Genomic DNA, 144,179 nt, shown 5'->3' with positions numbered 1-144,179 from the left:
AGTGTAAAACCGAGTTGGAGCTTCTACCTCCCCATATATAAGTATGGAATTGAGTTTGCAACTGAAAAGAAACTTTGTGTTCCCAACAAGCTAGGTGAAGGACGGCTTTCACACACACTTATCTTTCAGAACTGAGCAAGTGGAGAGACGTTCGTTCATCTAGCACCAAGGGAACGGGTTGCAGGAGACACTTTTTCTCTGCTTTCTCAGTCTGTTTCCTAGTGCCGGTTTGAAGTTCCTGCAGTTTTCACTGTAAAACCGAGTTGGAGCTAGTACCTCCCCATATATATGTATGGAATGGAGTTTGCAACTGAAAAGAAACTTTGTGTTCCCAACAAGCTAGGTGAAGGACGGCTTTCACACACACTTATCTCTCAGAACTGAGCAAGTGGAGAGACGTTCGTTCATCTAGCACCAAGGGAACGGGTTGAAGGAGACACTTTTTCTCTGCTTTCTCAGTTTGTTTCCTAGTGCCGGTTTGAATTTCCTGCAGTTTTCAGTGTAAAACCGAGTTGGAGCTTCTACATCCCCATATATATGTATGGAATGGAGTTTGCAACTGAAAAGAAACTTTGTGTTCCCAACAAGCTAGGTGAAGTACGGCTTTCACACACACTTATCTCTCAGAACTGAGCAAGTGGAGAGACGTTTGTTCATCTAGCACCAAGGGAACGGGTTGCAGGAGACACTTTTTCTCTGCTTTCTCAGTCTGTTTCCTAGTGCCGGTTTGAAGTTCCTGCAGTTTTCACTGTAAAACCGAGTAGGAGCTTCTACCTCCCCATATATATGTATGGAATGGAGTTTGCAACTGAAAAGAAACTTTGTGTTCCCATCAAGCTAGTTGAAGGACGGCTTTCACACACACTTATCTCTCAGAACTGAGCAAGTGGAGAGAAGTTCGTTCATCTAGCAAGAAGGGAACGGGTTGCAGGAGACACTTTTTCTCTGCTTTCTCGGTCTGTTTCCTAGTGCCGGTTTGAAGTTCCTGCAGTTTTCACTGTCAAACCGATTTGGAGCTATTACCTCCCCATATATATGTATGGATGGGAGTTTGCAACTGAAAAGAAACTTTGTGTTCCCAACAAGCTAGGTGAATGACGGCTTTCACACACACTTATCTCTCAGAACTGAGCAAGTGGAGAGACGTTCGTTCATCTAGCACCAAGTTAACGGGTTGCAGGTGACACTTTTTCTCTGCTTTCTCAGTCTGTTTCCTAGTGCCGGTTTGAAGTTCCTGCAGTTTTCACTGTAAAACCGAGTTGGAGCTAGTACCTCCCCATATATATGTATGGAATGGAGTTTGCAACTGAAAAGAAACTTTGTGTTCCCAACAAGCTAGGTGAAGGACGGCTTTCACACACACTTATCTCTCAGAAATGAGCAAGTGGAGAGACATTCGTTCATCTAGCACCAAGGGAACGGGTTTCAGGAGACACTTTTTCTCTGCATTCTCAGTCTGTTTCCAAGTGCCGGTTTGAAATTCCTGCAGTTTTCACTGTAAAACCGAGTTGGAGCTTCTACCTCCCCATATATATGGATGGATTGGAGTTTGCAACTGAAAAGAAACTTTGTGTTCCCATCAAGCTAGGTGAAGGACGGCTTTCAAACACACTTATCTCTCAGAACTGAGCAAGGGGAGAGACGTTCGTTCATCTAGCACCAAGGGAACGGTTTGCAGGAACCACTTTTTCTCTGCTTTCTCAGTCTGTTTCCTAGTGCCGGTTTGAAGTTCCTGCAGTTTTCAGTGTAAAACCGAGTTGGAGCTTCTATCTCCCCATATATATGTAGGGAATGGATTTTGCAACTGAAAAGAAACTTTGTGTTCCCAACAAGCTAGGTGAAGGACGGCTTTCACACACACTTATATCTCAGAACTGAGCAAGTGGAGAGACGTTCGTTCAACTAGCACCAAGGGAACGGGTTGCATGAGACACTATTTCTCTGCTTTCTCAGTTTGTTTCCTAGTGCCGGGTTGAATTTCCTGCAGTTTTCAGTGTAAAACCGAGTTGGAGCTTCTTCCTCCCCATATATAAGTATGGAATGGAGTTTGCAACTGAAAAGAAACTTTGTGTTCCCAACAAGCTAGGTGAAGGACGGCTTTCACACACACTTATCTTTCAGAACTGAGCAAGTGGAGAGACGTTCGTTCATCTAGCACCAAGGGAACGGGTTGCAGGAGACACTTTTTCTCTGCTTTCTCAGTCTGTTTCCTAGTGCCGGTTTGAAGTTCCTGCAGTTTTCACTGTAAAACCGAGTTGGAGCTAGTACCTCCCCATATATATGTATGGAATGGAGTTTGCAACTGAAAAGAAACTTTGTGTTCCCAACAAGCTATGTGAAGGACGGCTTTCACACACACTTATCTCTCAGAACTGAGCAAGTGGAGAGACGTTCGTTCATCTAGCACCAAGGGAACGGTTTGAAGGAGACACTTTTTCTCTGCTTTCTCAGTTTGTTTCCTAGTGCCGGTTTGAATTTCCTGCAGTTTTCAGTGTAAAACCGAGTTGGAGCTTCTACATCCCCATATATATGTATGGAATGGAGTTTGCAACTGAAAAGAAACTTTGTGTTCTCAACAAGCTAGGTGAAGTACGGCTTTCACACACACTTATCTCTCAGAACTGTGCAAGTGGAGAGACGTTCGTTCATCTAGCACCAAGGGAACGGGTTGCAGGAGACACTTTTTCTCTGCTTTCTCAGTCTGTTTCCTAGTGCCGGTTTGAAGTTCCTGCAGTTTTCACTGTAAAACCGTGTTGGAGCTAGTACCTCCCCATATATATGTATGGAATGGAGTTTGCAACTGAAAAGAATCTTTGTGTTCCCAACAAGCTAGGTGAAGGACGGCTTTCACACACACTTATCTCTCAGAAATGAGCAAGTGGAGAGACGTTCGTTCATCTAGCACCAAGGGAACGGGTTGCAGGAGACACTTTTCCTCTGCTTTCTCAGTCTGTTTCCTAGTGCCGGTTTGTTGTTCCTACAGTTTTCCCTGTCAAACCGAGTTGGAGCTAGTACCTCCCCATATATATGTATGGAATGGAGTTTGCAACTGAAAAGAAGCTTTGTGTTCCCAACAAGCTAGGTGAAGAACGGCTTTCACACACACTTATCTCTCAGAACTGAGCAAGTGGAGAGACATTCGTTCATCTAGCACCAAGGGAACGGGTTGCAGGATACACTTTTTCTCTGCTTTCTCAGTCTGTTTCCTAGTGCCGGTTTGAAGTTCCTGCAGTTTTCAGTGTAAAACCGAGTAGGAGCTTCTACCTCCCCATATATATTTATGGAATGGAGTTTGCAACTGAAAAGAAACTTTGTGTTCCCATCAAGCTAGGTGAAGTACGGCTTTCACACACACTTATCTCTCAGAACTGAGCAAGTGGAGAGACGTTTTTTCATCTAGCACCAAGGGAACGGGTTGCAGGAGACACTTTTTCTCTGCATTCTCAGTCTGTTTCCTAGTGCCGGTTTGAAGTTCCTGCAGTTTTCACTGTCAAACAGATTTGGAGCTAGTACCTCCCCATATATATGTATGGAAGGGAGTTTGCAACTGAAAAGAAACTTTGTGTTCCCAACAAGCTAGGTGAAGGACGGCTTTCACACACACTTATCTCTCAGAAATGAGCAAGTGGAGAGACGTTCGTTCATCTAGCACCAAGGGAACGGGTTGCAGGAGACACTTTTTCTCTGCTTTCTCAGTCTGTTTCCTAGTGCCGGTGTGTTGTTCCTACAGTTTTCCCTGCCAAACCGAGTTGGAGCTAGTACCTCCCCATATATATGTATGGAATGGAGTTTGCAACTGAAAAGAAGCTTTGTGTTCCCAACAAGATACGTGAAGAACGGCTTTCACACACACTTATCTCTCAGAACTGAGCAAGTGGAGAGACGTTCGTTCATCTAGCACCAAGTTAACGGGTTGCAGGAGACACTTTTTCTCTGCATTCTCAGTCTGTTTCCTAGTGCCGGTTTGAAGTTCCTGCAGTTTTCACTGTAAAACGGAGTTGGAGCTAGTACCTCCCCATATATATGTATGGAATGGAGTTTGCCACTGAAAAGACACTTTGTGTTCCCAACAAGCTAGGTGAAGGACGGCTTTCACACACACTTATCTCTCAGAATTGAGCAAGTGGAGAGACGTTCGTTCATCTAGCACCAAGGGAACGGGTTGCAGGAGACACTTTTTCTCTGCATTCTCAGTCTGTTTCCTAGTGCCGGTTTGAAGTTCCTGCACTTTTCACTGTAAAACCGAGTTGGAGCTTCTACCTCCCCATATATATGGCTGGAGTGGAGTTTGCAACTGAAAAGAAACTTTGTGTTCCCATCAAGCTAGGTGAAGGACGGCTTTCAAACACACTTATCTCTCAGAACTGAGCAAGTGGAGAGACGTTCGTTCATTTAGCACCAAGGGAACGCGTTGCAGGAGACACTTTTTCTCTGCTTTCTCAGTCTGTTTCCTAGTGCCGGTTTGAAGTTCCTGCAGTTTTCACTTTAAAATCAAGTTGGAGCTTCTACCTACCCATATATATGTATGGAATGGATTTTGCAACTGAAAATAATCTTTGTGTTCCCAACAAGCTAGGTGAAGGACGGCTTTCACACACACTTATCTCTCAGAACTGAGCAAGTGGAGAGACGTTCGTTAATCTAGCACCAAGGGAACGGGTTGCAGGAGACACTTTTTCTCTGCTTTCTCAGTTTGTTTAAATGTGCCGGGTTGAATTTCCTGCAGTTTACAGTGTAAAATCGAGTTGGAGCTTCTACCTCCCCATATATGTGTATGGAATGGAGTTTGCAACTGAAAAGAAACTTTGTGTTCCCAACAAGCTAGGTGAAGGACGGCTTTCACACACACTTATCTCTCAGAACTGAGCAAGTGGAGAGACGTTCGTTCATCTAGCACCAAGGGAACGGGTTGCAGGAGACACTTTTTCTCTGCTTTCTCAGTCTGTTTCCTAGTGCCGGTTTGAAGTTCCTGCAGTTTTCACTGTAAATCCGAGTTGGAGCTAGTACCTCCCCATATATATGTATGGAATGGGTTTGCAACTGAAAAGAAAGTTTGTGTTCCCAACAAGCTAGGTGAAGGACGGCTTTCACACACACTTATCTCTCAGAACTGAGCAAGTGGTGAGACGTTCGTTCATCTAGCACCAAGGGAACGGGTTGAAGGAGACACTTTTTCTCTGCTTTCTCAGTTTGTTTCCAAGTGCCGGGTTGAATTTCCTGCAGTTTTCAGTGAAAAACCGAGTTGGAGCTTCTACCTCCCCATATATATGTATGGAATGGAGTTTGCAACTGAAAAGAAACTTTGTGATCCCAACAACCTAGGTGAAGGACGGCTTTCACACACACTTATCTCTCAGAACTGAGCAAGTGGAGAGACGTTCGTTCATCTAGCACCAAGGGAACGGGTTGCAGGAGACACTTTTTCTCTGCATTCTCAGTCTGTTTCCTAGTGCCGGTTTGAAGTTCCTGCAGTTTTCACTGTCAAACAGATTTGGAGCTAGTACCTCCCCATATATATGTATGGAAGGGAGTTTGCAACTGAAAAGAAACTTTGTGTTCCCAACAAGCTAGGTGAAGGACGGCTTTCACACACACTTATCTCTCAGAAATGAGCAAGTGGAGAGACGTTCGTTCATCTAGCACCAAGGGAACGGGTTGCAGGAGACACTTTTTCTCTGCTTTCTCAGTCTGTTTCCTAGTGCCGGTGTGTTGTTCCTACAGTTTTCCCTGCCAAACCGAGTTGGAGCTAGTACCTCCCCATATATATGTATGGAATGGAGTTTGCAACTGAAAAGAAGCTTTGTGTTCCCAACAAGATACGTGAAGAACGGCTTTCACACACACTTATCTCTCAGAACTGAGCAAGTGGAGAGACGTTCGTTCATCTAGCACCAAGTTAACGGGTTGCAGGAGACACTTTTTCTCTGCATTCTCAGTCTGTTTCCTAGTGCCGGTTTGAAGTTCCTGCAGTTTTCACTGTAAAACGGAGTTGGAGCTAGTACCTCCCCATATATATGTATGGAATGGAGTTTGCCACTGAAAAGACACTTTGTGTTCCCAACAAGCTAGGTGAAGGACGGCTTTCACACACACTTATCTCTCAGAATTGAGCAAGTGGAGAGACGTTCGTTCATCTAGCACCAAGGGAACGGGTTGCAGGAGACACTTTTTCTCTGCATTCTCAGTCTGTTTCCTAGTGCCGGTTTGAAGTTCCTGCACTTTTCACTGTAAAACCGAGTTGGAGCTTCTACCTCCCCATATATATGGCTGGAGTGGAGTTTGCAACTGAAAAGAAACTTTGTGTTCCCATCAAGCTAGGTGAAGGACGGCTTTCAAACACACTTATCTCTCAGAACTGAGCAAGTGGAGAGACGTTCGTTCATTTAGCACCAAGGGAACGCGTTGCAGGAGACACTTTTTCTCTGCTTTCTCAGTCTGTTTCCTAGTGCCGGTTTGAAGTTCCTGCAGTTTTCACTTTAAAATCAAGTTGGAGCTTCTACCTACCCATATATATGTATGGAATGGATTTTGCAACTGAAAATAATCTTTGTGTTCCCAACAAGCTAGGTGAAGGACGGCTTTCACACACACTTATCTCTCAGAACTGAGCAAGTGGAGAGACGTTCGTTAATCTAGCACCAAGGGAACGGGTTGCAGGAGACACTTTTTCTCTGCTTTCTCAGTTTGTTTAAATGTGCCGGGTTGAATTTCCTGCAGTTTACAGTGTAAAATCGAGTTGGAGCTTCTACCTCCCCATATATGTGTATGGAATGGAGTTTGCAACTGAAAAGAAACTTTGTGTTCCCAACAAGCTAGGTGAAGGACGGCTTTCACACACACTTATCTCTCAGAACTGAGCAAGTGGAGAGACGTTCGTTCATCTAGCACCAAGGGAACGGGTTGCAGGAGACACTTTTTCTCTGCTTTCTCAGTCTGTTTCCTAGTGCCGGTTTGAAGTTCCTGCAGTTTTCACTGTAAAACCGAGTTGGAGCTAGTACCTCCCCATATATATGTATGGAATGGGTTTGCAACTGAAAAGAAAGTTTGTGTTCCCAACAAGCTAGGTGAAGGACGGCTTTCACACACACTTATCTCTCAGAACTGAGCAAGTGGTGAGACGTTCGTTCATCTAGCACCAAGGGAACGGGTTGAAGGAGACACTTTTTCTCTGCTTTCTCAGTTTGTTTCCAAGTGCCGGGTTGAATTTCCTGCAGTTTTCAGTGAAAAACCGAGTTGGAGCTTCTACCTCCCCATATATATGTATGGAATGGAGTTTGCAACTGAAAAGAAACTTTGTGATCCCAACAAGCTAGGTGAAGGACGGCTTTCACACACACTTATCTCTCAGAACTGAGCAAGTGGAGAGACGTTCGTTCATCTAGCACCAAGGGAACGGGTTGCAGGAGACACTTTTTCTCTGCTTTCTCAGTCTGTTTCCTAGTGCCGGTTTGAAGTTCCTGCAGTTTTCACTGTAAAACCGAGTTGGAGCTAGTACCTCCCCATATATATGTATGGAATGGAGTTTGCAACTGAAAAGAAACTTTGTGTTCCCAACAAGCTAGGTGAAGGACGGCTTTCACACACACTTATCTCTCAGAACTGAGCAAGTGGAGAGACGTTCGTTCATCTAGCACCAAGGGAACGGGTTGCAGGAGACACTTTTTCTCTGCTTTCTCAGTCTGTTTCCTAGTGCCGGTTTGAAGTTCCTGCAGTTTTCACTGTAAAACCGAGTAGGAGCTTCTACCTCCCCATATATATGTATGGAATGGAGTTTGCAACTGAAAAGAAACTTTGTGTTCCCATCAAGCTAGGTGAAGTACGGCTTTCACACACACTTATCTCTCAGAACTGAGCAAGTGGAGAGACGTTTTTTCATCTAGCACCAAGGGAACGGGTTGCAGGAGACACTTTTTCTCTGCATTCTTAGTCTGTTTCCTAGTGCCGGTTTGAAGTTCCTGCAGTTTTCACTGTCAAACAGAGTTGGAGCTAGTACCTCCCCATATATATGTATGGAAGGGAGTTTGCAACTGAAAAGAAACTATGTGTTCCCAACAAGCTAGGTGAAGGACGTCTTCACACACACTTATCTCTCAGAACTGAGCAAGTGGAGAGACGTTCGTTCATCTAGCACCAAGGGAACGGGTTGAAGGAGACACTTTTTCTCTGCATTCTCAGTCTGTTTCCTAGTGCCGGTATGAAGTTCCTGCAGTTTTCACTGTAAAACCGAGTTGGAGCTTCTACCTCCCCATATATATGTATGGAATGGAGTTTGCAACTGAAAAGAAACTTTGTGTTCCCAACAAGCTAGGTGAAGGACGGCTTTCACACACACTTATCTCTCAGAACTGAGCAAGTGGAGAGACGTTCGTTCATCTAGCACCAAGGGAACGGGTTGCAGGAGACACTTTTTCTCTGCTTTCTCAGTATGTTTCCTAGTGCCGGGTTGAATTTCCTGCAGTTTTCAGTGTAAAACCGAGTTGGAGCTTCTACCTCCCCATATATATGTATGGAATGGAGTTTGCAACTGAAAAGAAACTTTTTGTTCCCAACAAGCTAGGTGAAGCACGGTTTTCACACACACTTATCTCTCAGAATTGAGCAAGTGGAGAGTCCTTCGTTCATCTACCACCAAGGGAACGGGTTGCAGGAGACACTTTTTCTCTGCATTCTCAGTCTGTTTCCTAGTGCTGGTTTGAAGTTCCTGCACTTTTCACTGTAAAACCGAGTTGGAGCTTCTACCTCCCCATATATATTGATGGAGTGGAGTTTGCAACTGAAAAGAAACTTTGTGTTCCCATCAAGCTAGGAGAAGGACGGCTTTCAAACACACTTATCTCTCAGAACTGAGCAAGTGGAGAGACGTTCGTTCATTTAGCACCAAGGGAACGGGTTGCAGGAGACACTTTTTCTCTGCTTTCTCAGTCTGTTTCCTAGTGCCGGTTTGAAGTTCCTGCAGTTTTCAGTGTAAAATCGAGTTGGAGCTTCTACCTCCCAATATATATGGATGGAGTGGAGTTTGCAACTGAAAAGAAACTTTGTGTTCCCAACAAGCTAGGTGAAGGACGGCTTTCACACACACTTATCTCTCAGAACTGAGCAAGTGGAGAGACGTTCGTTCATCTAGCACCAAGGGAACGGTTTGCAGGAGAGACTTTTTCTCTGCTTTCTCAGTCTGTTTCCTAGTGCCGGTTTGAAGTTCCTGCAGTTTTCACTGTAAAACCGAGTTGGAGCTTCTACCTCCCCATATATATGTATGGAATGTAGTTTGCAACTGAAAAGAAACTTTGTGTTCCCAACAAGCTAGGTGAAAGACGGCATTCACACACACTTATCTCTCAGAACTGAGCAAGTGGAGAGACGTTCGTTCATCTAGCACCAAGCGAACGGGTTGCAGGAGACACTTTTTCTCTGCTTTCTCAGTCTGTTTCCTAGTGCCGGTTTGAAGTTCCTGCAGTTTTCACTGTTAAACCGATTTGGAGCTAGTACCTCCCCATAATTATGTATGGAATGGAGTTTGCAACTGAAAAGAAACTTTGTTTTCCCAACAAGCTAGGTGAAGGACGGCTTTCACACACACTTATCTCTCAGAAATGAGCAAGTGGAGAGACGTTCGTTCATCTATCACCAAGGGAACGGGTTGCAGGAGACACTTTTTCTCTGCTTTCTCAGTCTGTTTCCTAGTGCAGGTTTGTTGTTCCTACAGTTTTCCCTGTCAAACCGAGTTGGAGCTAGTACCTCCCCATATATATGTATGGAATGGAGTTTGCAACTGAAAAGAAGCTTTGTGTTCCCAACAAGATACGTGAAGAACGGCTTTCACACACACTTATCTCTCAGAACTGAGCAAGTGGAGAGACGTTCGTTCATCTAGCACCAAGGTAACGGGTTGCAGGAGACACTTTTTCTCTGCATTCTCAGTCTGTATCCTAGTGCCGGTATGAAGTTCCTGCAGTTTTCACTGTAAAACCGAGTTGGAGCTTCTACCTCCCCATATATATGTATGGAATGGAGTTTGCAACTGAAAAGAAACTTTGTGTTCCCAACAAGCTAGGTGAAGGACGGCTTTCACACACACTTATCTCTCAGAACTGAGCAAGTGGAGAGACGTTCGTTCATCTAGCACCAAGGGAACGGGTTGCAGGAGACACTTTTTCTCTGCTTTCTCAGTATTTTTCCTAGTGCCGGGTTGAATTTCCTGCAGTTTTCAGTGTAAAACCGAGTTGGAGCTTCTACCTCCCCATATATATGTATGGAATGGAGTTTGCAACTGAAAAGAAACTTTTTGTTCCCAACAAGCTAGGTGAAGCACGGTTTTCACACACACTTATCTCTCAGAATTGAGCAAGTGGAGAGTCCTTCGTTCATCTACCACCAAGGGAACGGGTTGCAGGAGACACTTTTTCTCTGCATTCTCAGTCTGTTTCCTAGTGCTGGTTTGAAGTTCCTGCACTTTTCACTGTAAAACCGAGTTGGAGCTTCTACCTCCCCATATATATTGATGGAGTGGAGTTTGCAACTGAAAAGAAACTTTGTGTTCCCATCAAGCTAGGTGAAGGACGGCTTTCAAACACACTTATCTCTCAGAACTGAGCAAGTGGAGAGACGTTCGTTCATTTAGCACCAAGGGAACGGGTTGCAGGAGACACTTTTTCTCTGCTTTCTCAGTCTGTTTCCTAGTGCCGGTTTGAAGTTCCTGCAGTTTTCACTTTAAAACCGAGTTGGAACTTCTACCTACCCATATATATGTATGGAATGGATTTTGCAACTGAAAATAATCTTTGTGTTCCCAACAAGCTAGGTGAAGGACGGCTTTCACACACACTTATCTCTCAGAACTGAGCAAGTGGAGAACTTTCGTTAATCTAGCACCAAGGGAACGGGTTGCAGGAGACACTTTTTCTCTGCTTTCTCAGTTTGTTTCCTAGTGCCGGGTTGAATTTCCTGCAGTTTACAGTGTAAAATCGAGTTGGAGCTTCTACCTCCCCATATATGTGTATGGAATGGATTTTGCAACTGAAAAGAAACTTTGTCTTCCCAACAAGCTAGGTGAAGGACGGCTTTCACACACACTTATCTCTCAGAACTGAGCAAGTGGAGAGACGTTCGTTCATCTAGCACCAAGGGAACGGGTTGCAGGAGACACTTTTTCTCTGCTTTCTCAGTCTGTTTCCTAATGCCGGTTTGAAGTTCCTGCAGTTTTCACTGTAAAACCGAGTTGGAGCTAGTACCTCCCCATATATATGTATGGAATGAAGTTTGCAACTGAAAAGAAACTTTGTGTTCCCAAAAAGCTAGGTGAAGGACGGCTTACACACACACTTATCTCTCTGAATTGAGCAAGTGGAGAGACGTTCGTTCATCTAGCACCAAGGGAACGGGTTGCAGGAGACACTTTTTCTCTGCTTTCTCAGTCTGTTTCCTAGTGCCGGTTTGAAGTTCCTGCAGTTTTCAGTGTAAAACCGAGTTGGAGCTTCTACCTCCCAATATATATGGATGGAGTGGAGTTTGCAACTGAAAAGAAACTTTGTGTTCCCAACAAGCTAGGTGAAGGACGGCTTTCACACACACTTATCTCTCAGAACTGAGCAAGTGGAGAGACGTTCGTTCATCTAGCACCAAGGGAACGGTTTGCAGGAGACACTTTTTCTCTGCTTTCTCAGTCTGTTTCCTAGTGCCGGTTTGAAGTTCCTGCAGTTTTCACTGTAAAACCGATTTGGAGCTTCTACCTCCCCATATATATGTATGGAATGTAGTTTGCAACTGAAAAGAAACTTTGTGTTCCCAACAAGCTAATTGAAAGACGGCATTCACACACACTTATCTCTCAGAACTGAGCAAGTGGAGAGACGTTCGTTCATCTAGCACCAAGGGAACGGGTTGCAGGAGACACTTTTTCTCTGCTTTCTCAGTCTGTTTCCTAGTGCCGGTTTGAAGTTCCTGCAGTTTTCACTGTTAAACCGATTTGGAGCTAGTACCTCCCCATAATTATGTATGGAATGGAGTTTGCAACTGAAAAGAAACTTTGTTTTCCCAACAAGCTAGGTGAAGGACGGCTTTCACACACACTTATCTCTCAGAAATGAGCAAGTGGAGAGACGTTCGTTCATCTATCACCAAGGGAACGGGTTGCAGGAGACACTTTTTCTCTGCTTTCTCAGTCTGTTTCCTAGTGCAGGTTTGTTGTTCCTACAGTTTTCCCTGTCAAACCGAGTTGGAGCTAGTACCTCCCCATATATATGTATGGAATGGAGTTTGCAACTGAAAAGAAGCTTTGTGTTCCCAACAAGATACGTGAAGAACGGCTTTCACACACACTTATCTCTCAGAACTGAGCAAGTGGAGAGACGTTCGTTCATCTAGCACCAAGGGAACGGGTTGCAGTAGACACATTTTCTCTGCTTTCTCAGTCTGTTTCCTAGTGCCGGTTTGAAGTTCCTGCAGTTTTCACTGTAAAACCGAGTTTGAGCTAGTACCTCCCCATATATATGAATGAAATGGAGTTTGCAACTGAAAAGAAACTTTGAGTTCCCAACAAGCTAGGTGAAGGACGGCTTTCACACACACATATCTCTCAGAACTGAGCAATTGGAGAGACGTTCGTTCATCTAGCACCAAGTTAACGGGTTGCAGGAGACACTTTTTCTCTGATTTCTCAGTCTGTTTCCTAGTGCAGGTTTGAAGTTCCTGCAGTTTTCACTGTAAAGCCGAGTAGGAGCTAGTACCTCCCCATATATATGTATGGAATGGAGTTTGCAACTGAAAAGAAACTTTGTGTTCCCAACAAGCTAGGTGAAGTACGGCTTACACACACACTTATCTCTCGGAACTGAGCAAGTGCAGAGACGTTCGTTCATCTAGCACCAAGGGAACGGGTTGCAGGAGACAATTTTCTCTGCTTTCTCAGTCTGTTTCCTAGTGCCGGTTTGAAGTTCCTGCAGTTTTCACTGTCAAACCGAGTTGGAGCTTTTACCTCCCCATATATATGTATGAAATGGGGTTTGCAACTGAAAAGAAACTTTGTGTTCCCAACAAGCTAGGTGAAGGACGGCTTCACACACACTTATCTCTCAGAACTGAGCAAGTGGAGAGACGTTCGTTCATCTAGCACCATGGGAACGGGTTGCAGGAGACACTTTTTCTCTGCTTTCTCAGTCTGTTTCCTAGTGCCGGTTTGAAGTTCCTGCAGTTTTCACTGTAAAACCGTGTTGGAGCTAGTACCTCCCCATATATATGTATGGAATGGAGTTTGCAATTGAAAAGATACTTTGTGTTCCCAACAAGCTAGGTGAAGGACGGCTTACACACACACTTATCTCTTGGAACTGAGCAAGTGGAGAGACGTTCGTTCATCTATCACCAAGGGAACGGGTTGCAGGAGACACTTTTTCTCTGCTTTCTCAGTCTGTTTCCTAGTGCCGGTTAGAATTTCCTGCAGTTTTCACTGTAAAACCGAGTTCGAGCTAGTACCTCCCCATATATATGTATGGAATGGAGTTTGCAACGGAAAAGATACTTTGTGTTCCCAACAAGCTAGGTGAAGGACGGCTTTCACACACACTTATCTCTCAGAACTGAGCAAGTGGAGAGACGTTCGTTCATCTAGCACCAAGTTAACGGGTTGCAGGAGACACTTTTTCTCTGCTTTCTCAGTCTGTTTCCTAGTGCCGGTTTGAAGTTCCTGCAGTTTTCACTGTAAAACCGAGTTGGAGCTAGTACCTCCCCATATATATGTATGGAATGGAGTTTGCAACTGAAAAGACACTTTGTGTTCCCAACAAGCTAGGTGAAGGACGGCTTTCACACACACTTATCTCTCAGAAATGAGCAAGTGGAGAGACTTTCGTTCATCTAGCACCAAGGGAACGGGTTGCAGGAGACACTTTTTCTCTGCATTCTCAGTCTGTTTCCTAGTGCCGGTTTAAGTTCCTGCAGTTTTCACTGTAAAACCGAGTTTGAGCTTCTACCTCCCCATATATATGGATGGATTGGAGTTTGCAACTAAATAGAAACTTTGTGTTCCCATCAAGCTAGGTGAAGTACGGCTTTCAAACACACTTATCTCTCAGAACTGAGCAATTGGAGAGACGTTCGTTCATCTAGCATCAAGGGAACGGGTTGCAGGAGACAGATTTTCTCTGCTTTCTCAGTCTGTTTCCTAGTGCCGGTTTGAAGTTCCTGCAGTTTTCACTGTAAAACCGAGTTGGAGCTTCTACCTCCCCATATATATGTATGGAATGGAGTTTGCAACTGAAAAGAAACTTTGTGTTCCCATCAAGCTAGGTGAAGGAAGACTTTCACACACAATTATCTCTCAGAACTGAGCAAGTGGAGAGACGTTCGTTCATCTAGCACCAAGGGAACGGGTTGCAGGAGACACTTTTTCTCTGCTTTCTCAGTCTGTTTCCTAGTGCCGGTTTGAAGTTCCTCCAGTTTTCACTGTAAAACCGAGTGGGAGCTTGTACCTCCCCATATATCTGTATGGAATGGAGTTTGCAACTGAAAAGAAACTTTGTGTTCCCAACAAGCTAGGTGAAGGACGGCTTTCACACACACTTATCTCTCAGAACTGAGCAAGTGGAGAGACGTTCGTTCATCTAGCACCAAGGGAACGGGTTGCAGGAGACACTTTTTCTCTGCTTTCTCAGTCTGTTTCCTAGTGCCGCTTTGAAGTTCCTGCAGTTTTCTCTGTCAAACCGAGTTGGAGCTAGTACTTCCCCATATATATGTATGGAATGGGGTTTGCAACTGAAAAGAAACTTTGTGTTCCCAACAAGCTAGTTGAAGGACGGCTTTCACACACATTTATCTCTCAGAACTGAGCAAGTGGAGAGACGTTCGTTCATCTAGCACCAAGGGAACGGGTTGCAGGAGACACTTTTTCTCTGCTTTCTCAGTCTGTTTCCTAGTGCCGGTTTGAAGTTCCTGCAGTTTTCACTGTAAAAGCGAGTTGGAGCATCTACCTCCCCATATATATGAATGGAGTGGAGTTTGCAACTGAAAAGAAACTTTGTGTTCCCATCAAGCTAGGTGAAGGACGGTTTTAACACACACTTATCTCTCAGAACTGAGCAAGTGGAGAGACGTTCGTTCATCTAGCACCAAGGGAACGGGTTGCAGGAGACACTTTTTCTCTGCTTTCTCAGTCTGTTTCCTAGTGCAGGTTTGTTGTTCCTACAGTTTTCCCTGTCAAACCGAGTTGGAGCTAGTACCTCCCCATATATATGTATGGAATGGAGTTTGCAACTGAAAAGAAGCTTTGTGTTCCCAACAAGATACGTGAAGAACGGCTTTCACACACACTTATCTCTCAGAACTGAGCAAGTGGAGAGACGTTCGTTCATCTAGCACCAAGGGAACGGGTTGCAGTAGACACATTTTCTCTGCTTTCTCAGTCTGTTTCCTAGTGCCGGTTTGAAGTTCCTGCAGTTTTCACTGTAAAACCGAGTTTGAGCTAGTACCTCCCCATATATATGAATGAAATGGAGTTTGCAACTGAAAAGAAACTTTGAGTTCCCAACAAGCTAGGTGAAGGACGGCTTTCACACACACATATCTCTCAGAACTGAGCAATTGGAGAGACGTTCGTTCATCTAGCACCAAGTTAACGGGTTGCAGGAGACACTTTTTCTCTGATTTCTCAGTCTGTTTCCTAGTGCAGGTTTGAAGTTCCTGCAGTTTTCACTGTAAAGCCGAGTAGGAGCTAGTACCTCCCCATATATATGTATGGAATGGAGTTTGCAACTGAAAAGAAACTTTGTGTTCCCAACAAGCTAGGTGAAGTACGGCTTACACACACACTTATCTCTCGGAACTGAGCAAGTGCAGAGACGTTCGTTCATCTAGCACCAAGGGAACGGGTTGCAGGAGACAATTTTCTCTGCTTTCTCAGTCTGTTTCCTAGTGCCGGTTTGAAGTTCCTGCAGTTTTCACTGTCAAACCGAGTTGGAGCTTTTACCTCCCCATATATATGTATGAAATGGGGTTTGCAACTGAAAAGAAACTTTGTGTTCCCAACAAGCTAGGTGAAGGACGGCTTCACACACACTTATCTCTCAGAACTGAGCAAGTGGAGAGACGTTCGTTCATCTAGCACCATGGGAACGGGTTGCAGGAGACACTTTTTCTCTGCTTTCTCAGTCTGTTTCCTAGTGCCGGTTTGAAGTTCCTGCAGTTTTCATTGTAAAACCGTGTTGGAGCTAGTACCTCCCCATATATATGTATGGAATGGAGTTTGCAACTGAAAAGATACTTTGTGTTCCCAACAAGCTAGGTGAAGGACGGCTTACACACACACTTATCTCTTGGAACTGAGCAAGTGGAGAGACGTTCGTTCATCTATCACCAAGGGAACGGGTTGCAGGAGACACTTTTTCTCTGCTTTCTCAGTCTGTTTCCTAGTGCCGGTTAGAATTTCCTGCAGTTTTCACTGTAAAACCGAGTTCGAGCAAGTACCTCCCCATATATATGTATGGAATGGAGTTTGCAACGGAATAGATACTTTGTGTTCCCAACAAGCTAGGTGAAGGACGGCTTTCACACACACTTATCTCTCAGAACTGAGCAAGTGGAGAGACGTTCGTTCATCTAGCACCAAGTTAACGGGTTGCAGGAGACACTTTTTCTCTGCTTTCTCAGTCTGTTTCCTAGTGCCGGTTTGAAGTTCCTGCAGTTTTCACTGTAAAACCGAGTTGGAGCTAGTACCTCCCCATATATATGTATGGAATGGAGTTTGCAACTGAAAAGACACTTTGTGTTCCCAACAAGCTAGGTGAAGGACGGCTTTCACACACACTTATCTCTCAGAAATGAGCAAGTGGAGAGACTTTCGTTCATCTAGCACCAAGGGAACGGGTTGCAGGAGACACTTTTTCTCTGCATTCTCAGTCTGTTTCCTAGTGCCGGTTTAAGTTCCTGCAGTTTTCACTGTAAAATCGAGTTTGAGCTTCTACCTCCCCATATATATGGATGGATTGGAGTTTGCAACTAAATAGAAACTTTGTGTTCCCATCAAGCTAGGTGAAGTACGGCTTTCAAACACACTTATCTCTCAGAACTGAGCAATTGGAGAGACGTTCGTTCATCTAGCATCAAGGGAACGGGTTGCAGGAGACAGATTTTCTCTGCTTTCTCAGTCTGTTTCCTAGTGCCGGTTTGAAGTTCCTGCAGTTTTCACTGTAAAACCGAGTTGGAGCTTCTACCTCCCCATATATATGTATGGAATGGAGTTTGCAACTGAAAAGAAACTTTGTGTTCCCATCAAGCTAGGTGAAGGAAGACTTTCACACACAATTATCTCTCAGAACTGAGCAAGTGGAGAGACGTTCGTTCATCTAGCACCAAGGGAACGGGTTGCAGGAGACACTTTTTCTCTGCTTTCTCAGTCTGTTTCCTAGTGCCGGTTTGAAGTTCCTCCAGTTTTCACTGTAAAACCGAGTGGGAGCTTGTACCTCCCCATATATCTGTATGGAATGGAGTTTGCAACTGAAAAGAAACTTTGTGTTCCCAACAAGCTAGGTGAAGGACGGCTTTCACACACACTTATCTCTTGGAACTGAGCAAGTGGAGAGACGTTCGTTCATCTATCACCAAGGGAACGGGTTGCAGGAGACACTTTTTCTCTGCTTTCTCAGTCTGTTTCCTAGTGCCGGTTAGAATTTCCTGCAGTTTTCACTGTAAAACCGAGTTCGAGCAAGTACCTCCCCATATATATGTATGGAATGGAGTTTGCAACGGAATAGATACTTTGTGTTCCCAACAAGCTAGGTGAAGGACGGCTTTCACACACACTTATCTCTCAGAACTGAGCAAGTGGAGAGACGTTCGTTCATCTAGCACCAAGTTAACGGGTTGCAGGAGACACTTTTTCTCTGCTTTCTCAGTCTGTTTCCTAGTGCCGGTTTGAAGTTCCTGCAGTTTTCACTGTAAAACCGAGTTGGAGCTAGTACCTCCCCATATATATGTATGGAATGGAGTTTGCAACTGAAAAGACACTTTGTGTTCCCAACAAGCTAGGTGAAGGACGGCTTTCACACACACTTATCTCTCAGAAATGAGCAAGTGGAGAGACTTTCGTTCATCTAGCACCAAGGGAACGGGTTGCAGGAGACACTTTTTCTCTGCATTCTCAGTCTGTTTCCTAGTGCCGGTTTAAGTTCCTGCAGTTTTCACTGTAAAATCGAGTTTGAGCTTCTACCTCCCCATATATATGGATGGATTGGAGTTTGCAACTAAATAGAAACTTTGTGTTCCCATCAAGCTAGGTGAAGTACGGCTTTCAAACACACTTATCTCTCAGAACTGAGCAATTGGAGAGACGTTCGTTCATCTAGCATCAAGGGAACGGGTTGCAGGAGACAGATTTTCTCTGCTTTCTCAGTCTGTTTCCTAGTGCCGGTTTGAAGTTCCTGCAGTTTTCACTGTAAAACCGAGTTGGAGCTTCTACCTCCCCATATATATGTATGGAATGGAGTTTGCAACTGAAAAGAAACTTTGTGTTCCCATCAAGCTAGGTGAAGGAAGACTTTCACACACAATTATCTCTCAGAACTGAGCAAGTGGAGAGACGTTCGTTCATCTAGCACCAAGGGAACGGGTTGCAGGAGACACTTTTTCTCTGCTTTCTCAGTCTGTTTCCTAGTGCCGGTTTGAAGTTCCTCCAGTTTTCACTGTAAAACCGAGTGGGAGCTTGTACCTCCCCATATATCTTTATGGAATGGAGTTTGCAACTGAAAAGAAACTTTGTGTTCCCAACAAGCTAGGTGAAGGACGGCTTTCACACACACTTATCTCTCAGAACTGAGCAAGTGGAGAGACGTTCGTTCATCTAGCACCAAGGGAACGGGTTGCAGGAGACACTTTTTCTCTGCTTTCTCAGTCTGTTTCCTAGTGCCGCTTTGAAGTTCCTGCAGTTTTCTCTGTCAAACCGAGTTGGAGCTAGTACTTCCCCATATATATGTATGGAATGGGGTTTGCAACTGAAAAGAAACTTTGTGTTCCCAACAAGCTAGTTGAAGGACGGCTTTCACACACATTTATCTCTCAGAACTGAGCAAGTGGAGAGACGTTCGTTCATCTAGCACCAAGGGAACGGGTTGCAGGAGACACTTTTTCTCTGCTTTCTCAGTCTGTTTCCTAGTGCCGGTTTGAAGTTCCTGCAGTTTTCACTGTAAAAGCGAGTTGGAGCTTCTACCTCCCCATATATATGAATGGAGTGGAGTTTGCAACTGAAAAGAAACTTTGTGTTCCCATCAAGCAAGGTGAAGGACGGTTTTAACACACACTTATCTCTCAGAACTGAGCAAGTGGAGAGACGTTCGTTCATCTAGCACCAAGGGAACGGGTTGCAGGAGACACTTTTTCTCTGCTTTCTCAGTCTGTTTCCTAGTACAGTTTTGAAGTTCCTGCAGTTTTCACTGTAAAACCGAGTTGGAGCTAGTACCTCCCCATATGTATGTATGAAATGGTGTTTGCAACTGAAAAGAAACTTTGTGTTCCCATCAAGCTAGGTGAAGGACGGCTTTCAAACACACTTATCTCTCAGAACTGAGCAAGTGGAGAGACGTTCGTTCATCTAGAACCAAGTTAACGGGTTGCAGAAGACACTTTTTCTCTGCTTTCTCAGTCTGTTTCCTAGTGCCGGTTTGAAGTTCCTGCAGTTTTCACTGTCAAACCGAGTTGGAGCTAGTACCTCTCCATATATGTTTATGGAATGGAGTTTGCTACTGAAAAGAAAATTTGTGTTCCCAACAAGCTAGGTGAAGGAAGGCTTACACACACACATATCTCTCGGAACTGAGCAAGTGCAGAGACGTTCGTTCATCTAGCACCAGGGGAACGGGTTGCAGGAGACACTTTTTCTCTGCTTTCTCAGTCTGTTTCCTAGTGCCGGTTTGAAGTTCCTGCAGTTTTCACTGTAAAATCGAGTTGGAGCTTCTATCTCCCCATATATATGGATGGAGTGGAGTTTGCAACTGAAAAGAAACTTTGTGTTCCCAACAAGCTAGGTGAAGGACGGCTTTCACACACACTTATCTCTCAGAACTGAGCAAGTGGAGAGACGTTCGTTCATCTAGCACCAAGGGAACGGTTTGCAGGAGACACTTTTTCTCTGCTTTCTCAGTCTGTTTCCTAGTGCCGGTTTGAAGTTCCTGCAGTTTTCACTGTAAAATCGAGTTGGAGCTTCTACCTCCCCATATATATGGATGGAGTGGAGTTTGCAACTGAAAAGAAACTTTGTGTTCCCAACAAGCTAGGTGAAGGACTGCTTTCAAACACACTTATCTCTCAGAACTGAGCAAGTGGAGAGACGTTCGTTCATCTAGCACCAAGTTAACGGGTTGCAGGAGACACTTTTTCTCTGCTTTCTCAGTCTGTTTCCTAGTGCCGGTTTGAAGTTCCTGCAGTTTTCACTGTCAAACCGAGTTGGAGCTAGTACCTCCCCATATATATTTATGGAATGGTGTTTGCTACTGAAAAGAAACTTTGTGTTCCCAACAAGCTAGGTGAAGGACGGCTTTCACACACACTTATCTCTCAGAACTGAGCAAGTGGAGAGACGTTCGTTCATCTAGCACCAAGTTAACGGGTTGCAGGAGACACTTTTTCTCTGTTTTCTCAGTCTGTTTCCTAGTGCCGGTTTGAAGTTCCTGCAGTTTTCACTGTCAAACCGAGTTGGAGCTAGTACCTCCCCATATATATTTATGGAATGGTGTTTGCTACTGAAAAGAAACTTTGTGTTCCCAACAAGCTAGGTGAAGGGCGGCTTTAACACACACATATTTCTCGGAACTGAGCAAGTGCAGAGACGTTCGTTCTTCTAGCACCAAGGGAACTGGTTGCAGGGGACACATTTTCTCTGCTTTCTCAGTCTGTTTTCTAGTGCCAGTTTGAAGTTCCTGCAGTTTTCAGTGTAAAACGGAGTTGGAGCTAGTACCTCCCCATATATATGTATGGAATGGAGTTTGCAACTGAAAAGAAACTTTGTGTTCCCAACAAGCTAGGTGAAGGACGGCTTTCACACACACTTATCTCTCAGAACTGAGCAAGTGGAGAGACGTTCGTTCATCTAGCACCAAGTGAACGGGTTGCAGGAGACACTATTTCTCTGCTTTCTCAGTCTGTTTCCTAGTGCCGGTTTGAAGTTCCTGCAGTTTTCTCTGTCAAACCGAGTTGGAGCTAGTACTTCCCATATATATGTATGGAATGGGGTTTGCAACTGAAAAGAAACTTTGTGTTCCCAACAAGCTAGGTGAAAGACGGCTTTCACACACACTTACCTCTCAGAACTTAGCAAGTGGAGAGATGTTCGTTCATCTAGCACCAAGGGAACGGGTTGCAGGAGAAACTTTTTCTCTGCTTTCTCAGTCTTTTTCCTAGTGCCGGTTTGAAGTTCCTGCAGTTTTCACTGTAAAACCTTGTAGGAACTTCTACCTCCCCATATATATGTATGGAATGGAGTTTGAAACTGAAAAGAAACTTTGTGTTCCCATCAAGCTAGGTGAAGGACGGCATTCACACACACTTATCTCTCAGAACTTAGCAAGTGGAGAGACGTTCGTTCATCTAGCACCAAGGGAACGGGTTGCAGGAGACACTTTTTCTCTGCTTTCTCAGTCTGTTTCCTAGTGCCGGTTTGAAGTTCCTGCAGTTTTCACTGTAAAACCGAGTTGGAGCTTCTACCTCCCCATATATATGGATGGAGTGGAGTTTGCAACTGAAAAGAAACTTTGTGTTCCCAACAAGATAGGTGAAAGACGGCTTTCACACACACTTATCTCTCAGAACTGAGCAAGTGGAGAGACGTTCGTTCATCTAGCACCAAGGGAACGGGTTGCAGGAGACACATTTTCTCTGCTTTCTCAGTCTGTTTCCTAGTGCCGGTTTGAAGTTCCTGCAGTTTTCACTGTAAAAAGAGTTGGAGCTAGTACCTCCCCATATATATGTATGAAATGGAGTTTGCAACTGAAAAGAATCTTTGTGTTCCCAACAAGCTAGGTGAAGGTCTGCTTTCACACACACTTATCTCTCAGAACTGAGCAAGTGGAGAGACGTTCGTTCATCTAGCAACAAGTTAATGGGTTGCAGGAGAAACTTTTTCTCTGCTTTCTCAGTCTGTTTCCTAGTGCCGGGTTGAAGTTCCAGCAGTTTTCACTGTCAAACCGAATTGGAGCTAGTACCTCCCCATATATATTTTTGGAATGGAGTTTGCTACTGAAAAGAAACTTTGTGTTCCCAATAAGCTAGGTGAAGGACGGCTTACACACACACATAACTCTCGGAACTGAGCAAGTGCAGAGACGTTCGTTCATCTAGCACCAAGGGAACGGGTTGCAGGAGACACTTTTTCTCTGCTTTCTCAGTCTGTTTCCTAGTGCCGGTTTGAAGTTCCTGCAGTTTTCACTGTAAAACCGAGTTGGAGCTTCTACCTCCCCATATATATGGATGGAGTGGAGTTTGCAACTGAAAAGAAACTTTGTGTTCCCAACAAGCTAGGTGAAGGACGGCTTTCACACACACTTATCTCTCAGAACTGAGCAATTGGAGAGACGTTCGTTCATCTAGAACCAAGGGAACGGGTTGCAGGAGAGAATTTTTCTCTGCTTTCTCAGTCTGTTTCCTAGTGCCGGTTTGAAGTTCCTGCAGTTTTCACTGTAAAACCGAGTAGGAGCTTCTACCTCCCCATATATATGTATGGAATGGAGTTTGCAACTGAAAAGAAACTTTGTGTTCCCATCAAGCTAGGTGAAGGACGGCTTTCACACACACTTATCTCTCAGAACTGAGCAAGTGGAGAGACGTTCGTTCATCTAGCACCAAGTTAACGGGTTGCAGGTGACACTTTTTCTCTGCTTTCTCAGTCTGTTTCCTAGTGCCGGTTTGAAGTTCCTGCAGTTTTCACTGTAAAATCGAGTTGGAGCTATTACCTCCCCATATATATGTATGGAATGGAGATTGCAACTGAAAAGACACTTTGTGTTCCCAACAAGCTAGGTGAAGGACGGCTTTCACACACACTTATCTCTCAGAAATGAGCAAGTGGAGAGACGTTCGTTCATCTAGCACCAAGTGAACGGGTTTCAGGAGACACTTTTTCTCTGCATTCTCAGTCTGTTCCCTAGTGCCGGTTTGAACTTCCTGCAGTTTTCACTGTAAAACCGAGTTGGAGCTTCTACCTCCCCATATATATGGATGGATTGGAGTTTGCAACTGAAAAATAACTTTGTCTTCCCATCAAGCTAGGTGAAGGACGGCTTTCAAAAACACTTATCTCTCAGAACTGAGCAAGTGGAGAGACGTTCGTTCATCTAGCACCAAGGGAACGGGTTGCAGGAGCCACTTTTTCTCTGCTTTCTCAGTCTGTTTCCTAGTGCCGGTTTGAAGTTCCTGCAGTTTTCAGGGTAAAACCGAGTTTGAGCTTCTACCTCCCCATATATATGTATGGAATGGATTTTGCAACTGAAAAGAAACTTTGTGTTCCCAACAAGCTAGGTGAAGGACGGCTTTCACACACACTTATCTCTCAGAACTGAGCAAGTGGAGAGACGTTCGTTCAACTAGCACCAAGGGAACGGGTTGCAGGAGACAATTTTTCTCTGCTTTCTCAGTTTGTTTCCTAGTGCCGGGTTGAATTTCCTGCAGTTTTCAGTGTAAAACCGAGTTGGAGCTTCTACCTCCCCATATATATGTATGGAATGGAGTTTGCAACTGAAAAGAAACTTTGTGTTCCCAACAAGCTAGGTGAAGGACGGCTTTCAAACACACTTATCTTTCAGAACTGAGCAAGTGGAGAGACGTTCGTTCATCTAGCACCAAGGGAACGGGTTGCAGGAGACACTTTTTCTCTGCTTTCTCAGTCTGTTTCCTAGTGCCGGTTTGAAGTTCCTGCAGTTTTCACTGTAAAACCGAGTTAGAGCTAGTACCTCCCCATATATATGTATGGAATGGAGTTTGCAACTGAAAAGAAACTTTGTGTTCCCAACAAGCTAGGTGAAGGACGGCTTTCACACACACTTATCTCTCTGAACTGAGCAAGTGGAGAGACGTTTGTTCATCTAGCACCAAGGGAACGGGTTGAAGGAGACACTTTTTCTCTGCTTTCTCAGTTTGTTTCCTAGTGCCGGGTTGAATTTCCTGCAGTTTTCAGTGTAAAACCGAGTTGGAGCTTCTACCTCCCCATATATATGTATGTATTGGAGATTGCAACTGAAAAGAAACTTTGTGTTCCCAACAAGCTAGGTGAAGTACGGCTTTCACACACACTTATCTCTCAGAACTGAGCAAGTGGAGAGACGTTCGTTCATCTAGCACCAAGGGAACGGGTTGCAGGAGACACTTTTTCTCTGCTTTCTCAGTCTGTTTCCTAGTGCCGGTTTGAAGTTCCTGCAGTTTTCACTGTAAAACCGAGTTGGAGCTAGTACCTCCCCATATATATGTATGGAATGGAGTTTGCAACTGAAAAGAAACTTTGTGTTCCCAACAAGCTAGGTGAAGGACGGCTTTCACACACACTTATCTCTCAGAAATGAGCAAGTGGAGAGACGATCGTTCATCTAGCACCAAAGGAACGGGTTGCAGGAGACACTATTCCTCTGCTTTCTCAGTCTGTTTCCTAGTGCCGGTTTGTTGTTCCTACAGTTTTCCCTGTCAAACCGAGTTGGAGCTAGTACCTCCCCATATATATGTATGGAATGGAGTTTACAACTGAAAAGAAGCTTTGTGTTCCCAACAAGCTAGGTGAAGAACGGCTTTCACACACACTTAACTCTCAAAACTGAGAAAGTGGAGAGACGTTCGTTCATCTAGCACCAAGGGAACGGGTTGCAGGATACACTTTTTCTCTGCTTTCTCATTCTGTTTCCTAGTGCCGGTTTGAAGTTCCTGCAGTTTTCACTGTTAAAACGAGTAGGAGCTTCTACCTCCCCATATATATGTATGGAATGGAGTTTGCAACTGAAAAGAAACTTTGTGTTCCCATCAAGCTAGGTGAAGTACGGCTTTCACACACACTTATCTCTCAGAACTGAGCAAGTGGAGAGACGTTTTTTCATCTAGCACCAAGGGAACGGGTTGCAGGAGACACTTTTTCTCTGCATTCTTAGTCTGTTTCCTAGTGCCGGTTTGAAGTTCCTGCAGTTTTCACTGTCAAACAGAGTTGGAGCTAGTACCTCCCCATATATATGTATGGAAGGGAGTTTGCAACTGAAAAGAAACTATGTGTTCCCAACAAGCTAGGTGAAGGACGTCTTCACACACACTTATCTCTCAGAACTGAGCAATTGGAGAGACGTTCGTTCATCTAGCACCAATGGAACGGGTTGCAGGAGACAGTTTTTCTCTGCATTCTCAGTCTGTTTCCTAGTGCCGGTTTAAAGTTCCTGCAGTTTTCAGTGTAAAACCAAGTTGGAGCTTCTACCTCCCCATATATATGTATGGAATGGAGTTTGCAACTGAAAAGAAAATTTGTGTTCCCAACAAGCTAGGTGAAGGACGGCTTTCACACACACTTATCTCTCAGAACTGAGCAAGTGGAGAGACGTTCGTTCATCTAGCACCAAGGGAACGGGTTGCAGGAGACACTTTTTCTCTGCTTTCTCAGTATGTTTCCTAGTGCCGGGTTGAATTTCCTGCAGTTTTCAGTGTAAAATCGAGTTGGAGCTTCTACCTCCCCATATATATGTATGGAATGGAGTTTGCAACTGAAAAGACACTTTGTGTTCCCAACAAGCTAGGTGAAGGACGGCTTTCACACACACTTATCTCTCAGAAATGAGCAAGTGGAGAGACGTTCGTTCATCTAGCACCAAGGGAACGGGTTGCAGGAGACACTTTTTCTCTGCTTTCTCAGTCTGTTTCCTAGTGCCGGTTTGTTGTTCCTACAGTTTTCCCTGCCAAACCGAGTTGGAGCTAGTACCTCCCCATATATATGTATGGAATGGAGTTTGCAACTGAAAAGAATCTTTGTGTTCCCAACAAGATACGTGAAGAACGGCTTTCACACACACTTATCTCTCAGAACTGAGCAAGTGGAGAGACGTTCGTTCATCTAGCACCAAGGGAACGGGTTGCAGGAGACACTTTTTCTCTGCTTTCTCAGTCTGTTTCCTAGTGCCGGTTTGAAGTTCCTGCAGTTTTCACTTTAAAACCGAGTTGGAGCTTCTACCTACCCATATATATGTATGGAATGGATTTTGCAACTGAAAATAATCTTTGTGTTCCCAACAAGCTAGGTGAAGGACGGCTTTCACACACACTTATCTCTCAGAACTGAGCAAGTGGAGAGACGTTCGTTACTCTAGCACCAAGGGAACGGGTTGCAGGAGACACTTTTTCTCTGCTTTCTCAGTTTGTTTCCTAGTGCCGGGTTGAATTTCCTGCAGTTTACAGTGTAAAATCGAGTTGGAGCTTCTACCTCCCCATATATGTGTATGGAATGGATTTTGCAACTGAAAAGAAACTTTGTGTTCCCAACAAGCTAGGTGAAGTACGGCTTTCACACACACTTATCTCTCAGAACTGAGCAAGTGGAGAGACGTTCGTTCATCTAGAACCAAGTTAACGGGTTGCAGAAGACACTTTTTCTCTGCTTTCTCAGTCTGTTTCCTAGTGCCGGTTTGAAGTTCCTGCAGTTTTCACTGTCAAACCGAGTTGGAGCTAGTACCTCTCCATATATGTTTATGGAATGGAGTTTGCTACTGAAAAGAAAATTTGTGTTCCCAACAAGCTAGGTGAAGGAAGGCTTACACACACACATATCTCTCGGAACTGAGCAAGTGCAGAGACGTTCGTTTATCTAGCACCAGGGGAACGGGTTGCAGGAGACACTTTTTCTCTGCTTTCTCAGTCTGTTTCCTAGTGCCGGTTTGAAGTTCCTGCAGTTTTCACTGTAAAATCGAGTTGGAGCTTCTATCTCCCCATATATATGGATGGAGTGGAGTTTGCAACTGAAAAGAAACTTTGTGTTCCCAACAAGCTAGGTGAAGGACGGCTTTCACACACACTTATCTCTCAGAACTGAGCAAGTGGAGAGACGTTCGTTCATCTAGCACCAAGGGAACGGTTTGCAGGAGACACTTTTTCTCTGCTTTCTCAGTCTGTTTCCTAGTGCCGGTTTGAAGTTCCTGCAGTTTTCACTGTAAAATCGAGTTGGAGCTTCTACCTCCCCATATATATGGATGGAGTGGAGTTTGCAACTGAAAAGAAACTTTGTGTTCCCAACAAGCTAGGTGAAGGACTGCTTTCAAACACACTTATCTCTCAGAACTGAGCAAGTGGAGAGACGTTCGTTCATCTAGCACCAAGTTAACGGGTTGCAGGAGACACTTTTTCTCTGCTTTCTCAGTCTGTTTCCTAGTGCCGGTTTGAAGTTCCTGCAGTTTTCACTGTCAAACCGAGTTGGAGCTAGTACCTCCCCATATATATTTATGGAATGGTGTTTGCTACTGAAAAGAAACTTTGTGTTCCCAACAAGCTAGGTGAAGGACGGCTTTCACACACACTTATCTCTCAGAACTGAGCAAGTGGAGAGACGTTCGTTCATCTAGCACCAAGTTAACGGGTTGCAGGAGACACTTTTTCTCTGTTTTCTCAGTCTGTTTCCTAGTGCCGGTTTGAAGTTCCTGCAGTTTTCACTGTCAAACCGAGTTGGAGCTAGTACCTCCCCATATATATTTATGGAATGGTGTTTGCTACTGAAAAGAAACTTTGTGTTCCCAACAAGCTAGGTGAAGGGCGGCTTTAACACACACATATCTCTCGGAACTGAGCAAGTGCAGAGACGTTCGTTCTTCTAGCACCAAGGGAACTGGTTGCAGGGGACACATTTTCTCTGCTTTCTCAGTCTGTTTTCTAGTGCCAGTTTGAAGTTCCTGCAGTTTTCAGTGTAAAACGGAGTTGGAGCTAGTACCTCCCCATATATATGTATGGAATGGAGTTTGCAACTGAAAAGAAACTTTGTGTTCCCAACAAGCTAGGTGAAGGACGGCTTTCACACACACTTATCTCTCAGAACTGAGCAAGTGGAGAGACGTTCGTTCATCTAGCACCAAGTGAACGGGTTGCAGGAGACACTATTTCTCTGCTTTCTCAGTCTGTTTCCTAGTGCCGGTTTGAAGTTCCTGCAGTTTTCTCTGTCAAACCGAGTTGGAGCTAGTACTTCCCATATATATGTATGGAATGGGGTTTGCAACTGAAAAGAAACTTTGTGTTCCCAACAAGCTAGGTGAAAGACGGCTTTCACACACACTTACCTCTCAGAACTTAGCAAGTGGAGAGATGTTCGTTCATCTAGCACCAAGGGAACGGGTTGCAGGAGACACTTTTTCTCTGCTTTCTCAGTCTTTTTCCTAGTGCCGGTTTGAAGTTCCTGCAGTTTTCACTGTAAAACCTTGTAGGAACTTCTACCTCCCCATATATATGTATGGAATGGAGTTTGAAACTGAAAAGAAACTTTGTGTTCCCATCAAGCTAGGTGAAGGACGGCATTCACACACACTTATCTCTCAGAACTTAGCAAGTGGAGAGACGTTCGTTCATCTAGCACCAAGGGAACGGGTTGCAGGAGACACTTTTTCTCTGCTTTCTCAGTCTGTTTCCTAGTGCCGGTTTGAAATTCCTGCAGTTTTCACTGTAAAACCGAGTTGGAGCTTCTACCTCCCCATATATATGGATGGAGTGGAGTTTGCAACTGAAAAGAAACTTTGTGTTCCCAACAAGATAGGTGAAAGACGGCTTTCACACACACTTATCTCTCAGAACTGAGCAAGTGGAGAGACGTTCGTTCATCTAGCACCAAGGGAACGGGTTGCAGGAGACACATTTTCTCTGCTTTCTCAGTCTGTTTCCTAGTGCCGGTTTGAAGTTCCTGCAGTTTTCACTGTAAAAAGAGTTGGAGCTAGTACCTCCCCATATATATGTATGAAATGGAGTTTGCAACTGAAAAGAATCTTTGTGTTCCCAACAAGCTAGGTGAAGGTCTGCTTTCACACACACTTATCTCTCAGAACTGAGCAAGTGGAGAGACGTTCGTTCATCTAGCAACAAGTTAATGGGTTGCAGGAGAAACTTTTTCTCTGCTTTCTCAGTCTGTTTCCTAGTGCCGGGTTGAAGTTCCAGCAGTTTTCACTGTCAAACCGAATTGGAGCTAGTACCTCCCCATATATATTTTTGGAATGGAGTTTGCTACTGAAAAGAAACTTTGTGTTCCCAATAAGCTAGGTGAAGGACGGCTTACACACACACATAACTCTCGGAACTGAGCAAGTGCAGAGACGTTCGTTCATCTAGCACCAAGGGAACGGGTTGCAGGAGACACTTTTTCTCTGCTTTCTCAGTCTGTTTCCTAGTGCCGGTTTGAAGTTCCTGCAGTTTTCACTGTAAAACCGAGTTGGAGCTTCTACCTCCCCATATATATGGATGGAGTGGAGTTTGCAACTGAAAAGAAACTTTGTGTTCCCAACAAGCTAGGTGAAGGACGGCTTTCACACACACTTATCTCTCAGAACTGAGCAATTGGAGAGACGTTCGTTCATCTAGAACCAAGGGAACGGGTTGCAGGAGAGAATTTTTCTCTGCTTTCTCAGTCTGTTTCCTAGTGCCGGTTTGAAGTTCCTGCAGTTTTCACTGTAAAACCGAGTAGGAGCTTCTACCTCCCCATATATATGTATGGAATGGAGTTTGCAACTGAAAAGAAACTTTGTGTTCCCATCAAGCTAGGTGAAGGACGGCTTTCACACACACTTATCTCTCAGAACTGAGCAAGTGGAGAGACGTTCGTTCATCTAGCACCAAGTTAACGGGTTGCAGGTGACACTTTTTCTCTGCTTTCTCAGTCTGTTTCCTAGTGCCGGTTTGAAGTTCCTGCAGTTTTCACTGTAAAATCGAGTTGGAGCTATTACCTCCCCATATATATGTATGGAATGGAGATTGCAACTGAAAAGACACTTTGTGTTCCCAACAAGCTAGGTGAAGGACGGCTTTCACACACACTTATCTCTCAGAAATGAGCAAGTGGAGAGACGTTCGTTCATCTAGCACCAAGTGAACGGGTTTCAGGAGACACTTTTTCTCTGCATTCTCAGTCTGTTCCCTAGTGCCGGTTTGAACTTCCTGCAGTTTTCACTGTAAAACCGAGTTGGAGCTTCTACCTCCCCATATATATGGATGGATTGGAGTTTGCAACTGAAAAATAACTTTGTCTTCCCATCAAGCTAGGTGAAGGACGGCTTTCAAAAACACTTATCTCTCAGAACTGAGCAAGTGGAGAGACGTTCGTTCATCTAGCACCAAGGGAACGGGTTGCAGGAGCCACTTTTTCTCTGCTTTCTCAGTCTGTTTCCTAGTGCCGGTTTGAAGTTCCTGCAGTTTTCAGGGTAAAACCGAGTTTGAGCTTCTACCTCCCCATATATATGTATGGAATGGATTTTGCAACTGAAAAGAAACTTTGTGTTCCCAACAAGCTAGGTGAAGGACGGCTTTCACACACACTTATCTCTCAGAACTGAGCAAGTGGAGAGACGTTCGTTCAACTAGCACCAAGGGAACGGGTTGCAGGAGACAATTTTTCTCTGCTTTCTCAGTTTGTTTCCTAGTGCCGGGTTGAATTTCCTGCAGTTTTCAGTGTAAAACCGAGTTGGAGCTTCTACCTCCCCATATATATGTATGGAATGGAGTTTGCAACTGAAAAGAAACTTTGTGTTCCCAACAAGCTAGGTGAAGGACGGCTTTCAAACACACTTATCTTTCAGAACTGAGCAAGTGGAGAGACGTTCGTTCATCTAGCACCAAGGGAACGGGTTGCAGGAGACACTTTTTCTCTGCTTTCTCAGTCTGTTTCCTAGTGCCGGTTTGAAGTTCCTGCAGTTTTCACTGTAAAACCGAGTTAGAGCTAGTACCTCCCCATATATATGTATGGAATGGAGTTTGCAACTGAAAAGAAACTTTGTGTTCCCAACAAGCTAGGTGAAGGACGGCTTTCACACACACTTATCTCTCTGAACTGAGCAAGTGGAGAGACGTTTGTTCATCTAGCACCAAGGGAACGGGTTGAAGGAGACACTTTTTCTCTGCTTTCTCAGTTTGTTTCCTAGTGCCGGGTTGAATTTCCTGCAGTTTTCAGTGTAAAACCGAGTTGGAGCTTCTACCTCCCCATATATATGTATGTATTGGAGATTGCAACTGAAAAGAAACTTTGTGTTCCCAACAAGCTAGGTGAAGTACGGCTTTCACACACACTTATCTCTCAGAACTGAGCAAGTGGAGAGACGTTCGTTCATCTAGCACCAAGGGAACGGGTTGCAGGAGACACTTTTTCTCTGCTTTCTCAGTCTGTTTCCTAGTGCCGGTTTGAAGTTCCTGCAGTTTTCACTGTAAAACCGAGTTGGAGCTAGTACCTCCCCATATATATGTATGGAATGGAGTTTGCAACTGAAAAGAAACTTTGTGTTCCCAACAAGCTAGGTGAAGGACGGCTTTCACACACACTTATCTCTCAGAAATGAGCAAGTGGAGAGACGATCGTTCATCTAGCACCAAAGGAACGGGTTGCAGGAGACACTATTCCTCTGCTTTCTCAGTCTGTTTCCTAGTGCCGGTTTGTTGTTCCTACAGTTTTCCCTGTCAAACCGAGTTGGAGCTAGTACCTCCCCATATATATGTATGGAATGGAGTTTACAACTGAAAAGAAGCTTTGTGTTCCCAACAAGCTAGGTGAAGAACGGCTTTCACACACACTTAACTCTCAAAACTGAGAAAGTGGAGAGACGTTCGTTCATCTAGCACCAAGGGAACGGGTTGCAGGATACACTTTTTCTCTGCTTTCTCATTCTGTTTCCTAGTGCCGGTTTGAAGTTCCTGCAGTTTTCACTGTTAAAACGAGTAGGAGCTTCTACCTCCCCATATATATGTATGGAATGGAGTTTGCAACTGAAAAGAAACTTTGTGTTCCCATCAAGCTAGGTGAAGTACGGCTTTCACACACACTTATCTCTCAGAACTGAGCAAGTGGAGAGACGTTTTTTCATCTAGCACCAAGGGAACGGGTTGCAGGAGACACTTTTTCTCTGCATTCTTAGTCTGTTTCCTAGTGCCGGTTTGAAGTTCCTGCAGTTTTCACTGTCAAACAGAGTTGGAGCTAGTACCTCCCCATATATATGTATGGAAGGGAGTTTGCAACTGAAAAGAAACTATGTGTTCCCAACAAGCTAGGTGAAGGACGTCTTCACACACACTTATCTCTCAGAACTGAGCAATTGGAGAGACGTTCGTTCATCTAGCACCAATGGAACGGGTTGCAGGAGACAGTTTTTCTCTGCATTCTCAGTCTGTTTCCTAGTGCCGGTTTAAAGTTCCTGCAGTTTTCGGTGTAAAACCAAGTTGGAGCTTCTACCTCCCCATATATATGTATGGAATGGAGTTTGCAACTGAAAAGAAAATTTGTGTTCCCAACAAGCTAGGTGAAGGACGGCTTTCACACACACTTATCTCTCAGAACTGAGCAAGTGGAGAGACGTTCGTTCATCTAGCACCAAGGGAACGGGTTGCAGGAGACACTTTTTCTCTGCTTTCTCAGTATGTTTCCTAGTGCCGGGTTGAATTTCCTGCAGTTTTCAGTGTAAAATCGAGTTGGAGCTTCTACCTCCCCATATATATGTATGGAATGGAGTTTGCAACTGAAAAGACACTTTGTGTTCCCAACAAGCTAGGTGAAGGACGGCTTTCACACACACTTATCTCTCAGAAATGAGCAAGTGGAGAGACGTTCGTTCATCTAGCACCAAGGGAACGGGTTGCAGGAGACACTTTTTCTCTGCTTTCTCAGTCTGTTTCCTAGTGCCGGTTTGTTGTTCCTACAGTTTTCCCTGCCAAACCGAGTTGGAGCTAGTACCTCCCCATATATATGTATGGAATGGAGTTTGCAACTGAAAAGAATCTTTGTGTTCCCAACAAGATACGTGAAGAACGGCTTTCACACACACTTATCTCTCAGAACTGAGCAAGTGGAGAGACGTTCGTTCATCTAGCACCAAGGGAACGGGTTGCAGGAGACACTTTTTCTCTGCTTTCTCAGTCTGTTTCCTAGTGCCGGTTTGAAGTTCCTGCAGTTTTCACTTTAAAACCGAGTTGGAGCTTCTACCTACCCATATATATGTATGGAATGGATTTTGCAACTGAAAATAATCTTTGTGTTCCCAACAAGCTAGGTGAAGGACGGCTTTCACACACACTTATCTCTCAGAACTGAGCAAGTGGAGAGACGTTCGTTACTCTAGCACCAAGGGAACGGGTTGCAGGAGACACTTTTTCTCTGCTTTCTCAGTTTGTTTCCTAGTGCCGGGTTGAATTTCCTGCAGTTTACAGTGTAAAATCGAGTTGGAGCTTCTACCTCCCCATATATGTGTATGGAATGGATTTTGCAACTGAAAAGAAACTTTGTGTTCCCAACAAGCTAGGTGAAGTACGGCTTTCACACACACTTATCTCTCAGAACTGAGCAAGTGGAGAGACGTTCGTTCATCTAGCACCAAGGGAACGGGTTGCAGGATACACTTTTTCTCTGCTTTCTCAGTCTGTTTCCTAGTGCCGGTTTGAAGTTCCTGCAGTTTTCACTGTAAAATCGAGTAGGAGCTTCTAACTCCCCATATATATGTATGGAATGGAGTTTGCAACTGAAAAGAAACTTTGTGTTCCCATCAATCTAGGTGAAGTACGGCTTTCACACACACTTATCTCTCAGAACTGAGCAAGTGGAGAGACGTTTTTTCATCTAGCACCAAGGGAACGGGTTGCAGGAGACACTTTTTCTCTGCATTCTCAGTCTGTTTCCTAGTGCCGGTTTGAAGTTCCTGCAGTTTTCACTGTCAAACAGAGTTGGAGCTAGTACCTCCCCATATATATGTATGGAAGGGAGTTTGCAACTGAAATGAAACTATGTGTTCCCAACAAGCTAGGTGAAGGACGTTTTCACACACACTTATCTCTCAGAACTGAGCAATTGGAGAGACGTTCGTTCATCTAGCACCAAGGGAACGGGTTGCAGGGACACTTTTTCTCTGCATTCTCAGTCTGTTTCCTAGTGCCGGTTTGAAGTTCCTGCAGTTTTCACTGTAAAACCTTGTAGGAGCTTCTACCTCCCCATATATATGTATGGAATGGAGTTTGAAACTGAAAAGAAACTTTGAGTTCCCATCAAGCTAGTTGAAGGACGGCATTCACACACACTTATCTCTCAGAACTGAGCAAGTGGAGAGACGTTCGTTCATCTAGCACCAAGGGAACGGGTTGCAGGAGACACTTTTTCTCTGCTTTCTCAGTCTGTTTCCTAGTGCCGGTTTGAAGTTCCTGCAGTTTTCACTGTAAAACCGAGTTTGAGCTTCTACCTCCCCATATATATGGATGGAGTGGAATTTGCAACTGAAAAGAATCTTTGTGTTCCCAACAAGCTAGGTGAAGGACAGCTTTCACACACACTTATCTCTCAGAACTGAGCAAGTGGAGAGACGTTCGTTCATCTAGCACCAAGGGAACGGGTTGAAGGAGACACTTTTTCTCTGCTTTCTCAGTCTGTTTCCTAGTGCCGGTTTGAAGTTCCTGCAGTTTTCACTGTCAAACCGAGTTGGAGCTAGTACCTCCCCATATATATGTATGGAAGGGAATTTGCAACTGAAAAGAAACTTTGTGTTCCCAACAAGCTAAGTGAAGGACGGCATTCACACACACTTATCTCTCAGAACTGAGCAAGTGGAGAGACGTTCGTTCATCTAGCACCAAGGGAACGGGTTGCAGGAGACACTTTTTCTCTGCATTCTCAGTCTGTTTCCTAGTGCCGGTTTGAAGTTCCTGCAGTTTTCACTGTCAAACAGAGTTGGAGCTAGTACCTCCCCATATATATGTATGGAAGGGAATTTGCACTGAAATGAAACTATGTGTTCCCAACAAGCTAGGTGAAGGACGTTTTCACACACACTTATCTCTCAGAACTGAGCAATTGGAGAGACGTTCGTTCATCTAGCACCAAGGGAACGGGTTGCAGGAGACACTTTTTCTCTGCATTCTCAGTCTGTTTCCTAGTGCCGGTTTGAAGTTCCTGCAGTTTTCACTGTAAAACCTTGTAGGAGCTTCTACCTCCCCATATATATGTATGGAATGGAGTTTGAAACTGAAAATAATCTTTGTGTTCCCAACAAGCTAGGTGAAGGACGGCTTTCACACACACTTATCTCTCAGAACTGAGCAAGTGGAGAGACGTTCGTTACTCTAGCACCAAGGGAACGGGTTGCAGGAGACACTTTTTCTCTGCTTTCTCAGTTTGTTTCCTAGTGCCGGGTTGAATTTCCTGCAGTTTACAGTGTAAAATCGAGTTGGAGCTTCTACCTCCCCATATATGTTTATGGAATGGATTTTGCAACTGAAAAGAAACTTTGTGTTCCCAACAAGCTAGGTGAAGGACGGCTTTCACACACACTTATCTCTCAGAACTGAGCAAGTGGAGAGACGTTCGTTCATCTAGCACCAAGGGAACGGGTTGCAGGATACACTTTTTCTCTGCTTTCTCAGTCTGTTTCCTAGTGCCGGTTTGAAGTTCCTGCAGTTTTCACTGTCAAACCGAGTTGGAGCTAGTACCTCCCCATATATATGTATGGAATGGAGTTTGCAACTGAAAAGAAACTTTGTGTTCCCAACAAGCGAGGTGAAGGACGGCTTTCACACACACTTATCTCTCAGAATTGAGCAAGTGGAGAGACGTTCGTTCATCTAGCACCAAGGGAACGGGTTGCAGGAGACACTTTTTCTCTGCTTTCTCAGTTTGTTTCCTAGTGCCGGGTTGAATTTCCTGCAGTTTTCAGTGTAAAACCGAGTTGGAGCTTCTACATCCCCATATATATGTATGGAATGGAGTTTGCAACTGAAAAGAAACTTTGTGTTCCCAACAAGCTAGGTGAAGTACGGCTTTCACACACACTTATCTCTCAGAACTGAGCAAGTGGAGAGACGTTCGTTCATCTAGCACCAAGGGAACGGGTTGCAGGAGACACTTTTTCTCTGCTTTCTCAGTCTGTTTCCTAGTGCCGGTTTGAAGTTCCTGCAGTTTTCACTGTAAAACCGAGTTGGAGCTAGTACCTCCCCATATATATGTATGGAATGGAGTTTGCAACTGAAAAGAAACTTTGTGTTCCCAACAAGCTAGGTGAAGGACGGCTTTCACACACACTTATCTCTCAGAAATGAGCAAGTGTAGAGACGTTCGTTCATCTAGCACCAAGGGAACGGGTTGCAGGAGACACTTTTCCTCTGCTTTCTCAGTCTTTTTCCTAGTGCCGGTTTGTTGTTCCTACAGTTTTCCCTGTCAAACCGAGTTAGAGCTAGTACCTCCCCATATATATGTATGGAATGGAGTTTGCAACTGAAAAGAAGCTTTGTGTTCCCAACAAGCTAGGTGAAGAACGGCTTTCACACACACTTATCTCTCAGAACTGAGCAAGTGGAGAGACGTTCGTTCATCTAGCACCAAGGGAACGGGTTGCAGGAGACACTTTTTCTCTGCATTCTCAGTCTGTTTCCTAGTGCCGGTTTGAAGTTCCTGCAGTTTTCACTGTCAAACAGAGTTGGAGCTAGTACCTCCCCATATATATGTATGGAAGGGAATTTGCAACTGAAATGAAACTATGTGTTCCCAACAAGCTAGGTGAAGGACGTTTTCACACACACTTATCTCTCAGAACTGAGCAATTGGAGAGACGTTCGTTCATCTAGCACCAAGGGAACGGGTTGCAGGAGACACTTTTTCTCTGCATTCTCAGTCTGTTTCCTAGTGCCGGTTTGAAGTTCCTGCAGTTTTCACTGTAAAACCTTGTAGGAGCTTCTACCTCCCCATATATATGTATGGAATGGAGTTTGAAACTGAAAATAATCTTTGTGTTCCCAACAAGCTAGGTGAAGGACGGCTTTCACACACACTTATCTCTCAGAACTGAGCAAGTGGAGAGACGTTCGTTACTCTAGCACCAAGGGAACGGGTTGCAGGAGACACTTTTTCTCTGCATTCTCAGTTTGTTTCCTAGTGCCGGGTTGAATTTCCTGCAGTTTACAGTGTAAAATCGAGTTGGAGCTTCTACCTCCCCATATATGTGTATGGAATGGATTTTGCAACTGAAAAGAAACTTTGTGTTCCCAACAAGCTAGGTGAAGGACGGCTTTCACACACACTTATCTCTCAGAACTGAGCAAGTGGAGAGACGTTCGTTCATCTAGCACCAAGGGAACGGGTTGCAGGAGACACTTTTTCTCTGCTTTCTCAGTCTGTTTCCTAGTGCCGGTTTGAAGTTCCTGCAGTTTTCACTGTCAAACCGAGTTGGAGCTAGTACCTCCCCATATATATGTATGGAATGGAGTTTGCAACTGAAAAGAAACTTTGTGTTCCCAACAAGCGAGGTGAAGGACGGCTTTCACACACACTTATCTCTCAGAATTGAGCAAGTGGAGAGACGTTCGTTCATCTAGCACCAAGGGAACGGGTTGCAGGAAACACTTTTTCTCTGCTTTCTCAGTTTGTTTCCTAGTGCCGGGTTGAATTTCCTGCAGTTTTCAGTGTAAAACCGAGTTGGAGCTTCTACATCCCCATATATATGTATGGAATGGAGTTTGCAACTGAAAAGAAACTTTGTGTTCCCAACAAGCTAGGTGAAGTACGGCTTTCACACACACTTATCTCTCAGAACTGAGCAAGTGGAGAGACGTTCGTTCATCTAGCACCAAGGGAACGGGTTGCAGGAGACACTTTTTCTCTGCTTCTCAGTCTGTTTACTACTGCCGGTTTGAAGTTCCTGCAGTTTTCACTGTAAAACCGAGTTGGAGCTAGTACCTCCCCATATATATGTATGGAATGGAGTTTGCAACTGAAAAGAAACTTTGTGTTCCCAACAAGCTAGGTGAAGGACGGCTTTCACACACACTTATCTCTCAGAAATGAGCAAGTGGAGAGACGTTCGTTCATCTAGCACCAAGGGAACGGGTTGCAGGAGACACTTTTCCTCTGCTTTCTCAGTCTTTTTCCTAGTGCCGGTTTGTTGTTCCTACAGTTTTCCCTGTCAAACCGAGTTGGAGCTAGTACCTCCCCATATATATGTATGGAATGGAGTTTGCAACTGAAAAGAAGCTTTGTGTTCCCAACAAGCTAGGTGAAGAACGGCTTTCACACACACTTATCTCTCAGAACTGAGCAAGTGGAGAGACGTTCGTTCATCTAGCACCAAGGGAACGGGTTGCAGGATACACTTTTTCTCTGCTTTCTCAGTCTGTTTCCTAGTGCCGGTTTGAAGTTCCTGCAGTTTTCACTGTAAAATCGAGTAGGAGCTTCTAACTCCCCATATATATGTATGGAATGGAGTTTGCAACTGAAAAGAAACTTTGTGTTCCCATCAAGCTAGGTGAAGTACGGCTTTCACACACACTTATCTCTCAGAACTGAGCAAGTGGAGAGACGTTTTTTCATCTAGCACCAAGGGAACGGGTTGCAGGAGACACTTTTTCTCTGCATTCTCAGTCTGTTTCCTAGTGCCGGTTTGAAGTTCCTGCAGTTTTCACTGTCAAACAGAGTTGGAGCTAGTACCTCCCCATATATATGTATGGAAGGGAGTTTGCAATTGAAATGAAACTATGTGTTCCCAACAAGCTAGGTGAAGGACGTTTTCACACACACTTATCTCTCAGAACTGAGCAATTGGGAGACGTTCGTTCATCTAGCACCAAGGGAACGGGTTGCAGGAGACACTTTTTCTCTGCATTCTCAGTCTGTTTCCTAGTGCCGGTTTGAAGTTCCTGCAGTTTTCACTGTAAAACCTTGTAGGAGCTTCTACCTCCCCATATATATGTGAGGAATGGAGTTTGAAACTGAAAAGAAACTTTGTGTTCCCATCAAGCTAGTTGAAGAACGGCATTCACACACACTTATCTCTCAGAACTGAGCAAGTGGAGAGACGTTCGTTCATCTAGCACCAAGGGAACGGGTTGCAGGAGACACTTTTTCTCTGCTTTCTCAGTCTGTTTCCTAGTGCCGGTTTGAAGTTCCTGCAGTTTTCACTGTAAAACCGAGTTTGAGCTTCTACCTCCCCATATATATGGATGGAGTGGAATTTGCAACTGAAAAGAAACTTTGTGTTCCCAACAAGCTAGGTGAAGGACAGCTTTCACACACACTTATCTCTCAGAACTGAGCAAGTGAAGAGACGTTCGTTCATCTAGGACCAAGGGAACGGGTTGAAGGAGACACTTTTTCTCTGCTTTCTCAGTCTGTTTCCTAGTGCCGGTTTGAAGTTCCTGCAGTTTTCACTGTCAAACTGAGTTGGAGCTAGTAAATCCCCATATATATGTATGGAAGGGAATTTGCAACTGAAAAGAAACTTTGTGTTCCCAACAAGCTAGGTGAAGGACGGCATTCACACACACTTATCTCTCAGAACTGAGCAAGTGGAGAGACGTTCGTTCATCTAGCACCAAGGGAACGGGTTGCAGGAGACACATTTTCTCTGCATTCTCAGTCTGTTTCCTAGTGCCGGTTTGAAGTTCCTGCAGTTTTCACTGTCAAAAAGAGTTGGAGCTAGTACCTCCCCATATATATGTATGGAAGGGAGTTTGCAACTGAAATGAAACTATGTGTTCCCAACAAGCTAGGTGAAGGACGTTTTCACACACACTTATCTCTCAGAACTGAGCAATTGGAGAGACGTTCGTTCATCTAGCACCAAGGGAACGGGTTGCAGGAGACACTTTTTCTCTGCATTCTCAGTCTGTTTCCTAGTGCCGGTTTGAAGTTCCTGCAGTTTTCACTGTAAAACCTTGTAGGAGCTTCTACCTCCCCATATATATGTATGGAATGGAGTTTGAAACTGAAAAGAAACTTTGTGTTCCCATCAAGCTAGGTGAAGGACGGCATTCACACACACTTATCTCTCAGAACTGAGCAAGTGGAGAGACGTTCGTTCATCTAGCACCAAGGGAACGGGTTGCAGGAGACACTTTTTCTCTGCTTTCTCAGTCTGTTTCCTAGTGCCGGTTTGAAGTTCCTGCAGTTTTCACTGTAAAACCGAGTTGGAGCTTCTACCTCCCCATATATATAGATGGAGTGGAATTTGCAACTGAAAAGAAACTTTGTGTTCCCAACAAGCTAGGTGAAGGACAGCTTTCACACACACTTATCTCTCAGAACTGAGCAAGTGGAGAGACGTTCGTTCATCTAGCACCAAGGGAACGGGTTGAAGGAGACACTTTTTCTCTGCTTTCTCAGTCTGTTTCCTAGTGCCGGTTTGAAGTTCCTGCAGTTTTCACTGTCAAACCGAGTTGGAGCTAGTACCTCCCCATATATATGTATGGAAGTGAATTTGCAACTGAAAAGAAACTTTGTGTTCCCAACAAGCTAGGTGAAGGACGGCTTCACACACACTTATCTCTCAGAACTGAGCAAGTGGAGAGACGTTCGTTCATCTAGCACCAAGGAAACGCGTTGCAGGAGACACTTTTTCTCTGCTTTCTCAGTCTGTTTCCTAGTGCGGGTTTGAAGTTCCTGCAGTTTTCACTGTAAAACCGAGATGGAGCTAGTATCTCCCCATATATAAGAATGAAATGGAGTTTGCAACTGAAAAGAAACTTTGTGTTCCCAACAAGCTAGGTGAAGGACGGCTTACACACACACTTATCTCTCTGAACTGAGCAAGTGGAGAGACGTTCGTTCATCTAGCACCAAGGGAACGGTTTGCAGGAGACACTTTTTCTCTGCTTTCTCTGTCTTTTTCCTAGTGCCGGTTTGAAGTTCCTGCAGTTTTCACTGTAAAACCGAGTTGGAGCTTCTACCTCCCAATATATATGGATGGAGTGGAGTTTGCAACTGAAAAGAATCTTTGTGTTCCCAACAAGCTAGTTGAAGGACGGCTTTCACACACACTTATCTCTCAGAACTGAGCAAGTGGAGAGACGTTCGTTCATCTAGCACAAAGATAACGGTTTGCAGGGGACACTTTTTCTCTGCTTTCTCAGTCTGTATCCTAGTGCCGTTTTGAAGTTCCTGCAGTTTTCACTGTCAAACCGAGTTGGAGCTAGTAACTCCCCATATATATGTATGGAAGGGGGTTTGCAACTGAAAAGAAACTTTATGTTCCCAACAAGCTAGGTGAAGGACGGCTTTCACACACACTTATCTCTCAGAACTGAGCAAGTGGAGAGACGTTCGTTCATCTAGCACCAAGGGAACGGGTTGCAGGGGCCACTTTTTCTCTGCTTTCTCAGTCTGTTTCCTAGTGCCTGTTTGAAGTTCCTGCAGTTTTCACTGTCAAACAGAGTTGGAGCTAGTACCTCCCCATATATATGTATGGAAGGGAGTTTGCAACTGAAAAGAAACTTTGTGTTCCCAACAAGCTAGGTGAAGGACGGCTTCACACACACATATCTCTCAGAACTGAGCAAGTGGAGAGACGTTCGTTCATCTAGCACCAAGGGAACGGGTTGCAGGAGACACATTTCCTCTGCTTTCTCAGTCTGTTTCCTAGTGCCGGTTTGAAGTTCCTGCAGTTTTCACTGTAAAACCTAATTGGAGCTAGTACTTCCCCTTATATATGTATGAAATGGAGTTTGCAACTGAAAAGAATCTTTGTATTCCCAACAAGCTAGGTGAAGGACGGCGTTCACACACACTTATCTCTCAGAACTGAGCAAGTGGACAGACGTTCGTTCATCTAGCACCAAGGGAACGGGTTGCAGGAGACACTTTTTCTCTGCTTTCTCAGTCTGTTTCCTAGTGCCGGTTTGAAGTTCCTGCAGTTTTCACAGTAAAACCGTGTAGGAGCTTCTACCTCCCCATATATATGTATGGAATGGAGTTTGCAACTGAAAAGAAACTTTGTGTTCCCATCAAGCTATGTGAAGGACGGCTTTCAAACACACTTATCTCTCAGAACTGAGCAAGTGGAGAGACGTTCATTCATCTAGCACCAAGGGAACGGGTTGCAAGGGACACTTTTTCTCTGCTTTCTCAGTCTGTTTCCTAGTGCCGGTTTGAACTTCCTGCATTTTTCACTGTCAAACCGCGTTGGAGCTAGTACCTCCCCATATATATGTATGGAAGGGAGTTTGCAACTGAAAAGAAACTTTGTGTTCCCAACAAGCTAGGTGAAGGACGGCTTCACACACACTTATCTCTCAGAACTTAGCAAGTGGAGAGACGTTCGTTCATCTAGCACCAAGGGAACGGGTTGCAGGAGACACATTTTCTCTGCTTTCTCAGTCTGTTTCCTAGTGCCGGTTTGAAGTTCCTGCAGTTTTCACTGTAAAACCGAGTTGGAGCTAGTACCTCCCCATATATATGTATGGATTGGAGTTTGCAACTGAAAAGAAACTTTGTGTTCCCAACAAGCTAGGTGAAGGACGGCTTACACACACACTTATCTCTTGGAACTGAACAAGTGAAGAAACGTTCGTTCATCTAGCACCAAGGGAACGGGTTGCAGGAGACACATTTTCTCTGCTTTCTCAGTCTGTTTCCTAGTGCCGGTTTGAATTTCCTGCAGTTTTCACTGTAAAATCGTGTTGGAGCTTCTACCTCCCCATATATATGGATGGATTGGAGTTTGCAACTGAAAAGAAACTTTGTGTTCCCAACAAGATAGGTGAAGGACGGCTTTCACACACAATTATCTCTCAGAACTGAGCAAGTGGAGAGACGTTCGTTCATCTAGCACCAAGATAACGGGTTGCAGGGGACAATTTTTCTCTGCTTTCTCAGTCTGTTTCCTAGTGCCGGTTTGAAGTTCCTGCAGTTTTCAGTGTGAAACCGATTTGGAGCTAGTACCTCCCCATATATATGTATGGAATGGAGTTTGCAACTAAAAAGAAGCTTTGTGTTCCCAACAAGATACGTGAAGGACGGCTTTCACACACACTTATCTCTCAGAACTGAGCAAGTGGAGAGACTTTCGTTCATCTAGCACCAAGGGAACGGGTTGCAGGAGACACTTTTTCTCTGCTTTCTCAGTCTGTTTCCTAGTGCCGGTTTGAAGTTCCTGCAGTTTTCACAGTAAAACCGTGTAGGAGCTTCAACCTCCCCATATATATGTATGGAATGGAGTTTGCAACTGAAAAGAAACTTTGTGTTCCCATCAAGCTACGTGAAGGACGGCTTTCACACACACTTATCTCTCAGAACTGAGCAAGTGGAGAGACGTTCGTTCATCTAGCACCAAGGGAACGGGTTGCAAGGGACACTTTTTCTCTGCTTTCTCAGTCTGTTTCCTAGTGCCGGTTTGAACTTCCTGCAGTTTTCACTGTCAATCCGAGTTGGAGCTAGTACCTCCCCATATATATGTATGGAAGGGAATTTGCAACTGAAAAGAAACTTTGTGTTCCCAACAAGCTAGTTGAAGGACGGCTTCACACACACTTAACTCTCAGAACTGAGCAAGTGGAGAGACGTTCGTTCATCTAGCACCAAGGGAACGGGTTGCAGGAGACACATTTTCTCTGCTTTCTCAGTCTGTTTCCTAGTGCCGGTTTGAAGTTCCTGCAGTTTTCACAGTAAAACCGGGTAGGAGCTTCTACCTCCCCATATATATGTATGGAATGGAGTTTGCAACTGAAAAGAAACTTTGTGTTCCCATCAAGCTAAGTGAAGGCGGCTTTCACACACACTTATCTCTCAGAACTGAGCAAGTGGAGAGACGTTCGTTCATCTAGCACCAAGGGAACGGGTTGCAGGGGACACTTTTTCTCTGCTTTCTCAGTCTGTTTCCTAGTGCCGGTTTGAAGTTCCTGCAGTTTTCACTGTAAAACCGAGTTGGAGCTTGTACCTCCCCATATATATGTATGGAATGGAGTTTGCAACTGAAAAGAAACTTTGTGTTCCCAACAAGCTAGGTGAAGGACGGCTTTCACACACACTTATCTCTCAGAACTGAGCAAGTGGAGAGACGTTCGTTCATCTAGCACCAAGGGAACGGGTTGCAGGAGACACTTTTTCTCCGCTTTCTCAGTCTGTTTCCTAGTGCCGGTTTGAAGTTCCTGCAGTTTTCACAGTAAAACCGTGTAGGAGCTTCTACCTCCCCATATATATGTATGGAATGGAGTTTGCAACTGAAAAGAAACTTTGTGTTCCCATCAAGCTATGTGAAGGACGGCTTTCAAACACACTTATCTCTCAGAACTGAGCAAGTGGAGAGACGTTCGTTCATCTAGCACCAAGGGAACGGGTTGCAAGGGACACTTTTTCTCTGCTTTCTCAGTCTGTTTCCTAGTGCCGGTTTGAACTTCCTGCAGTTTTCTCTGTCAAACCGAGTTGGAGCTAGTACCTCCCAATATATATGTATGGAAGGGAGTTTGCAACTGAAAAGAAACTTTGTGTTCCCAACAAGCTAGGTGAAGGACGGCTTCACACACACTTATCTCTCAGAACTTAGCAAGTGGAGAGACGTTCGTTCATCTAGCACCAAGGGAACGGGTTGCAGGAGACACATTTTCTCTGCTTTCTCAGTCTGTTTCCTAGTGCCGGTTTGAAGTTCCTGCAGTTTTCACTGTAAAACCGAGTTGGACCTAGTACCTCCCCATATATATGTATGGATTGGAGTTTGCAACTGAAAAGAAACTTTGTGTTCCCAACAAGCTAGGTGAAGGACGGCTTACACACACACTTATCTCTTGGAACTGAGCAAGTGAAGAAACGTTCGTTCATCTAGCACCAAGGGAACGGGTTGCAGGAGACACTTTTTCTCTGCTTTCTCAGTCTGTTTCCTAGTGCCGGTTTGAAGTTCCTGCAGTTTTCACTGTAAAACAGAGTTGGAGCTTGTACCTCCCCATATATATGTATGGAATGGAGTTTGCAACTGAAAAGAAACTTTGTGTTCCCAACAAGCTAGGTGAAAGACGGCATTCACACACACTTATCTCTCAGAACTGAGCAAGTGGAGAGACGTACGTTCATCTAGCACCAAGGGAACGGGTTGCAGGAGACACTTTTTCTCTGCTTTCTCAGTCTGTTTCCTAGTACCGGTTTGAAGTTCCTGCAGTTTTCACTGTTAAACCGAGTTGGAGCTAGTACCTCCCCATAATTATGTATGGAATGGAGTTTGCAACTGAAAAGAAACTTTGTGTTCCCAACAAGCTAGGTGAAGGACGGCTTTCACACACACTTATCTCTTGGAACTGAGCAAGTGGAGAGACGTTCGTTCATCTATCACCAAGGGAACGGGTTGCAGGAGACACTTTTTCTCTGCATTCTCAGTCTGTTTCCTAGTGCCGGTTTGAAGTTCCTGCAGTTTTCACTATAAAACCGAGTTGGAGCTAGTACCTCCCCATATATATGTATGGAATGGAGTTTGCAACTGAAAAGAAACTTTGTGTTCCCAACAAGCTAGGTGAAGGACGGCTTACACACACAATTATCTCTGGGAATTGAGCAAGTGCACAGACGTTCGTTCATCTAGCACCAAGGGAACGGGTTGCAGGAGACAATTTTTCTCTGATTTCTCAGTCTGTTTCCTAGTGCCGGTTTGAAGTTCCTGCAGTTTTCACTGTAAAACCGAGTTGGAGCTTCTACCTCCCCATATATATGTATGGAGTGGAGTTTGCAACTGAAAACAAACTTTGTGTTCCCAACAGCTAGGTGAAGGACGGCTTTCACACACACTTATCTCTCAGAACTGAGCAAGTGGAGAGACGTTCGTTCATCTAGCACCAAGGGAACGGGTTGCAGGAGACACATTTCTCTGCTTTCTCTGTCTGTTTCCTACTGCCGGTTTGAAGTTCCTGCAGTTTTCAGTTTTAAACCGAGTTGGAGCTAGTACCTCCCCATATAAATGTATGGAATGGAGTTTGCAACTGAAAAGAAACTTTGTGTTCCCAACAAGCTAGGTGAAGGACGGCTTTCACACACACTTATCTCTCAGAACTGAGCAAGTGGAGAGACGTTCGTTCATCTAGCACGAAGGGAACGGGTTGCAGGAGGCACTATTTCTCTGCTTTCTCAGTCTGTTTCCTAGTGCCGGTTTGAAGTTCCTGCAGTTTTCACAGTAAAACAGAGTAGGAGCTTCTACCTCCCCATATATATTTATGGAATGGAGTTTGCAACTGAAAAGAAACTTTGTGTTCCCATCAAGCGAGGTGAAGGACGGCTTTCACACACACTTATCTCTCAGAACTGAGCAAGTGGAGAAACGTTCGTTCATCTAGCACCAAGGGAACGGGTTGCAGGAGATACTTTTTCTCTGCTTTCTCAGTCTGTTTCCTAGTGCCGGTTTGAAGTTCCTGCAGTTTTCACTGTAAAACCGAGTTGGAGCTAGTACCTCCCCATATATATGTATGGATTGGAGTTTGCAACTGAAAAGAAACTTTGTGTTCCCAACAAGCTAGGTGAAGGACGGCTTACACACACACATATCTCTCGGAACTGAGCAAGTGAAGAGACGTTCGTTCATCTAGCACCAAGGGAACGGATTGCAGGGGAGAGTTTTCCTCTGCTTTCTCAGTCTGTTTCTAGAGCCGGATTGAAGTTCCTGCAGTTTTCACTGTAAAACCGAGTTGGAGCTTCTACCTCCCCATATATATGGATGGAGTGGAGTTTGCAACTGAAAAGAAACTTTGTGTTCCCAAAAAGCTAGGTGAAGGACGGCTTTCACACACACTTATCTCTCAGAACTGAGCAAGTGGACAGACGTTCGTTCATCTAGCACCAAGGGAACGGGTTGCAGGAGACACTTTTTCTCTGCTTTCTCAGTCTGTTTCCTAGTGCCGGTTTGAAGTTCCTGCAGTTTTCACAGTAAAACCGAGTTGGAGCTAGTACCTCCCCATATATACGTATGAAATGGGGTTGGCAACTGAAAAGAATCTTTGTGTTCCCAACAAGCTAGTTGAAGGACGGCTTTCACACACACTTATCTCTCAGAACTGAGCAAGTGGAGAGACGTTCGTTCATCTAGCACAAAGATAACGGTTTGCAGGAGACACATTTCCTCTGCTTTCTCAGTCTGTTTCCTAGTGCCGGTTTGAAGTTCCTGCAGTTTTCACTGTAAAACCTAATTGGAGCTAGTACTTCCCCTTATATATGTATGAAATGGAGTTTGCAACTGAAAAGAATCTTTGTATTCCCAACAAGCTAGGTGAAGGACGGCGTTCACACACACTTATCTCTCAGAACTGAGCAAGTGGACAGACGTTCGTTCATCTAGCACCAAGGGAACGGGTTGCAGGAGACACTTTTTCTCTGCTTTCTCAGTCTGTTTCCTAGTGCCGGTTTGAAGTTCCTGCAGTTTTCACAGTAAAACCGTGTAGGAGCTTCTACCTCCCCATATATATGTATGGAATGGAGTTTGCAACTGAAAAGAAACTTTGTGTTCCCATCAAGCTATGTGAAGGACGGCTTTCAAACACACTTATCTCTCAGAACTGAGCAAGTGGAGAGACGTTCATTCATCTAGCACCAAGGGAACGGGTTGCAAGGGACACTTTTTCTCTGCTTTCTCAGTCTGTTTCCTAGTGCCGGTTTGAACTTCCTGCATTTTTCACTGTCAAACCGCGTTGGAGCTAGTACCTCCCCATATATATGTATGGAAGGGAGTTTGCAACTGAAAAGAAACTTTGTGTTCCCAACAAGCTAGGTGAAGGACGGCTTCACACACACTTATCTCTCAGAACTTAGCAAGTGGAGAGACGTTCGTTCATCTAGCACCAAGGGAACGGGTTGCAGGAGACACATTTTCTCTGCTTTCTCAGTCTGTTTCCTAGTGCCGGTTTGAAGTTCCTGCAGTTTTCACTGTAAAACCGAGTTGGAGCTAGTACCTCCCCATATATATGTATGGATTGGAGTTTGCAACTGAAAAGAAACTTTGTGTTCCCAACAAGCTAGGTGAAGGACGGCTTACACACACACTTATCTCTTGGAACTGAACAAGTGAAGAAACGTTCGTTCATCTAGCACCAAGGGAACGGGTTGCAGGAGACACATTTTCTCTGCTTTCTCAGTCTGTTTCCTAGTGCCGGTTTGAATTTCCTGCAGTTTTCACTGTAAAATCGTGTTGGAGCTTCTACCTCCCCATATATATGGATGGATTGGAGTTTGCAACTGAAAAGAAACTTTGTGTTCCCAACAAGATAGGTGAAGGACGGCTTTCACACACAATTATCTCTCAGAACTGAGCAAGTGGAGAGACGTTCGTTCATCTAGCACCAAGATAACGGGTTGCAGGGGACAATTTTTCTCTGCTTTCTCAGTCTGTTTCCTAGTGCCGGTTTGAAGTTCCTGCAGTTTTCAGTGTGAAACCGATTTGGAGCTAGTACCTCCCCATATATATGTATGGAATGGAGTTTGCAACTAAAAAGAAGCTTTGTGTTCCCAACAAGATACGTGAAGGACGGCTTTCACACACACTTATCTCTCAGAACTGAGCAAGTGGAGAGACTTTCGTTCATCTAGCACCAAGGGAACGGGTTGCAGGAGACACTTTTTCTCTGCTTTCTCAGTCTGTTTCCTAGTGCCGGTTTGAAGTTCCTGCAGTTTTCACAGTAAAACCGTGTAGGAGCTTCAACCTCCCCATATATATGTATGGAATGGAGTTTGCAACTGAAAAGAAACTTTGTGTTCCCATCAAGCTACGTGAAGGACGGCTTTCACACACACTTATCTCTCAGAACTGAGCAAGTGGAGAGACGTTCGTTCATCTAGCACCAAGGGAACGGGTTGCAAGGGACACTTTTTCTCTGCTTTCTCAGTCTGTTTCCTAGTGCCGGTTTGAACTTCCTGCAGTTTTCACTGTCAATCCGAGTTGGAGCTAGTACCTCCCCATATATATGTATGGAAGGGAATTTGCAACTGAAAAGAAACTTTGTGTTCCCAACAAGCTAGTTGAAGGACGGCTTCACACACACTTAACTCTCAGAACTGAGCAAGTGGAGAGACGTTCGTTCATCTAGCACCAAGGGAACGGGTTGCAGGAGACACATTTTCTCTGCTTTCTCAGTCTGTTTCCTAGTGCCGGTTTGAAGTTCCTGCAGTTTTCACAGTAAAACCGGGTAGGAGCTTCTACCTCCCCATATATATGTATGGAATGGAGTTTGCAACTGAAAAGAAACTTTGTGTTCCCATCAAGCTAAGTGAAGGCGGCTTTCACACACACTTATCTCTCAGAACTGAGCAAGTGGAGAGACGTTCGTTCATCTAGCACCAAGGGAACGGGTTGCAGGGGACACTTTTTCTCTGCTTTCTCAGTCTGTTTCCTAGTGCCGGTTTGAAGTTCCTGCAGTTTTCACTGTAAAACCGAGTTGGAGCTTGTACCTCCCCATATATATGTATGGAATGGAGTTTGCAACTGAAAAGAAACTTTGTGTTCCCAACAAGCTAGGTGAAGGACGGCTTTCACACACACTTATCTCTCAGAACTGAGCAAGTGGAGAGACGTTCGTTCATCTAGCACCAAGGGAACGGGTTGCAGGAGACACTTTTTCTCCGCTTTCTCAGTCTGTTTCCTAGTGCCGGTTTGAAGTTCCTGCAGTTTTCACAGTAAAACCGTGTAGGAGCTTCTACCTCCCCATATATATGTATGGAATGGAGTTTGCAACTGAAAAGAAACTTTGTGTTCCCATCAAGCTATGTGAAGGACGGCTTTCAAACACACTTATCTCTCAGAACTGAGCAAGTGGAGAGACGTTCGTTCATCTAGCACCAAGGGAACGGGTTGCAAGGGACACTTTTTCTCTGCTTTCTCAGTCTGTTTCCTAGTGCCGGTTTGAACTTCCTGCAGTTTTCTCTGTCAAACCGAGTTGGAGCTAGTACCTCCCCATATATATGTATGGAAGGGAGTTTGCAACTGAAAAGAAACTTTGTGTTCCCAACAAGCTAGGTGAAGGACGGCTTCACACACACTTATCTCTCAGAACTTAGCAAGTGGAGAGACGTTCGTTCATCTAGCACCAAGGGAACGGGTTGCAGGAGACACATTTTCTCTGCTTTCTCAGTCTGTTTCCTAGTGCCGGTTTGAAGTTCCTGCAGTTTTCACTGTAAAACCGAGTTGGAGCTAGTACCTCCCCATATATATGTATGGATTGGAGTTTGCAACTGAAAAGAAACTTTGTGTTCCCAACAAGCTAGGTGAAGGACGGCTTACACACACACTTATCTCTTGGAACTGAGCAAGTGAAGAAACGTTCGTTCATCTAGCACCAAGGGAACGGGTTGCAGGAGACACATTTTCACTGCTTTCTCAGTCTGTTTCCTAGTGCCGGTTTGAATTTCCTGCAGTGTTCACTGTAAAATCGTGTTGGAGCTTCTACCTCCCCATATATATGGATGGATTGGAGTTTGCAACTGAAAAGAAACTTTGTGTTCCCAACAAGATAGTTGAAGGACGGCTTTCACACACACTTATCTCTCAGAAATGAGCAGGTGGAGAGACGTTCGTTCATCTAGCACCAAGGGAACGGGTTGCAGGAGACACTTTTTCTCTGCTTTCTCAGTCTGTTTCCTAGTGCCGGTTTGAAGTTCCTGCAGTTTTCACAGTAAAACCGAGTAAGAGCTTCTACCTCCCCATATATATATATGGAATGGAGTTTGCAACTGAAAAGAAACTTTGTGTTCCCATCAAGCTAGTTGAAGGACGGCTTTCACACACACTTATCTCTCAGAACTGAGCAAGTGGAGAGACGTTCGTTCATCTAGCACCAAGGGAACGGGTTGCAGGAGACACATTTTCTCTGCTTTCTCAATCTGTTTCCTAGTGCCGGTTTGAAGTTCCTGCAGTTTTCACTGTAAAACCGAGTTGGAGCTAGTACCTCCCCATATATATGTATGGATTGGTGTTTGCAACTGAAAAGAAACTTTGTGTTCCCAACAAGCTAGGTGAAGGACGGCTTACACACACACTTATCTCTGAGAACTGAGCAAGTGAAGAAACTTTCGTTCATCTAGCACCAAGGGAACGGGTTGCAGGAGACACATTTTCTCTGCTTTCTCAGTCTGTTTCCTAGTGCCGGTTTGAATTTCCTGCAGTTTTCACTGTAAAATCGTGTTGGAGCTTCTACCTCCCCATATATATGGATGGAGTGGAGTTTGCAACTGAAAAGAAACTTTGTGTTCCCAACAAGCTAGGTGAAGGACGGTTTTCACACACACTTATATCTCAGAAATGAGCAGGTGGAGAGACGTTCGTTCATCTAGCACCAAGGGAACGGGTTGCAGGAGACACTTTTTCTCTGCTTTCTCAGTCTGTTTCCTAGAGACGGTTTGAAGTTCCTGCAGTTTTCACAGTAAAACCGTGTAAGAGCTTCTACCTCCCCATATATATGTATGGAATGGAGTTTGCAACTGAAAAGAAACTTTGTGTTCCCATCAAGATAGTTGAAGGGCGGCTTTCACACACAATTATCTCTCAGAACTGAGCAAGTGGAGAGACGTTCGTTCATCTAGCACCAAGATAACGGGATGCAGGGGACAATTTTTCTCTTCTTTCTCAGTCTGTTTCCTAGTGCCGGTTTGAAGTTCCTGCAGTTTTCAGTGTAAAACCGATTTGTAGCTAATACCTCCCCATATATATGTATGGAATGGAGTTTGCAACTAAAAAGAAGCTTTGTGTTCCCAACAAGATACGTGAAGGACGGCTTTCACACACACTTATCTCTGAGAACTGAGCAAGTGGAGAGACTTTCGTTCATCTAGCACCAAGGGAACGGGTTACAGGAGACACTTTTTCTCTGCTTTCTCAGTCTGTTTCCTAGTGCCGGTTTGAAGTTCCTGCAGTTTTCACTGTCAAACCGAGTTGGAGCTAGTACCTCCCCATATATATGTATGGAAGGGAGTTTTCAACTGAAAAGAAACTTTGTGTTCCCAACAAGCTAGGTGAAGGACGGCTTCACACACATTTATCTCTCAGAACTGAGCAAGTTGGGAGACGTTCGTTCATCTAGCACCAAGGGAACGGGTTGCAGGAGACACTTTTTCTCTGCTTTCTCAGTCTGTTTCCTAGTGCCGGTTTGAAGTTCCTGCAGTTTTCACTGTCAAACCGATTTGGAGCTAGTACCTCCCAATATATATGTATGGAATGGAGTTTGCAACTGAAAAGAAACTTTGTGTTCCCAACAAGCTAGATGAAGGACGGCTTACACACACACGTATCTCTCGGAACTGAGCAAGGGAAGAGACGTTCGTTCATCTAGCACCAAGGGAACGGGTTGCAGGAGACACTTTTTCTCTGCTTTCTCAGTCTGTTTCCTAGTGCCGGTTTGAAGTTCCTGCAGTTTTCACTGCAAAACCTAGTTGGAGCTAGTACCTCCCCATATATATGTATGGAAAGGAGTTTGCAACTGAAAAGAAACTTTGTGTTCCCAACAATCTAGGTGAAGGACGGCTTTCACACACACTTATCTCTCAGAACTGAGCAAGTGGAGAGACGTTCGTTCATCTAGCACCAAGGGAACGGGTTGCAGGAGACACTTTTTCTCTGCTTTCTCAGTCTGTTTCCTAGTGCCGGTTTGAAGTTCCTGCAGTTTTCTCTGTAAAACCGAGTTGGAGCTAGTACCTCCCCATATATATGTATGGAAAGGAGTTTGCAACTGAAAAGAAACTTTGTGTTCCCAACAAGCTAGGTGAAGGACGGCTTTCACACACACTTATCTCTCAGAACTCAGCAAGTGGAGAGACGTTCGTTCATCTAGCACCAAGGGAACGGGTTGCAGGAGACACTTTTTCTCTGCTTTCTCAGTCTGTTTCCTAGTGCCGGTTTGAAGTTCCTGCAGTTTTCACTGTAAAACCGGGTTGGAGCTTGTACCTCCCCATATATATGTATGGAATGGTGTTTGCTACTGAAAAGAAACTTTGTGTTCCCAACAAGCTATGTGAAGGACGGCTTACACACACACTTATCTCTCGGAACTGAGCAAGTGAAGAGACGTTCGTTCATCTAGCACCAAGGGAACGGGTTGCAGGAGACACTTTTTCTCTGCTTTCTCAGTCTGATTCCTAGTGCCGTTTTGAAGTTCCTGCAGTTTTCAATGTAAAACCGAGTTGGAGCTAGTACCTCCCCATATATATGTATGGAAAGGAGTTTGCAACTGAAAAGAAACTTTGTGTGCCCAACAAGCTAGGTGAAGGACGGCTTTCACACACACTTATCTCTCAGAACTCAGCAAGTGGAGAGACGTTCGTTCATCTAGCACCAAGGGAACGGGTTGCAGGAGACACTTTTTCTCTGCTTTCTCAGTCGGTTTCCTAGTGCCGGTTTGAAGTTCCTGCAGTTTTCACTGTAAAACCGGGTTGGAGATTGTACCTCCCCATATATATGTATGGAATGGTGTTTGCAACTGAAAAGAAACTTTGTGTTCCCAACAAGCTATGTGAAGGACGGCTTACACACACACTTATCTCTCGGAACTTAGCAAGTGAAGAGACGTTCGTTCATCTAGCACCAAGGGAACGGGTTGCAGGAGACACTATTTATCTGCTTTCTCAGTCTGTTTCCTTGTGCCGGTTTGAAGTTCCAGCAGTTTTCACTGTAAAACCGAGTTGGAGCTAGTACCTCTCCATATATATGTATGGAAAGGAGTTTGCAACTGAAAAGAAACTTTGTGTTCCCAACAAGCTATGTGAAGGACGGCTTTCACACACACTTATCTCTCAGAACTGAGCAAGTGGAGAGACGTTCGTTCATCTAGCACCAAGGGAACGGGTTGCAGGAGACACTTTTTCTCTGCTTTCTCAGTCTGTTTCCTAGTGCCGGTTTGAAGTGCCTGCAGTTTTCACTGTAAAACCGAGTTGGAGCTTCTACCTCCCCATATATATGGATGGAGTGGAGTTTGCAACTGAAAAGAAACTTTGTGTTCCCATCAAGCTAGGTGAAGGTCGGCTTTCACACACACTTATCTCTCAGAACTGAGCAAGTGGAGAGACGTTCGTTAATCAAGCACCAAGGAAACTGTTTGCAGGAGACACTTTTTCTCTGCTTTCTCAGTATTTTTCCTAGTGCCGGTTTGAAGTTCCTGCAGTTTTCACTGTAAAAACGAGTAGGAGCTTCTAGCTCCCCATATATATGTATGGAATGGAGTTTGCAACTGAAAAGAATCTTTGTGTTCCCATCAAGCTAGGTGAAGGACGGCTTTCACACACACTTATCTCTCAGAACTGAGCAAGTGGAGAGACGTTCGTTCATCTAGCACCAAGGGAACGGGTTGCAGGAGACACATTTTCTCTGCTTTCTCAGTGTGTTTCCTACTGCCGGTTTGAAGTTCCTGCAGTTTTCACTGTAAAACCGAGTTGGAGCTAGTACCTCCCCATATATATGTATGGAATGGAGTTGGCAACTGAAAAGAAACTTTGTGTTCCCAACAAGCTAAGTGAAGGACGGCTTTCACACACACGTATCTCTCAGAACTGAGCAAGTGGAGAGACGTTCTTTCATCTAACACCAAATGAACGGGTTGCAGGAGAAACTTTTTCTCTGCTTTCTCAGTTTGTTTCCTAGTGCCGGTTTGAAGTTCCTGCAGTTTTCACTGTAAAACCGAGTTGGAGCTAGTACCTCCCCATATATATATATGGAATGGAGTTTGCAACTTAAAAGAAACTTTGTGTTCCCAACAAGCTACGTGAAGGACGGCTTTCACACACACTTATCTCTCAGAACTGAGCAAGTGGAGAGACGTTCGTTCATCTAGCACCAAGGGAACGGGTTGCAGGAGACACTTTTTCTCTGCTTTCTCAGTCTGTTTCCTAGTGCCGGTTTGAAATTCCTGCAGTTTTCATTGTAAAACCGAGTTGGAGCTTCTACCTCCCCATATATATGTATGGAATGGATTTTGCAACTGAAAAGAAACTTTGTGTTCCCAACAAGCTAGGTGAAGCACGGCTTTCACACACAATTATCTCTCAGAACTGAGCAAGTAGAGAGACGTTCGTTCATCTAGCACCAAGGGAACGGGTTGCAGGAGACATTTTTTCTAAGCTTTCTCAGTCTGTTTCCTAGTGCCGGTTTGAAATTCCTGCAGTTTTCACTGTAAAACAGAGTTGGAGCTTCTACCTCCCCATATATATGTATAGAATGGAGTTTGCAACTGAAAAGAAACTTTGTGTTCCCAACAAGCTAGGTGAAGGAAGGCTTTCACACACACTTATCTCTCAGAACTGAGCAAGTGGAGAGACTTTCGTTCATCTAGCACCAAGGGAACGGGTTGCAGGAGACAATTTTTCTCTGCTTTCTCAGTCTGTTTCCTAGTGCCGGTTTGAAGTTCCTGCAGTTTTCACTGTCAAACCGAGTTGGAGCTAGTACCTCCCCATATATATGTATGGAATGGAGTTTGCAACTGAAAAGAAACTTTGTGTTCCCAACAAGCTAGGTGAAGGACGGCTTTCACACACACTTATCTCTCAGAACTGAGCAAGTGGAGAGACGTTCGTTCATCTAGCACCAAGGGAACGGGTTGCAGGAGACACTATTTATCTGCTTTCTCAGTCTGTTTCCTTGTGCCGGTTTGAAGTTCCAGCAGTTTTCACTGTAAAACCGAGTTGGAGCTAGTACCTCTCCATATATATGTATGGAAAGGAGTTTGCAACTGAAAAGAAACTTTGTGTTCCCAACAAGCTATGTGAAGGACGGCTTTCACACACACTTATCTCTCAGAACTGAGCAAGTGGAGAGACGTTCGTTCATCTAGCACCAAGGGAACGGGTTGCAGGAGACACTTTTTCTCTGCTTTCTCAGTCTGTTTCCTAGTGCCGGTTTGAAGTGCCTGCAGTTTTCACTGTAAAACCGAGTTGGAGCTTCTACCTCCCCATATATATGGATGGAGTGGAGTTTGCAACTGAAAAGAAACTTTGTGTTCCCATCAAGCTAGGTGAAGGTCGGCTTTCACACACACTTATCTCTCAGAACTGAGCAAGTGGAGAGACGTTCGTTAATCAAGCACCAAGGAAACTGTTTGCAGGAGACACTTTTTCTCTGCTTTCTCAGTATTTTTCCTAGTGCCGGTTTGAAGTTCCTGCAGTTTTCACTGTAAAAACGAGTAGGAGCTTCTAGCTCCCCATATATATGTATGGAATGGAGTTTGCAACTGAAAAGAATCTTTGTGTTCCCATCAAGCTAGGTGAAGGACGGCTTTCACACACACTTATCTCTCAGAACTGAGCAAGTGGAGAGACGTTCGTTCATCTAGCACCAAGGGAACGGGTTGCAGGAGACACATTTTCTCTGCTTTCTCAGTGTGTTTCCTACTGCCGGTTTGAAGTTCCTGCAGTTTTCACTGTAAAACCGAGTTGGAGCTAGTACCTCCCCATATATATGTATGGAATGGAGTTGGCAACTGAAAAGAAACTTTGTGTTCCCAACAAGCTAAGTGAAGGACGGCTTTCACACACACGTATCTCTCAGAACTGAGCAAGTGGAGAGACGTTCTTTCATCTAGCACCAAATGAACGGGTTGCAGGAGAAACTTTTTCTCTGCTTTCTCAGTTTGTTTCCTAGTGCCGGTTTGAAGTTCCTGCAGTTTTCACTGTAAAACCGAGTTGGAGCTAGTACCTCCCCATATATATATATGGAATGGAGTTTGCAACTTAAAAGAAACTTTGTGTTCCCAACAAGCTACGTGAAGGACGGCTTTCACACACACTTATCTCTCAGAACTGAGCAAGTGGAGAGACGTTCGTTCATCTAGCACCAAGGGAACGGGTTGCAGGAGACACTTTTTCTCTGCTTTCTCAGTCTGTTTCCTAGTGCCGGTTTGAATTTCCTGCAGTTTTCACTGTAAAATCGTGTTGGAGCTTCTACCTCCCCATATATATGGATGGATTGGAGTTTGCAACTGAAAAGAAACTTTGTGTTCCCAACAAGATAGGTGAAGGACGGCTTTCACACACAATTATCTCTCAGAACTGAGCAAGTGGAGAGACGTTCGTTCATCTAGCACCAAGATAACGGGTTGCAGGGGACAATTTTTCTCTGCTTTCTCAGTCTGTTTCCTAGTGCCGGTTTGAAGTTCCTGCAGTTTTCAGTGTGAAACCGATTTGGAGCTAGTACCTCCCCATATATATGTATGGAATGGAGTTTGCAACTAAAAAGAAGCTTTGTGTTCCCAACAAGATACGTGAAGGACGGCTTTCACACACACTTATCTCTCAGAACTGAGCAAGTGGAGAGACTTTCGTTCATCTAGCACCAAGGGAACGGGTTGCAGGAGACACTTTTTCTCTGCTTTCTCAGTCTGTTTCCTAGTGCCGGTTTGAAGTTCCTGCAGTTTTCACAGTAAAACCGTGTAGGAGCTTCAACCTCCCCATATATATGTATGGAATGGAGTTTGCAACTGAAAAGAAACTTTGTGTTCCCATCAAGCTACGTGAAGGACGGCTTTCACACACACTTATCTCTCAGAACTGAGCAAGTGGAGAGACGTTCGTTCATCTAGCACCAAGGGAACGGGTTGCAAGGGACACTTTTTCTCTGCTTTCTCAGTCTGTTTCCTAGTGCCGGTTTGAACTTCCTGCAGTTTTCACTGTCAATCCGAGTTGGAGCTAGTACCTCCCCATATATATGTATGGAAGGGAATTTGCAACTGAAAAGAAACTTTGTGTTCCCAACAAGCTAGTTGAAGGACGGCTTCACACACACTTAACTCTCAGAACTGAGCAAGTGGAGAGACATTCGTTCATCTAGCACCAAGGGAACGGGTTGCAGGAGACACATTTTCTCTGCTTTCTCAGTCTGTTTCCTAGTGCCGGTTTGAAGTTCCTGCAGTTTTCACAGTAAAACCGGGTAGGAGCTTCTACCTCCCCATATATATGTATGGAATGGAGTTTGCAACTGAAAAGAAACTTTGTGTTCCCATCAAGCTAAGTGAAGGCGGCTTTCACACACACTTATCTCTCAGAACTGAGCAAGTGGAGAGACGTTCGTTCATCTAGCACCAAGGGAACGGGTTGCAGGGGACACTTTTTCTCTGCTTTCTCAGTCTGTTTCCTAGTGCCGGTTTGAAGTTCCTGCAGTTTTCACTGTAAAACCGAGTTGGAGCTTGTACCTCCCCATATATATGTATGGAATGGAGTTTGCAACTGAAAAGAAACTTTGTGTTCCCAACAAGCTAGGTGAAGGACGGCTTTCACACACACTTATCTCTCAGAACTGAGCAAGTGGAGAGACGTTCGTTCATCTAGCACCAAGGGAACGGGTTGCAGGAGACACTTTTTCTCCGCTTTCTCAGTCTGTTTCCTAGTGCCGGTTTGAAGTTCCTGCAGTTTTCACAGTAAAACCGTGTAGGAGCTTCTACCTCCCCATATATATGTATGGAATGGAGTTTGCAACTGAAAAGAAACTTTGTGTTCCCATCAAGCTATGTGAAGGACGGCTTTCAAACACACTTATCTCTCAGAACTGAGCAAGTGGAGAGACGTTCGTTCATCTAGCACCAAGGGAACGGGTTGCAAGGGACACTTTTTCTCTGCTTTCTCAGTCTGTTTCCTAGTGCCGGTTTGAACTTCCTGCAGTTTTCTCTGTCAAACCGAGTTGGAGCTAGTACCTCCCCATATATATGTATGGAAGGGAGTTTGCAACTGAAAAGAAACTTTGTGTTCCCAACAAGCTAGGTGAAGGACGGCTTCACACACACTTATCTCTCAGAACTTAGCAAGTGGAGAGACGTTCGTTCATCTAGCACCAAGGGAACGGGTTGCAGGAGACACATTTTCTCTGCTTTCTCAGTCTGTTTCCTAGTGCCGGTTTGAAGTTCCTGCAGTTTTCACTGTAAAACCGAGTTGGAGCTAGTACCTCCCCATATATATGTATGGATTGGAGTTTGCAACTGAAAAGAAACTTTGTGTTCCCAACAAGCTAGGTGAAGGACGGCTTACACACACACTTATCTCTTGGAACTGAGCAAGTGAAGAAACGTTCGTTCATCTAGCACCAAGGGAACGGGTTGCAGGAGACACATTTTCTCTGCTTTCTCAGTCTGTTTCCTAGTGCCGGTTTGAATTTCCTGCAGTTTTCACTGTAAAATCGTGTTGGAGCTTCTACCTCCCCATATATATGGATGGATTGGAGTTTGCAACTGAAAAGAAACTTTGTGTTCCCAACAAGATAGTTGAAGGACGGCTTTCACACACACTTATCTCTCAGAAATGAGCAGGTGGAGAGACGTTCGTTCATCTAGCACCAAGGGAACGGGTTGCAGGAGACACTTTTTCTCTGCTTTCTCAGTCTGTTTCCTAGTGCCGGTTTGAAGTTCCTGCAGTTTTCACAGTAAAACCGAGTAAGAGCTTCTACCTCCCCATATATATATATGGAATGGAGTTTGCAACTGAAAAGAAACTTTGTGTTCCCATCAAGCTAGTTGAAGGACGGCTTTCACACACAATTATCTCTCAGAACTGAGCAAGTGGAGAGACGTTCGTTCATCTAGCACCAATATAACGGGTTGCAGGGGACAATTTTTCTCTGCTTTCTCAGTCTGTTTCCTAGTGCCGGTTTGAAGTTCCTGCAGTTTTCAGTGTGAAACCGATTTGGAGCTAGTACCTCCCCATATATATGTATGGAATGGAGTTTGCAACTAAAAAGAAGCTTTGTGTTCCCAACAAGATACGTGAAGGACGGCTTTCACACACACTTATCTCTCAGAACTGAGCAAGTGGAGAGACTTTCGTTCATCTAGCACCAAGGGAACGGGTTGCAGGAGACACTTTTTCTCTGCTTTCTCAGTCTGTTTCCTAGTGCCGGTTTGAAGTTCCTGCAGTTTTCACAGTAAAACCGTGTAGGAGCTTCAACCTCCCCATATATATGTATGGAATGGAGTTTGCAACTGAAAAGAAACTTTGTGTTCCCATCAAGCTACGTGAAGGACGGCTTTCACACACACTTATCTCTCAGAACTGAGCAAGTGGAGAGACGTTCGTTCATCTAGCACCAAGGGAACGGGTTGCAAGGGACACTTTTTCTCTGCTTTCTCAGTCTGTTTCCTAGTGCCGGTTTGAACTTCCTGCAGTTTTCACTGTCAATCCGAGTTGGAGCTAGTACCTCCCCATATATATGTATGGAAGGGAATTTGCAACTGAAAAGAAACTTTGTGTTCCCAACAAGCTAGTTGAAGGACGGCTTCACACACACTTAACTCTCAGAACTGAGCAAGTGGAGAGACGTTCGTTCATCTAGCACCAAGGGAACGGGTTGCAGGAGACACATTTTCTCTGCTTTCTCAGTCTGTTTCCTAGTGCCGGTTTGAAGTTCCTGCAGTTTTCACAGTAAAACCGGGTTGGAGCTTCTACCTCCCCATATATATGTATGGAATGGAGTTTGCAACTGAAAAGAAACTTTGTGTTCCCATCAAGCTAAGTGAAGGCGGCTTTCACACACACTTATCTCTCAGAACTGAGCAAGTGGAGAGACGTTCGTTCATCTAGCACCAAGGGAACGGGTTGCAGGGGACACTTTTTCTCTGCTTTCTCAGTCTGTTTCCTAGTGCCGGTTTGAAGTTCCTGCAGTTTTCACTGTAAAACCGAGTTGGAGCTTGTACCTCCCCATATATATGTATGGAATGGAGTTTGCAACTGAAAAGAAACTTTGTGTTCCCAACAAGCTAGGTGAAGGACGGCTTTCACACACACTTATCTCTCAGAACTGAGCAAGTGGAGAGACGTTCGTTCATCTAGCACCAAGGGAACGGGTTGCAGGAGACACTTTTTCTCCGCTTTCTCAGTCTGTTTCCTAGTGCCGGTTTGAAGTTCCTGCAGTTTTCACAGTAAAACCGTGTAGGAGCTTCTACCTCCCCATATATATGTATGGAATGGAGTTTGCAACTGAAAAGAAACTTTGTGTTCCCATCAAGCTATGTGAAGGACGGCTTTCAAACACACTTATCTCTCAGAACTGAGCAAGTGGAGAGACGTTCGTTCATCTAGCACCAAGGGAACGGGTTGCAAGGGACACTTTTTCTCTGCTTTCTCAGTCTGTTTCCTAGTGCCGGTTTGAACTTCCTGCAGTTTTCTCTGTCAAACCGAGTTGGAGCTAGTACCTCCCCATATATATGTATGGAAGGGAGTTTGCAACTGAAAAGAAACTTTGTGTTCCCAACAAGCTAGGTGAAGGTCGGCTTCACACACACTTATCTCTCAGAACTTAGCAAGTGGAGAGACGTTCGTTCATCTAGCACCAAGGGAACGGGTTGCAGGAGACACATTTTCTCTGCTTTCTCAGTCTGTTTCCTAGTGCCGGTTTGAAGTTCCTGCAGTTTTCACTGTAAAACCGAGTTGGAGCTAGTACCTCCCCATATATATGTATGGATTGGAGTTTGCAACTGAAAAGAAACTTTGTGTTCCCAACAAGCTAGGTGAAGGACGGCTTACACACACACTTATCTCTTGGAACTGAGCAAGTGAAGAAACGTTCGTTCATCTAGCACCAAGGGAACGGGTTGCAGGAGACACATTTTCTCTGCTTTCTCAGTCTGTTTCCTAGTGCCGGTTTGAATTTCCTGCAGTTTTCACTGTAAAATCGTGTTGGAGCTTCTACCTCCCCATATATATGGATGGATTGGAGTTTGCAACTGAAAAGAAACTTTGTGTTCCCAACAAGATAGTTGAAGGACGGCTTTCACACACACTTATCTCTCAGAAATGAGCAGGTGGAGAGACGTTCGTTCATCTAGCACCAAGGGAACGGGTTGCAGGAGACACTTTTTCTCTGCTTTCTCAGTCTGTTTCCTAGTGCCGGTTTGAAGTTCCTGCAGTTTTCACAGTAAAACCGAGTAAGAGCTTCTACCTCCCCATATATATATATGGAATGGAGTTTGCAACTGAAAAGAAACTTTGTGTTCCCATCAAGCTAGTTGAAGGACGGCTTTCACACACAATTATCTCTCAGAACTGAGCAAGTGGAGAGACGTTCGTTCATCTAGCACCAATATAACTGGTTGCAGGGGACAATTTTTCTCTGCTTTCTCAGTCTGTTTCCTAGTGCCGGTTTGAAGTTCCTGCAGGTTTCAGTGTAAAACCGATTTGGAGCTAGTACCTCCCCATATATATGTATGGAATGGAGTTTGCAACTAAAAAGAAGCTTTGTGTTCCCAACAAGATACGTGAAGGACGGCTTTCACACACACTTATCTCTCAGAACTGAGCAAGTGGAGAGACGTTCGTTCATCTAGCACCAAGGGAACGGGTTGCAGGAGACACATTTTCTCTGCTTTCTCAATCTGTTTCCTAGTGCCGGTTTGAAGTTCCTGCAGTTTTCACTGTAAAACCGAGTTGGAGCTAGTACCTCCCCATATATATGTATGGATTGGTGTTTGCAACTGAAAAGAAACTTTGTGTTCCCAACAAGCTAGGTGAAGGACGGCTTACACACACACTTATCTCTCAGAACTGAGCAAGTGAAGAAACTTTCGTTCATCTAGCACCAAGGGAACGGGTTGCAGGAGACACATTTTCTCTGCTTTCTCAGACTGTTTCCTAGTGCCGGTTTGAATTTCCTGCAGTTTTCACTGTAAAATCGTGTTGGAGCTTCTACCTCCCCATATATATGGATGGAGTGGAGTTTGCAACTGAAAAGAAACTTTGTGTTCCCAACAAGCTAGGTGAAGGACGGTTTTCACACACACTTATATCTCAGAAATGAGCAGGTGGAGAGACGTTCGTTCATCTAGCACCAAGGGAACGGGTTGCAGGAGACACTTTTTCTCTGCTTTCTCAGTCTGTTTCCTAGAGACGGTTTGAAGTTCCTGCAGTTTTCACAGTAAAACCGTGTAAGAGCTTCTACCTCCCCATATATATGTATGGAATGGAGTTTGCAACTGAAAAGAAACTTTGTGTTCCCATCAAGATAGTTGAAGGGCGGCTTTCACACACAATTATCTCTCAGAAATGAGCAAGTGGAGAGACGTTCGTTCATCTAGCACCAAGATAACGGGATGCAGGGGACAATTTTTCTCTGCTTTCTCAGTCTGTTTCCTAGTGCCGGTTTGAAGTTCCTGCAGTTTTCAGTGTAAAACCGATTTGTAGCTAGTACCTCCCCATATATATGTATGGAATGGAGTTTGCAACTAAAAAGAAGCTTTGTGTTCCCAACAAGATACGTGAAGGACGGCTTTCACACACACTTATCTCTGAGAACTGAGCAAGTGGAGAGACTTTCGTTCATCTAGCACCAAGGGAACGGGTTACAGGAGACACTTTTTCTCTGCTTTCTCAGTCTGTTTCCTAGTGCCGGTTTGAAGTTCCTGCAGTTTTCACTGTCAAACCGAGTTGGAGCTAGTACCTCCCCATATATATGTATGGAAGGGAGTTTTCAACTGAAAAGAAACTTTGTGTTCCCAACAAGCTAGGTGAAGGACGGCTTCACACACATTTATCTCTCAGAACTGAGCAAGTTGGGAGACGTTCGTTCACCTAGCACCAAGGGAACGGGTTGCAGGAGACACTTTTTCTCTGCTTTCTCAGTCTGTTTCCTAGTGCCGGTTTGAAGTTCCTGCAGTTTTCACTGTCAAACCGATTTGGAGCTAGTACCTCCCAATATATATGTATGGAATGGAGTTTGCAACTGAAAAGAAACTTTGTGTTCCCAACAAGCTAGATGAAGGACGGCTTACACACACACGTATCTCTCGGAACTGAGCAAGGGAAGAGACGTTCGTTCATCTAGCACCAAGGGAACGGGTTGCAGGAGACACTTTTTCTCTGCTTTCTCAGTCTGTTTCCTAGTGCCGGTTTGAAGTTCCTGCAGTTTTCACTGCAAAACCTAGTTGGAGCTAGTACCTCCCCATATATATGTATGGAAAGGAGTTTGCAACTGAAAAGAAACTTTGTGTTCCCAACAATCTAGGTGAAGGACGGCTTTCACACACACTTATCTCTCAGAACTGAGCAAGTGGAGAGACGTTCGTTCATCTAGCACCAAGGGAACGGGTTGCAGGAGACACTTTTTCTCTGCTTTCTCAGTCTGTTTCCTAGTGCCGGTTTGAAGTTCCTGCAGTTTTCTCTGTAAAACCGAGTTGGAGCTAGTACCTCCCCATATATATGTATGGAAAGGAGTTTGCAACTGAAAAGAAACTTTGTGTTCCCAACAAGCTAGGTGAAGGACGGCTTTCACACACACTTATCTCTCAGAACTCAGCAAGTGGAGAGACGTTCGTTCATCTAGCACCAAGGGAACGGGTTGCAGGAGACACTTTTTCTCTGCTTTCTCAGTCTGTTTCCTAGTGCCGGTTTGAAGTTCCTGCAGTTTTCACTGTAAAACCGGGTTGGAGCTTGTACCTCCCCATATATATGTATGGAATGGTGTTTGCTACTGAAAAGAAACTTTGTGTTCCCAACAAGCTATGTGAAGGACGGCTTACACACACACTTATCTCTCGGAACTGAGCAAGTGAAGAGACGTTCGTTCATCTAGCACCAAGGGAACGGGTTGCAGGAGACACTTTTTCTCTGCTTTCTCAGTCTGATTCCTAGTGCCGTTTTGAAGTTCCTGCAGTTTTCAATGTAAAACCGAGTTGGAGCTAGTACCTCCCCATATATATGTATGGAAAGGAGTTTGCAACTGAAAAGAAACTTTGTGTGCCCAACAAGCTAGGTGAAGGACGGCTTTCACACACACTTATCTCTCAGAACTCAGCAAGTGGAGAGACGTTCGTTCATCTAGCACCAAGGGAACGGGTTGCAGGAGACACTTTTTCTCTGCTTTCTCAGTCGGTTTCCTAGTGCCGGTTTGAAGTTCCTGCAGTTTTCACTGTAAAACCGGGTTGGAGATTGTACCTCCCCATATATATGTATGGAATGGTGTTTGCAACTGAAAAGAAACTTTGTGTTCCCAACAAGCTATGTGAAGGACGGCTTACACACACACTTATCTCTCGGAACTTAGCAAGTGAAGAGACGTTCGTTCATCTAGCACCAAGGGAACGGGTTGCAGGAGACACTATTTATCTGCTTTCTCAGTCTGATTCCTAGTGCCGTTTTGAAGTTCCTGCAGTTTTCAATGTAAAACCGAGTTGGAGCTAGTACCTCCCAATATATATGTATGGAAAGGAGTTTGCAACTGAAAAGAAACTTTGTGTTCCCAACAAGTTAAGTGAAGGACGGCTTTCACACAGACTTATCTCTCAGAACTGAGCAAGTGGAGAGACGTTCGTTCATCTAGCACCAAGTTAACGGGTTGCAGGAGACACTTTTTCTCTGCTTTCTCAGTTTGTTTCCTAGTGCCGGGTTGAATTTCCTGCAGTTTTCAGTGTAAAACCGACTTGGAGCTTCTACTTCCCCATATATATGTATGGAATGGAGTTTGCAACTGAAAAGAAACTTTGTGTTCCCAACAAGCTAGGTGAAGGACGGCTTTCACACACACTTATCTCTCAGAACTGAGCAAGTGGAGAGACGTTCGTTCATCTAGCACCAAGGGAACGGGTTTCAGGACACACTTTTTCTCTGCTTTCTCAGTCTGTTTCCTTATGCCGGTTTGAAGTTCCTGCAGTTTTCACTGTAAAACCGTTTTGGAGCTAGTACCTCCCCATATATATGTATGGAGTGGAGTTTGCAACTGAAAAGAAACTTTGTGTTCCCAACAAGCTAGGTGAAAGACGGCTTTCACACACACTTATCTCTCAGAAATGAGCAAGTGGGGAGACGTTCGTTCATCTAGCGCCAAGGGAACGGGTTGCAGGAGACACTTTTTCTCTGCTTTCTCAGTCTGTTTCCTAGTTCCGGTTTGAAGTTCCTACAGTTTTCCCTGTCAAACCGAGTTGGAGCTAGTACCTCCCCATATATATGTATGGAATGGAGTTTGCAACTGAAAAGAAGCTTTGTGTTCCCAACAAGATACGTGAAGGACGGCTTTCACACACACTTATATCTCAGAACTGAGCAAGTGGAGAGACGTTCGTTCATCTAGCACCAAGGGAACGGGTTGCAGGAGACACTTTTTCTCTGCTTTCTCAGTCTGTTTCCTAGTGCCGGTTTGAAGTTCCTGCAGTTTTCACTGTAAAACCGAGTTGGAGCTTATACCTCCCCATATATATGGATGGAGTGGAGTTGCAACTGAAAAGAAACTTTGTGTTCCCATCAAGCTAGGTGAAGGACGGCTTTCACACACACTTATCTCTCAGAACTGAGCAAGTGGAGAGACTTTCGTTCATCTAGCACCAAGGGAACGGGTTGCAGGAGACACTTTTTCTCTGCTTTCTCAGACTTTTTCCTATTGCCGGTTTGAAGTTCCTGCAGTTTTCACTTTAATACGAGTAGGAGCTTCTACCTACCCATATATATGTATGTAATGGAGTTTGCAACTGAAAAGAAACTTTGTTTTCCCATCAAGCTAGGTGAAGGACGGCTTTCACACACACCTATCTCTCAGAACTGAGCAAGTGGAGAGACGTTCGTTCATCTAGCACCAAGGGAACGGGTTGCAGGAGACACTTTTTCTCTGCTTTCTCAGTCTGTTTCCTAGTGCCGGTTTGAAGTTCCTGCAGTTTTCACTGTAAAACCGAGTTGGAGCTAGTACCTCCCCATATATATGTATGGAATGGAGTTTGCATCTGAAAAGAAACTTTGTGTTCCCAACAAGCTAGGTTAAAGACGGCTTTCACACACACTTATCTCTCAGAACTGAGCAAGTGGAGAGACGTTCTTTCATCTATCACCAAGGGAACGGGTTGCAGGAGACTCTTTTTCTCTGCTTTCTCAGTCTGTTTCCTAGTGCCGGTGTGAAGTTCCTGCAGATTTCACTGTAAAACCGAGTTGGAGCTAGTACCTCCCCATATATATGTATGGAATGGAGTTTGCAACTGAAAAGAAACTTTGTGTTCCCAACAAGCTAGGTGAAGGACGGCTTTCACACACACTTATCTCTCAGAACTGAGCAAGTGGAGAGACGTTCGTTCATCTAGCACCAAGGGAACGGGTTGCAGGAGACACTATTTATCTGCTTTCTCAGTCTGTTTCCTTGTGCCGGTTTGAAGTTCCAGCAGTTTTCACTGTAAAACCGAGTTGGAGCTAGTACCTCTCCATATATATGTATGGAAAGGAGTTTGCAACTGAAAAGAAACTTTGTGTTCCCAACAAGCTATGTGAAGGACGGCTTTCACACACACTTATCTCTCAGAACTGAGCAAGTGGAGAGACGTTCGTTCATCTAGCACCAAGGGAACGGGTTGCAGGAGACACTTTTTCTCTGCTTTCTCAGTCTGTTTCCTAGTGCCGGTTTGAAGTGCCTGCAGTTTTCACTGTAAAACCGAGTTGGAGCTTCTACCTCCCCATATATATGGATGGAGTGGAGTTTGCAACTGAAAAGAAACTTTGTGTTCCCATCAAGCTAGGTGAAGGTCGGCTTTCACACACACTTATCTCTCAGAACTGAGCAAGTGGAGAGACGTTCGTTAATCAAGCACCAAGGAAACTGTTTGCAGGAGACACTTTTTCTCTGCTTTCTCAGTATTTTTCCTAGTGCCGGTTTGAAGTTCCTGCAGTTTTCACTGTAAAAACGAGTAGGAGCTTCTAGCTCCCCATATATATGTATGGAATGGAGTTTGCAACTGAAAAGAATCTTTGTGTTCCCATCAAGCTAGGTGAAGGACGGCTTTCACACACACTTATCTCTCAGAACTGAGCAAGTGGAGAGACGTTCGTTCATCTAGCACCAAGGGAACGGGTTGCAGGAGTCACATTTTCTCTGCTTTCTCAGTGTGTTTCCTACTGCCGGTTTGAAGTTCCTGCAGTTTTCACTGTAAAACCGAGTTGGAGCTAGTACCTCCCCATATATATGTATGGAATGGAGTTGGCAACTGAAAAGAAACTTTGTGTTCCCAACAAGCTAAGTGAAGGACGGCTTTCACACACACGTATCTCTCAGAACTGAGCAAGTGGAGAGACGTTCTTTCATCTAACACCAAATGAACGGGTTGCAGGAGAAACTTTTTCTCTGCTTTCTCAGTTTGTTTCCTAGTGCCGGTTTGAAGTTCCTGCAGTTTTCACTGTAAAACCGAGTTGGAGCTAGTACCTCCCCATATATATATATGGAATGGAGTTTGCAACTTAAAAGAAACTTTGTGTTCCCAACAAGCTACGTGAAGGACGGCTTTCACACACACTTATCTCTCAGAACTGAGCAAGTGGAGAGACGTTCGTTCATCTAGCACCAAGGGAACGGGTTGCAGGAGACACTTTTTCTCTGCTTTCTCAGTCTGTTTCCTAGTGCCGGTTTGAAATTCCTGCAGTTTTCATTGTAAAACCGAGTTGGAGCTTCTACCTCCCCATATATATGTATGGAATGGATTTTGCAACTGAAAAGAAACTTTGTGTTCCCAACAAGCTAGGTGAAGCACGGCTTTCACACACAATTATCTCTCAGAACTGAGCAAGTAGAGAGACGTTCGTTCATCTAGCACCAAGGGAACGGGTTGCAGGAGACATTTTTTCTAAGCTTTCTCAGTCTGTTTCCTAGTGCCGGTTTGAAATTCCTGCAGTTTTCACTGTAAAACAGAGTTGGAGCTTCTACCTCCCCATATATATGTATAGAATGGAGTTTGCAACTGAAAAGAAACTTTGTGTTCCCAACAAGCTAGGTGAAGGAAGGCTTTCACACACACTTATCTCTCAGAACTGAGCAAGTGGAGAGACTTTCGTTCATCTAGCACCAAGGGAACGGGTTGCAGGAGACAATTTTTCTCTGCTTTCTCAGTCTGTTTCCTAGTGCCGGTTTGAAGTTCCTGCAGTTTTCACTGTCAAACCGAGTTGGAGCTAGTACCTCCCCATATATATGTATGGAATGGAGTTTGCAACTGAAAAGAAACTTTGTGTTCCCAACAAGCTAGGTGAAGGACGGCTTTCACACACACTTATCTCTCAGAACTGAGCAAGTGGAGAGACGTTCGTTCATCTAGCACCAAGGGAACGGGTTGCAGGAGACACTATTTATCTGCTTTCTCAGTCTGTTTCCTTGTGCCGGTTTGAAGTTCCAGCAGTTTTCACTGTAAAACCGAGTTGGAGCTAGTACCTCTCCATATATATGTATGGAAAGGAGTTTGCAACTGAAAAGAAACTTTGTGTTCCCAACAAGCTATGTGAAGGACGGCTTTCACACACACTTATCTCTCAGAACTGAGCAAGTGGAGAGACGTTCGTTCATCTAGCACCAAGGGAACGGGTTGCAGGAGACACTTTTTCTCTGCTTTCTCAGTCTGTTTCCTAGTGCCGGTTTGAAGTGCCTGCAGTTTTCACTGTAAAACCGAGTTGGAGCTTCTACCTCCCCATATATATGGATGGAGTGGAGTTTGCAACTGAAAAGAAACTTTGTGTTCCCATCAAGCTAGGTGAAGGTCGGCTTTCACACACACTTATCTCTCAGAACTGAGCAAGTGGAGAGACGTTCGTTAATCAAGCACCAAGGAAACTGTTTGCAGGAGACACTTTTTCTCTGCTTTCTCAGTATTTTTCCTAGTGCCGGTTTGAAGTTCCTGCAGTTTTCACTGTAAAAACGAGTAGGAGCTTCTAGCTCCCCATATATATGTATGGAATGGAGTTTGCAACTGAAAAGAATCTTTGTGTTCCCATCAAGCTAGGTGAAGGACGGCTTTCACACACACTTATCTCTCAGAACTGAGCAAGTGGAGAGACGTTCGTTCATCTAGCACCAAGGGAACGGGTTGCAGGAGACACATTTTCTCTGCTTTCTCAGTGTGTTTCCTACTGCCGGTTTGAAGTTCCTGCAGTTTTCACTGTAAAACCGAGTTGGAGCTAGTACCTCCCCATATATATGTATGGAATGGAGTTGGCAACTGAAAAGAAACTTTGTGTTCCCAACAAGCTAAGTGAAGGACGGCTTTCACACACACGTATCTCTCAGAACTGAGCAAGTGGAGAGACGTTCTTTCATCTAGCACCAAATGAACGGGTTGCAGGAGAAACTTTTTCTCTGCTTTCTCAGTTTGTTTCCTAGTGCCGGTTTGAAGTTCCTGCAGTTTTCACTGTAAAACCGAGTTGGAGCTAGTACCTCCCCATATATATATATGGAATGGAGTTTGCAACTTAAAAGAAACTTTGTGTTCCCAACAAGCTACGTGAAGGACGGCTTTCACACACACTTATCTCTCAGAACTGAGCAAGTGGAGAGACGTTCGTTCATCTAGCACCAAGGGAACGGGTTGCAGGAGACACTTTTTCTCTGCTTTCTCAGTCTGTTTCCTAGTGCCGGTTTGAAATTCCTGCAGTTTTCATTGTAAAACCGAGTTGGAGCTTCTACCTCCCCATATATATGTATGGAATGGATTTTGCAACTGAAAAGAAACTTTGTGTTCCCAACAAGCTAGGTGAAGCACGGCTTTCACACACAATTATCTCTCAGAACTGAGCAAGTAGAGAGACGTTCGTTCATCTAGCACCAAGGGAACGGGTTGCAGGAGACATTTTTTCTAAGCTTTCTCAGTCTGTTTCCTAGTGCCGGTTTGAAATTCCTGCAGTTTTCACTGTAAAACAGAGTTGGAGCTTCTACCTCCCCATATATATGTATAGAATGGAGTTTGCAACTGAAAAGAAACTTTGTGTTCCCAACAAGCTAGGTGAAGGAAGGCTTTCACACACACTTATCTCTCAGAACTGAGCAAGTGGAGAGACTTTCGTTCATCTAGCACCAAGGGAACGGGTTGCAGGAGACAATTTTTCTCTGCTTTCTCAGTCTGTTTCCTAGTGCCGGTTTGAAGTTCCTGCAGTTTTCACTGTCAAACCGAGTTGGAGCTAGTACCTCCCCATATATATGTATGGAATGGAGTTTGCAACTGAAAAGAAACTTTGTGTTCCCAACAAGCTAGGTGAAGGACGGCTTTCACACACACTTATCTCTCAGAACTGAGCAAGTGGAGAGACGTTCGTTCATCTAGCACCAAGGGAACGGGTTGCAGGAGACACTATTTATCTGCTTTCTCAGTCTGTTTCCTTGTGCCGGTTTGAAGTTCCAGCAGTTTTCACTGTAAAACCGAGTTGGAGCTAGTACCTCTCCATATATATGTATGGAAAGGAGTTTGCAACTGAAAAGAAACTTTGTGTTCCCAACAAGCTATGTGAAGGACGGCTTTCACACACACTTATCTCTCAGAACTGAGCAAGTGGAGAGACGTTCGTTCATCTAGCACCAAGGGAACGGGTTGCAGGAGACACTTTTTCTCTGCTTTCTCAGTCTGTTTCCTAGTGCCGGTTTGAAGTGCCTGCAGTTTTCACTGTAAAACCGAGTTGGAGCTTCTACCTCCCCATATATATGGATGGAGTGGAGTTTGCAACTGAAAAGAAACTTTGTGTTCCCATCAAGCTAGGTGAAGGTCGGCTTTCACACACACTTATCTCTCAGAACTGAGCAAGTGGAGAGACGTTCGTTAATCAAGCACCAAGGAAACTGTTTGCAGGAGACACTTTTTCTCTGCTTTCTCAGTATTTTTCCTAGTGCCGGTTTGAAGTTCCTGCAGTTTTCACTGTAAAAACGAGTAGGAGCTTCTAGCTCCCCATATATATGTATGGAATGGAGTTTGCAACTGAAAAGAATCTTTGTGTTCCCATCAAGCTAGGTGAAGGACGGCTTTCACACACACTTATCTCTCAGAACTGAGCAAGTGGAGAGACGTTCGTTCATCTAGCACCAAGGGAACGGGTTGCAGGAGACACATTTTCTCTGCTTTCTCAGTGTGTTTCCTACTGCCGGTTTGAAGTTCCTGCAGTTTTCACTGTAAAACCGAGTTGGAGCTAGTACCTCCCCATATATATGTATGGAATGGAGTTGGCAACTGAAAAGAAACTTTGTGTTCCCAACAAGCTAAGTGAAGGACGGCTTTCACACACACGTATCTCTCAGAACTGAGCAAGTGGAGAGACGTTCTTTCATCTAGCACCAAATGAACGGGTTGCAGGAGAAACTTTTTCTCTGCTTTCTCAGTTTGTTTCCTAGTGCCGGTTTGAAGTTCCTGCAGTTTTCACTGTAAAACCGAGTTGGAGCTAGTACCTCCCCATATATATATATGGAATGGAGTTTGCAACTTAAAAGAAACTTTGTGTTCCCAACAAGCTACGTGAAGGACGGCTTTCACACACACTTATCTCTCAGAACTGAGCAAGTGGAGAGACGTTCGTTCATCTAGCACCAAGGGAACGGGTTGCAGGAGACACTTTTTCTCTGCTTTCTCAGTCTGTTTCCTAGTGCCGGTTTGAAATTCCTGCAGTTTTCATTGTAAAACCGAGTTGGAGCTTCTACCTCCCCATATATATGTATGGAATGGATTTTGCAACTGAAAAGAAACTTTGTGTTCCCAACAAGCTAGGTGAAGCACGGCTTTCACACACAATTATCTCTCAGAACTGAGCAAGTAGAGAGACGTTCGTTCATCTAGCACCAAGGGAACGGGTTGCAGGAGACATTTTTTCTAAGCTTTCTCAGTCTGTTTCCTAGTGCCGGTTTGAAATTCCTGCAGTTTTCACTGTAAAACAGAGTTGGAGCTTCTACCTCCCCATATATATGTATAGAATGGAGTTTGCAACTGAAAAGAAACTTTGTGTTCCCAACAAGCTAGGTGAAGGAAGGCTTTCACACACACTTATCTCTCAGAACTGAGCAAGTGGAGAGACTTTCGTTCATCTAGCACCAAGGGAACGGGTTGCAGGAGACAATTTTTCTCTGCTTTCTCAGTCTGTTTCCTAGTGCCGGTTTGAAGTTCCTGCAGTTTTCACTGTCAAACCGAGTTGGAGCTAGTACCTCCCCATATATATGTATGGAATGGAGTTTGCAACTGAAAAGAAACTTTGTGTTCCCAACAAGCTAGGTGAAGGACGGCTTTCACACACACTTATCTCTCAGAACTGAGCAAGTGGAGAGACGTTCGTTCATCTAGCACCAAGGGAACGGGTTGCAGGAGACACTATTTATCTGCTTTCTCAGTCTGTTTCCTTGTGCCGGTTTGAAGTTCCAGCAGTTTTCACTGTAAAACCGAGTTGGAGCTAGTACCTCTCCATATATATGTATGGAAAGGAGTTTGCAACTGAAAAGAAACTTTGTGTTCCCAACAAGCTATGTGAAGGACGGCTTTCACACACACTTATCTCTCAGAACTGAGCAAGTGGAGAGACGTTCGTTCATCTAGCACCAAGGGAACGGGTTGCAGGAGACACTTTTTCTCTGCTTTCTCAGTCTGTTTCCTAGTGCCGGTTTGAAGTGCCTGCAGTTTTCACTGTAAAACCGAGTTGGAGCTTCTACCTCCCCATATATATGGATGGAGTGGAGTTTGCAACTGAAAAGAAACTTTGTGTTCCCATCAAGCTAGGTGAAGGTCGGCTTTCACACACACTTATCTCTCAGAACTGAGCAAGTGGAGAGACGTTCGTTAATCAAGCACCAAGGAAACTGTTTGCAGGAGACACTTTTTCTCTGCTTTCTCAGTATTTTTCCTAGTGCCGGTTTGAAGTTCCTGCAGTTTTCACTGTAAAAACGAGTAGGAGCTTCTAGCTCCCCATATATATGTATGGAATGGAGTTTGCAACTGAAAAGAATCTTTGTGTTCCCATCAAGCTAGGTGAAGGACGGCTTTCACACACACTTATCTCTCAGAACTGAGCAAGTGGAGAGACGTTCGTTCATCTAGCACCAAGGGAACGGGTTGCAGGAGACACATTTTCTCTGCTTTCTCAGTGTGTTTCCTACTGCCGGTTTGAAGTTCCTGCAGTTTTCACTGTAAAACCGAGTTGGAGCTAGTACCTCCCCATATATATGTATGGAATGGAGTTGGCAACTGAAAAGAAACTTTGTGTTCCCAACAAGCTAAGTGAAGGACGGCTTTCACACACACGTATCTCTCAGAACTGAGCAAGTGGAGAGACGTTCTTTCATCTAGCACCAAATGAACGGGTTGCAGGAGAAACTTTTTCTCTGCTTTCTCAGTTTGTTTCCTAGTGCCGGTTTGAAGTTCCTGCAGTTTTCACTGTAAAACCGAGTTGGAGCTAGTACCTCCCCATATATATATATGGAATGGAGTTTGCAACTTAAAAGAAACTTTGTGTTCCCAACAAGCTACGTGAAGGACGGCTTTCACACACACTTATCTCTCAGAACTGAGCAAGTGGAGAGACGTTCGTTCATCTAGCACCAAGGGAACGGGTTGCAGGAGACACTTTTTCTCTGCTTTCTCAGTCTGTTTCCTAGTGCCGGTTTGAAATTCCTGCAGTTTTCATTGTAAAACCGAGTTGGAGCTTCTACCTCCCCATATATATGTATGGAATGGATTTTGCAACTGAAAAGAAACTTTGTGTTCCCAACAAGCTAGGTGAAGCACGGCTTTCACACACAATTATCTCTCAGAACTGAGCAAGTAGAGAGACGTTCGTTCATCTAGCACCAAGGGAACGGGTTGCAGGAGACATTTTTTCTAAGCTTTCTCAGTCTGTTTCCTAGTGCCGGTTTGAAATTCCTGCAGTTTTCACTGTAAAACAGAGTTGGAGCTTCTACCTCCCCATATATATGTATAGAATGGAGTTTGCAACTGAAAAGAAACTTTGTGTTCCCAACAAGCTAGGTGAAGGAAGGCTTTCACACACACTTATCTCTCAGAACTGAGCAAGTGGAGAGACTTTCGTTCATCTAGCACCAAGGGAACGGGTTGCAGGAGACAATTTTTCTCTGCTTTCTCAGTCTGTTTCCTAGTGCCGGTTTGAAGTTCCTGCAGTTTTCACTGTCAAACCGAGTTGGAGCTAGTACCTCCCCATATATATGTATGGAATGGAGTTTGCAACTGAAAAGAAACTTTGTGTTCCCAACAAGCTATGTGAAGGACGGCTTTCACACACACTTATCTCTCAGAACTGAGCAAGTGGAGAGACGTTCGTTCATCTAGCACCAAGGGAACGGGTTGCAGGAGACAGTTTTTCTCTGCTTTCTCAGTCTTTTTCCTAGTGCCGGTTTGAAGTTCGTGCAGTTTACACTGTAAAACCGAGTAGGAGCTTCTACCTCCCCATATATAAGTATGGAATGGAGTTTGCACCTGAAAAGAAACTTTGTGTTCCCATCAAGCTAGGTGAAGGACGGCTTTCACACACACTTATCTCTCAGAACTGAGCAAGTGGAGAGACGTTCGTTAATCTAGCACCAAGAAACGGGTTGCAGGAGACACTTTTTCTCTGCTTTCTGAGTTTTTTTCCTAGTGCCGGTTTGAAGTTCCTGCAGTTTTCACTGTAAAAACGAGTAGGAGCTTCTAGCTCCCCATATATATGTATGGAATGGAGTTTGCAACTGAAAAGAATCTTTGTGTTCCCAACAAGCTAGGTGAAGGACGGCTTTCACACACACTTATCTCTCAGAACTGAGCAAGTGGAGAGACGTTCTTTCATCTAGCACCAATGGAACGGGTTGCAGGAGAAACTTTTTCTCTGCTTTCTCAGTTTGTTTCCTAGTGCCGGTTTGAAGTTCCTGCAGTTTTCACTGTAAAACCGAGTTGGAGCTAGTACCTCCCCATATATACATATGGAATGGAGTTTGCAACTTAAAAGAAACTTTGTGTTCCCAACAAGCTACGTGAAGGACGGCTTTCACACACACTTATCCCTCAGAACTGAGCAAGTGGAGAGACGTTCGTTCATCTAGCACCAAGGGAACGGGTTGCAGGAGACACTTTTTCTCTGCTTTCTCAGTCTTTTTCCTAGTGCCGGTTTGAAGTTCGTGCAGTTTTCACTGTAAAACCGAGTAGGAGATTCTACCTCCTCATATATATGTGTGGAATGGAGTTTGCACCTGAAAAGAAACTTTGTGTTCCCATCAAGCTAGTTGAAGGACGGCTTTCACACACACTTATCTCTCAGAACTGAGCAAGTGGAGAGACGTTCGTTCATCTAGCACCAAGGGAACGGGTTGCAGGAGACACTTTTTCTCTGCTTTCTCAGTCTGTTTCCTAGTGCCGGTTTGAAGTTCCTGCAGTTTTCACTGTAAAACCGAGTTGGAGCTTCTACCTCCCCATATATATGTATGGAGTGGAGTTTGCAACTGAAAAGAAACTTTGTGTTCCCAACAAGCTAGGTGAATGACGGCTTTCTCACACACTTATCTCTCAGAACTGAGCAAGTAGAGAGACGATCGTTCATCTAGCACCAAGGGAACGGGTTGCAGGAGACACTTTTTCTCTGCTTTCTCAGTCTGTTTCCTAGTGCCGGTTTGAAGTTCCTGCAGTTTTCACTGTAAAACCGAGTTGGAGCTAGTACCTCCCCATATATATGTATGGAATGGAGTTTGCAACTGAAAAGAAACTTTGTGTTCCCAACAAGCTAGTTGAAGGACGGCTTTCACACACACTTATCTCTCAGAACTGAGCAAGTGGAGAGACGGTCGTTCATCTAGCACCAAGGGATCGGGTTGCAGGAGACACTTTTTCTCTGCTTTCTCAGTCTTTTTCCTAGTGCCGGTTTGAAGTTCCTGCAGTTTTCATTGTAAAACAGAGTTGGAGCTAGTACCTCCACATATATATGTATGGAATGGTGTTTGCAACTGAAAAGAATCTTTGTGTTCCCAACAAGCTAGGTGAAGGACGGCTTTCACACACACTTATCTCTCAGAACTGAGCAAGTGGAGAGACGTTCGTTCATCTAGCACCAAGGGAACGGGTTGCAGGAGACACTTTTTCTCTGCTTTCTCAGTCTGTTTCCTAGTGCCGGTTTGAAGTTCCTGCAGTTTTCACTGTCAAACCGAGTTGGAGCTAGTACCTCCCCATATATATGTATGGAATGGAGTTTGCAACTGAAAAGAAACTTTGTGTTCCCAACAAGGTAGGTGAAGGACGGCTTTCACACACACTTATCTCTCAGAACTGAGCAAGTGGAGAGACGTTCGTTCATCTAGCACCAAGGGAACGGGTTGCAGGAGACACTTTTTCTCTGCATTCTCAGTATTTTCCTAGTGCCGGTTTGAAGTTCGTGCAGTTTACACTGTAAAACCGAGTAGGAGTTTCTACCTCCCCATATATAAGTATGGAATGGAGTTTGCACCTGAAAAGAAACTTTGTGTTCCCATCAAGCTAGGTGAAGTACGGCTTTCACACACACTTATCTCTCCGAACTGAGCAAGTGGAGAGACGTTCGTTCATCTAGCACCAAGGGAACGGGTTGCAGGAGACACTTTTTCTCTGCTTTCTCAGTCTGTTTCCTAGTGCCGGTTTGAAGTTCCTGCAGTTTTCACTCTAAAACCGAGTTGGAACTTCTACCTCCCCATATATATGTATGGAATGGAGTTTGCAACTGAAAAGAAATTTTGTGTTCCCAACAAGCTAGGTGAAGGAAGGCTTTCACACACACTTATGTCTCAGAACTGAGCAAGTGGAGAGACGTTCGTTCATCTAGCACCAAGGGAACGGGTTGCAGGAGACACTTTTTCTCTGCTTTCTCAGTCTGTTTCCTAGTGCCGGTTTGAAGTTCCTGCAGTTTTCATTGTAAAACAGAGTTGGAGCTAGTACCTCCACATATATATGTATGGAATGGTGTTTGCAACTGAAAAGAATCTTTGTGTTCCCAACAAGCTAGGTGAAGGACGGCTTTCACACACACTTATCTCTCAGAACTGAGCAAGTGGAGAGACGTTCGTTCATCTAGCACCAAGGGAACGGGTTGCAGGAGACACTTTTTCTCTGCTTTCTCAGTCTGTTTCCTAGTGCCGGTTTGAAGTTCCTGCAGTTTTCACTGTCAAACCGAGTTGGAGCTAGTACCTCCCCATATATATGTATGGAATGGAGTTTGCAACTGAAAAGAAACTTTGTGTTCCCAACAAGGTAGGTGAAGGACGGCTTTCACACACACTTATCTCTCAGAACTGAGCAAGTGGAGAGACGTTCGTTCATCTAGCACCAAGGGAACGGGTTGCAGGAGACACTTTTTCTCTGCATTCTCAGTATTTTCCTAGTGCCGGTTTGAAGTTCGTGCAGTTTACACTGTAAAACCGAGTAGGAGTTTCTACCTCCCCATATATAAGTATGGAATGGAGTTTGCACCTGAAAAGAAACTTTGTGTTCCCATCAAGCTAGGTGAAGTACGGCTTTCACACACACTTATCTCTCCGAACTGAGCAAGTGGAGAGACGTTCGTTCATCTAGCACCAAGGGAACGGGTTGCAGGAGACACTTTTTCTCTGCTTTCTCAGTCTGTTTCCTAGTGCCGGTTTGAAGTTCCTGCAGTTTTCACTCTAAAACCGAGTTGGAACTTCTACCTCCCCATATATATGTATGGAATGGAGTTTGCAACTGAAAAGAAATTTTGTGTTCCCAACAAGCTAGGTGAAGGAAGGCTTTCACACACACTTATGTCTCAGAACTGAGCAAGTGGAGAGACGTTCGTTCATCTAGCACCAAGGGAACGGGTTGCAGGAGACACTTTTTCTCTGCTTTCTCAGTCTGTTTCCTAGTGCCGGTTTGAAGTTCCTGAAGTTTTCACTGTAAAACCGTGTTGGAGCTAGTACCTCTCCATATATAAGTATGGAAGGGAGTTTGCAACTGAAAAGAAACTTTGTGTTCCCAACAAGCTAGGTGAAGGACAGCTTACACACACACTATCTCTCGGAACTGAGCAAGTGGAAAGACGTTCGTTCATCTAGCACCAAGGGAACGGGTTGCAGGAGACACTTTTTCTCTGCTTTCTCAGTCTGTTTCCTAGTGCCGGTTTGAAGTTCCTGCAGTTTTCACTGTAAAACCGAGTTGGAGCTTCTACCTCCCCATATATATGGATGGAGTGGGGTTTGCAACTGAAAAGAAACTTTGTGTTACCAACAAGCTAGGTGAAGGACGGCTTTCACACACACTTATCTCTCAGAACTGAGCAAGTGGAGAGACGTTCTTTAATCTAGCACCAAGGGAACGGTTTGCAAGAGACACTTTTACTCTGCTATCTCAGTCTGTTTCCTAGTGCCGGTTTGAAGTTCCTGCAGTTTTCACTGTAAAATCGAGTTGGAGCTAGTACCACCCCATATATATGTATGGAATGGAGTTTGCAACTGAAAAGAAACTTTGTGTTCCCATCAAGCTAGGTGAAGTACGGCTTTCACACACACTTATCTCTCCGAACTGAGCAAGTGGAGAGACGTTCGTTCATCTAGCACCAAGGGAACGGGTTGCAGGAGACACTTTTTCTCTGCTTTCTCAGTCTGTTTCCTAGTGCCGGTTTGAAGTTCCTGCAGTTTTCACTCTAAAACCGAGTTGGAGCTTCTACCTCCCCATATATATGTATGGAATGGAGTTTGCAACTGAAAAGAAATTTTGTGTTCCCAACAAGCTAGGTGAAGGAAGGCTTTCACACACACTTAACTCTCAGAACTGAGCAAGCGGAGAGACGTTCGTTCATCTAGCACCAAGGGAACGGGTTGCAGGAGACACTTTTTCTCTGCTTTCTCAGTCTGTTTCCTAGTGCCGGTTTGAAGTTCCTGCAGTTTTCACTGTAAAACCGTGTTGGAGCTAGTACCACCCCATATATAAGTATGGAAGGGAGTTTGCAACTGAAAAGAAACTTTGTGTTCCCAACAAGCTAGGTGAAGGACAGCTTACACACACACTATCTCTCGGAACTGAGCAAGTGGAGAGACGTTCGTTCATCTAGCACCAAGGGAACGGGTTGCAGGAGACACTTTTTCTCTGCTTTCTCAGTATGTTTCCTCGTGCCGGTTTGAAGTTCCTGCAGTTTTCACTGTAAAACCGAGTTGGAGCTTCTACCTCCCCATATATATATATGGATTGGAGTTTGCAATTGAAAAGAAACTTTGTGTTCCCAACAAGCTAGCTGAAGTACGGCTTTCACACACACTTATCTCTCAGAACTGAGCAAGTGGAGTGACGTTCGTTCATCTAGCACCAAGGGAACGGGTTGCAGGAGACACTTTTTCTCTGCTTTCTCAGTCTGTTTCCTAGTGCCGGTTTGAAGTCCCTGCAGTTTTCACTGTCAAACCGAGTTGGAGCTAGTACATCCCCATATATATGTACGGAATGGAGTTTGCAACTGAGAAGACACTTTGTGTTCCCAACAAGCTAGGTGAAGGACGGCTTTCACACACACTTATCTCTCAGAACTGAGCAAGTGGAGAGACGTTCGTTCATCTAGCACCAAGGGAACGGGTTGCAGGAGACACTATTTCTCTGATTTCTCAATATTTTTCCTAGTGCCGGTTTGAAGTTCGTGCAGTTTACACTGTAAAACCGAATAGGAGTTTCTACCTCCCCATATATAAGTATGGAATGGAGTTTGCCCCTGAAAAGAAACTTCGTGTTCCCATCAAGCTAGGTGAAGGACGGCTTTCACACACAATTATCTCTCAGAACTGAGCAAGTGGAGAGACGTTCGTTCATCTAGCACCAAGGGAACGGGTTGCAGGAGACACTTTTTCTCTGCTTTCTCAGTCTGTTTCCTAGTGCCGGTTTGAAGTTCCTGCAGTTTTCACTGTAAAACCGAGTTGGAGCTAGTACCTCCCCATATATAAGTATGGAAGGGAGTTTGCAACTGAAAAGAAACTTTGTGTTCCCAACAAGCTAGGTGAAGGACAGCTTACACACACAATATCTCTCGGAAATGAGCAAGTGTAGAGACGTTCGTTCATCTAGCACCAAGGGAACGGGTTGCAGGAGACACTTTTTCTCTGCTTTCTCAGTCTGTTTCCTAGTGCCGGTTTGAAGTTCCTGCAGTTTTCACTGTAAAACCGAGTTGGAGCTTCTACCTCCCCATATATATGGATGGAGTGGAGTTTGCAACTGAAAAGAAACTTTGTGTTCCCAACAAGCTAGGTGAAGGACGGCTTTCACACACACTTATCTCTCAGAACTGAGCAAGTGGAGAGACGTTCGTTCATCTAGCACCAAGGGAACGGGTTGCAGGAGACACTTTTTATCTGCTTTCTCAGTCTGTTTCCTAGTGCCGGTTTGAAGTTCCTGCAGTTTTCACTGTCAAACCGAGTTGGAGCTAGTACCTCCCCATATATATGTATGGAATGGTGTTGGCAACTGAAAAGAAACTTTGTGTTCCCAACAAGCTAGGTGAAGCACGGTTTTCACACACACTTATCTCTCAGAACTGAGCAAGTGGAGAGACGTTCGTTCATCTAGCACCAAGGGAACGGGTTGCAGGAGATACTTTTTCTCTGCTTTCTCAGTCTGCTTCCTAGTGCCGGTTTGAAGTTCCTGCAGTTTTCACTGTAAAACCGAGTTGGAGCTTCTACCTCCCCATATATATGTATTGAATTGAGTTTGCAACTGAAAAGAAACTTTGTGTTCCCAACAAGCTAGGTGAAGGAAGGCTTTCACACACACTTATCTCTCAGAACTGAGCAAGTGGAGAGACGTTCGTTCATCTAGCACCAAGGGAACGGGTTGCAGGGAAACTTTTTCTCTGCTTTCTCAGTCTGTTTCCTAGTGCCGGTTTGAAGTTCCTGCAGTTTTCACTGTAAAACCGAGTTGGAGCTAGTACCTCCCCTTATATATGTATGGAATGGAGTTTGCAACTGAAAAGAATCTTTGTGTTCCCAACAAGCTAGGTGAAGGACGGCTTTCACACACACTTATTTCTCAGAACTGAGCAAGTGGAGAGACGTTCGTTCATCTAGCACCAAGGGAACGGTTTGCAGGAGACACTTTTTCTCTGCTTTCTCAGTCTGTTTCCTAGTGCCGGTTTGAAGTTCCTGCAGTTTTCACTGTAAAACCGAGTTGGAGCTAGTACCTCCCCTTATATATGTATGGAATGGAGTTTGCAACTGAAAAGAAACTTTGTGTTCCCAACAAGCTAGCTGAAGTACGGCTTTCACACACACATATCTCTCAGAACTGAGCAAGTGGAGAGACGTTCGTTCATCTAGCACCAAGGGAACGGGTTGCAGGAGACACTTTTTCTCTGCTTTCTCAGTCTGTTTCCTAGTGTCGGTATGAAGTACCTGCAGTTTTCTCTGTCAAACAGAGTTGGAGATAGTACTTCCCCATATATATGTATGGAATGGAGTTTGCAACTGAAAAGAAACTTTGTGTTCCCAACAAGCTAGGTAAAGGACGGCTTTCACACAGACTTATCTCTCAGAACTGAGCAAGTGGAGAGACGTTCGTTCATCTAGCACCAAGGGAACGGGTTGCAGGAGAAACTTTTTCTCTGATTTTTCAGTCTGTTTCCTAGTGCCGGTATGAATTTCCTGCAGTTTTCACTGTCAAACCGAGTTGGAGCTAATACCTCCCCATATATATGTATGGAATGGAGTTTGCAACTGAAAAGAAACTTTGTGTTCCCAAAAAGCTAGTTGAAGGACGGCTTTCACACACACTTATCTCTCAGAACTGAGCAAGTGGAGAGACGTTCGTTCATCTAGCACCAAGGGAACGGGTTGCAGGAGACAATTTTTCTCTGCTTTCTCAGTCTGTTTCCTAGTGCCGGTTTGAAGTTCCTGCAGTTTTCACTGTAAAACCGAGTTGGAGCTAGAACATCCCCATATATAAGTATGGAATGGGGTTTGCAACTGAAAAGAATCTTTGTGTTCCCAACAAGCTAGGTGAAGGACGGCTTTCACACACACTTAACTCTCAGAACTGAGCAAGTGGAGAGACGTTCGTTCATCTAGCACCAAGGGAACGGTTTGCAGGAGACACTTTTTCTCTGCTTTCTCAGTCTGTTTCCTAGTGTCGGTATGAAGTACCTGCAGTTTTCTCTGTCAAACAGAGTTGGAGATAGTACTTCCCCATATATATGTATGGAATGGAGTTTGCAACTGAAAAGAAACTTTGTGTCCCCAACAAGCTAGGTAAAGGACGGCTTTCACACAGACTTATCTCTCAGAACTGAGCAAGTGGAGAGACGTTCGTTCATCTAGCACCAAGGGAACGGGTTGCAGGAGAAACTTTTTCTCTGATTTTTCAGTCTGTTTCCTAGTGCCGGTATGAATTTCCTGCAGTTTTCACTGTCAAACCGAGTTGGAGCTAATACCTCCCCATATATATGTATGGAATGGAGTTTGCAACTGAAAAGAAACTTTGTGTTCCCAAAAAGCTAGTTGAAGGACGGCTTTCACACACACTTATCTCTCAGAACTGAGCAAGTGGAGAGACGTTCGTTCATCTAGCACCAAGGGAACGGGTTGCAGGAGACAATTTTTCTCTGCTTTCTCAGTCTGTTTCCTAGTGCCGGTTTGAAGTTCCTGCAGTTTTCACTGTAAAACCGAGTTGGAGCTTCTACCTCCCCATATATATGGATGGAGTGGAGTTTGCAACTGAAAAGAAACTTTGTTTTCCCAACAAGCTAGGTGAAGGGCGGCTTTCACACACACTTATCTCTCAGAACTGAGCAAGTGGACAGACGTTCGTTCATCTAGCACCAAGGGAACGGGTTGCATGAGACACTTTTTATCTGCTTTCTCAGTCTGTTTCCTAGTGCCGGTTTGAAGTTCCTGCAGTTTTCACTGTAAAACCGAGTTGGAGCTTGTACCTCCCCATATATATGTATGGAATGGTGTTTGCAACTGAAAAGAAACTTTGTGTTCCCAACAAGCTAGGTGAAGCACGGTTTTCACACACACTTATCTCTCAGAACTGAGCAAGTGGAGAGACGTTCGTTCATCTAGCACCAAGGGAACGGGTTGCAGGAGACACTTTTTCTCTGCTTTCTCAGTTTGTTTCCTAGTGCCGGTTTGAAGTTCCTGCAGTTTTCACTGTAAAACCGAGTTGGAGCTTCTACCTCCCCATATATATGTATGGAATGGAGTTTGCAACTGAAAAGAAACTTTGTGTTCCCAACAAGCTAGGTGAAGGAAGGCTTTCACACACACTTATCTCTCAGAACTGAGCAAGTTGAGAGACGTTCGTTCATCTAGCACCAAGGGAACGGGTTGCAGGGACACTTTTTCTCTGCTTTCTCAGTCTGTATCCTAGTGCCGATTTGAAGTTCCTGCAGTTTTCACTGTAAAACCGAGTTGGAGCTAGTACCTCCCCATATATATTTATGGAATGGAGTTTGCAACTGAAAAGAATCTTTGTGTTCCCAACAAGCTACGTGAAGGACGGCTTTCACACACACTTATCTCTCAGAACTGAGCTAGTGGAGAGACGTTCGTTCATCTAGTACCAAGGGAACGGGTTGTAGGAGACACTTTTTCTCTGCTTTCTCAGTCTGTTTCCTACTGCCGGTTTGAAGTTCCTGCAGTTTTCACTGTCAAACCGATTTGGAGCTAGTACCTCCCAATATATATGTATGGAATGGAGTTTGCAACTGAAAAGAAACTTTGTGTTCCCAACAAGCTAGCTGAAGGACGGCTTTCACACACACTTATCTCTCAGAACTGAGCAAGTGGAGAGACGTTCGTTCATCTTGCACCAAGGGAACGGGTTGCAGGAGACACTTTTTCTCTGCTTTCTCAGTCTGTTTCCTAGTGCCGGTTTGAAGTTCCTGCAGTTTTCACTGTAAAACCGAGTTGGAGCTTGTACCTCCCCATATATATGTATGGAATGGAGTTTGCAACTGAAAAGAAACTTTGTGTTCCCTACAATCTAGGTGAAGGACGGCTTACACACACACTTATCTCTCGGAACTGAGCAAGTGAAGAGACGTTCGTTCATCTAGCACCAAGGGAACGGGTTGCAGGAGACACTTTTTCTCTGCTTTCTCAGTCTGATTCCTAGTGCCGGTTTGAAGTTCCTGCAGTTTTCAATGTAAAACCGAGTTGGAGCTAGTACCTCCCAATATATATGTATGGAAAGGAGTTTGCAACTGAAAAGAAACTTTGTGTTCCCAACAAGCTAGGTGAAGGACGGCTTTCACACACACTTATCTCTCAGAACTGAGCAAGTGGAGAGACGTTCGTTCATCTAGCACCAAGTTAACGGGTTGCAGGAGACACTTTTTCTCTGCTTTCTCAGTCTGTTTCCTAGTGCCGGTTTGAAGTTCCTGCAGTTTTCACTGTAAAACCGAGTTGGAGCTAGTACCACACCATATATATGTATGGAATGGAGTTTGCAACTGAAAAGAAACTTTGTGTTCCCAACAAGCTAGGTGAAGGACGGCTTACACACACACTTATCTCTCGGAACTGAGAAAGTGGAGAGACGTTCGTTCATCTAGCACCAAGGGAACGGGTTGCAGGAGACAGTTTTCCTCGGCTTTCTCAGTCTGTTTCCTAGTGCCGGTATGAAGTTCCTGCAGTTTTCACTGTAAAACCGAGTTGGAGCTTCTACCTCCCCATATATATGGATGGAGTGGAGTTTGCACCTGAAAAGAAACTTTGGGTTCCCAACAAGCTAGGTGAAGGACGGCTTTCACACACACTTATCTCTCAGAACTCAGCAAGTGGAGAGACGTTCGTTCATCTAGCACCAAGGGAACGGGTTGCAAGAGACACTTTTTCTCTGCTTTCTCAGTCTGTTTCCTAGTGCCGGTCTGAAGTTCCTGCAGTTTTCACTGTAAAACCGAGTTGGAGCTAGTACCTACCCATATATATGTATGGAATGGAGTTTGCAACTGAAAAGGAACTTTGTGTTCCCAACAAGCTAGCTGAAGTACGGCTTTCACACACACTTATCTCTCAGAACTGAGCAAGTGGAGAGACGTTCGTTCATCTAGCACCAAGGGAACGGTTTGCAGGAGACAATTTTTCTCTGCATTCTCAGTCTGTTTCCTAGTGCCGGTTTGAAGTTCCTGCAGTTTTCAGTAGTAAAACCGAGTTGGAGCTAGTACCTCCCCATATATATGTATGGAATGGAGTTTGCAACTGAAAAGAAACTTTGTGTTCCCAACAAGCTAGGTGAAGGACGGCTTTCACACACACTTATCTCTCAGAACTGAGCAAGTGGAGAGACGTTCTTTCATCTAGCACCAAGGGAAAGGGTTTCAGGAGACACTTTTTCTCTGATTTCTCAGTCTGTTTCCTACTGCCGGTTTGAAGTTCCTGCAGTTTTCACTGTAAAACCGAGTTGTAGCTAGTACCTACCCATATATATGTATGGAATGGAGTTTGCAACTGAAAAGAAACTTTGTGTTCCCAACAAGCTAGGTGAAGGACGGCTTTCACACACACTTATCTCTCAGAACTGAGTCAGTGGAGAGACGTTCGTTCATCTTGCACCAAGGGAACGGGTTGCAGGAGACACTTTTTCTCTGCTTTCTCAGACTGTTTCCTAGTGCCGGTTTGAAGTTCCTGCAGTTTTCACTGTAAAACCGAGTTGGAGCTTGTACCTCCCCATATATATGTATGGAATGGAGTTTGCAACTGAAAAGAAACTTTGTGTTCCCTACAATCTAGGTGAAGGACGGCTTACACACACACTTATCTCTCGGAACTGAGCAAGTGAAGAGACGTTCGTTCATCTAGCACCAAGGGAACGGGTTGCAGGAGACACTTTTTCTCTGCTTTCTCAGTCTGTTTCCTAGTGCCGGTTTGAAGTTCCTGCAGTTTTCAATGTAAAACCGAGTTGGAGCTAGTACCTCCCAATATATATGTATGGAAAGGAGTTTGCAACTGAAAAGAAACTTTGTGTTCCCAACAAGCTAGGTGAAGGACGGCTTTCACACACACTTATCTCTCAGACTGAGCAAGTGGAGAGACGTTCGTTCATCTAGCACCAAGTTAACGGGTTTCAGGAGACACTATTTCTCTGCTTTCTCAGTCTGTTTCCTAGTGCCGGTTTGAAGTTCCTGCAGTTTTCACTGTAAAACCGAGTTGGAGCTAGTACCACACCATATATATGTATGGAATGGAGTTTGCAACTGAAAAGAAACTTTGTGTTCCCAACAAGCTAGGTGAAGGACGGCTTACACACACACTTATCTCTGGGAACTGAGAAAGTGGAGAGACGTTCGTTCATCTAGCACCAAGGGAACGGGTTGCAGGAGACAGTTTTCCTCTGCTTTCTCAGTCTGTTTCCTAGTGCCGGTATGAAGTTCCTGCAGTTTTCACTGTAAAACCGAGTTGGAGCTTCTACCTCCCCATATATATGGATGGAGTGGAGTTTGCACCTGAAAAGAAACTTTGGGTTCCCAAAAAGCTAGGTGAAGGACGGCTTTCACACACACTTATCTCTCAGAACTCAGCAAGTGGAGAGACGTTCGTTCATCTAGCACCAAGGGAACGGGTTGCAAGAGACACTTTTTCTCTGCTTTCTCAGTCTGTTTCCTAGTGCCGGTTTGAAGTTCCTGCAGTTTTCACTGTAAAACCGAGTTGGAGCTTGTACCTCCCCATATATATGTATGGAATGGTGTTTGCAACTGAAAAGAAACTTTGTGTTCCCAACAAGCTAGGTGAAGCACGGTTTTCACACACACTTATCTCTCAGAACTGAGCAAGTGGAGAGACGTTCGTTCATCTAGCACCAAGGGAACGGGTTGCAGGAGACACTTTTTCTCTGCTTTCTCAGTCTGTTTCCTAGTGCCGGTTTGAAGTTCCTGCAGTTTTCACTGTAAAACCGAGTTGGAGCTTCTACCTCCCCATATATATGTATGGAATGGAGTTTGCAAATGAAAAGAAACTTTGTGTTCCCAACAAGCTAGGTGAAGGACGGCTTTCACACACACTTATCTCTCAGAACTGAGCAAGTGGAGAGACGTTCGTTCATCTAGCACCAAGGGAACGGGTTGCAGGGACACTTTTTCTCTGCTTTCTCAGTCTGTATCCTAGTGCCGAATTGAAGTTCCTGCAGTTTTCACTGTAAAACCGAGTTGGAGCTAGTACCTCCCCATATATATTTATGGAATGGAGTTTGCAACTGAAAAGAATCTTTGTGTTCCCAACAAGCTACGTGAAGTACGGCTTTCACACACACTTATCTCTCAGAACTGAGCTAGCGGAGAGACGTTCGTTCATCTAGTACCAAGGGAACGGGTTGCAGGAGACACTTTTTCTCTGCTTTCTCAGTCTGTTTCCTAGTGCCGGTTTGAAGTTCCTGCAGTTTTCACTGTCAAACCGAGTTGGAGCTAGTACCTCCCAATATATATGTATGGAATGGAGTTTGCAACTGAAAAGAAACTTTGTGTTCCCAACAAGCTAGCTGAAGTACGGCTTTCACACACACTTATCTCTCAGAACTGAGCAAGAGGAGAGACGTTCGTTCATCTTGCACCAAGGGAACGGGATGCAGGAGACACTTTTTCTCTGCTTTCTCAGTCTGTTTCCTAGTGCCGGTTTGAAGTTCCTGCAGTTTTCACTGTAAAACCGAGTTGGAGCTTGTACCTCCCCATATATATGTATGGATTGGAGTTTGCAACTGAAAAGAAACTTTGTGTTCCCTACAATCTAGGTGAAGGACGGCTTACACACACACTTATCTCTCGGAACTGAGCAAGTGAAGAGACGTTCGTTCATCTAGCACCAAGGGAACGGGTTGCAGGAGACACTTTTTCTCTGCTTTCTCAGTCTGATTCCTAGTGCCGGTTTGAAGTTCCTGCAGTTTTCAATGTAAAACCGAGTTGGAGCTAGTACCTCCCAATATATATGTATGGAAAGGAGTTTGCAACTGAAAAGAAACTTTGTGTTCCCAACAAGCTAGGTGAAGGACGGCTTTCACACACACTTATCTCTCAGAACTGAGCAAGTGGAGAGACGTTCGTTCATCTAGCACCAAGTTAACGGGTTGCAGGAGACACTTTTTCTCTGCTTTCTCAGTCTCTTTCCTAGTGCCGGTTTGAAGTTCCTGCAGTTTTCACTGTAAAACCGAGTTGGAGCTTCTACCTCCCCATATATATGGATGGAGTGGAGTTTGCACCTGAAAAGAAACTTTGGGTTCCCAACAAGCTAGGTGAAGGACGGCTTTCACACACACTTATCTCTCAGAACTCAGCAAGTGGAGAGACGTTCGTTCATCTAGCACCAAGGGAACGGGTTGCAAGAGACACTTTTTCTCTGCTTTCTCAGTCTGTTTCCTAGTGCCGGTCTGAAGTTCCTGCAGTTTTCACTGTAAAACCGAGTTGGAGCTAGTACCTACCCATATATATGTATGGAATGGAGTTTGCAACTGAAAAGGAACTTTGTGTTCCCAACAAGCTAGCTGAAGTACGGCTTTCACACACACATATCTCTCAGAACTGAGCAAGTGGAGAGACGTTCGTTCATCTAGCACCAAGGGAACGGGTTGCAGGAGACAATTTTTCTCTGCATTCTCAGTCTGTTTCCTAGTGCCGGTTTGAAGTTCCTGCAGTTTTCAGTAGTAAAACCGAGTTGGAGCTAGTACCTCCCCATATATATGTATGGAATGGAGTTTGCAACTGAAAAGAAACTTTGTGTTCCCAACAAGCTAGGTGAAGGACGGCTTTCACACACACTTATCTCTCAGAACTGAGCAAGTGGAGAGACGTTCTTTCATCTAGCACCAAGGGAAAGGGTTTCAGGAGACACTTTTTCTCTGATTTCTCAGTCTGTTTCCTACTGCCGGTTTGAAGTTCCTGCAGTTTTCACTGTAAAACCGAGTTGTAGCTAGTACCTACCCATATATATGTATGGAATGGAGTTTGCAACTGAAAAGAAACTTTGTGTTCCCAACAAGCTAGGTGAAGGACGGCTTTCACACACACTTATCTCTCAGAACTGAGTCAGTGGAGAGACGTTCGTTCATCTTGCACCAAGGGAACGGGTTGCAGGAGACACTTTTTCTCTGCTTTCTCAGACTGTTTCCTAGTGCCGGTTTGAAGTTCCTGCAGTTTTCACTGTAAAACCGAGTTGGAGCTTGTACCTCCCCATATATATGTATGGAATGGAGTTTGCAACTGAAAAGAAACTTTGTGTTCCCTACAATCTAGGTGAAGGACGGCTTACACACACACTTATCTCTCGGAACTGAGCAAGTGAAGAGACGTTCGTTCATCTAGCACCAAGGGAACGGGTTGCAGGAGACACTTTTTCTCTGCTTTCTCAGTCTGATTCCTAGTGCCGGTTTGAAGTTCCTGCAGTTTTCAATGTAAAACCGAGTTGGAGCTAGTACCTCCCAATATATATGTATGGAAAGGAGTTTGCAACTGAAAAGAAACTTTGTGTTCCCAACAAGCTAGGTGAAGGACGGTTTTCACACACACTTATCTCTCAGAACTGAGCAAGTGGAGAGACGTTCGTTCATCTAGCACCAAGGGAACGGGTTGCAGGAGACACTTTTTCTCTGCTTTCTCAGTTTGTTTCCTAGTGCCGGTTTGAAGTTCCTGCAGTTTTCACTGTAAAACCGAGTTGGAGCTTCTACCTCCCCATATATATGTATGGAATGGAGTTTGCAACTGAAAAGAAACTTTGTGTTCCCAACAAGCTAGGTGAAGGAAGGCTTTCACACACACATATCTCTCAGAACTGAGCAAGTGGAGAGACGTTCGTTCATCTAGCACCAAGGGAACGGGTTGCAGGGACACTTTTTCTCTGCTTTCTCAGTCTGTATCCTAGTGCCGATTTGAAGTTCCTGCAGTTTTCACTGTAAAACCGAGTTGGAGCTAGTACCTCCCCATATATATTTATGGAATGGAGTTTGCAACTGAAAAGAATCTTTGTGTTCCCAACAAGCTACGTGAAGGACGGCTTTCACACACACTTATCTCTCAGAACTGAGCTAGTGGAGAGACGTTCGTTCATCTAGTACCAAGGGAACGGGTTGTAGGAGACACTTTTTCTCTGCTTTCTCAGTCTGTTTCCTACTGCCGGTTTGAAGTTCCTGCAGTTTTCACTGTCAAAACGATTTGGAGCTAGTACCTCCCAATATATATGTATGGAATGGAGTTTGCAACTGAAAAGAAACTTTTTGTTCCCAACAAGCTAGCTGAAGGACGGCTTTCACACACACTTATCTCTCAGAACTGAGCAAGTGGAGAGACGTTCGTTCATCTTGCACCAAGGGAACGGGTTGCAGGAGACACTTTTTCTCTGCTTTCTCAGTCTGTTTCCTAGTGCCGGTTTGAAGTTCCTGCAGTTTTCACTGTAAAACCGAGTTGGAGCTTGTACCTCCCCATATATATGTATGGAATGGAGTTTGCAACTGAAAAGAAACTTTGTGTTCCCTACAATCTAGGTGAAGGACGGCTTACACACACACTTATCTCTCGGAACTGAGCAAGTGAAGAGACGTTCGTTCATCTAGCACCAAGGGAACGGGTTGCAGGAGACACTTTTTCTCTGCTTTCTCAGTCTGATTCCTAGTGCCAGTTTGAAGTTCCTGCAGTTTTCAATGTAAAACCGAGTTGGAGCTAGTACCTCCCAATATATATGTATGGAAAGGAGTTTGCAACTGAAAAGAAACTTTGTGTTCCCAACAAGCTAGGTGAAGGACGGCTTTCACACACACTTATCTCTCAGAACTGAGCAAGTGGAGAGACGTTCGTTCATCTAGCACCAAGTTAACGGGTGGCAGGAGACACTTTTTCTCTGCTTTCTCAGTCTGTTTCCTAGTGCCGGTTTGAAGTTCCTGCAGTTTTCACTGTAAAACCGAGTTGGAGCTAGTACCACACCATATATATGTATGGAATGGAGTTTGCAACTGAAAAGAAACTTTGTGTTCCCAACAAGCTAGGTGAAGGACGGCTTACACACACACTTATCTCTCGGAACTGAGAAAGTGGAGAGACGTTCGTTCATCTAGCACCAAGGGAACGGGTTGCAGGAGACAGTTTTCCTCTGCTTTCTCAGTCTGTTTCCTAGTGCCGGTATGAAGTTCCTGCAGTTTTCACTGTAAAACCGAGTTGGAGCTTCTACCTCCCCATATATATGGATGGAGTGGAGTTTGCACCTGAAAAGAAACTTTGGGTTCCCAACAAGCTAGGTGAAGGACGGCTTTCACACACACTTATCTCTCAGAACTCAGCAAGTGGAGAGACGTTCGTTCATCTAGCACCAAGGGAACGGGTTGCAAGAGACACTTTTTCTCTGCTTTCTCAGTCTGTTTCCTAGTGCCGGTCTGAAGTTCCTGCAGTTTTCACTGTAAAACCGAGTTGGAGCTAGTACCTACCCATATATATGTATGGAATGGAGTTTGCAACTGAAAAGGAACTTTGTGTTCCCAACAAGCTAGCTGAAGTACGGCTTTCACACACACTTATCTCTCAGAACTGAGCAAGTGGAGAGACGTTCGTTCATCTAGCACCAAGGGAACGGGTTGCAGGAGACAATTTTTCTCTGCATTCTCAGTCTGTTTCCTAGTGCCGGTTTGAAGTTCCTGCAGTTTTCAGTAGTAAAACCGAGTTGGAGCTAGTACCTCCCCATATATATGTATGGAATGGAGTTTGCAACTGAAAAGAAACTTTGTGTTCCCAACAAGCTAGGTGAAGGACGGCTTTCACACACACTTATCTCTCAGAACTGAGCAAGTGGAGAGACGTTCTTTCATCTAGCACCAAGGGAAAGGGTTTCAGGAGACACTTTTTCTCTGATTTCTCAGTCTGTTTCCTACTGCCGGTTTGAAGTTCCTGCAGTTTTCACTGTAAAACCGAGTTGTAGCTAGTACCTACCCATATATATGTATGGAATGGAGTTTGCAACTGAAAAGAAACTTTGTGTTCCCAACAAGCTAGGTGAAGGACGGCTTTCACACACACTTATCTCTCAGAACTGAGTCAGTGGAGAGACGTTCGTTCATCTTGCACCAAGGGAACGGGTTGCAGGAGACACTTTTTCTCTGCTTTCTCAGACTGTTTCCTAGTGCCGGTTTGAAGTTCCTGCAGTTTTCACTGTAAAACCGAGTTGGAGCTTGTACCTCCCCATATATATGTATGGAATGGAGTTTGCAACTGAAAAGAAACTTTGTGTTCCCTACAATCTAGGTGAAGGACGGCTTACACACACACTTATATCTCGGAACTGAGCAAGTGAAGAGACGTTCGTTCATCTAGCACCAAGGGAACGGGTTGCAGGAGACACTTTTTCTCTGCTTTCTCAGTCTGATTCCTAGTGCCGGTTTGAAGTTCCTGCAGTTTTCAATGTAAAACCGAGTTGGAGCTAGTACCTCCCAATATATATGTATGGAAAGGAGTTTGCAACTGAAAAGAAACTTTGTGTTCCCAACAAGCTAGGTGAAGGACGGCTTTCACACACACTTATCTCTCAGACTGAGCAAGTGGAGAGACGTTCGTTCATCTAGCACCAAGTTAACGGGTTTCAGGAGACACTATTTCTCTGCTTTCTCAGTCTGTTTCCTAGTGCCGGTTTGAAGTTCCTGCAGTTTTCACTGTAAAACCGAGTTGGAGCTAGTACCACACCATATATATGTATGGAATGGAGTTTGCAACTGAAAAGAAACTTTGTGTTCCCAACAAGCTAGGTGAAGGACGGCTTACACACACACTTATCTCTGGGAACTGAGAAAGTGGAGAGACGTTCGTTCATCTAGCACCAAGGGAACGGGTTGCAGGAGACAGTTTTCCTCTGCTTTCTCAGTCTGTTTCCTAGTGCCGGTATGAAGTTCCTGCAGTTTTCACTGTAAAACCGAGTTGGAGCTTCTACCTCCCCATATATATGGATGGAGTGGAGTTTGCACCTGAAAAGAAACTTTGGGTTCCCAAAAAGCTAGGTGAAGGACGGCTTTCACACACACTTATCTCTCAGAACTCAGCAAGTGGAGAGACGTTCGTTCATCTAGCACCAAGGGAACGGGTTGCAAGAGACACTTTTTCTCTGCTTTCTCAGTCTGTTTCCTAGTGCCGGTTTGAAGTTCCTGCAGTTTTCACTGTAAAACCGAGTTGGAGCTTGTACCTCCCCATATATATGTATGGAATGGTGTTTGCAACTGAAAAGAAACTTTGTGTTCCCAACAAGCTAGGTGAAGCACGGTTTTCACACACACTTATCTCTCAGAACTGAGCAAGTGGAGAGACGTTCGTTCATCTAGCACCAAGGGAACGGGTTGCAGGAGACACTTTTTCTCTGCTTTCTCAGTCTGTTTCCTAGTGCCGGTTTGAAGTTCCTGCAGTTTTCACTGTAAAACCGAGTTGGAGCTTCTACCTCCCCATATATATGTATGGAATGGAGTTTGCAACTGAAAAGAAACTTTGTGTTCCCAACAAGCTAGGTGAAGGACGGCTTTCACACACACTTATCTCTCAGAACTGAGCAAGTGGAGAGACGTTCGTTCATCTAGCACCAAGGGAACGGGTTGCAGGGACACTTTTTCTCTGCTTTCTCAGTCTGTATCCTAGTGCCGAATTGAAGTTCCTGCAGTTTTCACTGTAAAACCGAGTTGCAGCTAGTACCTCCCCATATATATTTATGGAATGGAGTTTGCAACTGAAAAGAATCTTTGTGTTCCCAACAAGCTACGTGAAGTACGGCTTTCACACACACTTATCTCTCAGAACTGAGCTAGTGGAGAGACGTTCGTTCATCTAGTACCAAGGGAACGGGTTGCAGGAGACACTTTTTCTCTGCTTTCTCAGTCTGTTTCCTAGTGCCGGTTTGAAGTTCCTGCAGTTTTCACTGTCAAACCGAGTTGGAGCTAGTACCTCCCAATATATATGTATGGAATGGAGTTTGCAACTGAAAAGAAACTTTGTGTTCCCAACAAGCTAGCTGAAGTACGGCTTTCACACACACTTATCTCTCAGAACTGAGCAAGAGGAGAGACGTTCGTTCATCTTGCACCAAGGGAACGGGATGCAGGAGACACTTTTTCTCTGCTTTCTCAGTCTGTTTCCTAGTGCCGGTTTGAAGTTCCTGCAGTTTTCACTGTAAAACCGAGTTGGAGCTTGTACCTCCCCATATATATGTATGGATTGGAGTTTGCAACTGAAAAGAAACTTTGTGTTCCCTACAATCTAGGTGAAGGACGGCTTACACACACACTTATCTCTCGGAACTGAGCAAGTGAAGAGACGTTCGTTCATCTAGCACCAAGGGAACGGGTTGCAGGAGACACTTTTTCTCTGCTTTCTCAGTCTGATTCCTAGTGCCGGTTTGAAGTTCCTGCAGTTTTCAATGTAAAACCGAGTTGGAGCTAGTACCTCCCAATATATATGTATGGAAAGGAGTTTGCAACTGAAAAGAAACTTTGTGTTCCCAACAAGCTAGGTGAAGGACGGCTTTCACACACACTTATCTCTCAGAACTGAGCAAGTGGAGAGACGTTCGTTCATCTAGCACCAAGTTAACGGGTTGCAGGAGACACTTTTTCTCTGCTTTCTCAGTCTGTTTCCTAGTGCCGGTTTGAAGTTCCTGCAGTTTTCACTGTAAAACCGAGTTGGAGCTTCTACCTCCCCATATATATGGATGGAGTGGAGTTTGCACCTGAAAAGAAACTTTGGGTTCCCAACAAGCTAGGTGAAGGACGGCTTTCACACACACTTATCTCTCAGAACTCAGCAAGTGGAGAGACGTTCGTTCATCTAGCACCAAGGGAACGGGTTGCAAGAGACACTTTTTCTCTGCTTTCTCAGTCTGTTTCCTAGTGCCGGTCTGAAGTTCCTGCAGTTTTCACTGTAAAACCGAGTTGGAGCTAGTACCTACCCATATATATGTATGGAATGGAGTTTGCAACTGAAAAGGAACTTTGTGTTCCCAACAAGCTAGCTGAAGTACGGCTTTCACACACACTTATCTCTCAGAACTGAGCAAGTGGAGAGACGTTCGTTCATCTAGCACCAAGGGAACGGGTTGCAGGAGACAATTTTTCTCTGCATTCTCAGTCTGTTTCCTAGTGCCGGTTTGAAGTTCCTGCAGTTTTCAGTAGTAAAACCGAGTTGGAGCTAGTACCTCCCCATATATATGTATGGAATGGAGTTTGCAACTGAAAAGAAACTTTGTGTTCCCAACAAGCTAGGTGAAGGACGGCTTTCACACACACTTATCTCTCAGAACTGAGCAAGTGGAGAGACGTTCTTTCATCTAGCACCAAGGGAAAGGGTTTCAGGAGACACTTTTTCTCTGATTTCTCAGTCTGTTTCCTACTGCCGGTTTGAAGTTCCTGCAGTTTTCACTGTAAAACCGAGTTGTAGCTAGTACCTACCCATATATATGTATGGAATGGAGTTTGCAACTGAAAAGAAACTTTGTGTTCCCAACAAGCTAGGTGAAGGACGGCTTTCACACACACTTATCTCTCAGAACTGAGTCAGTGGAGAGACGTTCGTTCATCTTGCACCAAGGGAACGGGTTGCAGGAGACACTTTTTCTCTGCATTCTCAGACTGTTTCCTAGTGCCGGTTTGAAGTTCCTGCAGTTTTCACTGTAAAACCGAGTTGGAGCTTGTACCTCCCCATATATATGTATGGAATGGAGTTTGCAACTGAAAAGAAACTTTGTGTTCCCTACAATCTAGGTGAAGGACGGCTTACACACACACTTATCTCTCGGAACTGAGCAAGTGAAGAGACGTTCGTTCATCTAGCACCAAGGGAACGGGTTGCAGGAGACACTTTTTCTCTGCTTTCTCAGTCTGATTCCTAGTGCCGGTTTGAAGTTCCTGCAGTTTTCAATGTAAAACCGAGTTGGAGCTTGTACCTCCCAATATATATGTATGGAAAGGAGTTTGCAACTGAAAAGAAACTTTGTGTTCCCAACAAGCTAGGTGAAGGACGGCTTTCACACACACTTATCTCTCAGAACTGAGCAAGTGGAGAGACGTTCGTTCATCTAGCACCAAGTTAACGGGTTTCAGGAGACACTTTTTCTCTGCTTTCTCAGTCTGTTTCCTAGTGCCGGTTTGAAGTTCCTGCAGTTTTCACTGTAAAACCGAGTTGGAGCTAGTACCACACCATATATATGTATGGAATGGAGTTTGCAACTGAAAAGAAACTTTGTGTTCCCAACAAGCTAGGTGAAGGACGGCTTACACACACACTTATCTCTCGGAACTGAGAAAGTGGAGAGACGTTCGTTCATCTAGCACCAAGGGAACGGGTTGCAGGAGACAGTTTTCCTCTGCTTTCTCAGTCTGTTTCCTAGTGCCGGTATGAAGTTCCTGCAGTTTTCACTGTAAAACCGAGTTGGAGCTTCTACCTCCCCATATATATGGATGGAGTGGAGTTTGCACCTGAAAAGAAACTTTGGGTTCCCAAAAAGCTAGGTGAAGGACGGCTTTCACACACACTTATCTCTCAGAACTCAGCAAGTGGAGAGACGTTCGTTCATCTAGCACCAAGGGAACGGGTTGCAAGAGACACTTTTTCTCTGCTTTCTCAGTCTGTTTCCTAGTGCCGGTTTGAAGTTCCTGCAGTTTTCACTGTAAAACCGAGTTGGAGCTTGTACCTCCCCATATATATGTATGGAATGGTGTTTGCAACTGAAAAGAAACTTTGTGTTCCCAACAAGCTAGGTGAAGCACGGTTTTCACACACACTTATCTCTCAGAACTGAGCAAGTGGAGAGACGTTCGTTCATCTAGCACCAAGGGAACGGGTTGCAGGAGACACTTTTTCTCTGCTTTCTCAGTCTGTTTCCTAGTGCCGGTTTGAAGTTCCTGCAGTTTTCACTGTAAAACCGAGTTGGAGCTTCTACCTCCCCATATATATGTATGGAATGGAGTTTGCAACTGAAAAGAAACTTTGTGTTCCCAACAAGCTAGGTGAAGGACGGCTTTCACACACACTTATCTCTCAGAACTGAGCAAGTGGAGAGACGTTCGTTCATCTAGCACCAAGGGAACGGGTTGCAGGGACACTTTTTCTCTGCTTTCTCAGTCTGTATCCTAGTGCCGATTTGAAGTTCCTGCAGTTTTCACTGTAAAACCGAGTTGGAGCTAGTACCTCCCCATATATATTTATGGAATGGGGTTTGCAACTGAAAAGAATCTTTGTGTTCCCAACAAGCTACGTGAAGTACGGCTTTCACACACACTTATCTCTCAGAACTGAGCTAGTGGAGAGACGTTCGTTCATCTAGTACCAAGGGAACGGGTTGCAGGAGACACTTTTTCTCTGCTTTCTCAGTCTGTTTCCTAGTGCCGGTTTGAAGTTCCTGCAGTTTTCACTGTCAAACCGAGTTGGAGCTAGTACCTCCCAATATATATGTATGGAATGGAGTTTGCAACTGAAAAGAAACTTTGTGTTCCCAACAAGCTAGCTGAAGTACGGCTTTCACACACACTTATCTCTCAGAACTGAGCAAGAGGAGAGACGTTCGTTCATCTTGCACCAAGGGAACGGGATGCAGGAGACACTTTTTCTCTGCTTTCTCAGTCTGTTTCCTAGTGCCGGTTTGAAGTTCCTGCAGTTTTCACTGTAAAACCGAGTTGGAGCTTGTACCTACCCATATATATGTATGGATTGGAGTTTGCAACTGAAAAGAAACTTTGTGTTCCCTACAATCTAGGTGAAGGACGGCTTACACACACACTTATCTCTCGGAACTGAGCAAGTGAAGAGACGTTCGTTCATCTAGCACCAAGGGAACGGGTTGCAGGAGACACTTTTTCTCTGCTTTCTCAGTCTGATTCCTAGTGCCGGTTTGAAGTTCCTGCAGTTTTCAATGTAAAACCGAGTTGGAGCTAGTACCTCCCAATATATATGTATGGAAAGGAGTTTGCAAATGAAAAGAAACTTTGTGTTCCCAACAAGCTAGGTGAAGGACGGCTTTCACACACACTTATCTCTCAGAACTGAGCAAGTGGAGAGACGTTCGTTCATCTAGCACCAAGTTAACGGGTTGCAGGAGACACTTTTTCTCTGCTTTCTCAGTCTGTTTCCTAGTGCCGGTTTGAAGTTCCTGCAGTTTTCACTGTAAAACCGAGTTGGAGCTTCTACCTCCCCATATATATGGATGGAGTGGAGTTTGCACCTGAAAAGAAACTTTGGGTTCCCAACAAGCTAGGTGAAGGACGGCTTTCACACACACTTATCTCTCAGAACTCAGCAAGTGGAGAGACGTTCGTTCATCTAGCACCAAGGGAACGGGTTGCAAGAGACACTTTTTCTCTGCTTTCTCAGTCTGTTTCCTAGTGCCGGTTTGAAGTTCCTGCAGTTTTCACTGTAAAACCGAGTTGGAGCTAGTACCTACCCATATATATGTATGGAATGGAGTTTGCAACTGAAAAGGAACTTTGTGTTCCCAACAAGCTAGCTGAAGTACGGCTTTCACACACACTTATCTCTCAGAACTGAGCAAGTGGAGAGACGTTCGTTCATCTAGCACCAAGGGAACGGGTTGCAGGAGACAATTTTTCTCTGCATTCTCAGTCTGTTTCCTAGTGCCGGTTTGAAGTTCCTGCAGTTTTCAGTAGTAAAACCGAGTTGGAACTAGTACCTCCCCATATATATGTATGGAATGGAGTTTGCAACTGAAAAGAAACTTTGTGTTCCCAACAAGCTAGGTGAAGGACGGCTTTCACACACACTTATCTCTCAGAACTGAGCAAGTGGAGAGACGTTCTTTCATCTAGCACCAAGGGAAAGGGTTTCAGGAGACACTTTTTCTCTGATTTCTCAGTCTGTTTCCTACTGCCGGTTTGAAGTTCCTGCAGTTTTCACTGTAAAACCGAGTTGTAGCTAGTACCTACCCATATATATGTATGGAATGGAGTTTGCAACTGAAAAGAAACTTTGTGTTCCCAACAAGCTAGGTGAAGGACGGCTTTCACACACACTTATCTCTCAGAACTGAGTCAGTGGAGAGACGTTCGTTCATCTAGCACCAAGGGAACGGGTTGCAGGAGACACTTTTTCTCTGCTTTCTCAGACTGTTTCCTAGTGCCGGTTTGAAGTTCCTGCAGTTTTCACTGTAAAACCGAGTTGGAGCTTGTACCTCCCCATATATATGTATGGAATGGAGTTTGCAACTGAAAAGAAACTTTGTGTTCCCAACAAGCTAGGTGAAGGAAGGCTTTCACACACACTTATCTCTCAGAACTGAGCAAGTGGAGAGACGTTCGTTCATCTAGCACCAAGGGAACGGGTTGCAGGGACACTTTTTCTCTGCTTTCTCAGTCTGTATCCTAGTGCCGATTTGAAGTTCCTGCAGTTTTCACTGTAAAACCGAGTTGGAGCTAGTACCTCCCCATATATATTTATGGAATGGAGTTTGCAACTGAAAAGAATCTTTGTGTTCCCAACAAGCTACGTGAAGGACGGCTTTCACACACACTTATCTCTCAGAACTGAGCTAGTGGAGAGACGTTCGTTCATCTAGTACCAAGGGAACGGGTTGTAGGAGACACTTTTTCTCTGCTTTCTCAGTCTGTTTCCTACTGCCGGTTTGAAGTTCCTGCAGTTTTCACTGTCAAACCGATTTGGAGCTAGTACCTCCCAATATATATGTATGGAATGGAGTTTGCAACTGAAAAGAAACTTTGTGTTCCCAACAAGCTAGCTGAAGGACGGCTTTCACACACACTTATCTCTCAGAACTGAGCAAGTGGAGAGACGTTCGTTCATCTTGCACCAAGGGAACGGGTTGCAGGAGACACTTTTTCTCTGCTTTCTCAGTCTGTTTCCTAGTGCCGGTTTGAAGTTCCTGCAGTTTTCACTGTAAAACCGAGTTGGAGCTTGTACCTCCCCATATATATGTATGGAATGGAGTTTGCAACTGAAAAGAAACTTTGTGTTCCCTACAATCTAGGTGAAGGACGGCTTACACACACACTTATATCTCGGAACTGAGCAAGTGAAGAGACGTTCGTTCATCTAGCACCAAGGGAACGGGTTGCAGGAGACACTTTTTCTCTGCTTTCTCAGTCTGATTCCTAGTGCCGGTTTGAAGTTCCTGCAGTTTTCAATGTAAAACCGAGTTGGAGCTAGTACCTCCCAATATATATGTATGGAAAGGAGTTTGCAACTGAAAAGAAACTTTGTGTTCCCAACAAGCTAGGTGAAGGACGGCTTTCACACACACTTATCTCTCAGAACTGAGCAAGTGGAGAGACGTTCGTTCATCTAGCACCAAGTTAACGGGTTGCAGGAGACACTTTTTCTCTGCTTTCTCAGTCTGTTTCCTAGTGCCGGTTTGAAGTTCCTGCAGTTTTCACTGTAAAACCGAGTTGGAGCTAGTACCACACCATATATATGTATGGAATGGAGTTTGCAACTGAAAAGAAACTTTGTGTTCCCAACAAGCTAGGTGAAGGACGGCTTACACACACACTTATCTCTCGGAACTGAGAAAGTGGAGAGACGTTCGTTCATCTAGCACCAAGGGAACGGGTTGCAGGAGACAGTTTTCCTCGGCTTTCTCAGTCTGTTTCCTAGTGCCGGTATGAAGTTCCTGCAGTTTTCACTGTAAAACCGAGTTGGAGCTTCTACCTCCCCATATATATGGATGGAGTGGAGTTTGCACCTGAAAAGAAACTTTGGGTTCCCAACAAGCTAGGTGAAGGACGGCTTTCACACACACTTATCTCTCAGAACTCAGCAAGTGGAGAGACGTTCGTTCATCTAGCACCAAGGGAACGGGTTGCAAGAGACACTTTTTCTCTGCTTTCTCAGTCTGTTTCCTAGTGCCGGTCTGAAGTTCCTGCAGTTTTCACTGTAAAACCGAGTTGGAGCTAGTACCTACCCATATATATGTATGGAATGGAGTTTGCAACTGAAAAGGGACTTTGTGTTCCCAACAAGCTAGCTGAAGTACGGCTTTCACACACACTTATCTCTCAGAACTGAGCAAGTGGAGAGACGTTCGTTCATCTAGCACCAAGGGAACGGGTTGCAGGAGACAATTTTTCTCTGCATTCTCAGTCTGTTTCCTAGTGCCGGTGTGAAGTTCCTGCAGTTTTCAGTAGTAAAACCGAGTTGGAGCTAGTACCTCCCCATATATATGTATGGAATGGAGTTTGCAACTGAAAAGAAACTTTGTGTTCCCAACAAGCTAGGTGAAGGACGGCTTTCACACACACTTATCTCTCAGAACTGAGCAAGTGGAGAGACGTTCTTTCATCTAGCACCAAGGGAAAGGGTTTCAGGAGACACTTTTTCTCTGATTTCTCAGTCTGTTTCCTACTGCCGGTTTGAAGTTCCTGCAGTTTTCACTGTAAAACCGAGTTGTAGCTAGTACCTACCCATATATATGTATGGAATGGAGTTTGCAACTGAAAAGAAACTTTGTGTTCCCAACAAGCTAGGTGAAGGACGGCTTTCACACACACTTATCTCTCAGAACTGAGTCAGTGGAGAGACGTTCGTTCATCTTGCACCAAGGGAACGGGTTGCAGGAGACACTTTTTCTCTGCTTTCTCAGACTGTTTCCTAGTGCCGGTTTGAAGTTCCTGCAGTTTTCACTGTAAAACCGAGTTGGAGCTTGTACCTCCCCATATATATGTATGGAATGGAGTTTGCAACTGAAAAGAAACTTTGTGTTCCCTACAATCTAGGTGAAGGACGGCTTACACACACACTTATCTCTCGGAACTGAGCAAGTGAAGAGACGTTCGTTCATCTAGCACCAAGGGAACGGGTTGCAGGAGACACTTTTTCTCTGCTTTCTCAGTCTGATTCCTAGTGCCGGTTTGAAGTTCCTGCAGTTTTCAATGTAAAACCGAGTTGGAGCTAGTACCTCCCAATATATATGTATGGAAAGGAGTTTGCAACTGAAAAGAAACTTTGTGTTCCCAACAAGCTAGGTGAAGGACGGCTTTCACACACACTTATCTCTCAGACTGAGCAAGTGGAGAGACGTTCGTTCATCTAGCACCAAGTTAACGGGTTTCAGGAGACACTATTTCTCTGCTTTCTCAGTCTGTTTCCTAGTGCCGGTTTGAAGTTCCTGCAGTTTTCACTGTAAAACCGAGTTGGAGCTAGTACCACACCATATATATGTATGGAATGGAGTTTGCAACTGAAAAGAAACTTTGTGTTCCCAACAAGCTAGGTGAAGGACGGCTTACACACACACTTATCTCTGGGAACTGAGAAAGTGGAGAGACGTTCGTTCATCTAGCACCAAGGGAACGGGTTGCAGGAGACAGTTTTCCTCTGCTTTCTCAGTCTGTTTCCTAGTGCCGGTATGAAGTTCCTGCAGTTTTCACTGTAAAACCGAGTTGGAGCTTCTACCTCCCCATATATATGGATGGAGTGGAGTTTGCACCTGAAAAGAAACTTTGGGTTCCCAAAAAGCTAGGTGAAGGACGGCTTTCACACACACTTATCTCTCAGAACTCAGCAAGTGGAGAGACGTTCGTTCATCTAGCACCAAGGGAACGGGTTGCAGGAGACACTTTTTCTCTGCTTTCTCAGTCTGTTTCCTAGTGCCGGTTTGAAGTTCCTGCAGTTTTCACTGTAAAACCGAGTTGGAGCTTCTACCTCCCCATATATATGTATGGAATGGAGTTTGCAACTGAAAAGAAACTTTGTGTTCCCAACAAGCTAGGTGAAGGACGGCTTTCACACACACTTATCTCTCAGAACTGAGCAAGTGGAGAGACGTTCGTTCATCTAGCACCAAGGGAACGGGTTGCAGGGACACTTTTCTCTGCTTTCTCAGTCTGTATCCTAGTGCCGAATTGAAGTTCCTGCAGTTTTCACTGTAAAACCGAGTTGGAGCTAGTACCTCCCCATATATATTTATGGAATGGAGTTTGCAACTGAAAAGAATCTTTGTGTTCCCAACAAGCTACGTGAAGTACGGCTTTCACACACACTTATCTCTCAGAACTGAGCTAGTGGAGAGACGTTCGTTCATCTAGTACCAAGGGAACGGGTTGCAGGAGACACTTTTTCTCTGCTTTCTCAGTCTGTTTCCTAGTGCCGGTTTGAAGTTCCTGCAGTTTTCACTGTCAAACCGAGTTGGAGCTAGTACCTCCCAATATATATGTATGGAATGGAGTTTGCAACTGAAAAGAAACTTTGTGTTCCCAACAAGCTAGCTGAAGTACGGCTTTCACACACACTTATCTCTCAGAACTGAGCAAGAGGAGAGACTTTCGTTCATCTTGCACCAAGGGAACGGGATGCAGGAGACACTTTTTCTCTGCTTTCTCAGTCTGTTTCCTAGTGCCGGTTTGAAGTTCCTGCAGTTTTCACTGTAAAACCGAGTTGGAGCTTGTACCTCCCCATATATATGTATGGATTGGAGTTTGCAACTGAAAAGAAACTTTGTGTTCCCTACAATCTAGGTGAAGGACGGCTTACACACACACTTATCTCTCGGAACTGAGCAAGTGAAGAGACGTTCGTTCATCTAGCACCAAGGGAACGGGTTGCAGGAGACACTTTTTCTCTGCTTTCTCAGTCTGATTCCTAGTGCCGGTTTGAAGTTCCTGCAGTTTTCAATGTAAAACCGAGTTGGAGCTAGTACCTCCCAATTTATATGTATGGAAAGGAGTTTGCAACTGAAAAGAAACTTTGTGTTCCCAACAAGCTAGGTGAAGGACGGCTTTCACACACACTTATCTCTCAGAACTGAGCAAGTGGAGAGACGTTCGTTCATCTAGCACCAAGTTAACGGGTTGCAGGAGACACTTTTTCTCTGCTTTCTCAGTCTGTTTCCTAGTGCCGGTTTGAAGTTCCTGCAGTTTTCACTGTAAAACCGAGTTGGAGCTTCTACCTCCCCATATATATGGATGGAGTGGAGTTTGCACCTGAAAAGAAACTTTGGGTTCCCAACAAGCTAGGTGAAGGACGGCTTTCACACACACTTATCTCTCAGAACTCAGCAAGTGGAGAGACGTTCGTTCATCTAGCACCAAGGGAACGGGTTGCAAGAGACACTTTTTCTCTGCTTTCTCAGTCTGTTTCCTAGTGCCCGTCTGAAGTTCCTGCAGTTTTCACTGTAAAACCGAGTTGGAGCTAGTACCTACCCATATATATGTATGGAATGGAGTTTGCAACTGAAAAGGAACTTTGTGTTCCCAACAAGCTAGCTGAAGTACGGCTTTCACACACACTTATCTCTCAGAACTGAGCAAGTGGAGAGACGTTCGTTCATCTAGCACCAAGGGAACGGGTTGCAGGAGACAATTTTTCTCTGCATTCTCAGTCTGTTTCCTAGTGCCGGTTTGAAGTTCCTGCAGTTTTCAGTAGTAAAACCGAGTTGGAGCTAGTACCTCCCCATATATATGTATGGAATGGAGTTTGCAACTGAAAAGAAACTTTGTGTTCCCAACAAGCTAGGTGAAGGACGGCTTTCACACACACTTATCTCTCAGAACTGAGCAAGTGGAGAGACGTTCTTTCATCTAGCACCAAGGGAAAGGGTTTCAGGAGACACTTTTCCTCTGATTTCTCAGTCTGTTTCCTACTGCCGGTTTGAAGTTCCTGCAGTTTTCACTGTAAAACCGAGTTGTAGCTAGTACCTACCCATATATATGTATGGAATGGAGTTTGCAACTGAAAAGAAACTTTGTGTTCCCAACAAGCTAGGTGAAGGACGGCTTTCACACACACTTATCTCTCAGAACTGAGTCAGTGGAGAGACGTTCGTTCATCTTGCACCAAGGGAACGGGTTGCAGGAGACACTTTTTCTCTGCTTTCTCAGACTGTTTCCTAGTGCCGGTTTGAAGTTCCTGCAGTTTTCACTGTAAAACCGAGTTGGAGCTTGTACCTCCCCATATATATGTATGGAATGGAGTTTGCAACTGAAAAGAAACTTTGTGTTCCCTACAATCTAGGTGAAGGACGGCTTACACACACACTTATCTCTCGGAACTGAGCAAGTGAAGAGACGTTCGTTCATCTAGCACCAAGGGAACGGGTTGCAGGAGACACTTTTTCTCTGCTTTCTCAGTCTGATTCCTAGTGCCGGTTTGAAGTTCCTGCAGTTTTCAATGTAAAACCGAGTTGGAGCTAGTACCTCCCAATATATATGTATGGAAAGGAGTTTGCAACTGAAAAGAAACTTTGTGTTCCCAACAAGCTAGGTGAAGGACGGCTTTCACACACACTTATCTCTCAGAACTGAGCAAGTGGAGAGACGTTCGTTCATCTAGCACCAAGTTAACGGGTTTCAGGAGACACTTTTTCTCTGCTTTCTCAGTCTGTTTCCTAGTGCCGGTTTGAAGTTCCTGCAGTTTTCACTGTAAAACCGAGTTGGAGCTAGTACCACACCATATATATGTATGGAATGGAGTTTGCAACTGAAAAGAAACTTTGTGTTCCCAACAAGCTAGGTGAAGGACGGCTTACACACACACTTATCTCTCGGAACTGAGAAAGTGGAGAGACGTTCGTTCATCTAGCACCAAGGGAACGGGTTGCAGGAGACAGTTTTCCTCTGCTTTCTCAGTCTGTTTCCTAGTGCCGGTATGAAGTTCCTGCAGTTTTCACTGTAAAACCGAGTTGGAGCTTCTACCTCCCCATATATATGGATGGAGTGGAGTTTGCACCTGAAAAGAAACTTTGGGTTCCCAAAAAGCTAGGTGAAGGACGGCTTTCACACACACTTATCTCTCAGAACTCAGCAAGTGGAGAGACGTTCGTTCATCTAGCACCAAGGGAACGGGTTGCAAGAGACACTTTTTCTCTGCTTTCTCAGTCTGTTTCCTAGTGCCGGTTTGAAGTTCCTGCAGTTTTCACTGTAAAACCGAGTTGGAGCTTGTACCTCCCCATATATATGTATGGAATGGTGTTTGCAACTGAAAAGAAACTTTGTGTTCCCAACAAGCTAGGTGAAGCACGGTTTTCACACACACTTATCTCTCAGAACTGAGCAAGTGGAGAGACGTTCGTTCATCTAGCACCAAGGGAACGGGTTGCAGGAGACACTTTTTCTCTGCTTTCTCAGTCTGTTTCCTAGTGCCGGTTTGAAGTTCCTGCAGTTTTCACTGTAAAACCGAGTTGGAGCTTCTACCTCCCCATATATATGTATGGAATGGAGTTTGCAACTGAAAAGAAACTTTGTGTTCCCAACAAGCTAGGTGAAGGACGGCTTTCACACACACTTATCTCTCAGAACTGAGCAAGTGGAGAGACGTTCGTTCATCTAGCACCAAGGGAACGGGTTGCAGGGACACTTTTTCTCTGCTTTCTCAGTCTGTATCCTAGTGCCGATTTGAAGTTCCTGCAGTTTTCACTGTAAAACCGAGTTGGAGCTAGTACCTCCCCATATATATTTATGGAATGGAGTTTGCAACTGAAAAGAATCTTTGTGTTCCCAACAAGCTACGTGAAGTACGGCTTTCACACACACTTATCTCTCAGAACTGAGCTAGTGGAGAGACGTTCGTTCATCTAGTACCAAGGGAACGGGTTGCAGGAGACACTTTTTCTCTGCTTTCTCAGTCTGTTTCCTAGTGCCGGTTTGAAGTTCCTGCAGTTTTCACTGTCAAACCGAGTTGGAGCTAGTACCTCCCAATATATATGTATGGAATGGAGTTTGCAACTGAAAAGAAACTTTGTGTTCCCAACAAGCTAGCTGAAGTACGGCTTTCACACACACTTATCTCTCAGAACTGAGCAAGAGGAGAGACGTTCGTTCATCTTGCACCAAGGGAACGGGATGCAGGAGACACTTTTTCTCTGCTTTCTCAGTCTGTTTCCTAGTGCCGGTTTGAAGTTCCTGCAGTTTTCACTGTAAAACCGAGTTGGAGCTTGTACCTACCCATATATATGTATGGATTGGAGTTTGCAACTGAAAAGAAACTTTGTGTTCCCTACAATCTAGGTGAAGGACGGCTTACACACACACTTATCTCTCGGAACTGAGCAAGTGAAGAGACGTTCGTTCATCTAGCACCAAGGGAACGGGTTGCAAGAGACACTTTTTCTCTGCATTCTCAGTCTGTTTCCTAGTGCCGGTTTGAAGTTCCTGCAGTTTTCACTGTAAAACCGAGTTGGAGCTAGTACCTACCCATATATATGTATGGAATGGAGTTTGCAACTGAAAAGGAACTTTGTGTTCCCAACAAGCTAGCTGAAGTACGGCTTTCACACACACTTATCTCTCAGAACTGAGCAAGTGGAGAGACTTTCGTTCATCTAGCACCAAGGGAACGGGTTGCAGGAGACAATTTTTCTCTGCATTCTCAGTCTGTTTCCTAGTGCCGGTTTGAAGTTCCTGCAGTTTTCAGTAGTAAAACCGAGTTGGAGCTAGTACCTCCCCATATATATGTATGGAATGGAGTTTGCAACTGAAAAGAAACTTTGTGTTCCCAACAAGCTAGGTGAAGGACGGCTTTCACACACACTTATCTCTCAGAACTGAGCAAGTGGAGAGACGTTCTTTCATCTAGCACCAAGGGAAAGGGTTTCAGGAGACACTTTTTCTCTGATTTCTCAGTCTGTTTCCTACTGCCGGTTTGAAGTTCCTGCAGTTTTCACTGTAAAACCGAGTTGTAGCTAGTACCTACCCATATATATGTATGGAATGGAGTTTGCAACTGAAAAGAAACTTTGTGTTCCCAACAAGCTAGGTGAAGGACGGCTTTCACACACACTTATCTCTCAGAACTGAGTCAGTGGAGAGACGTTCGTTCATCTTGCACCAAGGGAACGGGTTGCAGGAGACACTTTTTCTCTGCTTTCTCAGACTGTTTCCTAGTGCCGGTTTGAAGTTCCTGCAGTTTTCACTGTAAAACCGAGTTGGAGCTTGTACCTTCCCATATATATGTATGGAATGGAGTTTGCAACTGAAAAGAAACTTTGTGTTCCCTACAATCTAGGTGAAGGACGGCTTACACACACACATCTCTCGGAACTGAGCAAGTGAAGAGACGTTCGTTCAACTAGCACCAAGGGAACGGGTTGCAGGAGACACTTTATCTCTGCTTTCTCAGTCTGATTCCTAGTGCCGGTTTGAAGTTCCTGCAGTTTTCAATGTAAAACCGAGTTGGAGCTAGTACCTCCCAATATATATGTATGGAAAGGAGTTTGCAACTGAAAAGAAACTTTGTGTTCCCAACAAGCTAGGTGAAGTACGGCTTTCACACACACTTATCTCTCAGAACTGAGCAAGTGGAGAGACGTTCGTTCATCTAGCACCAAGTTAACGGGTTGCAGGAGACACTTTTTCTCTGCTTTCTCAGTCTGTTTCCTAGTGCTGGTTTGATGTTCCTGCAATTTTCACTGTAAAACCGTGTTGGAGCTAGTACCTCCCCATATATATGGTTGGAGTGGAGTTTGCAACTGAAAAGACACTTTGTGTTCCCAACAAGCTAGGTGAAGGACGGCTTTCACACACACTTATCTCTCAGAACTGAGCAAGTGGAGAGACGTTCTTTCATCTAGCACCAAGGGAAAGGGTTTCAGGAGACACTTTTCCTCTGATTTCTCAGTCTGTTTCCTACTGCCGGTTTGAAGTTCCTGCAGTTTTCACTGTAAAACCGAGTTGTAGCTAGTACCTACCCATATATATGTATGGAATGGAGTTTGCAACTGAAAAGAAACTTTGTGTTCCCAACAAGCTAGGTGAAGGACGGCTTTCACACACACTTATCTCTCAGAACTGAGTCAGTGGAGAGACGTTCGTTCATCTTGCACCAAGGGAACGGGTTGCAGGAGACACTTTTTCTCTGCTTTCTCAGACTGTTTCCTAGTGCCGGTTTGAAGTTCCTGCAGTTTTCACTGTAAAACCGAGTTGGAGCTTGTACCTCCCCATATATATGTATGGAATGGAGTTTGCAACTGAAAAGAAACTTTGTGTTCCCTACAATCTAGGTGAAGGACGGCTTACACACACACTTATCTCTCGGAACTGAGCAAGTGAAGAGACGTTCGTTCATCTAGCACCAAGGGAACGGGTTGCAGGAGACACTTTTTCTCTGCTTTCTCAGTCTGATTCCTAGTGCCGGTTTGAAGTTCCTGCAGTTTTCAATGTAAAACCGAGTTGGAGCTAGTACCTCCCAATATATATGTATGGAAAGGAGTTTGCAACTGAAAAGAAACTTTGTGTTCCCAACAAGCTAGGTGAAGGACGGCTTTCACACACACTTATCTCTCAGAACTGAGCAAGTGGAGAGACGTTCGTTCATCTAGCACCAAGTTAACGGGTTTCAGGAGACACTTTTTCTCTGCTTTCTCAGTCTGTTTCCTAGTGCCGGTTTGAAGTTCCTGCAGTTTTCACTGTAAAACCGAGTTGGAGCTAGTACCACACCATATATATGTATGGAATGGAGTTTGCAACTGAAAAGAAACTTTGTGTTCCCAACAAGCTAGGTGAAGGACGGCTTACACACACACTTATCTCTCGGAACTGAGAAAGTGGAGAGACGTTCGTTCATCTAGCACCAAGGGAACGGGTTGCAGGAGACAGTTTTCCTCTGCTTTCTCAGTCTGTTTCCTAGTGCCGGTATGAAGTTCCTGCAGTTTTCACTGTAAAACCGAGTTGGAGCTTCTACCTCCCCATATATATGGATGGAGTGGAGTTTGCACCTGAAAAGAAACTTTGGGTTCCCAAAAAGCTAGGTGAAGGACGGCTTTCACACACACTTATCTCTCAGAACTCAGCAAGTGGAGAGACGTTCGTTCATCTAGCACCAAGGGAACGGGTTGCAAGAGACACTTTTTCTCTGCTTTCTCAGTCTGTTTCCTAGTGCCGGTTTGAAGTTCCTGCAGTTTTCACTGTAAAACCGAGTTGGAGCTTGTACCTCCCCATATATATGTATGGAATGGTGTTTGCAACTGAAAAGAAACTTTGTGTTCCCAACAAGCTAGGTGAAGCACGGTTTTCACACACACTTATCTCTCAGAACTGAGCAAGTGGAGAGACGTTCGTTCATCTAGCACCAAGGGAACGGGTTGCAGGAGACACTTTTTCTCTGCTTTCTCAGTCTGTTTCCTAGTGCCGGTTTGAAGTTCCTGCAGTTTTCACTGTAAAACCGAGTTGGAGCTTCTACCTCCCCATATATATGTATGGAATGGAGTTTGCAACTGAAAAGAAACTTTGTGTTCCCAACAAGCTAGGTGAAGGACGGCTTTCACACACACTTATCTCTCAGAACTGAGCAAGTGGAGAGACGTTCGTTCATCTAGCACCAAGGGAACGGGTTGCAGGGACACTTTTTCTCTGCTTTCTCAGTCTGTATCCTAGTGCCGATTTGAAGTTCCTGCAGTTTTCACTGTAAAACCGAGTTGGAGCTAGTACCTCCCCATATATATTTATGGAATGGAGTTTGCAACTGAAAAGAATCTTTGTGTTCCCAACAAGCTACGTGAAGTACGGCTTTCACACACACTTATCTCTCAGAACTGAGCTAGTGGAGAGACGTTCGTTCATCTAGTACCAAGGGAACGGGTTGCAGGAGACACTTTTTCTCTGCTTTCTCAGTCTGTTTCCTAGTGCCGGTTTGAAGTTCCTGCAGTTTTCACTGTCAAACCGAGTTGGAGCTAGTACCTCCCAATATATATGTATGGAATGGAGTTTGCAACTGAAAAGAAACTTTGTGTTCCCAACAAGCTAGCTGAAGTACGGCTTTCACACACACTTATCTCTCAGAACTGAGCAAGAGGAGAGACGTTCGTTCATCTTGCACCAAGGGAACGGGATGCAGGAGACACTTTTTCTCTGCTTTCTCAGTCTGTTTCCTAGTGCCGGTTTGAAGTTCCTGCAGTTTTCACTGTAAAACCGAGTTGGAGCTTGTACCTACCCATATATATGTATGGATTGGAGTTTGCAACTGAAAAGAAACTTTGTGTTCCCTACAATCTAGGTGAAGGACGGCTTACACACACACTTATCTCTCGGAACTGAGCAAGTGAAGAGACGTTCGTTCATCTAGCACCAAGGGAACGGGTTGCAAGAGACACTTTTTCTCTGCATTCTCAGTCTGTTTCCTAGTGCCGGTTTGAAGTTCCTGCAGTTTTCACTGTAAAACCGAGTTGGAGCTAGTACCTACCCATATATATGTATGGAATGGAGTTTGCAACTGAAAAGGAACTTTGTGTTCCCAACAAGCTAGCTGAAGTACGGCTTTCACACACACTTATCTCTCAGAACTGAGCAAGTGGAGAGACTTTCGTTCATCTAGCACCAAGGGAACGGGTTGCAGGAGACAATTTTTCTCTGCATTCTCAGTCTGTTTCCTAGTGCCGGTTTGAAGTTCCTGCAGTTTTCAGTAGTAAAACCGAGTTGGAGCTAGTACCTCCCCATATATATGTATGGAATGGAGTTTGCAACTGAAAAGAAACTTTGTGTTCCCAACAAGCTAGGTGAAGGACGGCTTTCACACACACTTATCTCTCAGAACTGAGCAAGTGGAGAGACGTTCTTTCATCTAGCACCAAGGGAAAGGGTTTCAGGAGACACTTTTTCTCTGATTTCTCAGTCTGTTTCCTACTGCCGGTTTGAAGTTCCTGCAGTTTTCACTGTAAAACCGAGTTGTAGCTAGTACCTACCCATATATATGTATGGAATGGAGTTTGCAACTGAAAAGAAACTTTGTGTTCCCAACAAGCTAGGTGAAGGACGGCTTTCACACACACTTATCTCTCAGAACTGAGTCAGTGGAGAGACGTTCGTTCATCTTGCACCAAGGGAACGGGTTGCAGGAGACACTTTTTCTCTGCTTTCTCAGACTGTTTCCTAGTGCCGGTTTGAAGTTCCTGCAGTTTTCACTGTAAAACCGAGTTGGAGCTTGTACCTTCCCATATATATGTATGGAATGGAGTTTGCAACTGAAAAGAAACTTTGTGTTCCCTACAATCTAGGTGAAGGACGGCTTACACACACACTTATCTCTCGGAACTGAGCAAGTGAAGAGACGTTCGTTCAACTAGCACCAAGGGAACGGGTTGCAGGAGACACTTTATCTCTGCTTTCTCAGTCTGATTCCTAGTGCCGGTTTGAAGTTCCTGCAGTTTTCAATGTAAAACCGAGTTGGAGCTAGTACCTCCCAATATATATGTATGGAAAGGAGTTTGCAACTGAAAAGAAACTTTGTGTTCCCAACAAGCTAGGTGAAGTACGGCTTTCACACACACTTATCTCTCAGAACTGAGCAAGTGGAGAGACGTTCGTTCATCTAGCACCAAGTTAACGGGTTGCAGGAGACACTTTTTCTCTGCTTTCTCAGTCTGTTTCCTAGTGCTGGTTTGATGTTCCTGCAATTTTCACTGTAAAACCGTGTTGGAGCTAGTACCTCCCCATATATATGGTTGGAGTGGAGTTTGCAACTGAAAAGACACTTTGTGTTCATAACAAGCTAGGTGAAGGACGGCTTTCACACACACTTATCTCTCAGAACTGAGCAAGTGGAGAGACGTTCGTTCATCTAGCACCAAGGGAACGGGTTGCAGGAGACACTATTTCTCTGCTTTCTCAGTTTGTTTCCTAGTGCCGGGTTGAAGTTCCTACAGTTTTCAGTGTAAAACCGACTTGGAGCTTCTACCTCCCCATATATATGTATGGAATGGAGTTTGCAACTGAAAAGAAACTTTGTGTTCCCAACAAGCTAGGTGAAGGACGGCTTTCACACACACTTATCTCTCAGAACTGAGCAAGTGGAGAGACGTTCTTTCATCTAGCACCAAGGGAAAGGGTTTCTGGAGACACTTTTTCTCTGATTTCTCAGTCTGTTTCCTACTGCCGGTTTGAAGTTCCTGCAGTTTTCACTGTAAAACCGAGTTGGAGCTAGTACCTACCCATATATATGTATGGAATGGAGTTTGCAACTGAAAAGAAACTTTGTGTTCCCAACAAGCTAGGTGAAGGACGGCTTTCACACACACTTATCTCTCAGAACTGAGCAAGTGGAGAGACGTTCGTTCATCTTGCACCAAGGGAACGGGTTGCAGGAGACACTTTTTCTCTGCTTTCTCAGTCTGTTTCCTAGTGCCGGTTTGAAGTTCCTGCAGTTTTCACTGTAAAACCGAGTTGGAGCTTGTACCTCCCCATATATATGTATGGAATGGAGTTTGCAACTGAAAAGAAACTTTGTGTTCCCTACAATCTAGGTGAAGTACGGCTTACACACACACTTATCTCTCGGAACTGAGCAAGTGAAGAGACGTTCGTTCATCTAGCACCAAGGGAACGGGTTGCAGGAGACACTTTTTCTCTGCTTTCTCAGTCTGATTCCTAGTGCCGGTTTGAAGTTCCTGCAGTTTTCAATGTAAAACCGAGTTGGAGCTAGTACCTCCCAATATATATGTATGGAAAGGAGTTTGCAACTGAAAAGAAACTTTGTGTTCCCAACAAGCTAGGTGAAGGGCGGCTTTCACACACACTTATCTCTCAGAACTTAGCAAGTGGAGAGACGTTCGTTCATCTAGCACCAAGTTAACGGGTTGCAGGAGACACTTTTTCTCTGCTTTCTCAGTCTGTTTCCTAATGCCGGTTTGAAGTTCCTGCAGTTTTCACTGTAAAACCGAGTTGGAGCTAGTACCACACCATATATATGTATGGAATGGAGTTTGCAACTGAAAAGAAACTTTGTGTTCCCAACAAGCTAGGTGAAAGACGGCTTACACACACACTTATCTCTCGGAACTGAGAAAGTGGAGAGACGTTCGTTCATCTAGCACCAAGGGAACGGGTTGCAGGAGACAGTTTTCCTCTGCTTTCTCAGTCTGTTTCCTAGTGTCGGTATGAAGTTCCTGCAGTTTTCACTGTAAAACCGAGTTGGAGCTTCTACCTCCCCATATATATGGATGGAGTGGAGTTTGCACCTGAAAAGAAACTTTGGGTTCCCAACAAGCTAGGTGAAGGACGGCTTTCACACACACTTATCTCTCAGAACTCAGCAAGTGGAGAGACGTTCGTTCATCTAGCACCAAGGGAACGGGTTGCAAGAGACACTTTTTCTCTGCTTTCTCAGTCTGTTTCCTAGTGCCGGTTTGAAGTTCCTGCAGTTTTCACTGTAAAACCGAGTTGGAGCTAGTACCTCCCCATATATATGTATGGAATGGAGTTTGCAACTGAAAAGGAACTTTGTGTCCCCAACAAGCTAGCTGAAGTACGGCTTTCACACACACTTATCTCTCAGAACTGAGCAAGTGGAGAGACGTTCTTTCATCTAGCACCAAGGGAACGGGTTGCAGGAGACAATTTTTCTCTGCATTCTCAGTCTGTTTCCTAGTGCCGGTTTGAAGTTCCTGCAGTTTTCAGTAGTAAAACCGAGTTGGAGCTAGTACCTCCCCATATATATGTATGGAATGGAGTTTGCAACTGAAAAGAAACTTTGTGTTCCCAACAAGCTAGGTGAAGGACGGCTTTCACACACACTTATCTCTCAGAACTGAGCAAGTGGAGAGACGTTCTTTCATCTAGCACCAAGGGAAAGGGTTTTAGGAGACACTTTTTCTCTGATTTCTCAGTCTGTTTCCTACTGCCGGTTTGAAGTTCCTGCAGTTTTCACTGTAAAACCGAGTTGTAGCTAGTACCTACCCATATATATGTATGGAATGGAGTTTGCAACTGAAAAGAAACTTTGTGTTCCCAATAAGCTAGGTGAAGGACGGCTTTCACACACACTTATCTCTCAGAACTGAGTCAGTGGAGAGACGTTCGTTCATCTTGCACCAAGGGAACGGGTTGCAGGAGACACTTTTTCTCTGCATTCTCAGACTGTTTCCTAGTGCCGGTTTGAAGTTCCTGCAGTTTTCACTGTAAAACCGAGTTGGAGCTTGTACCTCCCCATATATATGTATGGAATGGAGTTTGCAACTGAAAAGAAACTTTGTGTTCCCTACAATCTAGGTGAAGGACTGCTTACACACACACTTATCTCTCGGAACTGAGCAAGTGAAGAGACGTTCGTTCATCTAGCACCAAGGGAACGGGTTGCAGGAGACACTTTATCTCTGCTTTCTCAGTCTGATTCCTAGTGCCGGTTTGAAGTTCCTGCAGTTTTCAATGTAAAACCGAGTTGGAGCTAGTACCTCCCAATATATATGTATGGAAAGGAGTTTGCAACTGAAAAGAAACTTTGTGTTCCCAACAAGCTAGGTGAAGTACGGCTTTCACACACACTTATCTCTCAGAACTGAGCAAGTGGAGAGACGTTCGTTCATCTAGCACCAAGTTAACGGGTTGCAGGAGACACTTTTTCTCTGCTTTCTCAGTCTGTTTCCTAGTGCTGGTTTGATGTTCCTGCAATTTTCACTGTAAAACCGTGTTGGAGCTAGTACCTCCCCATATATATGGTTGGAGTGGAGTTTGCAACTGAAAAGACGCTTTGTGTTCATAACAAGCTAGGTGAAGGACGGCTTTCACACACACTTATCTCTCAGAACTGAGCAAGTGGAGAGACGTTCGTTCATCTAGCACCAAGGGAACGGGTTGCAGGAGACACTATTTCTCTGCTTTCTCAGTTTGTTTCCTAGTGCCGGGTTGAATTTCCTGCAGTTTTCAGTGTAAAACCGACTTGGAGCTTCTACCTCCCCATATATATGTATGGAATGGAGTTTGCAACTGAAAAGAAACTTTGTGTTCCCAACAAGCTAGGTGAAGGACGGCTTTCACACACACTTATCTCTCAGAATTGAGCAAGTGGAGAGACTTTCGTTCATCTAGCACCAAGGGAACGGGTTGCAGGGGACACATTTTCTCTGCTTTCTCAGTCTGTTTCCTTGTGCCGGTTTGAAGTTCCTGCAGTTTTCACTGTAAAACCGATTTGGAGCTAGTTCCTCCCCATATATATGTATGGAATGGAGTTTGCAACTGAAAAGAAACTTTGTGTTCCCAACAAGCTAGGTGAAGGACGGCTTTCACACACACTTATCTCTCAGAAATGAGCAAGTGGGGAGACGTTCGTTCATCTAGCGCCAAGGGAACGGGTTGCAGGAGACACTTTTTCTCTGCTTTCTCAGTCTGTTTCCTAGTTCCGGTTTGAAGTTCCTACAGTTTTCCCTGTCAAACCGAGTTGGAGCTAGTACCTCCCCATATATATGTATGGAATGGAGTTTGCAACTGAAAAGAAGCTTTGTGTTCCCAACAAGATACGTGAAGAACGGCTTTCACACACACTTATCTCTCAGAACTGAGCAAGTGGAGAGACGTTCGTTCATCTAGCACCAAGGGAACGGGTTGCAGGAGACACTTTTTCTCTGCTTTCTCAGTCTGTTTCCTAGTGCCGGTTTGAATTTCCTGCAGTTTTCACTGTAAAACCGAGTTGGAGCTTATACCTCCCCATATATATGGATGGAGTGGAGTTTGCAACTGAAAAGAAACTTTGTGTTCCCATCAAGCTAGGTGAAGGACGGCTTTCACACACACTTATCTCTCAGAACTGAGCAAATGGAGAGACGTTCGTTCATCTAGCACCAAGGGAACGGTTTGCAGGAGACACTTTTTCACTGCTTTCTCAGAATTTTTCCTATTGCCGGTTTGAAGTTCCTGCAGTTTTCACTGTAAAAACGAGTAGGAGCTTCTACCTACCCATATATATGTATGGAATGGAGTTTGCAACTGAAAAGAATCTTTGTGTTCCCATCGAGCTAGGTGAAGGACGGCTTTCACACACACTTATCTCTCAGAACTGAGCAAGTGGAGAGACGTTCGTTCATCTAGCACCAAGGGAACGGGTTGCAGGAGACACATTTTCTCTGCTTTCTCAGTCTGTTTCCTAGTGCCGGTTTGAAGTTCCTGCAGTTTTCACTGTAAAACCAAGTTGGAGCTAGTACCTCCCCATATATATGTATGGAATGGAGTTTGCACCTGAAAAGAAACTTTGTGTTCCCAACAAGCTAGGTGAAGGACGGCTTTCACACACACTTATCTCTCAGAACTGAGCAATTGGAGAGACGTTCGTTCATCTAGCACCAAGGGAACGGGTTGCAGGAGACACTTTTTCTCTGCTTTCTCAGTCTTTTTCCTAGTGCCGGTTTGAAGTTCCTGCAGTTTTCACTCTAAAACCGAGATGGAGCTTCTACCTCCCCATATATATGTATGGAATTGAGTTTGCAACTGAAAAGAAATTTTGTGTTCCCAACAAGCTAGGTGAAGGAAGGCTTTCACACACAATTTTCTCTCAGAACTGAGCAAGTGGAGAGACGTTCGTTCATCTAGCACCAAGGAAACGGGTTGCAGGAGACACTTTTTCTCTGCTTTCTCAGTCTGTTTCCTAGTGCCGGTTTGAAGTTCCTGCAGTTTTCACTGTAAAACCGAGTTGGAGCTATTACCTCCCCATATATATGTATGGAATGGAGTTTGCAACTGAAAAGAATCTTTGTGTTCCCAACAAGGTAGGTGAAGGACGGCTTTCACACACACTTATCTCTCAGAACTGAGCAAGTTTAGAGACGTTCGTTCATCTAGCACCAAGGGAACGGGTTGCAGGAGACACTTTTTCTCTGCTTTCTCAGTCTGTTTCCTAGTGCCGGTTTGAAGTTCCAGCAGTTTTCACTGTAAAACCGAGTTGGAGTTAGTACCTCCCCTTATATATATATCGAATGGAGTTTGCAATTGAAAAGAAACTTTGTGTTCCCAACAAGCTAGGTGAAGGACGGCTTTCACACACACTTATCTCTCAGAACTGAGCAAGTGGAGAGTCGTTCGTTCATCTAGCACCAAGGGAACGGGTTGCAGGAGACACTTTTTCTCTGCTTTCTCAGTCTGTTTCCTAGTGCCGGTTTGAAGTCCCTGCAGTTTTCACTGTCAAACCGAGTTGGAGCTAGTACCTCCACATATATATGTATGGAATGGAGTTTGCAACTGAAAAGACACTTTGTGTTCCCAACAAGCTTGGTGAAGGACGGCTTTCACACACACTTTTCTCTTAGAACTGAGCAAGTGGAGAGACGTTCGTTCATCTAGCACCAAGGGAACGGGTTGCAGGAGACACTTTTTCTCTGATTTCTCAATATTTTTCCTAGTGCCGGTTTGAAGTTCGTGCAGTTTACACTGTAAAACCGAGTAGGAGCTTCTACCTCCCCATATATAAGTATGGAATGGAGTTTGCAACTGAAAAGAAACTTTGTGTTCCCATCAAGCTAGGTGAAGGACGGCTTTCACACACACTTATCTCTCAGAACTGAGCAAGTGGAGAGACGTTCGTTCATCTTGCACCAAGGGATCGGGATGCAGGAGACACTTTTTCTCTGCTTTCTCAGTCTGTTTCCTAGTGCCGGTTTGAATTTCCTGCAGTTTTCATTGTAAAACCGAGTTGGAGCTAGTACCTCCCCATATATATGTATGGAATGGAGTTTGCAACTGAAAAGAATCTTTGTGTTCCCAACAAGCTAGGTGAAGGACGGCTTTCACACACACTTATCTCTCAGAACTGAGCAAGTGGAGAGACGTTCGTTCATCTAGCACCAAGGGAACGGGTTGCAGGAGACACTTTTTCTCTGCTTTCTCAGTCTGTTTCCTAGTTCCGGTTTGAAGTTCCTGCAGTTTTCACTGTAAAACAGAGTTGGAGCTTCTACCTCCCCATATATATGTATGGAATGGAGTTTGCAACTGAAAAGAAACTTTGTGTTCCCAACAAGCTAGGTGAAGGAAGGCTTTCACACACACTTATCTCTCAGAACTGAGCAAGTGGAGAGACGTTCGTTCATCTAGCACCAAGGGAACGGGTTGCAGGGACACTTTTTCTCTGCTTTCTCAGTCTGTTTCCTAGTGCCGGTTTGAAGTTCCTGCAGTTTTCACTGTAAAACCGAGTTGGAGCTAGTACCTCCCCATATATATGTATGGAATGGAGTTTGCAACTGAAAAGAATCTTTGTGTTCCCAACAAGCTAGATGAAGGACGGCTTTCACACACACTTATCTCTCAGAACTGAGCAAGTGGAGAGACGTTCGTTCATCTAGCACCAAGGGAATGGGTTGCAGGAGACCCTTTTCTCTGCTTTCTCAGTCTGTTTCCTAGTGCCGGTTTGAAGTTCCTGCAGTTTTCACAGTAAAACCGAGTTGGAGCTAGTACCTCCCCTTATATATATATGAAATGGAGTTTGCAATTGAAAAGAAACTTTGTGTTCCCAACAAGCTAGCTGAAGTACGGCTTTCACACACACTTATCCCTCAGAACTGAGCAAGTGGAGAGACGTTCGTTCATCTAGCACCAAAGGAACGGGTTGCAGGAGACACTTTTTCTCTGCTTTCTCAGTCTGTTTCCTAGTGCCGGTTTGAAGTTCCTGCAGTTTTCACTGTCAAACCGAGTTGGAGCTAGTACCTCCCCATATATATGTATGGAATGGAGTTTGCAACTGAAAAGAAACTTTGTGTTCCCAACAAGCTAGGTGAAGGACGGCTTTCACACACACTTATCTCTCAGAACTGAGCAAGTGGAGAGACGTTCGTTCATCTAGCACTAAGGGAACGGGTTGCAGGAGAAACTTTTCTCTGCTTTCTCAGTCTGTTTCCTAGTGCCGGTTTGAAGTTCCTGCAGTTTTCACTGTAAAACCGAGTTGGAGCTAGTACCTCCCCATATATATGTATGGAATGGAGTTTGCAACTGAAAAGAAACTTTGTGTTCCCAACAAGCTAGCTGAAGTACGGCTTTCACACACACTTATCTCTCAGAACTGAGCAAGTGGAGAGACGTTCGTTCATCTAGCACCAAGGGAACGGGTTGCAGGAGACACTATTTCTCTGCTTTCTCAGTCTGTTTCCTAGTGCCGGTTTGAAGTTCCTGCAGTTTTCAGTAGTCAAACCGAGTTGGAGCTAGTACCTCCCCATATATATGTATGGAATGGACTTTGCAACTGAAAAGAAACTTTGTGTTCCCAAAAAGCTAGGTGAAGAACGGCTTTCACACACACTTATCTCTCCGAACTGAGCAAGTGGAGAGACGTTCTTTCATCTAGCACCAAGGGAACGGGTTTCAGGAGACACTTTTTCTCTGCTTTCTCAGTCTGTTTCCTACTGCCGGTTTGAAGTTCCTGCAGTTTTCACTGTAAAACCGATTTGGAGCTAGTACCTAGCCATATATATGTATGGAATGGAGTTTGCAACTGAAAAGAAACTTTGTGTTCCCAACAAGCTAGGTGAAGGACGGCTTTCACACACACTTATCTCTCAGAACTGAGCAAGTGGAGAGACGTTCGTTCATCTAGCACCAAGGGAACGGGTTGCAGGAGAAACTTTTTCGCTGCTTTCTCAGTCTGATTCCTAGTGCCGGTTTGAAGTTCCTGCAGTTTTCAGTGTAAAACCGAGTTGGAGCTAGTACCTCCCCATATATATGTATGGAATGGAGTTTGCAACTGAAAAGAAACTTTGTGTTCCCAACAACCTAGGTGAAGGACGGCTTTCACACACACTTATCTCTCAGAACTGAGCAAGTGGAGAGACGTTCGTTCATCTAGCACCAAGGGAACGGGTTGCAGGAGACACTTTTTCTCTGCTTTCTCAGTCTGTTTCCTAGTGCCCGTTTGAAATTCCTGCAGTTTTCACTGTCAAACCGAGTTGGAGCTAGTACCTCCCCATATATAAGTATGGAAGGGAGTTTGCAACTGAAAAGAAACTATGTTTTCCCAACAAGCTAGGTGAAGGACAGCTTACACACACACTATCTCTCGGAACTGAGCAAGTGTAGAGACGTTCGTTCATCTAGCACCAAGGGATCGGGTTGCAGGAGACACTTTTTCTCTGCTTTCTCAGTCTTTTTCCTAGTGCCGGTTTGAAGTTCCTGCAGTTTTCATTGTAAAACCGAGTTGGAGCTAGTACCTCCCCATATATATGTATGGAATGAAGTTTGCAACTGAAAAGAATCTTTGTGTTCCCAACAAGCTAGGTGAAGGACGGCTTTCACACACACTTATCTCTCAGAACTGAGCAAGTGGAGAGACGTTCGTTCATCTAGCACCAAGGGAACGGGTTGCAGGAGACACTTTTTCTCTGCTTTCTCAGTCTGTTTCCTAGTGCCGGTTTGAAGTTCCTGCAGTTTTCACTGTAAAACCGAGTTGGAGCTTGTACCTCCCCATATATATGTATGGAATGGAGTTTGCAACTGAAAAGAAACTTTGTGTTCCCAACAAGCTAGGTGAAGGACGGCTTACACACACACTTATCTCTCGGAACTGAGCAAGTGGAGAGACGTTCGTTCATCTAGCACCAAGGGAACGGTTTGCAGGAGACACTTTTTCTCTGATTTCTCAATATTTTTCCTAGTGCCGGTTTGAAGTTCGTGCAGTTTACACTGTAAAACCGAGTAGGAGCTTCTACCTCCCCATATATAAGTATGGAATGGAGTTTGCACCTGAAAAGAAACTTTGTGTTCCCATCAAGCTAGGTGAAGGACGGCTTTCACACACACTTATCTCTCAGAACTGAGCAAGTGGAGAGACGTTCGTTCATCTTGCACCAAGGGATCGGGATGCAGGAGAAACTTTTTCTCTGCTTTCTCAGTCTGTTTCCTAGTGCCGGTTTGAATTTCCTGCAGTTTTCATTGTAAAACCGAGTTGGAGCTAGTACCTCCCCATATATATGTATGGAATGGAGTTTGCAACTGAAAAGAATCTTTGTGTTCCCAACAACCTAGGTGAAGGACGGCTTTCACACACACTTATCTCTCAGAACTGAGCAAGTGGAGAGACGTTCGTTCATCTAGCACCAAGGGAACGGGTTGCAGGAGACACTTTTTCTCTGCATTCTCAGTCTGTTTCCTAGTGCCGGTTTGAAGTTCCTGCAGTTTTCACTGTAAAACCGAGTTGGAGCTTGTACCTCCCCATATATATGTATGGAATGGAGTTTGCAACTGAAAAGAAACTTTTTGTTCCCAACAAGCTAGGTGAAGGACGGTTTTCACACACACTTATCTCTCAGAACTGAGCAAGTGGAGAGACGTTCGTTCATCTAGCACCAAGGGAACGGGTTGCAGGAGACACTTTTTCTCTGCTTTCTCAGTCTGTTTCCTAGTTCCGGTTTGAAGTTCCTGCAGTTTTCACTGTAAAACCGAGTTGGAGTTTCTACCTCCCCATATATATGTATGGTATGGAGTTTGCAACTGAAAAGAAACTTTGTGTTCCCAACAAGCTAGGTGAAGGAAGGCTTTCACACACACTTATCTCTCAGAACTGAGCAAGTGGAGAGACGTTCGTTCATCTAGCACCAAGGGAACGGGTTGCAGGGACACTTTTTCTCTGCTTTCTCAGTCTGTTTCCTAGTGCCGGTTTGAAGTTCCTGCAGTTTTCACTGTAAAACCGAGTTGGAGCTAGTACCTCCCCATATATATGTATGGAATGGAGTTTGCAACTGAAAAGAATTTTTGTGTTCCCAACAAGCTAGGTGAAGGACGGCTTTCACACACACTTATCTCTCAGAACTGAGCAAGTGGAGAGACGTTCGTTCATCTAGCACCAAGGGAACGGGTTGCAGGAGACACTTTTTCTCTGCTTTCTCAATCTGTTTCCTAGTGCCGGTTTGAAGTTCCTGCAGTTTTCACAGTAAAACCGAGTTGGAGCTAGTACCTCCCCTTATATATATATGGAATGGAGTATGCAATTGAAAAGAAACTTTGTGTTCCCAACAAGCTAGCTGAAGTACGGCTTTCACACACACTTATCTCTCAGAACTGAGCAAGTGGAGAGACGTTCGTTCATCTAGCACCAAAGGAACGGGTTGCAGGAGACACTTTTTCTCTGCTTTCTCAGTATGTTTCCTAGTGCCGGTTTGAAGTTCCTGCAGTTTTCACTGTCAAACCTAGTTGGAGCTAGTACCTCCCCATATATATGTATGGAATGGAGTTTGCAACTGAAAAGAAACTTTGTGTTCCCAACAAGCTAGGTGAAGGACGGCTTTCACACACACTTATCTCTCAGAACTGAGCAAGTGGAGAGACGTTCGTTCATCTAGCACCAAGGGAACGGGTTGCAGGAGAAACTTTTTCTCTGCTTTCTCAGTCTGTTTCCTAGTGCCGGTTTGAAGTTCCTGCAGTTTTCACTGTAAAACCGAGTTGGAGCTAGTACCTCCCCATATATATGTATGGAATGGAGTTTGCAACTGAAAAGAAACTTTGTGTTCCCAACAAGCTAGGGGAAGTACGGCTTTCACACACACTTATCTCTCAGAACTGAGCAAGTGGAGAGACGTTCGTTCATCTAGCACCAAGGGAACGGGTTGCAGGAGACACTATTTCTCTGCTTTCTCAGTCTGTTTCCTAGTGCCGGTTTGAAGTTCCTGCAGTTTTCAGTAGTAAAACCGATTGGAGCTAGTACCTCCCCATATATATGTATGGAATGGAGTTTGCAACTGAAAAGAAACTTTGTGTTCCCAAAAAGCTAGGTGAAGAACGGCTTTCACACACACTTATCTCTCCGAACTGAGCAAGTGGAGAGACGTTCTTTCATCTAGCACCAAGGGAACGGGTTTCAGGAGACACTTTTTCTCTGCTTTCTCAGTCTGTTTCCTACTGCCGGTTTGAAGTTCCTGCAGTTTTCACTGTAAAACCGATTTGGAGCTAGTACCTAGCCATATATATGTATGGAATGGAGTTTGCAACTGAAAAGAAACTTTGTGTTCCCAACAAGCTAGGTGAAGGACGGCTTTCACACACACTTATCTCTCAGAACTGAGCAAGTGGAGAGACGTTCGTTCATCTAGCACCAAGGGAACGGGTTGCAGGAGAAACTTTTTCGCTGCTTTCTCAGTCTGATTCCTAGTGCCGGTTTGAAGTTCCTGCAGTTTTCAGTGTAAAACCGAGTTGGAGCTAGTACCTCCCCATATATATGTATGGAATGGAGTTTGCAACTGAAAAGAAACTTTGTGTTCCCAACAACCTAGGTGAAGGACGGCTTTCACACACACTTATCTCTCAGAACTGAGCAAGTGGAGAGACGTTCGTTCATCTAGCACCAAGGGAACGGGTTGCAGGAGACACTTTTTCTCTGCTTTCTCAGTCTGTTTCCTAGTGCCCGTTTGAAATTCCTGCAGTTTTCACTGTCAAACCGAGTTGGAGCTAGTACCTCCCCATATATAAGTATGGAAGGGAGTTTGCAACTGAAAAGAAACTATGTTTTCCCAACAAGCTAGGTGAAGGACAGCTTACACACACACTATCTCTCGGAACTGAGCAAGTGTAGAGACGTTCGTTCATCTAGCACCAAGGGATCGGGTTGCAGGAGACACTTTTTCTCTGCTTTCTCAGTCTTTTTCCTAGTGCCGGTTTGAAGTTCCTGCAGTTTTCATTGTAAAACCGAGTTGGAGCTAGTACCTCCCCATATATATGTATGGAATGAAGTTTGCAACTGAAAAGAATCTTTGTGTTCCCAACAAGCTAGGTGAAGGACGGCTTTCACACACACTTATCTCTCAGAACTGAGCAAGTGGAGAGACGTTCGTTCATCTAGCACCAAGGGAACGGGTTGCAGGAGACACTTTTTCTCTGCTTTCTCAGTCTGTTTCCTAGTGCCGGTTTGAAGTTCCTGCAGTTTTCACTGTAAAACCGAGTTGGAGCTTGTACCTCCCCATATATATGTATGGAATGGAGTTTGCAACTGAAAAGAAACTTTGTGTTCCCAACAAGCTAGGTGAAGGACGGCTTACACACACACTTATCTCTCGGAACTGAGCAAGTGGAGAGACGTTCGTTCATCTAGCACCAAGGGAACGGTTTGCAGGAGACACTTTTTCTCTGATTTCTCAATATTTTTCCTAGTGCCGGTTTGAAGTTCGTGCAGTTTACACTGTAAAACCGAGTAGGAGCTTCTACCTCCCCATATATAAGTATGGAATGGAGTTTGCACCTGAAAAGAAACTTTGTGTTCCCATCAAGCTAGGTGAAGGACGGCTTTCACACACACTTATCTCTCAGAACTGAGCAAGTGGAGAGACGTTCGTTCATCTTGCACCAAGGGATCGGGATGCAGGAGAAACTTTTTCTCTGCTTTCTCAGTCTGTTTCCTAGTGCCGGTTTGAATTTCCTGCAGTTTTCATTGTAAAACCGAGTTGGAGCTAGTACCTCCCCATATATATGTATGGAATGGAGTTTGCAACTGAAAAGAATCTTTGTGTTCCCAACAACCTAGGTGAAGGACGGCTTTCACACACACTTATCTCTCAGAACTGAGCAAGTGGAGAGACGTTCGTTCATCTAGCACCAAGGGAACGGGTTGCAGGAGACACTTTTTCTCTGCATTCTCAGTCTGTTTCCTAGTGCCGGTTTGAAGTTCCTGCAGTTTTCACTGTAAAACCGAGTTGGAGCTTGTACCTCCCCATATATATGTATGGAATGGAGTTTGCAACTGAAAAGAAACTTTTTGTTCCCAACAAGCTAGGTGAAGGACGGTTTTCACACACACTTATCTCTCAGAACTGAGCAAGTGGAGAGACGTTCGTTCATCTAGCACCAAGGGAACGGGTTGCAGGAGACACTTTTTCTCTGCTTTCTCAGTCTGTTTCCTAGTTCCGGTTTGAAGTTCCTGCAGTTTTCACTGTAAAACCGAGTTGGAGTTTCTACCTCCCCATATATATGTATGGTATGGAGTTTGCAACTGAAAAGAAACTTTGTGTTCCCAACAAGCTAGGTGAAGGAAGGCTTTCACACACACTTATCTCTCAGAACTGAGCAAGTGGAGAGACGTTCGTTCATCTAGCACCAAGGGAACGGGTTGCAGGGACACTTTTTCTCTGCTTTCTCAGTCTGTTTCCTAGTGCCGGTTTGAAGTTCCTGCAGTTTTCACTGTAAAACCGAGTTGGAGCTAGTACCTCCCCATATATATGTATGGAATGGAGTTTGCAACTGAAAAGAATTTTTGTGTTCCCAACAAGCTAGGTGAAGGACGGCTTTCACACACACTTATCTCTCAGAACTGAGCAAGTGGAGAGACGTTCGTTCATCTAGCACCAAGGGAACGGGTTGCAGGAGACACTTTTTCTCTGCTTTCTCAATCTGTTTCCTAGTGCCGGTTTGAAGTTCCTGCAGTTTTCACAGTAAAACCGAGTTGGAGCTAGTACCTCCCCTTATATATATATGGAATGGAGTATGCAATTGAAAAGAAACTTTGTGTTCCCAACAAGCTAGCTGAAGTACGGCTTTCACACACACTTATCTCTCAGAACTGAGCAAGTGGAGAGACGTTCGTTCATCTAGCACCAAAGGAACGGGTTGCAGGAGACACTTTTTCTCTGCTTTCTCAGTATGTTTCCTAGTGCCGGTTTGAAGTTCCTGCAGTTTTCACTGTCAAACCTAGTTGGAGCTAGTACCTCCCCATATATATGTATGGAATGGAGTTTGCAACTGAAAAGAAACTTTGTGTTCCCAACAAGCTAGGTGAAGGACGGCTTTCACACACACTTATCTCTCAGAACTGAGCAAGTGGAGAGACGTTCGTTCATCTAGCACCAAGGGAACGGGTTGCAGGAGAAACTTTTTCTCTGCTTTCTCAGTCTGTTTCCTAGTGCCGGTTTGAAGTTCCTGCAGTTTTCACTGTAAAACCGAGTTGGAGCTAGTACCTCCCCATATATATGTATGGAATGGAGTTTGCAACTGAAAAGAAACTTTGTGTTCCCAACAAGCTAGGGGAAGTACGGCTTTCACACACACTTATCTCTCAGAACTGAGCAAGTGGAGAGACGTTCGTTCATCTAGCACCAAGGGAACGGGTTGCAGGAGACACTATTTCTCTGCTTTCTCAGTCTGTTTCCTAGTGCCGGTTTGAAGTTCCTGCAGTTTTCAGTAGTAAAACCGAGTTGGAGCTAGTACCTCCCCATATATATGTATGGAATGGAGTTTGCAACTGAAAAGAAACTTTGTGTTCCCAAAAAGCTAGGTGAAGAACGGCTTTCACACACACTTATCTATCCGAACTGAGCAAGTGGAGAGACGTTCTTTCATCTAGCACCAAGGGAACGGGTTTCAGGAGACACTTTTTCTCTGCTTTCTCAGTCTGTTTCCTACTGCCGGTTTGAAGTTCCTGCAGTTTTCACTGTAAAACCGATTTGGAGCTAGTACCTAGCCATATATATGTATGGAATGGAGTTTGCAACTGAAAAGAAACTTTGTGTTCCCAACAAGCTAGGTGAAGGACGGCTTTCACACACACTTATCTCTCAGAACTGAGCAAGTGGAGAGACGTTCGTTCATCTAGCACCAAGGGAACGGGTTGCAGGAGAAACTTTTTCGCTGCTTTCTCAGTCTGATTCCTAGTGCCGGTTTGAAGTTCCTGCAGTTTTCAATGTAAAACCGAGTTGGAGCTAGTACCTCCCCATATATATGTATGGAATGGAGTTTGCAACTGAAAAGAAACTTTGTGTTCCCAACAACCTAGGTGAAGGACGGCTTTCACACACACTTATCTCTCAGAACTGAGCAAGTGGAGAGACGTTCGTTCATCTAGCACCAAGGGAACGGGTTGCAGGAGACACTTTTTCTCTGCTTTCTCAGTCTGTTTCCTAGTGCCGGTTTGAAATTCCTGCAGTTTTCACTGTCAAACCGAGTTGGAGCTAGTACCTCCCCATATATAAGTATGGAAGGGAGTTTGCAACTGAAAAGAAACTATGTGTTCCCAACAAGCTAGGTGAAGGACAGCTTACACACACACTATCTCTCGGAACTGAGCAAGTGTAGAGACGTTCGTTCATCTAGCACCAAGGTAACGGGTTGCAGGAGACACTTTTTCTCTGCTTTCTCAGTCTGTTTCCTAGTGCCGGTTTGAAGTTCCTGCAGTTTTCACTGTAAAACCGAGTTGGAGCTTCTACCTCCCCATATATATGGATGGAGTGGAGTTTGCAACTGAAAAGAAACTTTGTGTTCCCAACAAGCTAGGTGAAGGACGGCTTTCACACACACTTATCTCTCAGAACTGAGCAAGTGGAGAGACGTTCGTTCATCTAGCACCAAGGGAACGGGTTGCAGGAGACACTTTTTCTCTGCTTTCTCAGTCTGTTTCCTAGTGCCGGTTTGAAGTTCCTGCAGTTTTCACTGTCAAAACGAGTTGGAACTTGTACCTCCCCATATATATTTATGGAATGGATTTTGCAACTGAAAAGAATCTTTGTGTTCCCAACAAGCTAGGTGAAGGACTGCTTTCAAACACACTTATCTTTCAGAACTGAGCAAGTGGAGAGACGTTCGTTCATCTAGCACCAATTTAACGGGTTGTAGGAGACACTTTTTCTCTGCTTTCTCAGTCTGTTTCCTAGTGCCGGTTTGAAGTTCCTGCAGTTTTCACTGTCAAACCGAATTGGAGCTAGTACCTCCCCATATATATGTATGGAATGGAGTTTGCTACTGAAAAGAAACTTTGTGTTCCCAATAAGCTATGTGAAGGACGGCTTACACTCACACATAACTCTCGGAACTGAGCAAGTGCAGAGACGTTCGTTCATCTAGCACCAAGGGAACGGGTTGCAGGAGACACTTTTTCTCTGCATTCTCAGTCTGTTTCCTAGTGCCGGTTTGAAGTTCCTGCACTTTTCACTGTAAAACCGAGTTAGAGCTTCTACCTCCCCATATATATGGATGGAGTGGAGTTTGCAACTGAAAAGAAACTTTGTGTTCCCATCAAGCTAGGTGAAGGACGGCTTTCAAACACACTTATCTCTCAGAACTGAGCAAGTGGAGAGACGTTCGTTCATCTAGCACCAATGGAACGGGTTACAGGAGACACTTTTCCTCTGCTTTCTCAGTCTGTTTCCTAGTGCCGGTTTGAAGTTCCTGCAGTTTTCACTTTAAAACCGAGTTGGAGCTTCTACCTACCCATATATATGTATGGAATGGATTTTGCAACTGAAAATAATCTTTGTGTTCCCAACAAGCTAGGTGAAGGACGGCTTTCACACACACTTATCTCTCAGAACTGAGCAAGTGGAGAGACGTTCGTTAATCTAGCACCAATGGAACGGGTTGCAGGAGACACTTTTTCTCTGCTTTCTCAGTTTGTTTCCTAGTGCCGGGTTGAATTTCCTGCATTTTACAGTGTAAAATCAAGTTGGAGATTCTACCTCCCCATATATGTGTATGGAATGGATTTTGCAACTGAAAAGAATCTTTGTGTTCCCAACAAGCTAGGTGAAGGTCGGCTTTCAAACACACTTATCTCTCAGAACTGAGCAAGTGGAGAGACGTTCGTTCATCTAGCACCAAGGGAACGGGTTGCAGGAGACACATTTTCTCTGCTTTCTCAGTCTGTTTCCTAGTGCCGGTTTGAAGTTCCTGCAGTTTTCACTGTAAAACAGAGTTGGAGCTTGTACCTCCCCATATATAAGTATGGAATGGAGTTTGCACCTGAAAAGAAACTTTGTGTTCCCAACAAGCTAGGTGAAGGACGGCTTACACACACACTTATCTCTCGGAACTGAGCAAGTGGAGAGACGTTCGTTCATCTAGCACCAAGGGAACGGGTTGCAGGAGACACTTTTTCTCTGATTTCTCAATATTTTTCCTAGTGCCGGTTTGAAGTTCGTGCAGTTTACACTGTAAAACCGAGTAGGAGCTTCTACCTCCCCATATATAAGTATGGAATGGAGTTTGCACCTGAAAAGAAACTTTGTGTTCCCATCAAGCTAGGTGAAGGACGGCTTTCACACACACTTATCTCTAAGAACTGAGCAAGTGGAGAGACGTTCGTTCATCTTGCACCAAGGGATCGGGATGCAGGAGACACTTTTTCTCTGCTTTCTCAGTCTGTTTCCTAGTGCCGGTTTGAATTTCCTGCAGTTTTCTTTGTAAAACCGAGTTGGAGCTAGTACCTCCCCATATATATGTATGGAATGGAGTTTGAAACTGAAAAGAATCTTTGTGTTCCCAACAAGCTAGGTGAAGGACGACTTTCACACACACTTATCTCTCAGAACTGAGCAAGTGGAGAGACGTTCGTTCATCTAGCACCAAGGGAACGGGTTGCAGGAGACACTTTTTCTCTGCATTCTCAGTCTGTTTCCTAGTGCCGGTTTGAAGTTCCTGCAGTTTTCACTGTAAAACCGAGTTGGAGCTTGTACCTCCCCATATATATGTATGGAATGGAGTTTGCAACTGAAAAGAAACTTTTTGTTCCCAACAAGCTAGGTGAAGGACGGTATTCACACACACTTATCTCTCAGAACTGAGCAAGTGGAGAGACGTTCGTTCATCTAGCACCAAGGGAACGGGTTGCAGGAGACACTTTTTCTCTGCTTTCTCAGTCTGTTTCCTAGTTCCGGTTTGAAGTTCCTGCAGTTTTCACTGTAAAACCGAGTTGGAGTTTCTACCTCCCCATATATATGTATGGAATGGAGTTTGCAACTGAAAAGAAACTTTGTGTTCCCAACAAGCTAGGTGAAGGAAGGCTTTCACACACACTTATCTCTCAGAACTGAGCAAGTGGAGAGACGTTCGTTCATCTAGCACCAAGGGAACGGGTTGCAGGGACACTTTTTCTCTGCTTTCTCAGTCTGTTTCCTAGTGCCGGTTTGAAGTTCCTGCAGTTTTCACTGTAAAACCGAGTTGGAGCTAGTACCTCCCCATATATATGTATGGAATGGAGTTTGCAACTGAAAAGAATCTTTGTGTTCCCAACAAGCTAGGTGAAGGACGGCTTTCACACACACTTATCTCTCAGAACTGAGCAAGTGGAGAGACGTTCGTTCATCTAGCACCAAGGGAACGGGTTGCAGGAGACACTTTTTCTCTGCTTTCTCAGTCTGTTTCCTAGTGCCGGTTTGAAGTTCCTGCAGTTTTCACAGTAAAACCGAGTTGGAGCTAGTACCTCCCCTTATATATATATGGAATGGAGTTTGCAATTGAAAAGAAACTTTGTGTTCCCAACAAGCTAGCTGAAGTACGGCTTTCACACACACTTATCTCTCAGAACTGAGCAAGTGGAGAGACGTTCGTTCATCTAGCACCAAAGGAACGGGTTGCAGGAGACACTTTTTCTCTGCTTTCTCAGTATGTTTCCTAGTGCCGGTTTGAAGTTCCTGCAGTTTTCACTGTCAAACCGAGTTGGAGCTAGTACCTCCCCATATATATGGATGGAGTGGAGTTTGCAACTGAAAAGAAACTTTGTGTTCCCAACAAGCTAGGTGAAGGACGGCTTTCACACACACTTATCTCTCAGAACTGAGCAAGTGGAGAGACGTTCGTTCATCTAGCACCAAGGGAACGGGTTGCAGGAGACACTTTTTCTCTGCTTTCTCAGTCTGTTTCCTAGTGCCCGTTTGAAGTTCCTGCAGTTTTCACTGTAAAACCGAGTTGGAGCTAGTACTTCCCCATATATATGTATGGAATGGTGTTTGCAACTGAAAAGAAACTTTGTGTTCCCAACAATATAGGTGAAGGACGGCTTTCACAAACACTTATCTCTCAGAACTGAGCAAGTGGAGAGACGTTCGTTCATCTAGCACCAAGGGATCGGTTTGCAGGAGACACATTTTCTCTGCTTTCTCAGTCTTTTTCCTAGTGCCGGTTTGAAGTTCCTGCAGTTTTCATTGTAAAACCGAGTTGGAGCTAGTACCTCCCCATATATATGTATGGAATGGAGTTTGCAACTGAAAAGAATCTTTGTGTTCCCAACAAGCTAGGTGAAGGACGGCTTTCACACACACTTATCTCTCAGAACTGAGCAAGTGGAGAGACGTTCGTTCATCTAGCACCAAGGGAACGGGTTGCAGGAGACACTTTTTCTCTGCTTTCTCAGTCTGTTTCCTAGTGCCGGTTTGAAGTTCCTGCAGTTTTCACTGTAAAACCGAGTTGGAGCTTGTACCTCCCCATATATATTTATGGAATGGAGTTTGCAACTGAAAAGAAACTTTGTGTTCCCAACAAGCTAGGTGAAGGACGGCTTACACACACACTTATCTCTCGGAACTGAGCAAGTGTAGAGACGTTCGTTCATCTAGCACAAAGGGAACGGGTTGCAGGAGACAGTTTTCCTCTGCTTTCTCAGTCTGTTTCCTAGTGCCGGTTTGAAGTTCCTGCAGTTTTCACTGTAAAACCGAGTTGGAGCTTCTACAACCCCATATATATGGATGGAGTGGAGTTTGCACCTGAAAAGGAACTTTGGGTTCCCAACAAGCTAGGTGAAGGACGGCTTTCACACACACTTATCTCTCAGAACTGAGCAAGTGGAGAGACGTTCGTTCATCTAGCACCAAGGGAACGGGTTGCAGGAGACACTTTTTCTCTGCTTTCTCAGTCTGTTTCCTAGTGCCGGTTTGAAATTCCTGCAGTTTTCACTGTCAAACCGAGTTGGAGCTAGTACCTCCCCATATATAAGTATGGAAGGGAGTTTGCAACTGAAAAGAAACTTTGTGTTCCCAACAAGCTAGGTGAAGGACAGCTTACACACACACTATCTCTCGGAACTGAGCAAGTGTAGAGACGTTCGTTCATCTAGCACCAAGGTAACGGGTTGCAGGAGACACTTTTTCTCTGCTTTCTCAGTCTGTTTCCTAGTGCCGGTTTGAAGTTCCTGCAGTTTTCACTGTAAAACCGAGTTGGAGCTTCTACCTCCCCATATATATGGATGGAGTGGAGTTTGCAACTGAAAAGAAACTTTGTGTTCCCAACAAGCTAGGTGAAGGACGGCTTTCACACACACTTATCTCTCAGAACTGAGCAAGTGGAGAGACGTTCGTTCATCTAGCACCAAGGGAACGGGTTGCAGGAGACACTTTTTCTCTGCATTCTCAGTCTGTTTCCTAGTGCCGGTTTGAAGTTCCTGCAGTTTTCACTGTAAAACCGAGTTGGAGCTTGTACCTCCCCATATATATGTATGGAATGGAGTTTGCAACTGAAAAGAAACTTTTTGTTCCCAACAAGCTAAGTGAAGCACGGTTTTCACACACACTTATCTCTCAGAACTGAGCAAGTGGAGAGACGTTCGTTCATCTAGCACCAAGGGAACGGGTTGCAGGAGACACTTTTTCTCTGCTTTCTCAGTCTGTTTCCTAGTTCCGGTTTGAAGTTCCTGCAGTTTTCACTGTAAAACAGAGTTGGAGCTTCTACCTCCCCATATATATGTATGGAATGGAGTTTGCAACTGAAAAGAAACTTTGTGTTCCCAACAAGCTAGGTGATGGAAGGCTTTCACACACACTTATCTCTCAGAACTGAGCAAGTGGAGAGACGTTCGTTCATCTAGCACCAAGGGAACGGGTTGCAGGGACACTTTTTCTCTGCTTTCTCAGTCTGTTTCCTAGTGCCGGTTTGAAGTTCCTGCAGTTTTCACTGTAAAACCGAGTTGGAGCTACTACCTCCCCATATATATGTATGGAATGGAGTTTGCAACTGAAAAGAATCTTTGTGTTCCCAACAAGCTAGATGAAGGACGGCTTTCACACACACTTATCTCTCAGAACTGAGCAAGTGGAGAGACGTTCGTTCATCTAGCACCCAGGGAATGGGTTGCAGGAGACACTTTTCTCTGCTTTCTCAGTCTGTTTCCTAGTGCCGGTTTGAAGTTCCTGCAGTTTTCACAGTAAAACCGAGTTGGAGCTAGTACCTCCCCTTATATATATATGGAATGGAGTTTGCAATTGAAAAGAAACTTTGTGTTCCCAACAAGCTAGCTGAAGTACGGCTTTCACACACACTTATCCCTCAGAACTGAGCAAGTGGAGAGACGTTCGTTCATCTAGCACCAAAGGAACGGGTTGCAGGAGACACTTTTTCTCTGCTTTCTCAGTCTGTTTCCTAGTGCCGGTTTGAAGTTCCTGCAGTTTTCACTGTCAAACCGAGTTGGAGCTAGTACCTCCCCATATATATGTATGGAATGGAGTTTGCAACTGAAAAGAAACTTTGTGTTCCCAACAAGCTAGGTGAAGGACGGCTTTCACACACACTTATCTCTCAGAACTGAGCAAGTGGAGAGACGTTCGTTCATCTAGCACTAAGGGAACGGGTTGCAGGAGAAACTTTTCTCTGCTTTCTCAGTCTGTTTCCTAGTGCCGGTTTGAAGTTCCTGCAGTTTTCACTGTAAAACCGAGTTGGAGCTAGTACCTCCCAATATATATGTATGGAATGGAGTTTGCAACTGAAAAGAAACTTTGTGTTCCCAACAAGCTAGCTGAAGTACGGCTTTCACACACACTTATCTTTCAGAACTGAGCAAGTGGAGAGACGTTCGTTCATCTAGCACCAAGGGAACGGGTTGCAGGAGACACTATTTCTCTGCTTTCTCAGTCTGTTTCCTAGTGCCGGTTTGAAGTTCCTGCAGTTTTCAGTAGTCAAACCGAGTTGGAGCTAGTACCTCCCCATATATATGTATGGAATGGACTTTGCAACTGAAAAGAAACTTTGTGTTCCCAAAAAGCTAGGTGAAGAACGGCTTTCACACACACTTATCTCTCCGAACTGAGCAAGTGGAGAGACGTTCTTTCATCTAGCACCAAGGGAACGGGTTTCAGGAGACACTTTTTCTCTGCTTTCTCAGTCTGTTTCCTACTGCCGGTTTGAAGTTCCTGCAGTTTTCACTGTAAAACCGATTTGGAGCTAGTACCTACCCATATATATGTATGGAATGGAGTTTGCAACTGAAAAGAAACTTTGTGTTCCCAACAAGCTAGGTGAAGGACGGCTTTCACACACACTTATCTCTCAGAACTGAGCAAGTGGAGAGACGTTCGTTCATCTAGCACCAAGGGAACGGGTTGCAGGAGAAACTTTTTCGCTGCTTTCTCAGTCTGATTCCTAGTGCCGGTTTGAAGTTCCTGCAGTTTTCAGTGTAAAACCGAGTTGGAGCTAGTACCTCCCCATATATATGTATGGAATGGAGTTTGCAACTGAAAAGAAACTTTGTGTTCCCAACAACCTAGGTGAAGGACGGCTTTCACACACACTTATCTCTCAGAACTGAGCAAGTGGAGAGACGTTCGTTCATCTAGCACCAAGGGAACGGGTTGCAGGAGACACTTTTTCTCTGCTTTCTCAGTCTGTTTCCTAGTGCCCGTTTGAAATTCCTGCAGTTTTCACTGTCAAACCGAGTTGGAGCTAGTACCTCCCCATATATAAGTATGGAAGGGAGTTTGCAACTGAATAGAAACTATGTTTTCCCAACAAGCTAGGTGAAGGACAGCTTACACACACACTATCTCTCGGAACTGAGCAAGTGTAGAGACGTTCGTTCATCTAGCACCAAGGGATCGGGTTGCAGGAGACACTTTTTCTCTGCTTTCTCAGTCTTTTTCCTAGTGCCGGTTTGAAGTTCCTGCAGTTTTCATTGTACAACCGAGTTGGAGCTAGTACCTCCCCATATATATGTATGGAATGAAGTTTGCAACTGAAAAGAATCTTTGTGTTCCCAACAAGCTAGGTGAAGGACGGCTTTCACACACACTTATCTCTCAGAACTGAGCAAGTGGAGAGACGTTCGTTCATCTAGCACCAAGGGAACGGGTTGCAGGAGACACTTTTTCTCTGCTTTCTCAGTCTGTTTCCTAGTGCCGGTTTGAAGTTCCTGCAGTTTTCACTGTAAAACCGAGTTGGAGCTTGTACCTCCCCATATATATGTATGGAATGGAGTTTGCAACTGAAAAGAAACTTTGTGTTCCCAACAAGCTAGGTGAAGGACGGCTTACACACACACTTATCTCTCGGAACTGAGCAAGTGGAGAGACGTTCGTTCATCTAGCACCAAGGGAACGGTTTGCAGGAGACACTTTTTCTCTGATTTCTCAATATTTTTCCTAGTGCCGGTTTGAAGTTCGTGCAGTTTACACTGTAAAACCGAGTAGGAGCTTCTACCTCCCCATATATATGGATGGAGTGGAGTTTGCAACTGAAAAGAAACTTTGTGTTCCCATCAAGCTAGGTGAAGGACGGCTTTCAAACACACTTATCTCTCAGAACTGAGCAAGTGGAGAGACGTTCGTTCATCTAGCACCAATGGAACGGGTTACAGGAGACACTTTTCCTCTGCTTTCTCAGTCTGTTTCCTAGTGCCGGTTTGAAGTTCCTGCAGTTTTCACTTTAAAACCGAGTTGGAGCTTCTACCTACCCATATATATGTATGGAATGGATTTTGCAACTGAAAATAATCTTTGTGTTCCCAACAAGCTAGGTGAAGGACGGCTTTCACACACACTTATCTCTCAGAACTGAGCAAGTGGAGAGACGTTCGTTAATCTAGCACCAATGGAACGGGTTGCAGGAGACACTTTTTCTCTGCTTTCTCAGTTTGTTTCCTAGTGCCGGGTTGAATTTCCTGCATTTTACAGTGTAAAATCAAGTTGGAGATTCTACCTCCCCATATATGTGTATGGAATGGATTTTGCAACTGAAAAGAATCTTTGTGTTCCCAACAAGCTAGGTGAAGGTCGGCTTTCAAACACACTTATCTCTCAGAACTGAGCAAGTGGAGAGACGTTCGTTCATCTAGCACCAAGGGAACGGGTTGCAGGAGACACATTTTCTCTGCTTTCTCAGTCTGTTTCCTAGTGCCGGTTTGAAGTTCCTGCAGTTTTCACTGTAAAACCGAGTTGGAGCTTGTACCTCCCCATATATAAGTATGGAATGGAGTTTGCACCTGAAAAGAAACTTTGTGTTCCCAACAAGCTAGGTGAAGGACGGCTTACACACACACTTATCTCTCGGAACTGAGCAAGTGGAGAGACGTTCGTTCATCTAGCACCAAGGGAACGGGTTGCAGGAGACACTTTTTCTCTGATTTCTCAATATTTTTCCTAGTGCCGGTTTGAAGTTCGTGCAGTTTACACTGTAAAACCGAGTAGGAGCTTCTACCTCCCCATATATAAGTATGGAATGGAGTTTGCACCTGAAAAGAAACTTTGTGTTCCCATCAAGCTAGGTGAAGGACGGCTTTCACACACACTTATCTCTAAGAACTGAGCAAGTGGAGAGACGTTCGTTCATCTTGCACCAAGGGATCGGGATGCAGGAGACACTTTTTCTCTGCTTTCTCAGTCTGTTTCCTAGTGCCGGTTTGAATTTCCTGCAGTTTTCTTTGTAAAACCGAGTTGGAGCTAGTACCTCCCCATATATATGTATGGAATGGAGTTTGCAACTGAAAAGAATCTTTGTGTTCCCAACAAGCTAGGTGAAGGACGGCTTTCACACACACTTAACTCTCAGAACTGAGCAAGTGGAGAGACGTTCGTTCATCTAGCACCAAGGGAACGGGTTGCAGGAGACACTTTTTCTCTGCATTCTCAGTCTGTTTCCTAGTGCCGGTTTGAAGTTCCTGCAGTTTTCACTGTAAAACCGAGTTGGAGCTTGTACCTCCCCATATATATGTATGGAATGGAGTTTGCAACTGAAAAGAAACTTTTTGTTCCCAACAAGCTAGGTGAAGGACGGTATTCACACACACTTATCTCTCAGAACTGAGCAAGTGGAGAGACGTTCGTTCATCTAGCACCAAGGGAACGGGTTGCAGGAGACACTTTTTCTCTGCATTCTCAGTCTGTTTCCTAGTTCCGGTTTGAAGTTCCTGCAGTTTTCACTGTAAAACCGAGTTGGAGTTTCTACCTCCCCATATATATGTATGGAATGGAGTTTGCAACTGAAAAGAAACTTTGTGTTCCCAACAAGCTAGGTGAAGGAAGGCTTTCACACACACTTATCTCTCAGAACTGAGCAAGTGGAGAGACGTTCGTTCATCTAGCACCAAGGGAACGGGTTGCAGGGACACTTTTTCTCTGCTTTCTCAGTCTGTTTCCTAGTGCCGGTTTGAAGTTCCTGCAGTTTTCACTGTAAAACCGAGTTGGAGCTAGTACCTCCCCATATATATGTATGGAATGGAGTTTGCAACTGAAAAGAATCTTTGTGTTCCCAACAAGCTAGGTGAAGGACGGCTTTCACACACACTTATCTCTCAGAACTGAGCAAGTGGAGAGACGTTCGTTCATCTAGCACCAAGGGAACGGGTTGCAGGAGACACTTTTTCTCTGCTTTCTCAGTCTGTTTCCTAGTGCCGGTTTGAAGTTCCTGCAGTTTTCACAGTAAAACCGAGTTGGAGCTAGTACCTCCCCTTATATATATATGGAATGGAGTTTGCAATTGAAAAGAAACTTTGTGTTCCCAACAAGCTAGCTGAAGTACGGCTTTCACACACACTTATCTCTCAGAACTGAGCAAGTGGAGAGACGTTCGTTCATCTAGCACCAAAGGAACGGGTTGCAGGAGACACTTTTTCTCTGCTTTCTCAGTATGTTTCCTAGTGCCGGTTTGAAGTTCCTGCAGTTTTCACTGTCAAACCGAGTTGGAGCTAGTACCTCCCCATATATATGGATGGAGTGGAGTTTGCAACTGAAAAGAAACTTTGTGTTCCCAACAAGCTAGGTGAAGGACGGCTTTCACACACACTTATCTCTCAGAACTGAGCAAGTGGAGAGACGTTCGTTCATCTAGCACCAAGGGAACGGGTTGCAGGAGACACTTTTTCTCTGCTTTCTCAGTCTGTTTCCTAGTGCCCGTTTGAAGTTCCTGCAGTTTTCACTGTAAAACCGAGTTGGAGCTAGTACTTCCCCATATATATGTATGGAATGGTGTTTGCAACTGAAAAGAAACTTTGTGTTCCCAACAATATAGGTGAAGGACGGCTTTCACAAACACTTATCTCTCAGAACTGAGCAAGTGGAGAGACGTTCGTTCATCTAGCACCAAGGGATCGGTTTGCAGGAGACACATTTTCTCTGCTTTCTCAGTCTTTTTCCTAGTGCCGGTTTGAAGTTCCTGCAGTTTTCATTGTAAAACCGAGTTGGAGCTAGTACCTCCCCATATATATGTATGGAATGGAGTTTGCAACTGAAAAGAATCTTTGTGTTCCCAACAAGCTAGGTGAAGGACGGCTTTCACACACAATTATCTCTCAGAACTGAGCAAGTGGAGAGACGTTCGTTCATCTAGCACCAAGGGAACGGGTTGCAGGAGACACTTTTTCTCTGCTTTCTCAGTCTGTTTCCTAGTGCCGGTTTGAAGTTCCTGCAGTTTTCACTGTAAAACCGAGTTGGAGCTTGTACCTCCCCATATATATTTATGGAATGGAGTTTGCAACTGAAAAGAATCTTTGTGTTCCCAACAAGCTAGGTGAAGGACGGCTTACACACACACTTATCTCTCGGAACTGAGCAAGTGGAGAGACGTTCGTTCATCTAGCACCAAGGGAACGGGTTGCAGGAGACAGTTTTCCTCTGCTTTCTCAGTCTGTTTCCTAGTGCCGGTTTGAAGTTCCTGCAGTTTTCACTGTAAAACCGAGTTGGAGCTTCTACAACCCCATATATATGGATGGAGTGGAGTTTGCACCTGAAAAGGAACTTTGGGTTCCCAACAAGCTAGGTGAAGGACGGCTTTCACACACACTTATCTCTCAGAACTGAGCAAGTGGAGAGACGTTCGTTCATCTAGCACCAATGGAACGGGTTGCAGGAGACACTTTTTCTCTGCTTTCTCAGTCTGTTTCCTAGTGCCGGTTTGAAATTCCTGCAGTTTTCACTGTCAAACCGAGTTGGAGCTAGTACCTCCCCATATATAAGTATGGAAGGGAGTTTGCAACTGAAAAGAAACTTTGTGTTCCCAACAAGCTAGGTGAAGGACAGCTTACACACACACTATCTCTCGGAACTGAGCAAGTGTAGAGACGTTCGTTCATCTAGCACCAAGGTAACGGGTTGCAGGAGACACTTTTTCTCTGCTTTCTCAGTCTGTTTCCTAGTGCCGGTTTGAAGTTCCTGCAGTTTTCACTGTAAAACCGAGTTGGAGCTTCTACCTCCCCATATATATGGATGGAGTGGAGTTTGCAACTGAAAAGAAACTTTGTGTTCCCAACAAGCTAGGTGAAGGACGGCTTTCACACACACTTATCTCTCAGAACTGAGCAAGTGGAGAGACGTTCGTTCATGTAGCACCAAGGGAACGGGTTGCAGGAGACACTTTTTCTCTGCTTTCTCAGTCTGTTTCCTAGTGCTCGTTTGAAGTTCCTGCAGTTTTCACTGTAAAACCGAGTTGGAGCTAGTACCTCCCCATATATATGTATGGAATGGTGTTTGCAACTGAAAAGAAACTTTGTGTTCCCAACAATCTAGGTGAAGGGCGGCTTTCACAAACACTTATCTCTCAGAACTGAGCAAGTGGAGAGACTTTCGTTCATCTAGCACCAAGGGATCGGGTTGCAGGAGACACTTTTTCTCTGCTTTCTCAGTCTTTTTCCTAGTGCCGGTTTGAAGTTCCTGCAGTTTTCATTGTAAAACCGAGTTGGAGCTAGTACCTCCCCATATATATGTATGGAATGGAGTTTGCAACTGAAAAGAATCTTTGTGTTCCCAACAAGCTAGGTGAAGGACGGCTTTCACACACACTTATCTCTCAGAACTGAGCAAGTGGAGAGACGTTCGTTCATCTAGCACCAAGGGAACGGGTTGCAGGAGACACTTTTTCTCTGCTTTCTCAGTCTGTTTCCTAGTGCCGGTTTGAAGTTCCTGCAGTTTTCACTGTAAAACCGAGTTGGAGCTTGTACCTCCCCATATATATGTATGGAATGGAGTTTGCAACTGAAAAGAAACTTTGTGTTCCCAACAAGCTAGGTGAAGGACGGCTTACACACACACTTATCTCTCAGAACTGAGCAAGTGGAGAGATGTTCGTTCATCTAGCACCAAGGGAACGGGTTGCAGGAGACACTTTTTCTCTGATTTCTCAGTCTGTTTCCTAGTGCCGTTTTGAAGTTCCTGCAGTTTTCACTGTAAAACCGAGTTGGAGCTAGTACCTCCCCATATATATGTATGGAATGGAGTTTGCAACTGAAAAGAAACTTTGTGTTCCCAAAAGCTAGCTGAAGTACGGCTTTCACACACACTTATCTCTCAGAACTGAGCAAGTGGAGAGACGTTCGTTCATCTAGCACCAAGGGAACGGGTTGCAGGAGACACTTTTTTTCTGCTTTCTCAGTCTGTTTCCTAGTGCCGGTTTGAAGTTCCTGCAGTTTTCAGTTGTAAAACCGAGTTGGAGCTAGTACCTCCCCATATATATGTATGGAATGGAGTTTGCAACTGAAAAGAAACTTTGTGTTCCCAAAAAGCTAGGTGAAGAACGGCTTTCACACACACTTATCTCTCAGAACTGAGCAAGTGGAGAGACGTTCTTTCATCTAGCACCAAGGGAACGGGTTTCAGGAGACACTTTTTCTCTGCTTTCTCAGTCTGTTTCCTACTGCCGGTTTGAAGTTCCTGCAGTTTTCACTGTAAAACCGAGTTGGAGCTAGTACCTACCCATATATATGTATGGAATGGAGTTTGCAACTGAAAAGAAACTTTGTGTTCCCAACAAGCTAGGTGAAGGACGGCTTTCACACACACTTATCTCTCAGAACTGAGCAAGTGGAGAGACGTTCGTTCATCTTGCACCAAGGGAACGGGTTGCAGGAGACACTTTTTCTCTGCTTTCTCAGGCTTTTTCCTAGTGCCGGTTTGAAGTTCGGGCAGTTTACACTGTAAAACTGAGTAGGAGCTTCTACCTCCCCATATATAAGTATGGAATGGAGTTTGCACCTGAAAAGAAACTTTGTGTTCCCATCAAGCTAGGTGAAGGACGGCTTTCACACACACTTATCTCTCAGAACTGAGCAAGTGGAGAGACGTTCGTTCATCTAGCACCAAGGGAACGGGTTGCAGGAGACACTTTTTCTCTGCTTTCTCAGACTTTTTCTTATTGCCGGTTTGAATTTCCTGCAGTTTTCACTGTTCAAACCGAGTTGGAGCTAGTACTTCCCCATATATATGTATGGAATGGAGTTTGCAACAGAAAAGAAACTTTGTGTTCCCAACAAGCTAGGTGAAGGACGGCTTCACACACATTATCTCTCAGAACTGAGCTAGTGGAGAGACGTTCGTTCATCTAGCACCAAGGGAACGGTTTGCAGGAGAAACTTTTTCTCTGCTTTCTCAGTCTGTTTCCTAGTGCCGGTTTGAAGTTCCTGCAGTTTTCACTGTAAAACAGAATTGGAGCTAGTACCTCCCCATATATTTGTATGGAATGGAGTTTGCAACTGAAAAGAAACTTTGTGTTCCAAACAAGCTAGGTGAAGGACGGCTTACACACACACTTATCTCTCGGAACTGAGCAAGTGGAGAGACGTTCGTTCATCTAGCACCAAGGGAACGGTTTGCAGGAGACAGTTTTCCTCTGCTTTCTCATTCTGTTTCCTAGTGCCGGTTTGAAGTTCCTGCAGTTTTCACTGTAAAACCGAGTTGGAGCTAGAACCTCCCCATATATATGTATGGAATGGAGTTTGCAACTGAAAAGAAACTTTGTGTTCCCAACAAGCTAGCTGAAGTACGGCTTTCACACACACTTATCTCTCAGAACTGAGCAAGTGGAGAGACGTTCTTTCATCTAGCACCAAGGGAACGGGTTTCAGGAGACATTTTTCTCTGCTTTCTCAGTCTGTTTCCTACTGCCGGTTTGAAGTTCCTGCAGTTTTCTCTGTAAAACAGAGTTGGAGCTAGTACCTCCCCATATATATATATGGAATGGAGTTTGCAACTGAAAAGTAAATTTGTGTTCCCAACAAGCTAGGTTAAGGACGGCTTTCACACACACTTATCTCTCAGAACTGAGCAAGTGGAGAGACGTTCGTTCATCTTGCACCAAGGGAACGGGTTGCAGGAAACACTTTTTCTCTGCTTTCTCAGGCTTTTTCCTAGTGCCGGTTTGAAGTTCGTGCAGTTTGCACTTTAAAACTGAGTAGGAGCTTCTACCTCCCCATATATAAGTATGGAATGGAGTTTGCACCTGAAAAGAAACTTTGTGTTCCCATCAAGCTAGGTGAAGGACGGCTTTCACACACACTTATCTCTCAGAACTGAGCAAGTGGAGAGACGTTCGTTCATCTAGCACCAAGGGAACGGGTTGCAGGAGACACTTTTTCTCTGCTTTCTCAGACTGTTTCTTATTGCCGGTTTGAAGTTCCTGCAGTTTTCACTGTTCAAACCGAGTTGGAGCTAGTACTTCCCCATATATATGTATGGAATGGAGTTTGCAACTGAAAAGAAACTTTGTGTTCCCAACAAGCTAGGTGAAGGACGGCTTCACACACATTATCTCTCAGAACTGAGCAATTGGAGAGACGTTCGTTCATCTAGCACCAAGGGAACGGGTTGCAGGAGACACTTTTTCTCTGCTTTCTCAGTCTGTTTCCTAGTGCCGGTTTGAAGTTCCTGCAGTTTTCACTGTAAAACCGAGTTGGAGCTAGTACCACCCCATATATATGTATGGAATGGAGTTTGCAACTGAAAAGAAACTTTGTGTTCCCAACAAGCTAGGTGAAGGACGGCTTACACACACACTTATCTCTCGGAACTGAGCAAGTTGAGAGACGTCCGTTCATCTAGCACCAAGGGAACGGGTTGCAGGAGACAGTTTTCCTCTGCTTTCTCAGTCTGTTTCCTAGTGCCGGTTTGAAGTTCCTGCAGTTTTCACTGTAAAACCGATTTGGAGCTAGTACCTCCCCATATATATATATGGAATGGAGTTTGCATCTGAAAAGAAACTTTGTGTTCCCAACAAGCTAGGTGAAGGACGGCTTTCACACACACTTATCTCTCAGAACTGAGCAAGTGGAGAGACGTTCGTTCATCTAGCACCAAGGGAACGGTTTGCAGGAGACACATTTTCTCTGCTTTCTCAGTCTTTTTCCTAGTGCCGGTTTGAAGTTCCTGCAGTTTTCATTGTAAAACCGAGTTGGAGCTAGTACCTCCCCATATATATGTATGGATTGGAACTTTGCAACTGAAAAGAATCTTTGTGTTCCC

The sequence above is a fragment of the Camelus dromedarius genome, unplaced genomic scaffold (assembly GCF_036321535.1).
Source record: "Camelus dromedarius isolate mCamDro1 unplaced genomic scaffold, mCamDro1.pat HAP1_SCAFFOLD_121, whole genome shotgun sequence".
In the NCBI taxonomy this organism is placed as follows: Eukaryota; Metazoa; Chordata; class Mammalia; order Artiodactyla; family Camelidae; genus Camelus; species Camelus dromedarius.
The sequence above is the reverse complement of the archived record's forward strand: the minus strand, read 5'-3'. Positions refer to the sequence as shown.